This window comes from Phoenix dactylifera, chromosome 4 (assembly GCF_009389715.1).
Source record: "Phoenix dactylifera cultivar Barhee BC4 chromosome 4, palm_55x_up_171113_PBpolish2nd_filt_p, whole genome shotgun sequence".
In the NCBI taxonomy this organism is placed as follows: domain Eukaryota; kingdom Viridiplantae; phylum Streptophyta; class Magnoliopsida; order Arecales; family Arecaceae; genus Phoenix; species Phoenix dactylifera.
The window spans coordinates 20,363,013-20,507,191 of record NC_052395.1 but is presented as its reverse complement, the minus strand read 5'-3'; the positions used below and the strand labels follow the sequence as shown (position 1 = coordinate 20,507,191).

The following is a 144,179-nucleotide window of genomic DNA, read 5'->3' as shown; positions in this document are numbered from 1 at the left end:
TGCAACCCTCCGAGGAACGGCTCGACTTTGGTTCTCCGGTCTAAAGCCGAGCACCATGTTTTCCTTCAAACAGCTCGGCAGGCAGTTTGCTACCAACTTTGCCGCCAGCTGACGCCAGCGGCGAACATCGGATTCTTTCCTCGACATCAAGCTAAAGGAAGGAGAGTCCCTCAAAGACTACATCGACCGTTTCACCACCGCAACCTGGGAGGTCCACAAGCTCGATCAGTCGATCGCCATGTCCGCGCTGAAAACAGGAGCTCGGTCCTACAGGTTCCTCTTCTCCATTGAGAAAAATTTTTTCGCTGACTTCATCGAAATGCTGGCCCGAGCTCGGAAATATGCAAAGGCTGAGGAGGCTATCGCCTCCCGGCAGGATGCAGCTGAGCAAGCCTCAAGGGGGCAGAAAAGGCATCGCGAGGAGCGCGGCCGCCCGAGAAGTTGGTCTCCCCGCCAAGAGAAGAACCTGCCTCGTTTGAGGAGTCCGCCTCGTCCGCGGGCGCAACCCCGACCGAGGTCCCCACCTTGGCCGAGATCCCTGCCTAGACCAAAGATGCTCCTGGGAAGGTATGGAAAATATACTCCCCTCAATGCAACCCGGGCAGAGATTCTCGTGAAAATAGAAGGCCGAGACTATTTCCGACCTCCACCCCCGATGCGGGAGTCGGAAACTCAGCAGCGCTCTAGGAAGTATTGCCGCATCCATCGAGACCACGGCCACGACACAGAGGAGTGCTTCCGACTCCGAGACGAGATTGAAGTACTCATCCTCTCTGGGGTACTCAACCGGTTTGTGCAGAACCGGCAGGATGAAAGAAGGCCAGCGGAGAATGCTGCACCGCCTGAAGGTCAAAACGACAACAGGCCTATCGCTGGTACCATCAACACCATAGGGAGAGGCCCGATCGAAGGGAGCTCAGCTGAAGAACTGACCGAGAGGAAGTCCCTCCGAAGCGTCAACGCACCTCTGAAGCCATCTCGTTCTCGAACAAAGACTTAAAAGAAGTTGAAACTCCTCATGATGACATTGTGGTCATCTCCATGGTCGTGAATAAAATTGATGTAAAACGTATTTTGGTTGATAATGGAAGCTCGGCAAACGTTTTATATTACGATGCTTTCCAAAGAATGGGAATGATAGAGGGCCAGCTCCGAAGAATGAATGCTCCGCTGATCAGATTCACCGGAGATTCAGTCTCGGTTGAAGGCGTGATCAACTTACCTATCACAGCCGGGCTCGCTCCTCGAGAGAGCATTGTGAGGACAGACTTCTTTGTGGTCCATCTGCTTTCGGTCTACAACGCCATTCTTGGCCGATCAGGACTCAATGCCCTCCGAGCCATAGTCTCGACATACCATCTGCTCGCGCAGTTTTCTACCGAACGAGGAGTCGGCGAAGTTCGAGGGGATCAGTTGACAGGCAAGCAATGCTATATGACGACCCTCAAAGCAAAGCAACCAATCAAAACACCAAGCCGAGCAGAACAATCGACCGACGCATCAGCCCAAGTCTCGGACCAGACACTGCCCATCGAAATCCTAGAGGTACGAGACGAGCCCAGGAGGGAACGGGCAGAACCTGGCGAGCTCCTCATTCAAATCCCCTTGAGAAAAGATTGTCTAGGGCAGACCGTACAGATCAGCTCTGGCCTGAGCCCTCACGAGCAGGATCGCTTGATCGAGTTTCTCCAGTCCAACATGGACGTCTTCGCCTGGTCGCCCACTGATATGCCGGAAATAGATCCCGAGATCATGGTCCACCAACTCCAGGTGAAACCAACCTACAAGCTCGTGAGGCAGAAGAAACGGAGCTTCGCACTAGAGTGACAGTGAGCAGCGGCCGAGGAGGTTGACAAGCTCCTCGAGGTCGGCTTCATCCGAGAAGTCTGCTACCCAGATTGGCTCGCCAACTTGGTCCTCGTGAAGAAAGCTAATGGAAAATGGCGCATGTGCGTGGACTACACCGACCTGAATAAAGCCTGTCCAAAGGACAGCTTCTCCTTCTTTAGGATCGACCAGCTCGTCGATTCCACGTCGGGACATCAGTTGCTGACCTTCATGGACGCCTTCTCAGGATACAATTAGATCCGAATGGCGCCCGAGGATGAGGAGAAGGCGGCCTTCATCACCGACAAGGGCCTCTACTGCTACAAAGCAATGCCGTTTGGGTTGAAAAATGCTGGAGCAACATATCAAAGGTTGGTTAGCAAAATCTTTAAAGACCAGATAGGCCGAAACATGGAGATTTACATGGACGATATGCTGGTGAAAAGCCAGACGGCAGAGCTTCACATTGCTGACCTCAATGAAGCATTCTCCATTCTTAGGAAGTACCAGATGAAGCTCAACTCCACCAAATGCGCCTTTGGGGTTACCTCGGGCAAGTTCCTCGATTTTGTGGTAACCCAACGCGGGATCGAAGTGAACCCCGAGAAGATCCGAGCACTGCAGGAAATGGTACCATCAAAGATAGTCAAGGAGGTACAATGGCTCACCGGACGAGTAGCCGCCCTAGGGAGGTTTGTCTCGAAGTCGGCGGAACGATGTCTTCCCTTCTTCAAAGTCCTCAAGCGGCCGAAAGACTTCGTGTAGACCGAAGAATGCCAACAAGCCTTTGAAGAGCTCAGACGCCTTCTCCCCTCCCCTCCGTTGCTCACAAAACCCCAACAGGATGAGCTCCTTTATCTGTACCTGGCTGTCTCTCCAGTAGTGGTCAGCTCGGTCCTGGTTCGAGAAGAAGATAAATATCAAAGGCCGATATACTATACCAGCTGGGTTCTACAGGACGCAGAGACCCCATACTCCAAGCTAAGGAAGACGGTCTATCCGCTACTCATCTCAGCCCGAAGGCTTCGACCCTACTTTCAGGTTCATACAGTGGCCATATGGACTGACCAACCTATAAAGCAAGTTCTACAACGGTCAGATCACGTGGGGAGAATCGTAAAGTGGGCAGTCGAGCTCGGAGAATTCGACCTCGAGTACCGCCCGAGGTCGGTAATGAAGGCGCAAGTGCTCGCTGACTTTATAGTAGAGTGCACCCTACCGGACGACCCCGAGATCGAGCTCACACTAAAAGAGGATACCCCAGAGCAGCCATGGAATCTACATGTAGACGGCTCCTCAACCTCGGGGGTAGCGGCGTAGGCCTCATTCTTACCAGCCCGGATGGGGTGGTCGCGGAACAGGCCCTATGCTTCGAGTTCCCTGCCTCTAACAATGAAGCAGAGTACAAGGTGCTCATCGCTGGGCTCAAGTTGGCAAAAAGAGCTCGAGGTCAAAAGCCTGAGGGTCTTCAGCGACTCCCAACTGATCGTGAGCCAGGTCTTGGGAGATTTTGAGGCAAGGGAGCTATTAATGCAGAAATGCCTCTAAAAGGTATGAGATATCACTTCCACACTAAACGCCTTTGACATCTAGCACATTCCCAGAGCAGAGAATGCAAGGGCGGACCAGCTGTCAAAGCTAGCAACTTTCTGCATGAGCGAGCTCCCGAAGACCACGATGCTTAGGTATCTCCAAGCGCCAAGCACCGAGGAGCCTGAACCAGTTCTCTACGTTGAAACTGAACCAAGCTGGATGGATGCATTCGTCAGCTACCTGCAGAATGAAATCCTCCCCGACGATGAGCTCGAAGCCCGCTGAATCAAGCATCAGGCTTCCCAATACTTCTTGTACGAAGGCAAGCTCTATTGCAGGTTCTTCACCTCTCCCTTCCTTAGATGCCTCCGTCCTTCGGAGGCCGACAATGCCATGCGAGAGGTCCATGAAGGAATCTGTGGAAATCACTTAGGAGGTCGGGCCCTGGCCCACAAGATTCTATGCTAAGGATATTATTGGCCTACACTTAAGAAAGACGCTGAGGACTTCATGCAAAGGTGCGACCGATGCCAGCGAAATGCCAACATTCAGCGCCGACCTTCAGTCTCGCTGACCTCGAACAGTGCCCCTTGGCCATTTACTCAATGGGGGATCGACATCTTGGAGCCATTTCCCCAGGCCACGGGACAAAGAAAGTTTCTTATTGTCTCCATCGACTATTTCACCAAGTGGATCGAGGCTGAGCCAGTGGCACAAATCTCTAAGCCGAAAATGCGAGATTTTGTCTGGAAATTCATAATCTGCAGGTTTGGGCTCCCCCGCGTCCTCATATCCGACAACGGCCGACAGTTCGACAATGCCCGCTTCAGGAAGTTCTGCTCCGAGCTCGGCATCGACCATTGCTTCACCTCGGTCGCTCACCCCCAAACTAATGGAGAAACGGAAGTGACTAATCGGACAATCCTCCAGGGGCTGAAAGCCAGACTCGACAGGTCCAAAGAACATTGGGTCGAAGATCTATACAACGTCCTTTGGGCCTATAGAACCATGTTCCGAATCCCAACCGGAGAGACCCCCTTCAACCTAGCCTATGGGACGGAAGCGGTCATTCCCCTAGAAATTGGGCTCCCATCGCTGAGGTAGAGAGCTATGACGCAGCCTCCAATTCATCAAAGCTCAGGTAACCTAGACCTCCTTGAAGAGACGCGAGAAGCCGGCCGAATTCGCATGGCAAGGTACCAACAGAAAGCGGCACAATACTACAACTCCAGGGTGCAAGTCAAGCTCTTCAAAGTGGGAGATCTCGTCCTGAGGAAAGCTGAAGCTTCTCAACCTACCGAGCAAGGGAAGCTTGCCCCGAACTGGGAAGGACCATATCGAATTGCTCGAGTCCAACGGCCCGGAGCATATAAGTTGGAGTCCCTTGATGGGACCCCCATTCCCCGAAACTGGCACTTTGAGAGCCTCCGAATGTACTACCAGTGAAGCCCTTCTAAGGATCTTCGATGTCTGAAAATGCAACCAATAAGGTATTTCTCAAGATTTTCTCTGAATTATTCAACGCTTCTTCTAATGATAATCTGCTTGTGAACTCCAGGGTGTCCCTGAAGTGATTCGAGTCCTTAGGGGAGATCTAGTGGCGCCCCGGCTAAGTTCGGATGCCTCGACGAAGCTCGGGATGCCCCGACCAAGCTCAGGATGCCCGGACCAAGTTCAGATGCCCGACCAAGTTCGGATGCTCGACCAAGTTCGGATGCCTTGATAAAGTTCGAGATGCCCTGACCAAGCTCGCGATGCCCAACCAAGTTCGAATGCCTCGATCAGGTCCAAGATGACCTGCTGTGGCGACCTCGAGTCCTATCTAATGATGTCCTGACCAAGCTCGGGACACCCCGCTGCGTCGAGTCCCCCTCGACCTCGGGCGTTACTGAACGAACTCAGGGCTATAGTCCGAAATACCTAAGGCAAAGACTACGGGTCAAGAAGCACTCAAGTTTCGATGGTCGAACATCAACCTCGCCTCAACTCACACTACAACTGAGTCCAAGCCTAAAGACCTAGCAAAACTCTTCAAAATTCTGAGCATGATGACTTAATGGAATTCTCCAAAACAAACGTCAGAATCACCTATGAAAATCGATGATGTGCACGGTCCAACCCAAACTGTCGAAGACAAGGGTTTGTTGAAAAAGCAAGCAGAAGCAAGTTCAGAAGCATAACAAAATTGGAAAACGTGTTGCTTTCATTAATGGAAAGCCCTGAGGCTAAGTACAAAAATTGAGGTTGGCCCGTACAATGCTTTCGGCGCCAACCTCACTGGCAAAATGAAAAATGCAAACAGGAGAAGGAGAAAAAGAAGATCAAGTTGCCTCCGAAGAAGAGCTGATTTCGGGAACAACCACGGGAGCAACTTCAGGTGCAATCTCGGGAGCAGCCTCAGAAGCTTCTTCAGGAGCACCTTCGGCAGCTCCTTCGGACAGGGCCTCCTGAGCAGCCTGCTCAGCCGCCTCGGTCTCAGCCTCGACGACCCCCTGCTCGGCCTCAGGGCCCTCGAGCGCACTGTCGAGCGCGCCGTCATCCTCGGGACTTTTGGGTTCACTGTCATCCGCGACGACCCCTAGACGAGGCCGAAGATTATGGAGGTCGAGCTTGGGGCAAATCCTCAGCATTTAACTCCGAAAATCTTCAAAGTCGTGAATAAGCCCATCGACGGCCTCCTCCTCTAGCTCCTCTTGATACTTGGCTGACTCGCGGAAGATCTGCACCACATTTCGAGCTTGCTCTATCGCCTTCTTCTCCCGGGCCTTCAATTGCTCGACTTTCAGTCGGAGGGTCCCCACCTCATATTTTTGTTCAGCAAACTCGGACTGGACATCGGCCAGGTGGGCCTCGGAGGCACGAAGCGTCAACCTGGTGAGGGCGTGGGAGGCCTCCTCCTCCTCTAGGAGCTCAGTCTTAGACTTGAGCTCGGACTCAACAGCTTTTGCCCTCACAGAAAACTCCTTGCACTTGGCCTCGGCCTCAGCAAGCCTCTGCTCAGCAAGCTCCTGGGCCCCTCGGCTCGTCGTGGCCTGGTTCTGGAAGGTGGCCGAGGCGGCGACCAACATGTCAATTTCATGAAGGTGCTGCAAAGAAGGAAAGTAAAAGGTTAGGTGAGATTGAGCAGAGATCAAAGATCGGGAGGGGTATGGAAGCGCAAAGAAACCTACTCGAATGACTGAGCAATAGGTCTGGTCGATAAAGTCATTGACGTTGCCGGCTTCGAGCTCGGCTCGATCAGCAGGAAGCAGCGAGCACCAAACTACCTCCTGTGCGACTTCGCTACTGTGAAGGGCTGAGTCGCCCTCGAAAACCATCCACTCGGGGAGGTACCGCCTCCTTTCTAGACGCTCGGCGATCTCCGAAGAGCTCGGAAGGTCGGGTCTTGATGAGCTTGGCGGAGGAGTAAAAGAAGGACTTGGGACCCCGAGGCCACTGCCAGGCTCGGGGCCCGAACGCCGGAGGTGGACGACTTTGCAAACCCCCTGGGGGCTCGAGGACGAACCAGCCTGAGCTGCCGGATCTTCGACGGCCTCGGCGGCAGCAGCGCGCTTGGAGGAGGAGCCTCCTCCGACCTGGGCTCCCCAGCCCTCTTCTTGCTGATCTTGTGGATGAGGCCGGAGGTCTCAGCTTCGAGATCCCCGATCTCCATGGAAGCCAAAATCAAGATCGGCCTAGGGCCCCTCCTCGGGACTGGACGAGCTCCGCCAGCATTTGCCACTCTCTTGTTGTACCGAGCGAGGAGAGCGCTGTTGCTGGACACCATCCTCGAGACTTCTGGAAAAAAAGAAAAGAGTTAAAGCCAAGCAAAGTCCCAAACCGACTGAGAAAATAAAGAGGAAAAGAAATATTAAGGCGATGGAATAGAGGAGGAACAGTAAGACCACCCTTAACCCATAGTGCGCACTGAACTTACGCCAACGTTCACCAGAGCCTCCTTGCTCAGGAGGTCGCTCAGAAGAATGTCCACCTTGAGGCTGCGAAGAGCATCGAGAATCTTCTTCTCGCTCACCGAAAGCTTGGAGGGCTTGTTGATGGCCTTGAGCTGGGGCAGCCCCCACGATGGGTCAAACTCCCACATGCGCTCGGAGGAGAGGAAGAAAAATTTCTCCTTCCACCTACGAATGGAGGAAGGAGCACCTTGGAAAAACGGCCTACCACCCTGAAGGGCAAGATACAGCCATTCTCCATCCGCGGGGTTGGATTTCAACATGAAACACCAGCAGAAGACGTTTACCGTCTCGTGAGCGAGGCAAAGTGATAAGAAGCCGATGATAGTCCTCCACGAGTTCGGAGCAAGCTGCACTGGGACGAACTGGAACGCCGCCAGGAGCTCGTTCACGAACCCGTGCAGGGGGAATCACAGGCCGGCCCAAAGTATTTCCACGTACACTCCAATCCGACCCGGAGGAGGTCTTGTAACCCTGTCTCCCGACCTTGTAGGCTCAAGGGTTCCCGCTGAGGAAAAAACTGAGCTCGGATCAGGTTCAATTCCTCCTCGGCCAAGTCTGACCCGATTTCATCTGGGCCATGGCCCGTCTCCGATATGACCTTCCTCCCAAGGGAAAGGTCCCTACCAACAGGAGATGAGGCACCACTAGACACCCTCTCCGCTCAGAAATGAAGAAGAAGGAAAAGAAAACCGAGGAAGAAAAAGAAGAAAAGAGAACAAGCCTTCGAGCAAGCGTGGACGAAAAACCTACCGTGGTCCCCGTCGAAAGTGCCAGCGAGTAGAAATGGAAGGGAAAAAACCTCCAGAAAATACTCAGAGGCATCTCCGGAGAATGTGAACAACAATCGAAAAGGAGCAAAACGAAGAAGGTGAAAGAGGAAGAAGGCAAGAGCTACGGCGGCCAAATAAAGGTTTTTAGGGCCAGGTCAGGGTTTACATAGATCCTCCCGACGGTTCAGATCGACAAGGCTAAGCCACACTTCCCATCCATATCAACATCGGATTGTCGCTTTAAAAATAGAATCGAAGCGGCATCTCATCGAATACTGGAGCCTCATCATGAGCCCACGACTCGAAACCGCCTCGAAAAGCAAAGAGCCACCGCCTCGTGTTCTCATTGAAGACGCCTCTAAAGCGCTCAAAACGACGGAGCAATTTAAAGCTGTCTAATATCACCAGCATGATGAAAATAACTACTTCCTTCGCCCGAGCTCGTAAATGGCTTGAACTCGGAAGTCGAGGGGTAGTGTTGGGGGGAAAATGGATCACTCAAAGCACGTGGTCAAATCGCCGGCACTTGATGACAAACGTGGTGACAACAAGCATACTCTCTAAGCGCCCGACCACAGAGCGCCCGACCTCAGAACATCCGGTCTTGGCACCGGCGACCTCAGAGCTCACAACCTCGATCTCGGCTGAGTTAAGCCCGATCGACCTCAAGGCCAAGGAAGACCCAGTCAAAGAGAGAAGTAGAACTCCCCACTCCACCGAAAATCAAGTCCTCCTCCTTCTCATCCGAGATCAAATCCCGCGATCTCCACCTCAACGACTGTCAATATTTAAATGCACACAATCTCAATGGATCACTAGCCAGCCCAAAATTTCAGACCGTTTACGGCAACTCATTAATTCGCACGATCACGTCCAATCACAGGTAACCCCTACACCCCTCTTATAAAAAGGGGGAGAACTCGAGGCAAGGGGATTCTCTCTTTTTCCTTCGCCCTCGGCTATTATTTTTCTCCATTGCTTCTTTCCATTACTTCTCTCCATTAAAAACCCCCTCTGATTTAAGCATCGGAGGACTGGCGCCGGAACCCCCGGCCACTAGCTTCTTGTAGGTCCGCCAGTGACAGCCGTCCGCCGCCGCACCACCAGCCGAAGCTCCTCCTCCTCGGTCCGCGGTCACCTCTGGATCCAATTTCCAGCAACACCCGCTGTGTTGTTATTGTTTCCACATTGGCCACCACTAGTGCTGCACTCTGCGCAATCCTCTGCGGTCCAGTCCAACAAGAAACCATGCTTCAAAAGCCTCGCATAGTTACTGCTGACCATCCCAGAAACCAACACGGGCGCAATAACAGACTCGCACGTACTGTAAAAATTCAGCTGATCTCCGACGAAATACGCCGGCGTGATATCATTATGACAAGGTATTTCTTTCTTAGTTGTGTGGCCTCTCCGAACAATTGAAGAGAAAAAAGAGACTCTTATTAGTTGAGTTAACACGAAACAGGGTTCGGCCGAGCGTGATTGTAGCGTGGAAACGGGCAATCGCTGTCGAGGAAATCTGCTTGAGTGACAAGAAGTGATCTTCTATCGTAGAAGATGCACTTAATACGATAGTCGCGGCCGAGGAGTTTAAGGACAGGGACGGAGCTGTTGCAAGTCACCAGAAAAGACGGAAACCCACAATAAGACGGGTGCTGATCCTGGATCCAGAACGGGTAGCTTATGTTTAAGCCATTCCCGCAGTTCTTTGGCTCACAGGCTTCTGCTGTTGGGTCGGCAGCAAAGACTGGCCCCTCTCTCAACAAAGAGGAGATGAGGAAGAAGAAGATAGAGAAGGAACCTTTGGATTGCAGTAAGATTCCGGGATTCATCTTATTAGATGAAGAGAATAGGAGAGAAGAAGAGGAAAGGGAAGAAGAGTTGGAGAAGTGAAGAAGTTGAAGGTGGAGGGGCTCGTTCTGTGGGGTGATGATGTGACACGTTCCCCCTCCCCATTTCTAATATTGGACCAGTTGTCGTTTGACTAAGCCAACGAAACGGACTGAACAGACATAAAAAAAAAAAAAAAAAAAAATGGAAGGATTAGGATATGGAAGAAGGAAAGGTCGATGCCGACAACGCGGGTTACTTTCTTTATCGGCTATTCTTGACCCTAATCTGAAACCTTCAACTTCTCCTGGGATACAGACAGAGATATCGGAGCACACAGTTGCCCGTCACCCACGATTATATGCATAGGTGTCATCACCATCGTCATTCCCAGCCTGATGATTATTTTATGGTCAAGCTGTGCTTGACCCAGTCTAAGTCTAATCAAGGTTGATATAAAATTAATTTTAAGCTTAAAGATTCAGATTAGACTTGATTTATTTATCATTATTTTAATCTTGATTCAAGTTTAAATTCAAACCAAGTCAAATGGAAGGATCATTGTCAGCTTGAAAATCCTAAATTGAGATAGAAATTAATTCCAGCTTGAATGGAGCAAGTTACATACATACATACATACATACATACATACATATCTATATATATATATATATATATATATATAGAGAGAGAGAGAGAGAGAGAGAGAGAGAGAGAGAGAGACAAAAATGGATGCATTTACAGATTGATTATTGACAGCACAAATATCAACATGGACATGAATAAAATTGTTGAACTTTATGAATCATCGGATCAAAAATATCACAATATGAAAGATGATTCAAGTTCAAAATACTAATTTTGTCACTTACTTTATTTTGAAGTTCATAAGAGCTATATAAGACTAAATAAGATTGCAGATATAATTGGGTATTCTAATAGACTGATACAGATCAGATGATTGTCTATTTATATTAGCATCTATTTTTTTTAAACCCAAATGTATATATAGATTTGTTATTATAATCAAATGTTAAAATTTATACCCATATTTGGTTGGACTCAAACATGAAAATGGTTTTGGACAAATATTATCCTGTCCACTTTTACCCTAGTAATAAAGATGCGACTTAAATCAGAAAGACGATCTATTATACTACTTGGCCATTAATCAATTACCTATACATTAACAGGTAACGAGTGGACATTGAGAATCGTTGAGGGCTATTTGTTAAGTTATTTTTCATCATGTCTTTATATCAATCGCCAGATGATTCCAATAGGCCCTGCGCTCTGCGCTGTCTCAGCATCCTCTAAACCGAAACCAGTTAACTTATTGAGATTCCGTGATCTTTTAGTTATCAGATTTCCAACCTTCAAATCCATTTGAGCCTCTGGCTCTGATTCTTTGAACATAACTTTTTGCCCACCGAATTAATATACTTGGTATTAGGACGAAATAAGATGTAAACCAATGGATTTGAGGAGGGAGGGAGAGAGAGAGAGAGAGAGAGAGAGAGAGAGGAAAGCATCTAAGGGCTCGTTTGGTTCGCAGAAAAAGGAGGGGGAAAAGTATGGTCAACGGGAAAGTAATGAAATGCCTCTTGTTTGGTTGGAGTTTTCAAAGGAGAGAGATGGGAAAGTTGTATTCCCATGGGAATATGATTCCCACAATTCATGGGAAAGTCTTTCCCATGAGAAACATGGGAAAGTTACTTTCCCATGAGGTGGGAATCACTCCTTTTTTATTTTTTCCCAAAAAGACCCTTCAACATTAAAGAAGCATTAAAGAGGCATTAAAGAACTAATTTTTATTAGGGGCATAATAGGAATTATACATAACTTTCCTAGGAAAGTGGATGGTCAACCAAACATAAGCACTTTGGAAATTTGTCATTTTCCAATGGTTAACCAAACATGCCAAAAATACTTTCCTAGGTATTCTCTTTCTAGGAATATGATTCCCAGGAATCATATTCCTAGGAGGGAAAATCCTTCCCGCGAACCAAACGAGCCCTAAAGGCATACCTCTATTTCCTGAAAGCCATGACCCAAGAGCCGAACCATTAGGACAGTGGCACGTATGATCATCGGGAGAGCTAAAATTATAACCACACCACCCACCAGAACGGATGCAATCACTGCACCACCCCCTCCCCGCCGTCCACTTCAAAATGAACCCCTCCTTCAATGCATCTCCAAAAAGTTCCCATTCGGCAGCCGCTCCGCTGCCGTCCGGCTCATCGGCACCAGCACCGTGGACCTGCACTCGCCCAACACGTCCACAAAACTTGTGTTGTCGAGCCTGTAGTAAGACCGGCGCTGCCCAGCGACACCCAACGAGCAACCAATGTCATACAGCGTGGGGATCCAAGACGAGGCCGTGCAGGTGACATACAAAGTGACATTCTGATCACGGTCGCAGTAATCGAAAAGGGAGGGATCGATGGTCGTGTTCTCATATGGTTCAGGGCATGTCTGGCTGATGAGGCTCTGCTCCACGACGGTGACCAAGTGGTTTAAGCTGTCGACGTCCTTCACCAGGTACCAGTTGTTGTTGATGCTGATCATTAGAGTGGTGTTGTTTTCGCTGCAGCGGAGGTAGTAATTGTTGGGGTATGTGGAGACCATTGGTGATGAAGAGAATTGAAGGAGAATTAATTCTGCATAGTTCTGTCTGGCGGACTGTCAGAGTCGACTCGAGCTACAGTCGAGTCGACTCGGGAACAGTCGAGTCGACTCGAGACCCGTCGAGTCGACCCGAGAGGAGAAAAGCCGAAAAAAACATGTTTCTGTCTGAACTGTCAGAGTCGACTCGAGCTACAATCGAGTCGACTCGAAGCATCGTCGAGTAGACTCGAGCCACAGTCGAGTCGACCCGAGATCGTGCCAGTTATACTGGAAGTTGTCCAGACGTGCCAGAGCCGACTCGAACTTCAGTCGAGTCGACTCGAGCTCGCGGGAAATCATACGGATGAGTTTTTCTTTTGGTATTTTTTGGCGTTTCGACGGCTATGATCATCTGAAGGTCTTGAGACTATATATAGGACTCATGAGAGCCCTAGGATATGGAATTTTGCCGTATATTTGAGAGAGACTCTTGTTTGTGAGGCTAGGGTTCTAGAGAAGAATAGGATTGAGATCCTACTTCTTGTGCAAAGGAAATTCTGTGTGAATCTCTTGTAGATCGATCGCTTGTGATCGTTCGGGTGTGTGCTATCTCTGTAATCAGTTCATCCTAATTATGATTTGGAGCGGTGGAGGACGTAGGCTACTTGTAGCCGAACCTCGTTACATCTTTGTGTTTGCTTTGCTATTTTCTTCCTTCTTCTTCCTTTGGTTTGATAATCCGTTGCGGTGCTCAAGTGTTTTACCCTACTGATACCAGGGGTAATCTTTTGCCCTTCACAGCGGAAGCGAAGTGGTGATCCTTGAGTCCGGTGTCGAGGGAGCAAGAGAGTGCTTATCCATTCGTTTCTCTCTTTGCTTGTCCGACGTTGGTGGCGGCGCCGGTGTGAGTGGGTTCCGGCGCGGGCGCTGACAACAAGTGGTATCAGAGCTATTGGTTTTCTGCGATGGCGGATGAAGGAAAGGTGCGAATTGAGAAGTTCAATGGAACGAACTTCGGGTTCTGGAAGATGCAAATAGAGGATTACCTTTACCAGAAGGATCTCTATTTACCTCTTGGAGGTAGAGCAAAGAAACCAGAGAAGATGCCCGATGAAGACTGGGAGGTCCTCGATCGGAAGACGCTCGGCACCATTAGATTGTCACTTGCATCCCAAGTGGCATTCAACATCAAAAACGAGAAGACGACGATGGAGTTGATGGCAACATTGTCGCGGATGTACGAGAAACCCTCAGCATCAAACAAGGTATTTCTCATGAAGAGGTTGTTTAATCTTCGTATGAAAAATGGCGGCAGCATAGCAGAATACCTCAACGAATTCAATGGACTCACGGCCCAGTTGGAGTCAGTGGAGATTAGTTTTGACGATGAGATTCGGGCATTGCTAATCCTCTCCGGATTGCCTGATAGCTGGGAGGGCCTGGTGATGGCAGTGAGCAACTCTTCGGCGACGGGGAAGTTGATCTTTGATGACGTTGTGGGAGTGCTTCTGAGTGAAGAAGCAAGAAGAAAATCTTCTGGAGCTACGGAGTCGTCTGGAAGTGTACTAAACACCTCTGACCGGGGAAGACAAAAGAAGGACGGTCGATTTCGAAGCGACTCGAAGTCGAGATCCAGCAGGTCTCGAGCACCTCCGAACAAGGGAGTGAAGTGCTGGAACTGCGGGAAGACGGGGCACTTTAAGAGGGACTGCAAATCTCCTAAAGGGAAGCAAGGCGACCACACCGAAGGAGTCAGCAAGGATCTGGCAAATCTTGCTGAAGACGGTGATATGGATGCCCTCGTTCTATCTTTATCTACCTGTGACGAGTCTTGGGTGATAGACTCGGGTGCGTCTTTCCATGCTACATCCCAACGGAAGCTTCTTGGAGGATATGAGAAGGGAGACTTCGGCAAAGTCTACCTAGGGGATGGAGAGCCTTGCACCATACAAGGAAGGGGAAGCGCGGAAGTGAAGTTGATTTCTGGATCTTCACTTGAGCTTGAGGACGTACGGCACGTGCCTCAACTGCAGAGGAATCTGATTTCTGTTGGACAGTTGGCGAGCCAGGGGTACAATACTACTTTCACAGCTGATAAGTGGAAGATATCCAGGGGTTCGTTGACGGTGGCTAGTGGCAAGAAGGTTGGGACACTTTATGTCGCCAACGGCACGGAGAACTCTATTGGAGTTGCTGCAGCAGATGTGGACACCAAGTTATGGCATTGTAGACTTGGGCACATAAGTTATCAGGGACTGGAGGTGATGCACCAGTTGGGAAAGCTGCAGGGTCTCAGGAGTGTTGAGATGGACTTCTGTGAGGATTGTGTTCTCGGAAAGCAGAAGCGTGTTTCATTCAACAAAGAAGGTAAACCTCGGAAGCAAGAAAAGCTAGATCTCGTGCACACGGACGTGTGGGGGCCTGCACCAGTTTCTTCCATTGGTGGATCTCAGTACTATGTTACTTTTATTGATGATGCTACCAGGAAGCTTTGGGTGTTCTTCTTGAAGCACAAGTCAGAGGTATTTGGGGTCTTCAGGAGATGGCAGGCGATGGTAGAACTCGAGACAGGAAAGAGGTTCAAATGCCTGAGATCGGACAACGGTGGTGAGTATTGTAGCAGGGAGTTTGAGGACTACTGTGCAGATGCTGGGATCGTCAGGCAGAGGACAGTTCCAGGGACACCACAACAAAATGGAGTTGCTGAAAGGATGAACAGAACTATTAATGATCGTGCCAGGAGCATGAGGATACATGCTAGATTGCCACAGCAGTTTTGGGCGAAAGCAGTTAACACTGCTGCCTACTTGATCAACAGAGGGCCATCAAAGAAACTTGAATTTGGGATTCCTGAGGAAGCATGGACAGCGAAGAAGATTGATTTGGCGCACTTACGAGTATTCGGTTGTACCAGTTATGTCCATGTTGATTCCAGTCAAAGAAGCAAACTAGACGCCAAATCAAAGAAGTGCATTTTCGTTGGATACGGAGGTCAACTGTTTGGGTACCGGCTTTGGGATCCCGAACACAGGAAGATCATTCGTAGTAATGATGTGGTATTCAATGAGAAAATACAGCAGAGCTATGAATCAGAAATAAAACCTGTTGAGCCATGTTTTGTGGATCCTGAAGAGGAGTCTACCAATTCTGGTCAGAAGACTCAGTCAGAGAAAGAACCTGAAGCATTGGCACCCCCTCCACAACTAAGAAGGTCCACTCGTAGTACTCATGGGAAGCCTCCTCAAAGGTATGATGGGACTCTTAGTTATTTGTTGCTCACAGATAATGGCGAACCTGAATGCTTCACGGAGGCATTGGAGGTTGATACCAAGAAGGAGTGGGAGTTGGCCATGGATGATGAGATGAAGTCATTGGAGCAGAATTAAACGTGGAATTTGGTGGATCTGCCTAAGGGGAAGAAAGCACTGTCAAACAAATGGGTTTACAGGCTGAAGGAAGAGCAAGGTGGGAAGAAGCGGTACAAGGCCAGGCTGGTTGTAAAAGGATTTCAGCAGAGAGCAGGTATCGACTTCACAGAGATTTTTTCTCCTGTAGTCAAGATGAGTTCTATTCGAGCGGTGCTAAGCATGGTGGCAGTAGAGGATCTTCACTTAGAGCAGCTTGATGTGAAGACGGCCTTTCTCTATGGAGATCTCGATGAGGAGATATATATGCAGCAGCCGGAGGGATACATTGCAGCTGGCATGGGTGACTTAGTCTGCAAATTAAAGAAAAGCCTCTATGGTTTGAAACAGGCATCCAGACAATGGTATCTCAAGTTCGATAGTTACATGCTTGAGATAGGATACAGGAGATGTCAGGAGGATCACTGTTGCTACTTCCGGGACTTCGGTACATCTTACATTATCTTGCTATTGTATGTTGATAACATGTTAGTTGCAGGAGCTAGCATGCATGAGATTGCAAAATTGAAGCTGAAGCTATCAAGAAAATTTGCAATGAAGGATCTAGGAGCAGCGAAACAGATCCTTGGGATGCGGATCAGCAGAGATAGGTCTAAACATATCCTCAGACTATCTCAGGCGGAGTACATCAGCCGAGTACTCAGGAGATTCTGCATGGAGGGTGCCAAACCTGTTGGCACACCGCTGGGTGCCCATTTTAAGCTTTCAAAAGGGCAAAGTCCGAAGACGCGGGTGGAGGAACTCAATATGTCAAAAATCCCGTATGCATCGGCGGTGGGGAGCTTGATGTACGCTATGGTGTGTACGAGACCAGACATTGCTCAAGCAGTGGGAGTTGTGAGTCGCTTTATGAGCTGCCCAGGTTTGGAGCATTGGCGCGCAGTCAAATGGATACTGAGGTATCTGAGAGGCACTGAGCACATGTCATTGTGCTATGGAGGTTCTGAGATCCGGTTACAGGGCTCTGTGGACTCAGACATGGCAGGGGACTTGGACGGCAGGAGGAGCACGACAGGGTACTTGTTCACCTTGGCAGTGGAGCCGTCAGTTGGATTTCCAGGTTGCAACCAGTTGTTGCATTGTCGACTACGGAGGCAGAGTATGTGGCAGCCACAGAGGCGTGCAAGGAACTAATATGGCTTCAAGGCTTGATGAAGGAGCTTGGGAAGGAACAGAAGGATTGCATGTTATATTCAGATAGTCAAAGTGCAATTCATCTGGCGAAGAATTCAGCTTTCCATTCAAGGACGAAGCATATTGACATACGGTACCACTTCGTGAGGTCATTGCTCGAGTAGGGACTTGTCAAGTTGGAGAAGATTCATACAAGTCAGAATCCTGCAGATATGTTGACGAAGGTCGTCACGGTGGAGAAGCTGAGGAGTTGTTCAGCTTCTGCTGGTCTTCATGCTTGAAGACGTTGAGGAGGCATCGTACCGATTTCACTAGGATGATCCAGTTTCAGTGTGAGCACAGAGGAGAACCAAGTAACAAGAGGATATACCCAAGGTCTCCAAGTGGGAGATTGTTGGGGTATGTGAAGACCATTGGTGATGAAGAGAATTGAAGGAGAATTAATTCTGCATAGTTCTGTCTGGCGGACTGTCAGAGTCGACTCGAGCTACAGTCGAGTCGACTCGGGAACAGTCGAGTCGACTCGAGACCCGTCGAGTCGACCCGAGAGGAGAAAAGCCGAAAAAAACATGTTTCTGTCTGAACTGTCAGAGTCGACTCGAGCTACAATCGAGTCGACTCGAAGCACAGTCGAGTCGACTCGAGCCACAGTCGAGTCGACCCGAGATCGTGCCAGTTATACTGAAAGTTGTCCAGACGTGCCAGAGCCGACTCGAACTTCAGTCGAGTCGACTCGAGCTCGCGGGAAATCATACGGATGAGTTTTTCTTTTGGTGTTTTTTGGCGTTTCGACGGCTATGATCATCTGAAGGTCTTGAGACTATATATAGGACTCATGAGAGCCCTAGGATATGGAATTTTGTCGTATATTTGAGAGAGACTCTTGTTTGTGAGGCTAGGGTTCTAGAGAAGAATAGGATTGAGATCCTACGTCTTGTGCAAAGGAAATTCTGTGTGAATCTCTTGTAGATCGATCGCTTGTGATCGTTCGGGTGTGTGCTATCTCTGTAATCAGTTCATCCTAATTGAGATTTGGAGCGGTGGAGGATGTAGGCTACTTGTAGCCGAACCTCGTTACATCTTTGTGTTTGCTTTGCTATTTTCTTCCTTCTTCTTCCTTTGGTTTGATAATCCGTTGCGGTGCTCAAGTGTTTTACCCTACTGATACCAGGGGTAATCTTTTGCCCTTCACAGCGGAAGCGAAGTGGTGATCCTTGAGTCCGGTGTCGAGGGAGCGAGAGAGTGCTTATCCATTCGTTTCTCTCTTTGCTTGTCCGACGTTGGTGGCGGCGCCGGTGTGAGTGGGTTCCGGCGCGGGCGCTGACAACAGTAATTGGGGTGCCCGCAGTAGTCATGAAGGCCATCAACGTGGAAAGGGTAGCTTAGGTCGAATTTGATCTTGTCGCATGCATACATGACGGGTGCGTAATTCTCGTAGCCGTAGTAGCTTCCGGAGAAGGAAACCGGCAGCGATGACAATTTTAGAAAGAAGAGGATTGTCACTAGGTCATGAAGAGAGACGGGGGATGCATTTGGTTCGGTCGATAGTGTTACCGAACCAGTGGGTAGTATTAGTAAACCAACGGAACAAACTGGAGGAGGAAGAGGGGATGGAGATTGGAAGGTGAATGAGATTGTGTTTGGTCTTCCAATCCTAGGTTCATTGCTAGCGGTCAATGAGTAGATCACTTTCTAAAGTCTTAAACAAGTTGGGTGGAAAAGATAACAGCCACGGCATGCTGTTCAAAGATTTAACCCATAGTTTGGATCCTTCTTCGAAAAAAAAGGAAGAAAAAATAATGAAAGATTCTAACGAGCGCGTTGCCGTCAAAGGAAGAGTTTACTAATAATGGCTTGCTCTTACGTCATGCCGTGCAGGATGGACTGCTTGGTCGTGGCCCTGGAAAGAGTCAACAAAGGGAGGGGGATAGGGCCCAAAGTTGTAATTTCCACCTTGAAATTCCAGAGCAAGCGACAGTTTTGTACCCGGTCCAGATAGGCGGCGGGGAACAGATAGCAAACATGAGTCTTCAAATCATGGCCTCTTTAGATCCGTTATATACATATATTTCCCTTTGCACCTTTTTGTCCTTAACATGCTTATTTTGACCGAATTATGTATATTAATTAAACATGATAATGTTTTAATATCAACAGTAGCTAAGCAAGAACACGATCGACTGATTCTGTTCTGCTTAGTTTATATTTGACTTGCCGTAGATTTCACCCATTCCAAATGAAATAAGTTCATTCTGCTAACCTAATGCTTGCCATAACAAAAACCTCAAGGATGAGCAGCTTTGGGGCATTGTTTAAAATCACTCAGAATCAGCTGCGACTGGCAAACAGCAGTCACAGCTCGGCCAACAGAAGGCCCCACCTAATGCTTGGTCCACATGCCACTATGATTCAATCAACTAGAGTTTAGCTATCATTCTGAGAGAATAGCAAGAGAATTCTGTAACCCGGGATAAAGGAGAGGAATTAACGGAATAATATATTTTTGAGAAAATTTTATGAATAGTTTATGAAGAAATTACATAAAACCAAAAGAGAAGCGTAATTGGCTATGAGTCTCTTTTGCGATTTGGCTTGATTTCTACCAATCTTATTCTCTTTCAGTCTACAAAGAGTTGTGCATCTGGCGACCTACATATGGTAGGTGTTTATGCTACTGCGAGTACATGCTCAGCAAATTCAGTAAGCACCGAGAAGTGATCAGATGGTTGAGCTGCACCTACCAGCAGCCTTCTAAATTTGTCATCTAATGAGCAAATTATATGTGTAGCTCCGTTCAGAACCTCCTATAATTTGCGTCAAGCCTCATGGGGCCACTGGCTTGATGGATGGCGTAGACGGCCAGTTTATCTCCACGTGTACGGCTGGTGGGCTGTCGTAAGATGGAGCCAAGGAAACCCCGAATGCCAACGTCCAATCCACCAGCCCTGACCCCCTCGTCGTCCTCCTCCTCCTCCATCACCGCCGGTGGAGGAGATGGTGGGCTGGCGTTCGGTAGTGGAAGGAGCGGAGGCGGGAGACGCGACCATTTCAGCTCTTTCGACGACGGCTACAGGCGCTTGAAATAGCGAAGCTTCTGAAGAAGCTCAATAAGCCAGCAGAAAAGATAATATTACCTGCTGTACTAATTTTAGCGTTTTCGTTTATATAGTTAAATTTAAAAGTCTGGCGTCCTTTGCTTTGTTGATGATTTCGAAGAATAACTTTAATTGTACGTGCTTTTGCAGAGCGAAGATGGTGAAATTGTTGTCCGCGTTGATATTTATAAACAACCGGCCTCTATTAAAGAATCAGAGTGTCCTGGTTAGGATTTTATTTGTTTATTCGTTTATGCCTTTTGTTTAGGCCAATCTTATTCTTATGCTTCCTCGCGAAAAAATAATCTTATTCTGTTGTTATTAATCATTATTGATAAAAGAATTATAAGTTCTATGATAGGTGAGACCTTCTCTAGTGGCTGCCATTGACCAAGTACGGCAGAGAAGTGGAAGGTCCCCAAATGGAAGAGTTCCTCTTCGAAGCATTCCGAAGGGTAACCTTTTTGGAGCTAGCTTTTTGGAACATGATGGTGTGAACGATGATGAGCCGAGCACTGGTGGAGTAGAGGTCAGCACAATATGTGGCTTGAATTGTTCATCACTAAGATTAAGACATTTGTAATAATGAATGAATACCTAACATGAATCTGTGTATCTTTGCATACATTTAGATTGCTAGAGAAAAGGCAGGTCAACAACAAACATATTACAGAGTTCAAGCACATATTAGTTTATGGGATCCACTCTTCGTAATTAGCGAATGAGCTCCAATTTAGTAGCCGTGGTAAATGGTCAAAACTAGGTAGAATTTGGATGGGGATAAGCCACTTCCTTGCAAATGTTTGTTTTAGTTTAGTTATTCTTAAATAGGATTGGAAAATAGCTTGATAAGTCTTAAAATCCAATTCTCACATTCTGTAGTTAACAAGTTGGCAGTGGCTATCTATGCTTAATTATGACTCCATATTGCAACAACCTAGGACCTCTCTAAAAAAGATTAGTCTTGGACCTTTTTTGTCTCATATAAGTACTTAGGAGCTTCCCATTGTATAGCTGACATGAGAATAAAAACACATATACGCACGGATCCTGACATACTCTACTATTTAAACTCTGACGCCCTTGTCAAGATAAGGATCCAAAATCTATTCAAATGCAATTATAAGTACCATAAATTTATTGACAAAGATCTAAAATTCATTCAAATCTAAATATAAGTATTATAAATTCAATCTAGACATGTGTTGCAATATCTTTTAGTCCACAAGAGTTATCGGCTGGATCCACTCTAATATTATTTATAACAACCTATAATCTTACCTAAAAAGGCTAGCCATAAAGTATTATTTAGATTTTTTGATCATGTATAAGCACCTAGAATCTACTATAGCATGGCCGATTGAGACTAAATGCATGCACGTACAGAAGGGCACATATCGTAGATATAGAACAGACTGAAATCCCGAAGCTTTTAACTACCCTCTCCAATGTTGTCATATTCAGCAAATGCATCTTAGTTGTCGGTACCAATATCTTCCGTTCCCATCTTGTGAGATATAATTAGTTTTGAGTTTATTATATTATAGACTATTTGGGTTTACGTATCAATTTGCAATTGAAATTTTACAAATCATGTCAACCTAGTTTTTGCAAGGTTATTACGTTGGAGAAGATGCAAGACATCTTATGTCGCTAATAAGGCAAGGGATGTAGTTTTCAAGTGTCTTCAAAACAACTGAAGCAGAAGGAGCGGTTCTCAGTTGGGGGCTTTCATTCCTAATAAAAATTTCACCCTAAGTCAATAAACCATAGTTATGCAATCATCATGGCTTATCTAAATCCTACTCTTTAACAATTATTAGAAAATGGTTTCTCTCTTCTTGCTCGCATCCTCCCCTCTTGCATGTAGCGGGACACTCCCTTGGCCAATGAGAGAGATGAAAGTGTGTCGAGAGAGAACTAAAATAGAAAAGTTGGGAGAATTTTATCTTTATGTAAGGTTTGTCTCTGTGAAACTAGTGGATTGGGACCGGTCTACTTGACCGGCCAAGCTATATCTTGGCCCTGGGCTTCACGTGCGATGTGCGTATGGACAAATTAGGAGGAAGACTCTGCTTGGGAGTCTTCTTCCTCCTCGATCATGATGGTGATTGGAGTCCCATCGCCACCCAAAAACTGTCCAGATAAGGCCGGGATTGCCTATTTAAAGACCCCCTTCCTTCTCTTTCGAGTTCACCCAAGATCGAACCACTGATCCCAAGCTCCTCCTCTGATCTTCTTCCTCAATTTGTCGCCAAAAGGAGCCACCTGACCACCTCGCCGGACCGAGGTAGGTCTTCTTCTTCTTTCTCTCTCTCTCTGTCTTGCTATTTGAGATGAGATTTGGGCTGATGAATTGCTGGAAAACTATCCGAAACATGGTGCCCTATTTTGGCCCTCTTTTCTTCGGGTTTCGCCACCGTCAGCTACCGTTGCCGGCGATGACTACGATTGAGAGCCGTTGTGGTCACCATTGTTATACCATCACCATGGTTTATCTAAACCATACTCTTTAACAATTCTTAGAAAATGCCATCACTCTTCTCGCTCTCACCCTCTCCTCTTGCCTGCAGTGGGATGCTCCCTTGGCCAACGAGAGCGACGAAAGTGCGAAGAGAGAGAATTGAAATAGAAAAATTGGGAGAATTTTATTTTTATGTAGGGTTTGTCCTACTCATGCATAATCTTTTTCTACATCTGAATTAACTCCAAACGGTAGACCTCATATTACAAACTTAAAAGTGCATTGGTTGCATTTTAGTATTGCCATGCTTGCCTGTTCCCCACTAACATAATTTTCCTAGGCTAAATTGCAATGAAATGGACAAGAAAATCATTGGAGTCACGTATATTGAAAAGGGGGAAAAAACTCTTATAAATTGAATCTAATGATCAATGTTTGTTACTATTATCTATAATTGCCTCAGCCTTATTTTTGGTCCAAGTGATCTTGCTTTATGAGTAACTAGATTCATTCTAGTTCTAGCAGTGGGAAGAATGGAAATTGCAAGTGGACTTTCATGGTAGATTAGATGCGGGTAGTAATTGATATTGGAAGATTTCCCTAATTTATGGGAGATAGATCAATCAAGCAGGTGATTGGGTTGAACTTTCATTTTCTTTTCCTGATATTTTCTCTGTTCATTCTTTTTCTCTATTTATATTCAAAGAAAAACTGTAGAACATAAGAGTCAATCCAATAACGAGTCCAATCTGAATTGGGCAGCAAAAGAAGGCAAAGAAAGTAAGTTATTGCAGAGCAACTTATGTTTTTCTTGTCTTTTCTTTGTTGGAGTATCCCCTAGAAAATACAAGGTAGATAAAAAAGCATTTCCTTTTTTGATGCTAAGGGAGGCAAAAAGGAGCCATCCAGCAAAGCAAACTTTGAATATCACTTAAAAGGATGAACGCAGCAATAGCTCACTGACCATACCTCTCCGTGTCAAATGGAGGGTCCATGGTCCGAGTCTTGAGTGGTGTTATCCCTCAATATTTCACCACAAAACACGGGTTGGAGTTCCTTGTAGGTAAAAATCCTAGGTTCCAGTCCTAGACTATGATGGGACTCCCTTCTAGCCTCAAAATGAATGAAAGGAAGAATGGATGAACCTTAAGATGAATGAGTGAATGAGTGAATGAATGAATGAATGAAAAGGTCAAAGATAGGTCTATGTGTGAGAACACAATGCAAAAACCCATTATGGCTCTTATTTTCGGCACATGCCGTGACATATAATTCACATTATTCAAGGTGGTGGCAAACCAAATAGGAGAAAAATTGAAGCAGATAATATCTATCTGCGTTTGTTTCCACATCCGAATCTACCAAATATGGATCCAAATTTGAGTATTCTACTATCCATATCCGTATCTAACCTATCTCAAAGAAAAACAGACATGCACATAGTAGGTACCTACCTCAATCACTTCACAAATATTTGGGTCTGTTTGCAGTCATATTGAGTCTTGTACAATATAAACATTCTCTTAACATAATTACCTCTGATATAGTAAAATTTTTAATTTGTTGGTTCATAAATTTTAATTATCTGACTTATATCTGCATTTATATCCATATCAATATCTGATTTATATCTATATCCATTTAAAGCAAATAAGGGTATGAATTTTAGCATTCAATTAATATCCAATTAGAAATGGATATAGATATGAATATAATGATGACTGATCCATATTTGATCAATTTTCAGCCCTAAAACAAATCATTTTTTTCCTAAGCATGTTCTTCTAAACACAAGGCTTCAAAAGACAATATTAAGATCCATTTACTTAATATAATATAATATATACTTATTGCAACAATAGAAGCAGCAAAGTAAATGAGATTAACCATGTTATTTCATGGCAGCTTAAATATGAGCCTAGAGATTATTATTTAATAGAGCCAAAATGTACAAAGAGTTTTGCACCACAAAGAATACAGGCTATTGAAACATTAGAATTATTGATGATTCTAAAACGGAAATGAACTATGGTTTTAGTGGCATTTGCAAGTCACTGATGCTTCCTTCCAACATATTCACTACTCTACTTATTGAAGGTCGATCTGCAGGCAGCATTTGTATGCACCACAACCCAACTATTATCATCTTTTTAGCAATCTCTTCAGTCTCACTAGTCACTCCACAAGCTTCTAGGGTATCATATTGATCGAAATTGTCATGAACCCAGTGTGGAAAAAAAATTTCACTAGTATTCTGTGCATCTATATTTTTACGTCCACCGACCATTTCTAGCACCATCATTCCATAACTATAAACATCAGACTTGTTGGAGACAACTCCAAAATTTCTAGAGAAGACTTCAGGGGCAATGTACCCAACCGTTCCCCTTGCACCGACTACTGAAATTATGCTCTCTTTCGGAGGGCATAATTTTGCCAACCCAAAGTCAGAAATCTTCGGACAAAAATCTTGGTCTAGTAGGATATTGTGAGGCTTGATATCAAAATGTACTATGCGAGTGTTACACCCACGATGCAAGTACTCTAGTCCTCGAGCAATACCAACTGTGATCTCATATAATTTTTCCCAACCAAGTTTAATCTTTGCACTTGGTATCTCCGTGTATATAAATTTCTCGAGTGATCCATTTGGCATGAATTCATAAACAAGCGCTCTCTTCGACCCCTCTAAACAGAAGCCTAGCAGACAAACAATGTTTACATGGGAAGTTCTGCCAATGCTAACTACCTCATTGACAAATTCCTCGTCATTGCCTTTGGACTCACATAAGACTTTCACAGCTACCAGACGGCCATTAGAGAGATTACCCTTGAACACATTACCATAACCACCTTGCCCTAACTTGTGACTAAAGGATTTGGTCATCCTCTTAATTTCTGAATACTTGTACCTTTTTAGCACCACAGATTCATTTATATGTAGCAAGTCTTTAACACTTTGCGCATTCTTTGAGTGAGACTTTCTGTAACGAAGAAGATAGACTATAAGGAATAAGAACCCCAGAGATAATCCTGCTGCGGCAGCAAAGGCACCTGCGAAGGAGGAAATGCATAACTACTATTTGAATGTTCTATGGAAGTATTTCATACATTACTTTAAAACTTTAGCATTAATCTCATAATTTACATATAGATAATTTTGCAATCGGTACTCTAGACAATGCTTCATTTACTTCATTGAGTATCATGAATAAACAAACCAGAAAAAATATTGTTTAATGGGACGGAAGAAGATGAAAGCCTTAAAATGGTGGGCTTAGGAGAGATATGTTGGTTACCTATCATGATTCCCTTCTTCCTCGAATTGTGATTTCCTGCGGCATCAGAAAACAATTACTTCCAACTGTTAGAACTCAATCCTCTTGATTAAGAAAAATATATAATTACATCATCCGTTGTTCTATAAATATTCTGTCAAAACAACCATTTTTCATAAACATAGACGTGCATACAGAATTGTGCTTTTAGAGAAAACTGAAAAGGAGGAGAAACCTGACAATATTGCTAGAATTAGTAGGGACACAAATACAAAGAAGTGGAGTCCCTAGATCTTTCAATGATATCCACTGGAGGCATGATGTTGGTGTCTACTCCTTTTCGATTATCATTGCATTGTCTTTTACATTTAGAAGTGGAATTTCTATTTTAAGTAAAATGATGTATGAGTGGAATTTGTTGCAGCAGCCCTACTCCTATAACTGCCACCAATAGTTCAGCAACTAAAGCATTCAAGGTGAATCGCCCGTTACACGAGAAACCAATGAGGGCTGAAGGTTGAACAGTGAGCAGGAAGATCATGTTTTCGTCAATTCTCTATATAGTATGTAATATCTAAATAAGAGATTTCAATCATTGAAAAGAGTAGAACCATTAATCTCATGAAAGATATTTCTGATAATAATCATTATCTTTCTGGTCACCAGTTGATGGGTCGAGACTCGTAAGTAAAAAAAGTTGGCTACAATTAGCGCGAGGGATAGAGGCTCTCGAATTGTATAGGAGAATAAAATTATCTTAAAGAGCAAAAGAAATTAAAGTTGTGAATGATGAATGGCCTTTTTCAGAGTGTTGAAATCACCACTTATTCCAAAAACTTAAGTTAATAGGATGAGGTAGATTTATTTATATATTTTATATTTTCTTACACTCTCCCTCACATATGGGCCGGACTTTTCTTCAATGAGTGAGCCCAATATGTGAAACTTTTAATAATGGAGTTAAAGTGTGCGGAGACAGGGTTCAAACTCAGGACCTCTGTTCTAATATTATGTTGAAATCATCATTTGTCCCAAAAACTTAAGTTGATAGGATGAGGTAGATTTATTTATATATTTTATATTTTCTTACACAGGGAATGAGATGCTTTTTGGAAGGTACAAGCAACCTAGCCCAATGAAATTTTGATCAGAGGTGTCAAATTGATATACTTGGTGCAAAGAAACTTATGCAGCTGTTTTGTTTTTGAAGAAAGGTCAACTGATGTCACAGATTAGATCTCCACAGGACACCATGTTGTAGGACAAGAGTGAAAGTTGGATAGAGGAAGTAGGGAAGAAGGAAAAAGAAATCTTCTGTAGACACGATATCGTCTAGACACTCATTATCATTATTCTTTTGAAAAGCATGCACACTCCACACAGAAACATATATAGACACAAACACTAAAGAGGAACTATGTATGACCAAGAGGACCAAGCCATGAAGATTAAGTGTTTGACGGTGAATGCTTGCTATGCTTATAAGATTGAAGATGCTAGAAGCAGAGAGGTTTTAGTGTTGATCAAGGGCATGCTTCCTAGGCTTGAAAACTGTCATGCAACATATAAAGGTATCAATGGATCAACCGAAACCAATCAGCATCCTTGGAAATACTCTGAAATCAATTAACTAACTCATATTTCCATCCATCTCTATGAAATTCTTACAGCTGAACCGAACAGAACGGAGTCTAATAAACGGCAACTTCCCAATTGGGATTGATCAGGGAAGATGCACATAAAGTTGGCATCTTGTAATTATATTTGCAGATACCTAAGAGGAACCAGTCATTAATTGACCACATGCATCAACTTTATAAACTAAACCATGCCATGTATCTGCTACATCTTATGCTTCAAAATGTTCAAATTCGCATGTAAAGATTTTATCAGCAGAGAACAAAGGAACTATAAAGTAACATCTATCTTGTCAGAATCCCTACGTGAAATCCTTTAGGTGAGGTGCGGACTCACTGCAACTTCTCAGATGGGATCTGTCACGGCTGATACACATGAAACTCTTCGTGTTGTTATTATGTCCACATTGGCCACCGCTTGTTCTGCACTCTGCGCAATCCTCTGCGGTCCAGTCCAACCAGAAACCAGGCTTCAAATGCTCCACATAGTTCCAGCTGATCATCTCAGAATCCAAAAACATGAGGAAACAGGGGAGTCCAATCAACAGATCTTTTTCCTCTCCTTTTCTATCCAATTGGTTTATGTTCGTTATAAGGGCGCAATTACAGACTCTCATATAGTGTAAGCTGATCTCCGACGAAAAATGCCGGTGTGCTATCATTATGACAAGCTCAGCTCAAGATAACACCCCACTTCCTTCAATGCCTTCGAGACGGGAACATGTTCAATATAAATTCTCAAGCTCAAGTTCCCTTCATCCCTAGAAAGCATTATATTGGAGGTAGATTCTTTGATAGTTATAAAGTGGTTGATGGATTCCACATCTTTAGAATTCTACGGTCATCCTTTTGAAGCAGGATTGTTTAAGAATGGGTACACCTCTTCAATCTTTTAAAGCTAAATATGCTTTTAGAGAAGCTAGTAGTCAGTGGATTGGATGGCAACATTTGTTCCTGTTCATACCGAAACGGTATTATGGATGTTTGTGACTGATTTTTCTTTTTAATTGTTAGATGTTTTATTTTCGGATTGTTACAGATGTATCCACTCTAGAGTGGTTTAATGAATTCAAATTTACCCAATAAAAAAAAAGAGTCGATGATGTGGAATAAACTATTTTGTGTGATGATGCTATGCTAATATGCTCTTAATTTTGGACTAGTGGCTAGTGGTGACCGAAGAACCTCGATCATTCCATGTTGACGCGGTCAGAAAAGTATTTACTGTAACTCTGGACCTTTTATAAGCAACCTTGCGGATGGAATCCTATTCTTCATCTGGCCAGGGGAACAAATCACCCCCTGTTTCCAGCGGTGAACCAGCCACAGGACCGGACACACCGTGAACCCGCCCTATCTCATCTTATTTCGCCCAATCCAGGCTTTTGTGAGACATCAGGCTTGAAGTTTCTCCACCCACTACTATTATATTCGGTTCAACACTCCCTTGTTTTCCGTCGTTCCTTCAAAATAGAAAAAAACTCTCGTTTTCCGCCGAACCGGTCTCTCAGGCTCCAACTTTTGACTTAAAAATTTAACCCATTTAAAGCGAAAACCATAGTATCATCCCGATTCTCTCCTCCAGGCTTAGAGGTCAGCCTTACGTTCCGGCTCTCAGCCGGCCATTGGTCTAAATTTCACCAAATGCACCAAGAAACAAGGCAAAAAAAGAAATGGAAGACAGCAGTAATAACAAGAAAAGGGTGGTAAAAAGATCGACAACATACCGCAATGGCCGTCGGTCACTACGTTGGAGCAAAAGCAGGCGAGGGACAAACTCGTGTTGGTTGTCCGGTACCCGCAGCGCCCGCCAGAGAGCTCGCAGCGATCGCACTTTTCCGAGATCTCGTTAGACCAGCCCAGCTGGAAGCCTTTCTTCAACACCCCTCCAAAGTCACTAGACAAAGCGCTCAAGTTTCCCCCGTTCGCCTCCTGAGAGAGGACCGGCGCCACCACAATATCTTGGCACTGCCGGACCAAATCGTATTCGTTGATGACCGACAAATCATCGTCGGTGAAGATGTAAGACGAGTTACCGCTGCTTCCGGAAAGGCAGGTTATTCGGTGGTCCGGTGGACCGTCGGAGCAGTCGAGAAAGAAGGTGAGGTTGGTGTCCAAGGAGGTGTAGTTCAGGTAGGAGGTGTAGTTCAGGAAGAAGGGGTTCATGAGGGTGGCGCTGGTGTCCAAGGAGGTGTAGTTCAGGAAAAAGGGATCCATGAGGGTGAGGTTGTGCCGGGGCCTCGGGCAGGTTCCGGCGGCGAGGACATCCGTGTCGGCAAGGGAGATGGTTTGGTTGTGGTAATCGATGTCGGTCACGGTATAATTGTTGAAGCCGAGAGAAAGGATTGGGGTGTCATCTTGGCAAATCAGCACAAATCCCGGGTACCCACAGTAGGTGGAAGGGTTGGTGGATAGATTCTGAGCTACCCAGAATGGGTAAGCGATAACCTGTTTGCCGCAGGTCAAGTTCGGACAGAATTGGGTCTGGGTTTTGTTCCCAGGGTAAGCATTGGGGGTGATGTGGAGGGATAGGAGGAAGAGGAGGAAGATGAGGAGGGGAGGAGGTGATGAGGGGATTCTACAAGGCATGGTTGATGCTTGATAAATGGGTTGGGCGAAGGATGCCTTAATGGGGAGGAGAGCTATATCATTCAGATATATAGTTTCTGCGTTTTGAATCGGTCATGCTGGGCAGGCTTTCCCTAAAGCTCCTGAGAAGATGGGCTAGGGAGGAAAACCAGAGCTAGGGAGGGAGGAAAACATGCCGCCGAGGTCGATAGAGAACTTTAGTCGAAGTTTTGACTGCTCCAACGAGTTAGTATCTTCTCTTTTTTTTAACAAAAAAAAAAAAAAAAAATCTTCTCTGTTGGGAAACCAAATGTAACCACGTACAGAGCTTCCACAAGATTTAACATGAGCAATAATGATAGACATATCGAGCAAAAGAAAAAAGATATATGCTCGTCCCAAGGGCTCATATTTTCCATATCATAAGTATGCCGCTGAGTGAGTCATTTGTCTTATTCACTATTAGTCTAGCATCAAAGTCTCCGGAGGCCGCCGAGCTTATTGACCATGCTTTTCATGCCACCTATATTTCTCACGAGACACGGCGGCGGAATGAATTGCATCTATATGGCAGAATATTTTGATAGACTTTTGTGGGCTGACTACGAGACGATTCATTCTTCTTCCCATAATATTTTATTTTTTAATTTTATTGGATGTACTCCTAAGTATGTTGACTTGTCCGTCTTACCAGAAAAATAAAAAAAAGTCTTCCCAACTGCCCATAGATAAAGATTTTACCTTTCTCACGCAAAAAATGATAGATCTCCAAACTCTTTTCATCTACTGCACAGATCTTGAAGGCGCCATTGCATAAACCAATGATGGATACGTGCAAAGAAAAATAAATCATTTCGTGTGAAAGACACAATCTCTGCCTGCCTATGAGATCTACGACGCTAGTAAACGTGGAGCAATTTGTTATTTTTTAAGAGCAATTTGTTATTTTTTAAGATGCTATGCAGCAATATTGTTCCGGTAACAATTTAGCAACCCACAAATCAGTTGTATTGACAACCTTGCCCATTGAAGCAATAATGTTACGGTAGCAATTTAGTAGCTCCCAAGGCAATAGAACTAGGATAGAAAATCTAGACAAAAGTCATGGGCGCGGGGCACAACCAAAAGCATCCTTTGATAGCTTTTCCAACTGTACTAGGTAACACGGTCATATATATATATATATATATATATATATATATATATATATATATAGCGACAACTCACACCATGCGCGCATGAGTACACCCAAAAGAGTCAAAAAGAAGTAGTCGAGAAGGGGTGGGGGAGCACACTCCGGACTCTCCTAGTAAAATTCTCCTGAATGGTGCGCCACATAGGAGGCAATCTAGTCAGTCGCACTGTTCGCCTTCCGATAAATATAGATAGCTCGGAAAGCTGTAAGCCCTCCTACAACCTCTTGTATATCCCATAGGAGCGGATGCCTATCCAAACGCTTGTACGTGCCTGTCAACACTCTCCTGATTCCAGTTGATCACCAGGGTTGCGTCACCTTCAAGATGGATACAGTTCGCCCCTAGAACCAATCTAGAAAAAAAAATGCCCTCCCATGCAGCTCTCAACTCTGCACCCCCCCTCCATCCATCAAGTTGACCCCTCACTGACTAGGGCCTGTAGGTTTCGAGCACCCACCCTCGTCCCTCCAGTCACACTCTACACCCTTCTGTCTATTGTCTCCCCAGTAGGAACTGGTAAGGCCAATATCCTCTTCGCCAGTTGCTCCCCAAAAGTTCTACGAACATGATCTACATCTCATCTTCTCTCCCTAGGTGCGAGCAAATCACATACCCTTCTTCTTGCTAGGCACTCTGGGTCAAACATGGTGGGCCATCGATCGAGAGGCAGCTCCAACACCCAATAATCCTCTAGCATGCCAACAGCTCGACTATCCCCAATGGCGCATCTGATCCATAGAGCATCATCGGAGCACAAGCGCAGATTTCTTGCCAAATGAAAGAACAACGACGTCCAGTGTGAAGGACCGATCCGGCCACCCGCTCTCCATACTTTGCCCTCATTAGTATACACCATAGGCTCTCAGGTTCCAAAAGATACCTAGCCACATGTTTGGTCGCATAATATCTCTCCTGGTTATCAGAGAATGAACACCCAAACCTCCCCACCTAGTCGACTCATAGATCACATAAGCAAGGAGGTGAGTGCAACACCCTCCCCCTCCTCGCCTCCCCCAAATAAAACTTCGGAACATCTACTCCAGAGACCTCAAAGATGCCATCTACACAATGGTGTTGTAAACTAGAATCGAGCTAATAACCGATCTGACAAGGGTGATCCTCCCTATCATTGATAAAGCACTCGCTTATCACCCCTCCAGCCTATGCCTCATGCTCTGCTCGATGGCTAAACAGTCCTAAAACACTAGGGTTTGCAATAGTTTTCGGGGCCCCAAAGCTTCATTCCACCTGAACCTAGAAAACAACTCTCTCTCTCTCTCTCTCTCTAGGCCCTTCCTTGAAACTTGAAAAAAAAAGCTATTGTTCCATCTTGGCCTGATTTGGTAGAAGAATATGACCTTGATCAGATTCAAAACTCTAGGACTTTACTGGCATATAACCCATATGGTGTATAAGTACAATATTTTTAAAAGCCAGGTTATTTTTAAAAATAAAATTTAATATTAATATTATATTATACTAGTGTTATATAAAATTCTAATAATATATAGATATAGTAAAATAGTATATTACTATAAAATAATAAGATCATAATCCAATCTATGTATAAAAGAAATAGAAAAGTATTTGATTAGGAGAATATTGGACATCTTGACTTTGTGCTAGACCGACCTCTTTAACCTCGGCCGTAATCGATGTGAATGATTTCAATGTAGACCGAGGTGCTATTCTGCTCGATGCAATAAAAATTAATAGTTACACCAGAGCTGCAATTAACACATGATCAGCGCAATTGTCACCACGTGCTACTCGCACGGAGTAGTTACTATGTCATTAATGCGCAACCAACTATCATTATGCAGTTATAGCACGTTACGCCAAATCAAGTAATGGACACTTATCTTACCTTATATATAGGAATGACTCGGGGATTCTCAGGTAAGCTATCACAGACATTTCAGCATATTTTCTTTCTTCTAGTGTTGCTCTAGATTTTTGACTTAAACATCGAAGAGTCTCCTGCCGGAAACTTTTCGGCAAGCAGACTTCTTTGCAGGTTGACCTCGGTTACAACCAGTCCCACTTTACTTCAGTCTCATCCGATCTCAGCTCACTTTGGTTCTTATCGATCTCAGCACACAACACGTGGATACCAATCTCAGCTCGGAATCTAGCAGCAATAGGATTAATTTTAGAACATATTTAAATGCAATATAACTAGATTAGTAGGGACTATACTTTCACTTTTAATTTAAGTTCATGATCATAAAAATAAAATAAAAATTAATAAAACATTACTATAATCTAATAACCCACAAAAAATATGGGCATGATATGATAATAGTAAAAATATTTTTCATTTAATTTCAGCATATATTAAGTAAATATGGTTATTAATAATAATTCTAATTTCTGTATTAATCTAGTAGTACTAATAAAATATTTTTATTTAATATCATTTAATAAATTATTAAGCTTCTTATTAATGATATTATATAGTTATATTTTGATAAATAACTATATTAAATAAGAGTCCCTGCACCCAATGAAAAATTCTGTGAAAGCATAATCTTTATTTTAGTGTGCGACGCGCATGTGCACGCGTGCGCAGGCGCTGTGCATTTGCGTGTTTGTGACTCAAACAGATATGGGCCCATTGGAATCCTTGAACCGCCCCCTCTGAACCCATTAAGACGGACACATTTACACAAAGCCCCTTAAGAGACGATGGCACGCCGTTTCCTTCGCGTTCTTCCTTCCTCTTCGTCCTCCTTCAGTTCGATCTCCTTTGTCTTCTTCTAGTCGAATATATGGCGACGAATTGAGGGCCTCTCTCCTCAAAACCGGAGCCGTCTCGACCGCCTCTACTTGCGAGTAGGTAATCCATTTGAACGGCCAAATCGACGGCGATTTCTTGTGAGCAGAGAAGCGGCGGCGGACGAAGAGCTCGGAGCTCAGGCGTTTTTGACCGAGAAGACATGTGGATAGGCAGATATGTTTAATGTTTCAGGTGAAGATATGCGGACATACTCATGAAAATATTTGTGCGGAAAAGAATATCTGCATATATGTATGTATGCGGAAGAACGCGCCTGAGTTCAATGAGAACATAATCTTTTTTTAAAATGCGGAACAATATCCGTATATATAAAAAAAAAACATGCCAATATCTGTCAGCGACCACGAGAAACAATTGTCATAGGGAGCGGAGATTCCGCGCATGGAGCGCATAGAATGTCTATGAGGAAATAATCCGCATTGAAATACTATGCGGACATCTTTGTCTGAGGTCCTACACGGATGCGCGCGCATATGCAAACTCATTAAAAAAAAGAGTACGCATAGCTTATCTATGCGTATGTAAATCTGCATAAAAGTCTCGTGGGACGACTGGCTTTTAGCCCGTGTGGACGGCGGGTTTATCTCCACGTGTAGGATCAAGATCCTATTCATTGATTTCCCTTGGCGGCGTAAGATGGAGCTAAGGAAGCCCGTGGATTGGCTTTGACCTCCTCATCCTCCTCCTCCACCACCACCGCCAGACGCCAGCATTTAGTGGTGGGAACAAAGGTAGGAGACGACTTTTTCAGCTCTTTCGACGACGGCTACATATGCCTGAAATAGAGAAGCTTCTGAAGAAGCTCAATAAGCTAGCAGAAAAGATACTCATATTATGCCTTATATTGCAACAACCTAAGACCCCTTTCAAAAATATTAGCCAAAAAATATTATTTGGATTTTTTGACCTTATATAAGTACTTAGGAGCTACCTATTGTATAGCTAATGTGGGATTAAACACACGTACACGCAGATCTTGACATACTCCACTATTTAAGCTCTGAAGTTTTTATTAAGATAAATATCCAAAATCCATTCAAATCCAATCATAAATACCATAATTTCCATCTAAATCCATGTTGCAGCATTCTTTAGTTCACAGAAGCTACCGGCTGGATCCACTCTAATATCATTTGTAATAACCCAGGATCTTACGTAAAAAGACAAGTCATAAGGTATTATTTAGATTTCTTGGTCCCGTATAAGTATTCAGGATCTACTTATTGCATAGCCGATATGGAAATAAATATATGTACATATAGATCCTCACATATGTGGTGGATATAGAATAGACCGAAATCCCGAAGCTTTTACCTACTCTCTCCAATGTTGTCATATTCAGCAAATGCATCTTAGTTTCCGGTACCAATATCTTCCATTCCCATCTTGTGGGATATATTTAGTTTTGAGTTTATTATATTACAGACTATTTGGGTTTAGGTATCAATTTGCAATTGAAATTTTACCAAATGATGTCAACCTAGTTTTTGCAAGGTTATTACGTTGGTGAAGGTGCAAGACCACTTACGTTGCTGATAAGGCATAGGATGTAGTTCTAAAGTGTATCTTCAAAGCAACTAAAGGAGCGGTTCTCAGTCGGGGGATTTCACTCCTAATAAATATTTCACCCTAAGTCAATGCACCATAGTTATACCATTACCAGGGCTTATCTAAATCGTACTCTTTAACGATTCTTAGAAAATGGAGTCTCTCTTCTTGCTCTCATCCTCTCCTCTGCATGTAGCGGGAAACTCCCTTGGCCAACGAGAGAGACGAAAGCGTGTCGAGAGAGAACTGAAATAGAAAAACTGGAAGAATTTTATCTTTACGTAGGGTATGTCCTGCTCATGCATAATCTTTTCCTGCAGCTGAATTAACTCCAAACTGTAAACTTCATATTACAAACTTAAAAGTGCATTTGTTGCACTTTAGTATTGCTATGCTTGCCTGTTCCCCACTAACATAATTTTCCTAGGTAAATCGCAATGAAATGAACAAGAAAATAATTGGAGTCACGTATATTGAAAAGGGGGAAAAAAACTCTTATAAATTGAATCTAATGCTCGCTGTTTGCTACTATTATCTATAATTGCCTCAGCCTTATTTTTGGTCCAAGTGATTTTGCTTTGTGAGTAACTAGATTCATTATAGTTCTAGCAGTGGGAAGAATGGAAATTGCAAGTGGACTTTCATGGTAGATTAGATGCGGGCAGTAATTCATATTGGAAGATTTCCCTAATTTATGGGAGATAGATCAATCACGCAGTTGATCGGGTTGAACTTTTCATTTCCTGATATTTTCTCTATTCGTTCTTTTTCTCTATTTATATTCAAAGAAAAACTGTAGAACATGAGAGTCAATCCAATAATGAGTCCAATCTGAATTGGACAGCAAAAGAAGGCAAAGAAAGTAAGTTAATGCAGAGCATCTTTTTTCTTTTCTTTTCTTTTCTTTGTAGGAGGATCCCATAGAAAATACAAGGTAGATAAAAAAACATTTCCTTTTTTGATGCTAAGGGAGACAAAAAGGAGCCATCCAGCAAAGCAAACTTTGAATATCACTTAAAGGATGAACGCAGCAATAGCTCACTGACCATATATACCTCTCCGTCTCAAATGGAGGGTCCATGGTCCGAGTCTTGAGTGGTGTTATCCCTCAATATTTCACCACGAAATATGGGTTGGAGTCCCCTCTTGGTAAAAATCCTAGGTTCCGAGTCATAGATCATGATGGGACCCCCTTCTAGCCTCAAAATGAATGAATGGAAGAATGAATTGAATGAATGGATGAACCTTAAAAAGAATGGATGGGCCTCAAAATGAATGAATGAGTGAATGAATGAATGAATGAATGAATGAATGAAAAGATCAAAGATAGGTCTATATGTGAGAACACAATGCAAACACCCATTATAGCTCTTATATGCAGCACATGCCCTGACCTATAATTCACATTATTCAAGGTGGTAGCAAACCAAATAGAAGCAAAATTGTAGCAGATAATATCTGTCTATATTTATTTCTACATACGAATCTAATGAACATTGATGCAATTTGAGTGTTCTACTATCCATATCCATATCCATATCTGTCTCAATGAAAAGCAGATGTGCACATGGTAGGTAGGTACCTCAATCATTTTACAAATATTCAGTTCTGTTTGCAGTCCTATTAAATCTGGTACAATTTCTATAAATGAAAAATAAGCGACGATATAAATATTTTTTTAACTTAATTACCTTTGATATAATGAAATTTTTAATTTGTTGGTTCATAAAGTTTAACTATCTAACTTATATCTACATTTATATCTATATCATTATTTGATTTGCATCTATATTCATTTAAAAGCAAATAAGGTATGAATTTTAGAATCCAATTGATATCCTCATCATTATCTATATCTGTTAAATAAAAAATGGGTATAGATATGAATATAATGATGTCTGATCCATATTTGATCAGTTTTCAGCCCTAAAACCAAATCGATTTTTTCTTGCTATATTCTTCCAAACTCAACGTTTCAAAAAGCATTATTAAGATCCATTTATATAATATAATATAATATAATATATACTTATTGCAACAATAGAAGCAGCAAAATAAATGAAACTAGATATGTTATTTCATGGCAGCTAGAATATGAGCTTAGAGATTATTATTTAACAAAGCTGAAAAATACAATGAGTTTTGCACCATAAGGAATGTAGGCCGATGAATCATTAGAATCATTGATGATTTTAATGAAAATGAACTATGGTCTTGGTGGCATTTGCAAGTCACTGATACTTCCTTCCAACATATTCACTACTCTACTTATTGATGGTCGATCTGCAGGCAGCATTTGTATGCACCACAACCCAACTATTATCATCTTTTTGGCAATCTCTTCGGTCTCATTAGTCACTCCACAAGCTTTTAGGGTATCATAATGATCGAGATGGTCATAAACCCAGTGTGGAAAATAAATTTCACTAGTATTCTTTGCTCTTGCATCTATATTTTTACGTCCACCGACCATTTCTAGCACCATCATTCCATAACTGTAAACATCAGATTTGCTAGAAACAACTCCAAAATTTCTAGAGAAGACTTCAGGGGCAATGTACCCAACCATTCCCCTCGCACCGACTACTGAAATGATGCTCTCTTTCGGAGGGCATAGTTTTGCCAACCCAAAATCAGAAATCTTGGGACAAAAATCTTGGTCTAGTAGGATGTTGTGGGGCTTGATATCAAAATGTACTATGCGTGTGCTGCACCCACGATGCAAGTACTCTAGTCCTCGAGCAATACCGACGGCAATCTCATATAATTTTTCCCAACCAAGTTTAATCTTTGCATCTGGTATCTCCGTGTATATAAATTTCTCGAGTGATCCATTTGGCATGAATTCATAGACAAGAGCTCTCTTCGACCCCTTCAAACAGAAGCCTAGCAGACAAACGATGTTTACATGGGAAGTTCTGCCAATGCTAACTACCTCATTGATAAATTCCTCGCCATTACCTTTGGACTCACCTAAGACTTTCACAGCTACCAGACGGCCATCACAGAGATTACCCTTGAACACATTACCATAACCACCTTGCCCTAACTTGTGACTAAAGGATTTGGTCATCCTCTTAATTTCTGAATACTTGTACCTTTTTGGCATCAAAGATCCATATTTATGTAGCAATTCTTCAACACTTTGCGCATTCTTTGAGTGGGACTTTCTGTAACGAAGAAGATAGACTAAAAGCAATAAGAACCCCAAAGATAATCCTGTTGCGGCAGTAATGGCACCTGCGAAGGAGAAAATGCATAACTGCCATTCGAATGTTCTATGGAAGTATTTCATACATTACTTCAAAACTTTAGCATTAATCTCATAATTTGCATATAAACACAAGCAACATTAAACATATCATTTCACATCTATAAAATTTTATGAGAACTCAAGGCTATAATCTTGAGAAAAAAAGCATCCAATGATTGAGATTTTGATATTAAGATTTTCCATCACGCGCTTGCTTTTAAAGTGATTAACTAATTATCACTACTTTACATTTGATTTTTCACACCTTTGGTCCACTATTTCCCGTTTGGTATACCTCTCATACTTATGTATGCTATAACTCTTAACTATAGCTTTTCACCACTTGGCAAATTGCCAATAATTTCGAGCAGAGTATGGCTATAGTTTTCTAGTTGTGTTTAAGCCAAAATCTTTTTAAACTATACAATTTAATCTGAAGGTCCTTATCATTTCCAATATGACGACCCATAACTCTTTTCTTGGATTTTTTATCACTCATTTCTTGGCCATAAATTATGTAGCACGGCCATAAGGAAAAAGCTCCTAGGGGTTTAACATGATGTCAGGAGGCTTGGGCTCTCTTAAAGTTGAGTTACGCCATTGAAATCTTGATGCAATTATCGTAATGAATAAGGTGGCAAACCCAGGAAATATGGAATAAGGTTCCATGAAGGGATTAAAGGAATTTAAAGTGCCTAGAGCTATTTGTCTTGCAGTCCTATAATTGGGAGTTGAGTTCAGTTTACAAGTGGATTGGCAAGGTTGACTTAAGTGAAATAAATAAAGATGACTTGGTTAGGTTTTTGAAACTCAGAGTAATGCTACAAGGGAGACATAGGGAACTTATAATTTATCGACATAAGGCTATTATAATCAATTGACACAACCATAGAGCACTCATAATATATAGACTCATGGAACCAGGCAAGATGGCAAGCCCTAGTATGAGGGGAGGGTGGATTATTGCTAGGCTATCCAAAGAGTATTAGGTAGATAATTTTCCAATCGGTACTTTGGATAATGCTTCATTTACTTCATTGAGTATCATGAATAAACAAACCAGAAAAAATATTGTTTAATGGAACGGAAGAAGACGAAAGCCTTAAAATGGTAGGTTTAGAGGTATGTTGGTTACCTATCATGATTCCCGTCTTCTTCGAATCGTGAGTTCCTGCAGCATCAGAAAACAATTACCTCCAACTGTTAGAACTCAACCCTCTTGATTAAAAAAAAATATACAATTACATCGTCTGTTATTGTAATACCCCCAAAAAAAAAAAAAAAAAAAAAAGAGGAAAGGGCGGATGGGCCGGCCCGAAAAGACCGGGCCCATCCCCCTTATTACGATCGTGCCCTAGGCACGATCGTGGAAGAAGAGGGGTGAAGGGGGTGGGGCGGCGGCGTGAGGGGAGGTTGGTCGTCGGGGGAGGCGACTAGCCGGAGGGGATCGAGCGCCGGAGAGGGAGATCCGGCCGGCCGCGGAGGGGGGGAAAGCCTTCCTCTTTCCTTCGGTGAAGACCCTCCATTTCTCCGCCGATTCCTCGCCGGAAAGGCTGCCGGAGCACCCATCGGACCGAGGTAAGCGTGGATCCTTTCTTTGCAATTCATTGCTTGGATTTTGGGTGGCTTTGGTGGGGATTTGGCCGGTGAGATCATCGAAGAAAGGTCCGAAACAGGATACCCCTGTTCGGCTCCTCTCTTCTAGATTCCGTCGCCGCCGGCTGCCGGGATTGGCCGGGATTCATGGCGGCGGGGTTGATCGGGTCTGTGTGAGGAGTTGAGTTTTATAATTTATTTGAAGATGGGGGATGGGGGATCCGAGGCCTTCTTCCTCGTGATCCCATTGTCTCCTCTCCCTCTCGCGTCGGCTGGCCACCAGCGGCGACGGTGACGGCGGCTGAGGGCCACTGGGGTTGCCGTCGGGTGGGGGCCGAGCCACTGCCAGTGGATTTCCGGTGGATGTTTGGAGGAGGGGAAGAGTGGTTCTTCCGTGGATGAAAGAGGAAGGGGGAAGGGAGGAGAGAAGTCTTGTCGAGATTGGAGAAGGGGGAGGAAATCATGCATGTTCTTGGGAGGAAGAAGAAGAAGAGATAGAAGAGGAGATCTCTTCTTCTCTCTTCCCCTTGTCCGGCCACCATCGCCGGCGACTGCAACAGTGGCGGCCGGCGATGGTTCGGCCAGTGGTGTTGTTGGGTTGGAGAAGGAGAGGGCACAACCACCATGGTTGTTGCCCTTGGATCAAAAAAGATTTGAGGGAGGGAGATGTATTCCCAACCATGAAGAGAGAGGGATCATCCCTTTCTTTTGGTCTCTTCACCGGGACCGGCCATCATCGCCGGCGTGGCAGCGGCCACGGCTGGCGACGACGTAGGCTGGTGGTACGGAGTGGGAGTCGGGCTATCCCGACTGCCCTAGATTTGGAGGGATTGAGATGTTTGGGGACCTGGTGATGGACCCCATAGTAGATGTGAATTATGGTTTAGAATATTTAAATATTAAATGATTTAGTTTGTGATTTATAATTGATGTTGTAGAGGAAGAGTCGGTGGTGCCAGGAGATTTTGATCAGGGGACTCAGCATCCCAGCGCGTAGGTTGTGATTCGGATCCGTGTTAGAGTCAGTCTACAATTTCAGTAAGAATCCCTACATCTGAGCACTTCTATGCATATATTGATTTATCGTTGGATTTATTTACGGTTTTGATGTTATTGCTTGTGAGTTGATATGATACATATGAGACGAATTTTTATCAACATATTTTCATTATTATGTTGTTATTGTTTATGAGTTGATGCGGCACCTATGAGGCGTGCATGTTGTTTATAATGAAAATATTGAGATAAATTCATTTGGGAAGAAATAACATATTTTTTGAAAATTTATGAAAATATGTGATGTGATGGGAATGTGATTGAACATGTAAAACTAGACATGTAATATGGGTTGGACTAACCTTGTCATGAGATAGCCTCTACGAGCTTATGCGTAGGATAGCGGCCACGAGCTGATGCGTGGGATAGCCTCCACGGGCTTACGCGTGGGATAGCCTCTACAAGCTTATGCGTAGGATAGCCTCCACGGGCTTACACGTGGGATAGCCTCTACGAGCTTATGCGTAGGATAGCCTCCACGGGCTTACGCGTGGGATAGCTGCCACGAGCTTATGCGTGGGATTTGTGCAGTCTTGGACTGGGACATGATCTTGGTTAGTCCAATGCCAGAAATGAAAAGTTTGAAAACTTTGGAATTTGAGTAATACGGGAATGGATCACATAATGTGAAAAAGGATTTGTGTATATGTACTGATTACATATATTTGTTGTTTGTTGAGCTTTTGAAATGATGAAATGATATATATATTTTGATACTTGATTATTTTATGATTTTGTTGTGTGTGGCTGTTGGGATTCTTACTGGGCTGGAAAAGCTCATACTACACTTCCATTTTTTTTCAGAGGCACTGGATTCGTAGAATCTGTCGGATGGGACAAGAAGTGAGCTCGAACTGGAGTCAGACTGCTAGATAGTTAGAAGTCAATTTATCTTTTATTTATGGACATTTGAAATTATGTAATAAATCAGTACATTGTAGCTGGATTTGATTGAATTACATCAATCTTTGATTTTGGCATATATGTGAATATTGTACCTTTTAGGCCTTGCATGATCTTTAGGGCACTGCTCTAGGGCTCATGCGGCCGGTCGCGTGCCGGACCCGGGTGACTGGGTTCGGGGCGTGACATAGTGGTATCAGAGCTTAAGGTTAAGGTATCCTAGGGTTTATGTTCAGGTGAGTATCAGTGGAGAATTATGATAGAAAAACTATCAGAGATTTGGTTTATAATCACTTGAGATTGTAACAAGAATGATATTATAATCTAAGGTTTAAGACCACTAGGAACTGTGGCCTTAGTGGCACTAAAGTTTGAGGTTTAAGATTATTGAAAAATGTGACCAGTTGGAATCTAAGCATATGTTTAAGATCACTAGGGATCGTGACAGAAATATATCATAGCTTAAGGTTATGATCACTTTGGACATGACAATTAAATTCAGTGCTTAAGCTGTAAGATCACTGAGCATTGTGATAAAATGTATGCATCGGTTTGGTTTTCGATGCATATTGAAGGAAAGTATAAATTATCTTTGATCATGATAAGAGAGGTTTAACCTAAGATAAGTGTAGGTCAACAATGGCATATCGAGTATACCATATTCAGATATTATTTAAATGATTTGAAAGTTCAAATTTGATGGGGGTTTTGATGTGATCATACTTTTGGTTTTGCTGCTAATTATTAGAGTGGGATTTGAACGTTGATTTAGTATTGGAGTAAGCTAAGGAGATTTCATAATATTGAAAGGAACGTTCTTCGAAGTTGAAAATGTATGTGGATTATATCTGGTGTTGGCATGTTGGATATTGCAAATAGGTCTATTTCCTATTGATGTATTTGATTATTTTGAGGCCATAGAGTATGCATATTGATGGGGGAATTCTAATTATTTGAATTCTCATGTTTGGATTGGGCTACTGGATTTTACTTATAATTGTAGAAGACTATTTGATGTGTTAATTTAAAACTCAAGCCTAGGTTTAAGATTTGAGCAGGGATCTTTTGTCATTGTTGATGAAGCCACTAATAAATGTCATATTGAGTAGAGACTTCGGTCATGAGATGCTTACATGAATTATCATATATAGCATTACTGATGGATGTTAAGAATCTTGGTGAAGGAAGATCTGGAGATCGATCGAGTTAAATTCTAGTGTATTGGCTCAATGACTTCTAAACCATTGAATTTGAAGTAAATTCTGTTGGAAAGAAAATCAATGTAGATCTTCTAATTAAATTGCTAAAGGAATACAAGAATTACCTCCCTTTAAATTAAACTTAGATATTTTGGATTCTAAGAAGGTTGTGGAGATCACATAGTGACCTTAAACTTGACTAAAGGATCGGGGGTTAGTTATGGTATGTACACTCTATATAAATTGAGGACAAAAAGATCTAAAGGTTTTGCTCTAGTTCTACTTGGAAATTTGAAATTTAGAGTTTCTTAGTCTCAATGCAAAGTGATACTTTAGTCAGAAATCATTTTGTGACTTTAAAGAATTAAATGAATTAAATCAGAGTGTGCAGCGGAAGTGTGGTGGTTTGACTTATTTTGAAACTGGTTAAGATCATTAATATTTGATCTAAAAGGCATCATGATGAAATACTTGAGTTAGTTTCAGGAGAATGTTGTTGATTCTATGGATCTCTTATTTGTTGGAATGATGTGGGAGAAAGAAAAGAAAAATAATTATAGAATATTAAGAGCATTTGATACTAAAGATTTCTCCTATTTTTCTTAAGACAATCATGATCTCTATGTAGAATCAAGGGAAATTAATTTCTTTGGGATATAATTATGGCATTTTAATCCAAGGTTGGGAGTTTGGAATTCTTTTGAAGGAGATCAAAAGAACTTACTATGTGTGGTAAATAAGAAAGGATCAAGTTGTAAGATGCTGTGATTTTTGTATGTCAAAATCTTATGAGTAGGTACTCCGAGAGGGAGATTATTTGAGATCTCAGGGATGATATGATGGATGTATATTTTTTTTTTTAAAGTTTGAGGCTTCAAGTAAGTTAATTTCGAGGACGAAATTTTTTTTAAGGGGGAGAGTATGTAATACCCCCCCCCCCCAAAAAAAAAAAAGAAAAAAAAAAGAGGAAAGGGCGGATGGGCCGGCCCGAAAAGACCGGGCCCATCCCCCTTATTACGATCGTGCCCTAGGCACGATCGTGGAAGAAGAGGGGTGAAGGGGGTGGGGCGGCGGGGTGAGGGGAGGTTGGTCGTCGGGGGAGGCGACTCGCCGGAGGGGATCGAGCGCCGGAGAGGGAGATCCGGCCGGCCGCGGAGGGGGGGAAAGCCTTCCTCTTTCCTTCGGTGAAGACCCTCCATTTCTCCGCCGATTCCTCGCCGGAAAGGCCGCCGGAGCACCCATCGGACCGAGGTAAGCGTGGATCCTTTCTTTGCACTTCATTGCTTGGATTTTGGGTGGCTTTGGTGGGGATTTGGCCGGTGAGATCATCGAAGAAAGGTCCGAAACAGGATACCCCTGTTCGGCTCCTCTCTTCTGGATTCCGTCGCCGCCGGCTGCCGGGATTGGCCGGGATTCATGGCGGCGGGGTTGATCGGGTCTGTGTGAGGAGTTGAGTTTTATGATTTATTTGAAGATGGGGGATGGGGGATCCGAGGCCTTCTTCCTCGTGATCCCATTGTCTCCTCTCCCTCTCGTGTCGGCTGGCCACCAGCGGCGACGGTGACGGCGGCTGAGGGCCACTGGGGTTGCCGTCGGGTGGGGGCCGAGCCACTGCCAGTGGATTTCCGGTGGATGTTTGGAGGAGGGGAAGAGTGGTTCTTCCGTGGATGAAAGAGGAAGGGGGAAGGGAGGAGAGAAGTCTTGTCGAGATTGGAGAAGGGGGAGGAAATCATGCATGTTCTTGGGAGGAAGAAGAAGAAGAGATAGAAGAGGAGATCTCTTCTTCTCTCTTCCCCTTGTCCGGCCACCATCGCCGGCGACTGCAACAGTGGCGGCCGGCGATGGTTCGGCCAGTGGTGTTGTTGGGTTGGAGAAGGAGAGGGCACAACCACCATGGTTGTTGCCCTTGGATCAAAAAGGATTTGAGGGAGGAGATGTATTCCCAACCATGAAGAGAGAGGGATCATCCCTTTCTTTTGGTCTCTTCACCGGGACCGGCCATCATCGCCGGCGTGGCAGCGGCCACGGCTGGCGACGACGTAGGTTGGTGGTACGGAGTGGGAGTCGGGCTATCCCGACTGCCCTAGATTTGGAGGGATTGAGATGTTTGGGTACCTGGTGATGGACCCCATAGTAGATGTGAATTATGGTTTAGAATATTTAAATATTAAATGATTTAGTTTGTGATTTATAATTGATGTTGTAGAGGAAGAGTCGGTGGTGCCAGGAGATTTTGATCAGGGGACTCAGCATCCCAGCGCGTAGGTTGTGATTCGGATCCGTGTTAGAGTCAGTCTACAATTTCAGTAAGAATCCCTACATCTGAGCACTTCTATGCATATATTGATTTATCGTTGGATTTATTTACGGTTTTGATGTTATTGCTTGTGAGTTGATATGATACATATGAGACGAATTTTTATCAACATATTTTCATTATTATGTTGTTATTGTTTATGAGTTGATGCGGCACCTATGAGGCGTGCATGTTGTTTATAATGAAAATATTGAGATAAATTCATTTGGGAAGAAATAACATATTTTTTGAAAATTTATGAAAATATGTGATGTGATGGGAATGTGATTGAACATGTAAAACTAGACATGTAATATGGGTTGGACTAACCTTGTCATGAGATAGCCTCTACGAGCTTATGCGTAGGATAGCGGCCACGAGCTGATGCGTGGGATAGCCTCCACGGGCTTACGCGTGGGATAGCCTCTACGAGCTTATGCGTAGGATAGCCTCCACGGGCTTACGCGTGGGATAGCTGCCACGAGCTTATGCGTGGGATTTGTGCAGTCTTGGACTGGGACATGATCTTGGTTAGTCCAATGCCAGAAATGAAAAGTTTGAAAACTTTGGAATTTGAGTAATACGGGAATGGATCACATAATGTGAAAAAGGATTTGTGTATATGTACTGATTACATATATTTGTTGTTTGTTGAGCTTTTGAAATGATGAAATGATATATATATTTTGATACTTGATTATTTTATGATTTTGTTGTGTGTGGCTGTTGGGATTCTTACTGGGCTGGAAAAGCTCATACTACACTTCCATTTTTTTCAGAGGCACTGGATTCGTAGAATCTGTCGGATGGGACAAGAAGTGAGCTCGAACTGGAGTCAGACTGCTAGATAGTTAGAAGTCAATTTATCTTTTATTTATGGACATTTGAAATTATGTAATAAATCAGTACATTGTAGCTGGATTTGATTGAATTACATCAATCTTTGATTTTGGCATATATGTGAATATTGTACCTTTTAGGCCTTGCATGATCTTTAGGGCACTGCTCTAGGGCTCATGCGGCCGGTCGCGTGCCGGACCCGGGTGACTGGGTTCGGGGCGTGACAGTTATTCTATAAATATTCTGTCAAAACAAGCATTTTTCATGAACAGAGACGTGCATACAGAATTGTGCTTTTAGACAAAACTAAAAAGAAGGAATGAGAAACCATACAATATTGCTAGAATTAGTAGGGACACAAATACAAAGAAGTGAAGTCCCTAGATCTTTCAATGATATCCACTGGAAGTATGATGTTGGTGTCTACTCTTTTTCGATTATCATTGCATTGTCTTTTACATTTAGAAGTGGAATTTCTATTTTAAGTAAAATGATGTCAAAACTTTAGTGGAATTTCTACGGTCATCCTTTTGATGCAGGATTGTTTAAGAATGGGTGCAGGATTGGATAGGAACATACGTTTCTGTTCATACAGGAATTGTATTATGGATGTTTGTGACCGATTGTCTTTCTTAATTGTTAGATATTTTATTTTCAGATTCTTATAGATGTATCTACTCTAGATTTGTTTAATGAATTCGAATTTACCCAATAAAAAAATGAATCTACGGTGTGGAACAAACTATTTTGTGTGATGATGCTATGCTAATATGCTCTTAATTCTGGAGTAGTCGCTAGTGGTGACTTCCAAAATGAATCTTGGCTTAGAGGTCAGCATACGTTCGCGTTCCGGCTTCCAGCCGGCCATTGGTCTAAAATTGACCAAATCCACCAAGGAACAAGACAAAAAGAAAAAAAAAGGGAAGACAGCAGCAATAACAAAAAAAGGGGGGTAAAACGATCGACAACATACCGCAAAGGCGGTCGGTCACTCCGTTGGAGCAGAAGCAGGCGAGGGACAAACTCGTCTGGGTTGTCTGGTACCCGCAGAGCCCGCCGGAGAGCTCGCAGCGATAGCACTCTTCCAATGTCTCGTCTGACCAGCCCAGCTGGAAGCCTTTTTTCAACACCCCTCCAAAGTCACTAGACAAAGCGCTCAAGTTTCCCCTGTTCACCTCCTGAGAGAGGACCGGCACGACCACAATATCTTGGCACTGCAGCACCAAATCGTATTCGTTGATGGCCGACAAATCATCGTCGGTGATGATGTAAGACCGGTTACTGCTGCTTCCGGAAAGGCAGGTTATTCGGCGGTCCGGTGGACCGTCGGGGCAGTCGAGAAAGAAGGTGAGGTCGGTGTCCAGGGAGGTGTAGTTCAGGTTGGGGGTGTAGTTCAGGTTGGGGGTGTAGCTCAGGAAGAAGGTGTCCGAGGTGGTGTAGTTGAACTTGTTGATGAGGGTGAGGTTGTGCCGGGGCCTGGGGCAGGTTCCGGCGGCGAGGACATCCGTGTCGGCAAGGGAGATGGTTTGGTTGTGGTAATCGATGTCGGTCACGGTATAATTGTTGTGGCCGAGAGAAAGGATTGGGGTGTCATCTTGGCATATCAGCATAAATCCTGGGTACCCACAGTAGGTGGAAGGGATGGTGGATAGATTTGGAGCTAGCCAGAATGGGTAAGCGATATCCTGTTTGCCGCAGGTCGAGTTCGGACAGAGTCCGGTCGGGGGGTTGTTCCCAGGGTACGCGTTGGTGGAGATAAGGAGGGATAGGAGGAAGAGGAGGAAGATGAGGAGGGGAGGAGGTGATGAGGGGATTCTACAAGGCATGGTTGATACTTGATAAATTGGTTGGGCGAAGGATGCCTTAAGGGGGAGGAGAGCTATATCATTCAGATGGTTTCTGCATTTTGAATCGGTCATGTTGGGCGGGCCCAGCAGCTGCTGAGAAGATGAGCTAGGGAGGAAAACAAGGGCATTATTGAAGGGGGTAAACATGCCAACGAGGTCGATAGAGAACTTTAGTCGAAGTTTTGACTGCTCCAACGAGTTAGTATCTTCTCTTTTTCTTAACACAAAAAAAAAAAAAAAAATCTTCTCCGTTGGGAAACCAAATGCAACTGCAGAGCTTCCACAAGATTTAACTGTAACATGAGCAATAATGATAGACATATTGAGCAAAAGAAAAAAAGATATATGCACGTCCCAAGGACTCATATTTTCCGTATCTTAAGTCATTTGTCTTATTCACTATTAGTCTAGCGTCAAAGTCTTCAAAGGCAGCCGAGTTTATTCACTATTAGTCTAGGATCAAAGTCTGACTAGAGACTAAGCGGTTCTACCACAACAAAAAAAAAAAAAAAAAAGGTCTTTCCAACCATCCATGGATTCGGATTCTATCTTTGGCACGAAAAAGATGATAGGTCTCGAAACTCTTTTCATCTACCTACACAGGTTTGAAGGCACTATTGCGCAATCCAATGATGATTCATGTAAAGAAAAGTAAACCGTTTTATGTGAAAGACAATCCCTTCCTGCCTACGCGATCTCCGACGCTATTAAACGTGGAGCAATTTGTTATTTTTCAAGACGCTATATAGAATGTACCCAAAAAAAAAAAAAACGTAGCAATTTAGCAACCCACAAATCAGTTGTATTGACAACCTTGCCCAATGAAGCAATATTGTTACGGTAGCAATTGAGTAGCTCCCAGGGCAGTAGAACTAGGATGGAAAATCTAGCCAAAAGTCATGGGTGCGGGGCTCAAAACCATGAACATCCTTTGATGGCTTTTCCAACTGTGCCGGGTAGCACGGTCAAATATTTTCCAAGTATATCTAAAATATTCATATTTTTAATATATTTTATTTTCCATCTCATCATTTATTTTGTTCCTTTTTCAAGTCATATATTTTTGATATAATAATTTACCCTGGTCTCATTTGTTTTTTTTTTTTAATAACGGCAGCTCAAACGCAACAAGTGTGAATACGATCAACAAAATTAGAAAAAAGATATCACACAATGGCTCAAGCATGGGCACGTGGTTTGTCCAAAAAAAAATCTTTGATCCAGTCTGTAGCATCATTTGCCTCTTTAGGTGGTCTGATAGGAACTACACACTCTCAAAAGCCTGCAGATGCAATGAAGCAGCAGCAGTATACAACCATTGTAGCCGGTCTCCTTCATTTTCTTCTCTCACAAATCATAAAGGAATCTTTCAGAAAAGCTTTCTCATTTTTAGAAATCATCATGCCTCCATATCATCTAACGTCGCCCATCAGGATCGGCGGTCATCTACCTCGACGTACCAAATGTGCTCTCCCACCTTGTACCAAAAAATAATAAAAAAAATGGCACTCTTTTTCACCATTCGACCTATAAAATAATACAAGCACAAATCTTATATTAATCAACCTAATTGATAAAAAAAAGTAATCTGAACGCATTTCTTGAACTGAACAAATAATATATAACAGCCTATACTCTTTTGGTCCTTATCTCTCTGAACTGGATTCCAGTTTTTGGGAAACAAGAAATATATAATATTTTAATGAAAGGGAACTACTTAGGGTCGTCATTAAACTATTGAAGTTGAATTTCATGCATTTAGAAAATATAAAATATATAAATAAATCTACTTCATCCTATTAACTTGAGTTTTTAGAATAAATAGTGATTTTAACTTGGTATCAGAGAAGTCCGGCCCACATGTGAGGAAGAATGTAAGAAAATATAAAATAAATAAATAAACCTATCTTATCCTATCTTGATTTCAACAAGTATGAAGGCGATGAAGACACTATTCCAATTGGAGAGTAGAGAATGGTAGAAACCGAACTGCCGAAGCCATGAGCTGGGAGGTTCCCATCCAGCCTTCCGCTCTTAGATCTAAACAATAATTCACTCATCCTATTTCACCCAGGGCCAACCCGAGCTCTAGGCGACCGAGGCGGTCGCCTAAGGCCTTGGACCAATGGAAGGCCTCCGGGAGCAGAAGCTGGCTACAAGTCTTCCCCCTTGATGGAAGGAAGGTGGAGGGTTTCCTAGCCTGCAGAGGGGCAATTGGGGAAGTTGGGGACAATAGTTTTGTTTTGGGTGGATGGAGAGAGAGAGAGAGAGAGAGAGAGAGAGAGAGAGAGAGAGAGAGAGAGGAGGGATTTGGTTGGCTTGATACACGCCTGAAGCCACTCTTATCTTTCATCCCTTCTCTTTTTTGGTTTTGGTCTTGGTTTTCCTTCCCTCACAAGTCATTACTCCTGATCCAGCTGGGCCATCAGGAAGAAAGATAGGGGGATTGGAGATGGACTTCTTGGAGGGTGGAGATTCTTTTAATTTTCTCCTCTCTGTTTCTTCTCCCCTCTTGGGTGGTAGAGAGAGAAAAGGAGGGAGGGGGTTGAATGGCTGCTGTGCCGTGATGTTGCAGTTGCTGCTTAGGTGCTCACTTGAAGGGGGAGATGGTCTTTAGCAAAAGAAAAGGAGGGAGGGGGGGGGGGGGGGGGGGGGGGGGGTTGAATGGCTGCTGTGCCGTGATGTTGCAGTGGCTGCTTGGGTACCCACTTGAAGGGGAGATGGTGGGATGGGACTTTTATTAATTAGATGGAGTGAATTTTCCATAATGACCCTAGTGAATTTTCCATAATGACCCTAGTGAATTTTCCATAATGACCCTACTTTTTCTTATAGAGAGGTCCTTTCGGACAAATTCTTTGATGCTTGACATGATAAACAGTATTGCCTAGAACAGTTTCATGGGCTTTTTTTTAAAGTAATCTTTTTTTTTTACTTTTATTCAAAAATTATATTAAACTGAAGAGGCTTTTTGTCTATCTTTATTAGATTCATGCATCTTTGTTGAAATAGTGTACTTGACAAAAATTTATTTCCATAACATTTTTTTAAGTATTTTATATTTATTAAAAAAAATATTATTTAAAAAAAGAGGCCTCATTTACTGAATTCACCTTAGGCCCTCAGATGTATTGGGCCACCCCTAGTTTCACCTAATCCAACAAGATATAAAATAAAAGCCACGGTCAAAAATGCCTTAAGGACAATAAATTGCAAAGCTGGTCGCACGGGTCCATCTGGGTGGGACGTAGTTGAAACACCCAAGTAGCGTCGCTGGTTTGGTTGTAGTTGCAACGACGACCTGTGCACGCAACGGTCCTAAAACACTAGGATTTGCAATAGTTTTCGGAGCCCTAAAGCTTTATGCCACCAGAACCTAGAAAACAACTCTCTCTCTCTCTCTCTCTCTCTAGGCCCCTCCTCGAAGACTTGGAACAAGAAAAAAAACTATTATTCCACCTTGGCCTGATCTGGCAGAAAAATATAACCTTGATCAGATTCAGAATTTTAGGACTTTACTGGTATATAACCCATATGATGCATAGTTACAATATTTTTAAAAGCCTAGTTAATTTTTTAAATAAAATTTAATAGTATATTATTATAAAATAATAAGATCATAATCTAATTTAAGAAACTTTCCGACAAGCGGACTTTTTTGCAGGTTGACCTCGGTTACAACCAGTCCCACTTTATCTCAGTCTCAACCGACCTTAGCTCACTTCGGTTCTTACTGACCTCAACACACAACTAGCAGATACCAGCCTCAGCTCGGAATCTAGCAGAAACAGTATTGGTTTTAGAAAATATTTAAATGCAATATAGCGAAATTAGTAGTGTTTATACTTTTATTTTTAATTAAGTTAATGATCATAAAAATAAAATAGAAATTAATAAAGCATTACTATAATCTAATAACCTGCAAAAAAACGTGGTCATGGCATAGTAACAGTGAAAAATACTTTTTATTAATTTCATCATACATTAAATAAATATACTTATTAATAATATCACTAATTTCTATATTAATCTAGTAGTACTAATAAAATATTTTTTATTCAATATTGTTTAATAAATTATTAAGCTTCTTATTAATGATATTATATTGTTATATTCTGATAAATAATTATATCAAATAAGAGTCCATGCCCAATGAAAAATTCTGTGAAAGAAAAATTTTTATTTTAGTGTGCGACGCGCATGTGCTGTGCGTTTGCATGTTTGTGACCCAAAACAGACCGGACCCATTGGAATCCGTGAATCGACCCCCCTGAACCCATTAAGATGGAAACGTTTACACAAACGACGTCGTTTTCTTCGCCTTCTTCCTCCCTCTTCGTCCTCCTTCAGTTCTTTCTCCCTCCACTGGTGAGTAGGTAATCCGTCTGAACGGCCAAATCGAGGACTATTTCTTGTGAGCGGAGAAGCGGCGGTGGACAAAGAGCTCGGAGCTCTGGCTTTTTTCCCCTGGGAAGACGTGCGGATAGGCATATATTTTTAATGTTTTAGTGAAGATATGCGGACGTACTCAGAAAACTATTTGTGCGGAAAAGAAAATCTACATATACGTATGTATGCGGACGTGCGCACCTGAGCTCAAGGAGCACATAATTTTTTTTTTAAAATCCGGAACAATATCCGTATATATATAAAAAAAAATGCCAATATCTGTCAGCGACCACGGGAAACAATTGTCCCAGGGAGTGGAGATGCCGCGCAGGGGGGCGCATAGATAGTCTATGAAGACGTAAATAGATAGTCTACGCAGATGCGCGCATATTTGCAAACTCATTACGAAAAGAAGCACGCATAGCTTACTATACGTATGCAAATCCGCATAAGAGTCTCGTGAGACGACTGGCTTTTAGCCCGTGACAGAGGGCGTGGACAGCTAGTTTATCTCCACGTGTAGGGTGAAGATCCTATTCATTGATTTCCCTCGGTGGGGTAAGATGGAGCTAAGGAAAACCCAGATCCCAATGCCCAATCCACGGGCTTTGACCTTCTCATCCTCCTCCTCCACCATCGTTACCGGCGTTTGGCGGTGGAAGAAACAGATGGCGGTGGGAATAGAGGCAGGAGACGGGACTTTTTCAGCTCTTTCGACGACAGCTGCAGAGACCTGAAATAGAGAAACTTCTGAAGAAGCTCAATAAACCACTAGAAAAGATACTCATATTTTGACTTATATTGCAACAAACTAGGACCTCTCCAGAATAATATTAGCCAAAAAATATCATTTGATTTTTTTGGGTCTTATAAATGTATTTAGGAACTATCCATTGCATGGTTGATGTGAGATTAAATATACACACATGTGGATCTTGACATACTCTGCTATTTAAGCTCTGATGTCCTAAGATAAAATCCAAAATCCATTCAAATCCAATTATAAGTATCATAAATTCAATCTAGACCCATACTACAGTATTCTTTAGTTTACAGGTTTATTGGCAGGATCCACTCTAATACTATTTGTAACAACTTAGGATATTATGTAAAAAGGCAAGCCATAAGATATTATTTAAATTTCTTGGTTCTGTATAAATATCCAAAATCTGCTTATTGCATAGCCGATGTGAGAATAAACACATGCACGTACACATCATCACATATAGGGTGGATATAGAATAGACCGAAATCATGGAGCTTTTACCCATCCTCTCTAATGCCGTCATATTCGGTAAATGCATCTTAGTTGTCAGTACCAACATCTCCCGTTCCCATCTTGTGGGATATATTTAGTTTTGAGTTTATTATATTACAGACTATCTGGGTTTAGGTATCAATGTGCAATTGAAATTTTACCAAATCATGTCAACCTAGCTTTTGCAAGGTTGTTGCGTTGGTGAAGGTGCAAGACCACTTACGTTGCTAATAAGGCAAGGGATGTAGTTCTCAAGTGTGTCTTCAAAGCAACTAAAGCAGAAGGCGGCTCTCAGTCGGGGGATTTCATTCCTAATAAATATTTGACCCCAAGTCAATGCACCATAGCTATACCATTACCAAGGCTTATCTAAATCGTAGTCTTCAACAATTCTTAGAGAATAGTATCTCTCTTCTTGCTCTCATCCTCTCCTCTTGCATGTAGCGGGACACTCCCTTGGCCAGCGAGAGAAATGAAAGCGTGTCGAGAGAGAACTGAAATATTAAAGCTGAGAGAGTTTTATTTTTATGTAGGGTTTGTCTTGCTCATGCCTAATTTTTTCCGACAGCTGTATTAACTCCAAATTGTAAACTTCATATTACAAACTTAAAAGTGCATTTGTTGCACTTTAGTATTGCTATGCTTGCCTGTTCCCCATTAACATAATTTTCCAAGGGTAAATCGCAATGAAATGAACAAGAAAAGGGGGAAATACTCTTAAAAATTGAATCTAATGCTCACTGTTTGCTACTGTTATCTATAATTGCCTCAGCCTTATTTTTAGTCCAAGTGATCTTGCTTTATGAGTAACTAGATTCATTCTAGTTCTAGCAGTGGGAAGAATGGAAATTGCAAGTGGACTTTCATGTTAGATTAGATGAGGGTAGTAATTCACATTGGAAGATTTGCCTCATTTATGGGAGATAGAACAATCAAGCAGTTGATTGGATTGAACTTTCCTTTTCTTTTCCTGATATTTTCTCTGTTCATTCTTTTTCTCTACTTATATTCAAATAAAAACTGTAGAACATAAGAGTCAATCCAATAATGAGTCCGATCTGAATTGGACAGCAAAAGAAGGCAAAGAAAGCAAGTTATTGCAGAGCATCTTATGTTTTTCTTTTCTTTTCTTTTTAGGAGTATCCCATAGAAAATGCAAGGTAGATAAAAAACAATTCGTTTTTTGATGCTAAAGGAGGCAAAAGGGAGCCATCCAGCAAAGCAAACTTTGAATATGACTAAAACGGTGAACGCAGCAATAGCTCACGGACCATACCTCTCCGTTTCAAATGGAGGGTCCATGGTCCGAGTCTTGAGTGGTGTTATCCCTCAAGATTTCACCACGAAATATGGGTTGGAGTTCCTTCTTGGTAAAAAATCCTAGGTTCCGAGTCCTAGATTATGATGGGACTCCCTTCTAGCCTCAAAATGAATGAATGGAAGAATGAATTGAATGAATGGATGAACCTCAAAATGAATGAATGAGTGATTGAATGAATGAATGAATGAATGGAAAGATCAAAGAGAGGTCTATATGTGAGAACATAATGCAAACACCCAATATAGCTCTGATTTGCAGCACATTCCCTGACCCATAATTCGCATTATTCAAGGTGGTAGCAAACCAAATAGGAGAAAAATTGAAGCAGATAATATCTGTTTGTGTTTATTTCTACATACGAATCTACCGAACATCGATACAATTCGGTTGTTCTACTATCCTTATTCATATCTATATCTGTCTCAATGGAACGCAGATGTGCATATGGTAGGTAGCTACCTCAATCATTTTACAAATATTCAGTTCTGTTTGTAGTCCTATTGAGTCTTGTACAATTTCTATAAATAGAAAACAAGAGACAATATAAATATTTTCTTAACTTAATTATCATTGATATAATAAAATTTTTAATTTGTTGGTTCATAAAATTTAACTATATGACTTATATATGCATTTATATCCATATCATATTCAATTTGCATCTATATTCATTTAAAGCAAATAAGATATGAATTTTAGAATCCAATTGATATTCTTATCATTATCTATATATGTTAAATAAAAAATGGATATAGATATAAATATAATGATGTTTGATCCATATTTGATCGTTTTCAGCCATAAAACCAAATTGATTTTTTTTCTTGCCATATTCTTCCAAACTCAAAGTTTCAAAAAGCACTATTAAGATCCATTTATATAATATAATATAATATATACTTATTGCAACAATAGAAGCAGTAAAATAAATGATATTAAACATGTTATTTCATAGCAGCTAAAATATGAGCTTAGAGATTATTATTTAACAGAGCTGAAAAATACAACGAGTTTTGCACCATAAGGAATATAGGTTGATGAATCATTAGAATCGTTGATGATTCTAAAATGGAAATTAACTATGGTCTTGGTGGCATTTGCAAGTCACTGATGCTTCCTTCCAACATATTCACTACTCTACTTATTGATGGACGATTTGCAGGTAGCATTTGTATGCACCACAACCCAACTATTATCATCTTTTTGGCAATCTCTTCAGTCTCACTAGTCACTCCGCAAGCTTCTAGGGTATCATAATGATTGAGATGGTCATAAATCCAGTGTGGAAAATAAATTTCACTAGTATTCTCTGCTCTTGCATCTATATTTTTACGTCCACCGACCATTTCCAGCACCATCATTCCATAACTGTAAACATCGGATTTGCTGGAGACAACTCCAAAATTTCTAGAGAAGACTTCAGGGGCAATGTATCCAACCGTTCCCCTTGCACCAACTACTGAAATGATGCTCTCTTTCGGAGGGCATAGTTTTGCCAACCCAAAATCAGAAATCTTGGGACAAAAATCTTGGTCCAGTAGGATGTTGTGAGGCTTAATGTCAAAATGTACTATGCGAGTGCTACACCCACGATGCAAGTACTCTAGTCCTCGAGCAATACCGACTGCAATCTCATATAATTTTTCCCAACCAAGTTTAATCATTGCATCTGGTATCTCCGTGTATATAAATTTCTCAAGCGATCCATTTGGCATGAATTCATAGACAAGAGCTCTCTTCGACCCCTCTGAACAAAAGCCTAGCAAACAAACGATGTTTACATGGGAAGTTCTGCCAATGCTAACTACCTCATTGATAAATTCCTCACCATTATCTTTGGACTCACCTAAGACTTTCACAGCTACCAGACGGCCATCACAAAGATTACCCTTGAACACATTACCATAACCACCTTGCCCTAACTTATGACTAAAGGATTTGGTCATCCTTTTAATTTCTGAATACTTGTACCTTTTTGGCACCGAGGATCCATATTTATGTAGCAAGTCTTCAACACTTTGTGCATTCTTTGAGTGAGACTTTCTGTAACGAAGAAGATAGACTAAGAGCAATAAAGACCCCAGAGATAATCCTACGGCGGCAGCAATGGCACCTGCGAAGGAGGAAAGGCATAACTACCATTTGAATGTTCTATGGAAGTATTTCATACATTACTTCAAAAATTTAGCATTAACCTCATAATTTGCATATAAACACAAGCAACAATAAACATATCATTTCACATCTATAAAATTTTATGAGCATTCAAGCCTATAATCTTGAGAAAAAAGTTATCCAATGATTGAAATTTTGATATTAAGATTTTCCATCATGCGCTCGCTTTTAAAGTGATTAACTAATTATCATTACTTAACATTTGATTTTTCACCCCCTTGGTCCACTATTTCCCCTTTGGTATACCTCTCATACTTATGAATGCTATAACTCTTAACTATAGCTTTTGACCACTTGGCAAATTGCCAATAATTTCGAGCAGACTATGGCTATAGTTTTCTAGATGTGTTTAAGCCATGACTCTTTTTAAACTATACAATTTAATCTGAAGAAGTCCTTATCATTTCCAATATGATGACCCATAACTCTTTTCTTGGATTTGTTATCACTTATTTCTTGGCCATAAATTATGTAGCAATTGGCCATAAGGAAAAAAGCTTCTAGGGGTTTAACATAATGTCAGGAGGCTTGGGTTCTCTTAAAGTTGAGTTACGCCATTGAAATCTTGATGCAATTATCGTAATGAATAAGGTGGCAAACCCAGGAAATATGGAATAAGGTTCAATGAAGGGATTAAAGGAATTTAAAGTGCCTAGAGTTATTGTCTTGCAGTCCTATAATTGGGAGTTGAGTTCAGTTTACTAGCGAACTGGCAAGGTTGACTTAACTGAAAGAAATAAAGATGACTAAGTTAGGTTTCTGAAACTCAGAGTAAGACTGCAAGGGAGACATAGGGAACTTATAATTTATCGACATAAGGCTATTATAATCCATTGACACAGCCATAGAGCACTCATAATTTATAGACACACGGAACTAGGCAAGATGGCAGGCCCTAGTATAAGGGGAGGGTGGATTATTGCTAGGCTATCCAAAAAGTATTAGGTAGATAATTTTCCAATCGGTAATTTGGATAATGCTTCATTTACTTCATTGAGTATCATGAATAAACAAACCAGAAAAAATATTGTTTAATGGAACGGAAGAAGACAAAAGCCTTAAAATGGTAGGTTTAGGAGAGGTATGTTGGTTACCTATCATGATTCCCGTCTTCCTCGGATCGTGACTTCCTGCAGCATTAGAAAATAATTACCTCCACTGTTAGAACTCAACCTTCTTGGTTAAGAAAAATATATAATTACATTATCTGTTATTCTATAAATATTCGGTCAAAACAACCATTTTTCATGACATAAGATGTGCATTCATAATTGTGCTTTTAGAGAAAACTGAAAAGAAGGAATGAGAAACCTGACAATATTGCTAGAATTAGAAGGGACACAAATACAAAGAAGTGAAGTCCCTTGATCTTTCAACGATATCTACTAGAGGTATGATGTTGGTGTCTACTCTTTTGTTATTGTCATCGCATTGCCTATTGCATCTATAAGTTTGAGAAGAAGGGAGGTTAGGCCACCCAATTTATTAAGATAAAAATATGTATAAGATAAGAACAGAGAGTATGCAGTAAAGGAAAGAAAAGGGAGAAAGGAGATAACAATGTAACAGAGAATCAAACACTACCCATATGAAAGGAAAGGAAACGAAGAGGGGATTAGGAGATAAGAATCCCGGAAGGTTACTACAGAAGATTCGTGTCCGTGTTGGCTTCAACCATTGGAGACCAAAAGTTTGTTGCAGCCTTTGAACAGAGTCGTCGAGCAGAAGAGTAAATTTAAGACAGACCCCTCAATGCAGCAACGGAGTGACAGTTGAAGAGTGCAGAGTTTTGATTTAAGACACAACCACCCAAGTACCTTCCTAGTTTTTTTGGTTGTGGAATGTCCCTAGTGCTTAGTTTGTTCATTAGAGAAAGCCAGAGAAAATATTTGACCTTTTATGGTGCTTTAATTTCCTACAATGATTTGACAAGAGGAATTAAGGATATGAATTATGAATGGCTTTTTTCAGGCAATGAGATGCTTTTTAGATGTGTCAAATTGATACACTTGATGCAATGAAACTTTTGGCATTCTGCGGCAGTATTGTTTGTGGAGAAGGGTTTGTTGGAAGTTAATGCACTTAGAACCTATTTTAATTACTGTTGTCTTTCCTATGCAGTCCAAGTTGTATGGTCAATGTGTCTCTTCATTTCTCTATGATCATGTCTGCTCTCTTTAATATTCCATATCTGTTCAATGTGTTTTAAGAAAATTTGTAAGCCCTATTGTCTTGTAAGGAAGTCTAAAAGACATAAGCAAAATCCCTTCAGAATATTGCCTCTGTTACTCTCTGCACATCTGATTTATGAGCTCTGCTGTAGCAACTCAAGTTTGATTAAATTAGAAACTTTATTCAGGTTCTTTAGACAACCAACAACTGGTATCAGAGCTGTGTTTCAATAGATATATCTGGGCGTATTTCTCCCACAAAAGAAGACAGCAACTACAGGACCAGATGGCTTCCTCTGCTGCAGAAAATCCTGCTCCTTCTTTCTCTGTTATTCCAGTTTTTGGAGGTGAAAATTATGAATTTTGGAAGGTGAAAATGAGGACTTTGCTCTTGTCTGAAGATCTTTGGAACATTATTGAAAAAGGTTTCGAAGATCCAGATGATGAGAGTGGACTTTCTGATGCCCAGAGGAAGAGATTTGATGCAAACAGAATGACAGATGCTAGAGCCCTCTCCAAGATTCAAAATGGAGTTTCTCCAACCATTTTTTCCAAGAATCATCAGAGCCAAACCAGCCTGGAAGACCTTGCAACGGGAGTTTCAAGGTGACAGTAAGGCCATAACAGTAAAACTCCAATTCTTACGAAGGGAGTTTGAAAATTTAAAAATGAAGCAATCTGAATCTGTAAAAGATTATTTCTCCAGAGTCATTAATGTGGTCAATCAGATGAAGACGTATGGTGAAGATATTTCTGATCAGAAGATAGTTGAGAAAATCTTAATCAGCTTGCCTGAAAAATATGATTACATTGTTGCAGCAATTGAAGAGTCAAAAGATCTCAGCACCTTATCCGTTGAGCAATTGATGGGTTCCTTGGAGTCTCATGAGCAGAGGAGACAATGGCGTTCAGACCAATCGATTGAAAGTGCTTTTCAATCAAAGTTCAACTTGAAGCCTCAAAGGTCCTTCAAGAAAGGTGATTCAAGCAATCAACAAAGAAGATGGAAGAAGAATGACTCAAAGAAGGAAGAAAGAAAATATGAGAAAGGTATGTTCTCCAATGACTCTAAAATGTCATGTAAGATTTGCAAAAAGACAAACCATAATACCTCAAATTGCTGGCATCGTGGAAAGCCTCAATGCAATCACTGTAAGAAGTTTGGGCATATTGAAAAAAATTACAGATTTAAGACAAACAATCAAGCTAACTTCACTGAGCAAAAGGATGATGATGAAGGAAATTTATTTTATGCTTGCCAAGTAGCTTGTGAAGAAAAGAATAGTGTATGGTACCTAGATAGCGGGTGTAGTAATCATATGTCACCAAATGAAAAAATATTTGTTGGTATTGATACTACAGTCACACCTAAGGTACGGTTGGGAAATGGAGTTATTGTTCAAGCCAAAGGAAAAGGAAGCATTGCTGTTGAAACTAGAAAAGGAATGAAGCATGTTCATGATGTTTTGCTTGTTCCTAACCTTGAACAGAACTTGCTAAGTGTTGGGCAACTAGTGGAGAATGGCTATCGTCTCTGCTTTGAAGATGATGGCTGCATAATTTATGATTGAAAAAATAAGACTATGGCAATTGCATCTGTCAAGATGACCAAGAACAGAAATTTTTTTATTGAATTCAAGTATGAATCAGTTTCAGCTTTTAAAGGAGAAGTTGTTGAAGATTCTTGGCTATGGCATAAAAGATTTTGTCATCTAAACTTCCTTGGGCTAAAGCTATTAAAGCAGAAAAATATGGTGAATGGGCTGTCTGACATTGAAATCAGTTTGGATCCATGTGAAGGGTGTATAATGGGCAAGCAACACCGTGGATAATTTCCAAAACAAAGCTCATGGAGAGCAAAGGCAACATTGGAGCTTATACACACGGATATATGTGGACAAATGAGAACTCCCTCTTTGAATCATAATAGGTACTTTCTTATTTTTGTTGATGATTTCTCTCTGATGACCTGGGTTTATTTTTTGAAAAAAAAATCAGAGGCCTTTCTTGTGTTCAAGAAATTCAAGGCATTTGTTGAGAAACAAAGTGGCAATACTATTAAGACTATTCGAAGTGACAGGGGAGGCAAGTACACTTCAGAAAATTTTGAAGAATATTGCAAAGATGAAGGCATTTGGAAGCAATTGACGGCAGGATACAACCCACAGCAAAATGGAGTGGCTGAGCGCAAAAATCGGACTCTTGTGGAAATGGCTACCTCAATGTTAAATGAGAAAGGCTTACCAAAAACCTTCTGAGCTGAAGCTATTCATACAGCAGCTTATATTCTCAACAGAAGTCCAACAAAGGCAGTGAAGAACAAGACTCAAATTGAAGCTTGGTGCGGAATCAAGCCATCGGTAAGGCATTTCAAAGTTTTCGGTTGCATTTGCTACTCACACATTCCTAGTGTGAAGAGAGCAAAGTTTGATATGAAAAGTGAAAAATGTATCTTTGTTGGATATAGCTCGGAGACAAAAGTGTATCGGCTTTATAATATTAAAACTAAAAAAATTAATCATCAGTAGAGATGTTATTTTTGATGAAAAAGCTTCATGAGAGTGGACTAACAATAGAGTGCAGGAGATTCCATCTGAAACATGCGAAGTGGAGCACAATACTCCAGAAATTTCAGATGATGGAGCCTCCTCTCAGCCATTTACAACCCCATCAAATCCAAGCTCAAGCTCGGGATTGTCTTCTCCCATCAGCTCTTCACCTGAAAGTCCTCCAAGAAGGATGCGAAGTCTGAGTGAAGTGTATGACGCATGCAATTTTTCTGTCCTAGAACCTGGAAGCTTTGAAGAAGCAAAACAGCAAGAAGTTTGGGTCAAGGCAGTGGAAGCAGAGATGGGTATGATAGAAAAAAAACCATACATGGGAGCTTGTTGATCGGCCTAAAGGAAGAGATGTAATTGAAGTGAAGTGGATATAGAAGACTAAGTTTAATCAAGATGGCAGCATTCAAAAGCACAAAGCAAGGCTTGTTGCCAAAGGATTTGCGCAAAAGCCAGGTATTGACTTCTATGAAACTTTTGCACCAGTTGCAAGCCTTGAAACTATAAGAACTATCATTGCTCTTGCTGCTCAAAGGTGCTGGAAAATATGCCAACTTGATGTTAAATCTGCTTTTTTAAATGGGACACTTGAAGAAGAGATATATGTTGAGCAACCACCAGGATTCTTGGTGAATGGGGGAGAACATAAAGTATACAAACTGAAAAAGGCCCTTTATCGGCTGAAGCAAGCTCCGCGAGCTTGGTATAGTGAGATTGACAAGTACTTCACCAAGAAGGGCTTTGAGAAAAGCCAAAGTGAACCCACTCTCTATGTCATGAAGAAAAAAGCTTCCATGTTGATAGTCTCAATTTATGTTGATGACTTAATCTTTACTGGTGATGATGAAAGCTTGATTCAAGAGTTCAAAAGAGATATGATGCAAGCTTATGCAATGAGTGACATGGGGCTAATGCATTATTTTTTGGGAATTGAAGTATCCCAAACACAAAATGAGATTTTCATTTATCAAAAGAAGTATGCAGAAGGCATTATTAAAAAATTCAATATGGACAGATGCAAGTCAGTTTCTACTCCCTTGGTTGCAAATGAAAAGTTGAAGAAGGATGATGGTGCTAAGAAGGCAGATGCTAAAATGTATAGAAGTTTAGTTGGTGGCCTCTTGTATCTTACAACCATTAGACCAGACATAATGTTTGCTGCAAATTTACTTTCCCGCTACATGCAAGAACCAAGTCAGAACCATTATGGAGCTGGGAAAAGAGTTCTTAGATACTTGAGAGGCACTCTTGATGATGGGATTCTTTACAAGGCTGGAGAATGTGCAAGTTTAATTGGTTACAGTGACAGTGATTGGGCTGGTTGTTTGGATGATATGAAGAGCACAAGTGGCTATATTTTTTCTCTTGGTTCAGGCATATGTTCATGGGCATCTAAGAAGCAGAACATTGTGGCACAATCTTCAGTAGAAGCAGAATATGTGGCTGCAGCAAAAGCAACTTCACAAGCTGTGTGGCTGCGAAGAATTCTTGAAGACATTGGAGAAAGACAGGAAGAAGAAACCATATTGTTTTGTGACAACAAATCAGCCATTGCTATTGGGAAAAATCCAATCAGTCATGATCGTACCAAGCATATTGCAATCAAATACCATTTCATAAGGGAAGGTATAGAGAATGGTGAAATTCAGCTTAAGTATTGCAAGAGTGAAGAGCAGCTAGTAGATATACTGACAAAGGCACTCCCAAAGCATAAGTTTTGTTATCTCAGAAATCTCATTGGAGTTGTGAAGAAAGTGCATTAAGGGGGAGTGTTGGAAGTTAATGCACTTAGAACCTGTTTTAATTACTGTTGTCTTTCCTATGCAGTCCAAGTTGTATGGTCAATGTGTCTCTTCATTTCTCTATGATCATGTCTTCTCTCTTTAATGTTTCAGATATGTTCAATGTGTTTTAAGAAAATTTGTAAGCCCTGCTGTCTTGTAAGGAAGTCTAAAAGACATAAGAAAAATCCCTTCAGAATATTGCCTTTGTTACCCTCTGCACATCTGATTTATGAGCTCTGCTGTAGCAACTCAAGTTTGATTAAATCAGAAACTTTATTCAGGTTCTTTAGACAATCAACAGGGTTTTCTGATGTCACAGCTAAGCTAACAGCTTCTATCATCGGAGGACACAAGGTTGTAGGACAAGAATGAAAGTTGGATAAAGGAAGTAGCGAAGGAGAAAGAAAAGGAAGTAAACATAGGAAGCAACAAAAACATGTTATGCAAACATATTCCTCTATGAAGAGGGAAGGAAGAAACACTAGATATTTTCCAAGGCAAACCTAATGTTGATGGACTTATTTTTGCATTTTAAGGACAACTTTAGACTTGATTGCCAGAGGATTAGAAGTATATTGGAAAACAGGAGTAGGCCAACTACTTATATTACTGAGCTTTTCCCTCTTTTTTTTTTTGATCAAATTGTATTGCTGAGTTGATCAAAAGAAAAGTCAACAAGATCCTGATTTGTCTCATCTGTCTTGACTTCTTAACTAGAAGTTGGATGAATTGTTAAAAAAGACGATGATAAAATTGCGATAAAAAACTCCTTTTCTGCTGGGTGCATCAAGGTAAGATTAGTGGTGGTCTTCATGCAAGCTTGTCCTTATAATATATAACAGATTTGTTGAGATGGAAGTAAGATGTATCGAGGTGAATTAGACAGGTAGTGAAGAATAGAAAAAGATCGATTATGGAAGAGAATAACTGAATGTGGTATCTTTGAATTTATGAAGCAAACATGTTAGAGTGAAAAATTTACTAGAGCTACAGATAGTACATGTTTTCTTCGTAGTTGGGCTTGTCCAGTTATTTAAGATAAGCATGATGTAGATGTAGTAATTTAACCTATCGGGTGATATTTTTTGAGCCAAAATCTTCCCAATTTCATACATACAATGTATCTTTATTTCAGTGTGATATGATAGGAAGGTCTTGGAATGCATGCTGCTCTTCCAGCTGACTTCGTTGGATGGTATAAATGATTGAAGAAATTCATGAAAACTAGAAGAATTTGTTCTGCATAACAAAGGAGCACATGGAAACAGTTAACCTATTAAAACCGCTTATTGTATGAAACCCAGAAATCCTTCAAATATTCAATTGCCCTATGGTGCACACTCTTCACCAAATATGCAAATATTTCTACAGGAAATAAGTATAATACGCTTAAATATCTCTATGGCGTATCATCCATCTTTACAATCTGCTCTGCAAACCGCAGTAACTTAGTTACTATGCCTTCTTTTACTGTGCAATTCGGATTTTGGCCCAAGTATTCGTTGTAAGTCCTAAAACTCTTTCCTCTCACGAAGATAAGGTAAAGAAAAGAGGAAGAAAAAAGATCCAATCCAATCGACTGCTTGATTATGTACTTCAATCAAGCAAAATCTTCCATTATTGGAAAATATTAGGCCAGAATTAAGGAGGAGAAGAACAAGAATGGCAGAGTCTCTCTCAGGCCATAACGTCGAAAGTTAGCAACACTATATTTCCCGTTGAGAGAATCAGTCACTCACATACACCGCAAAAGAAATTCAGCTGACTGTGATACCCGGCCCTTTAAGCAAACTGGGCCTGGGCGGAGAGTCTCTCAGGCCATAACGTCAGAAGTCAGCCCCACTATATTTCCCCTTGAGGGCATCAATCACTTACATATACTGCAAAAGAAATTTAGCTGATTTGATTGTGATACCCAGCCTTTTAAGCGAGCTAGGCCTGGTCCACTTGACCGGCCTGGCTAAATTGGCCCAAAAGAAAATAACGGCACGTGCCGCGCACGTGTTTGGAGAAAAAGAGGATTGCCGACGGAAGTCTTCTCCCTCTCGATCTCACCAGATCGAAACTGACTCCGAGTCGGATTCCTGTCGTAGCCAAGCCTTTTTAGAGGCTCCTCCCCATCCTCTCTTCCCCCACCGGAGTTCCGGCTGTGATCAGAGCTCACCACTAACATTTTTTTGTAGTTTTCTTCCCCGAAGTCGATCGTCGTCCACACCTCCGCCGCAGCCAGTCCTCGCCAGAAAACTAGGTAAAGGCCTAACTTTCCCTCTCAAGCTACTCTCTCTCCCTTTTTTGGATTCTTTGAAGCCTTGATGACCCGCTGGTGATCGCCAAATTTTGGCCAAGAAGGGGAAAGCTCTATTTTTACTCTTTTGACTAGTCAAACCCATGTTTTGGTCGTTTTCACTGATGGTACTCGCCGCCGGGGTCTTCCTCTGATCCCTCGCAGTGGCCGGAGACCATGACTAGAACTCCGACCATGGGGATGCTTGATTTCCTTAATCTAAGGGGTCGGAACCTCTGTTTCTTTGATGAAATAGGTGTTGTCGGCCGCCAGTCACCATCGACGGCCCATGGGCCCCTTAACCCCAGCAACCACCACAGCTGTCGTTTTAGCTTTGAATCTGGTCGGCGAGTCGCTGAATTGCTGGTAACAGAGTCTCCCATGTTTTGATACTCCTTTCTTTTGTTTCACCGGTCGTCGCCGGGCGTGGCAAGCCACCGGCACCGCCGTGGGTTGTCGACCATTAGGGGTCGCCGATTACGAATGCCATCGAGGGCGATCCTCGACTTCAGGAAGGAGAGAGGGCATCACAACTCTCTCCTTCTTTTTCTTTTATTTTCTCTCTCCTCTCTCTATATTTTCTCTCACTTGGTGTCTCTCTCTAGTTGACCTAGATAGGTGGTAGAAGGGACTCAGGGGACTTGGTGATGGATCGCTGGTTCATATCGATAGGCGGTCTAAGTTACTAGTCTAGTATTTGATTTTCTTTTGATAATCGAGTTTGATTTTGTAAATGAAGAGTCATATGCACAAGAAGGTTCTAATCAGATACTCTGCATCCCAGCTCGTAGACCGTGAAGTAGGCCAATGATTATTGTGTTTAATCAATCTTCGATAGAAATAAGAATTTATGTACTCGGTCATTATACACACACACAAACACATATGCCTTATGATAAAATGTTAATGTGCCTATTATTTGTATGAGCTTTGATACAATTTTCATTATATCTAGTATTGCTAATTGATTATTTTCTTATTACTTATGGTGTAGTGTTTTGGAATTTTTACTGGGCTGTAAAGCTCACAACCCCTTCCTCCTTTTTTTTTCCAGAGTTACAAGTTGCATGCTACTTGGCTATGGTTGAAATCATAGATAGAGGAGATGATTGGATAGAGCATTATTGATACTGGTTAGATGATCAAATTTTGTAATTGGATCAACTTTGTTATCCGATATGAATTGAGATCATTATTGTTTACGGATATTGGGGTTGTGATAAATTTTTCAAGCCTAGCATATTCTCTAGGCCTCTGTTTTAAGAAGTGTGCGGTCGTATCGTATTTCAGACTCGGGTGCTGGGTTCGAGATGTGACACTGACATTGACTATTGTCCGATGAAATATATATGCCGACGTGCAATCATTAGGACGAGATATTTCTTGGTAGTTGAATAGTTTCTCTGAGCAATGGAAGAGAGAGAAAAGTTTTTATTAGTTGAGTCGACGCGAGAAAGGTTCCACTGAGTCGCTGAATCACTGTGGATGAAATCGGTGACAAGAGCTGCTTGAAAATGTATCTGATACGACAGTCATGGCCGAGGAGTTTAAGAACAGGGATGAAGCTTTTTGCCGGTCATCGTAAAAGATGGATACCCACAATAAGATGGCTGTTGAACCGGAACCAAGAATGGGCGGCTTATGTTTATTACTGGACTTGTACCAAAGGTTAGCCCGCTTCCTATCTAAAAGGAGATGAGGAAAAACAAGATGGAAAAAGATCCCTTTTGACTCTAGTAAGATTTTGGAATTCATTTGAGACGAAGGATATATTAGAGTAGAAGCGAAGGGAAAGGATAGGTGAGAAGGGAAGAACTGAAGAACGTGCGGTGCGGAATGGACTATTTTGTGTGATTATAGTTACGCTGATATGATCTTAATTTTGGACCACAGGCTAGTGGTTGGTTGACTGACCTCAATGCACCATCGACCCCATCTCACTCATCTTATTTCACCCAATCCACTAGAGACACATGGAAGCAACACCGAAAAACAGATGTAGAGGACAACGTACCGCAACTGTGCTCGCCCATCCCGTCGGAGCAGAAGCAGCCGAAGACCCAACTAGTGCTGTTTGCTTGGGTATACCCGCAGCGCCCACCGGAGCTCTCGCAGAGGTCGCATGCTCCCGAGATCTTGTCGGGCCAGTGCAGCTGGAAGCCGCTCTTCAACAGCCCTCCGAAGTCACCGAGCAAATGGCTCCAGTTAGCACTGAGCCACTGATCATAGAGGACGGGCACCACCACCATACCTTGGCACACCTGCGCCAAATTGTATTCTATGGCGGTCGAAAGATATTCGTCGGTGAACATGTAGGACGACTTACCACTGCTGCCTGGAAGGCTGCAGGTTATTTTGTTGTGGATTAGAACTTCTCCGGAGGAGGGGCAATTGAGGAAGAAGGTGAGGTTGATGTCCAAGGAGGTGTAGTTGAGGACGGAGTTACCCTCGAAGGTGAGGTTGTGGCTGGGCCTGGGACAGATGCCAGCGTCGAGGACAATATCGGTGTCGGCAAGAGAGATGGTTCGGTTAGAGTAATCGATGTTGGTCACGGTGTAGTCGTGGGAGCCGAGGGAAAGGATTAGGCGGTCATCATCTTCGCATATCAGCATAAATCCTTCATTACCGCAGTAGGAGGGGGGATTCTGGGTTACCCAAAATGGATAAGTAATATGTTGTTTGCCACAGGTCGTCGAGTTGGAACAGGATGAGGTTGTGGGACTGTTCGTGACAGGGGAACCGTTGATGGAGATTAGGAGGAAGAGGAAGACGATGGAGATGAGGAGGGGAGAAGGTGATGAGAGGATTCCACAAGCCATGGTTCCGTGGCTGTGGTGCAGGAGTATGAGCGCTGAAAGAAAGGCTTGGCCCTCGGATACTTTTAGGAGTCAATGGAAGGCGGGCGTCTTGACTTGGTGCTTGACTGCTTGCTGGAAAGATATGCCCATTCCCCTTGGCCCATCTTTGGCCTTATGTTGGCTTCGAGGAAAGAGGGTAAGAATTGTCCGCAAGAAACTAGTTCTAAGGTTGTCAAACGGGTGAACTGTTGATGAGCTAGCTCTTGTTCAGTTCAAATTGCAGCTTAAGTTTGCTTTGAGTGATAAGTAAATGATTAGATTCAGAACTAAGCCTTCTCTCATAATTGAATAGACTAATTCGAAGAATCTTAAACTTTTCTCATATGTCATTTTCAATAATATATAAAATAATGAATAGCTAGTAAAAATTAAAATTTCTTTTTCTATAAAGAATTGATAATTTAAATACCATAAAATTTCTAGGACATGGTAAGAAGACTTATAAATATTAGATAAATATTAGTTGGGTTGGGCTAGAATGTATTTATAGCATTTGGCACCAAATGTTTTTCAATAAGAATCAATATCTCTCAAAATAAAATCTACATTGTTGTCCGTTATCTAAAATATATAAAATGCTTTGATACAAAAATAAAGTTTACACTTTTGAGATAATTTATTCATGTATTAAATGGATGCGAAATAAAAAAAATAGTGGCATGTTAATACATTTTGATTTCATATGTAGTCTAAAAATCTACACGTTGGATGATGTCACGCCCTCGCCTGCGCGGGGCACGTGAGACACCCAGTGCCCACGCAGGGACCACATGAGGGGGGAAACACGAGGCTCCCCTGCCAGATATTATCCGGTTCCGGGGCTTCACGCAAGCGTCCTTCACCCCTCCCCAGTTTTGTTTTCCTCCCAAAACGCGTTTGCAGGATTTGGAGACACCAGCCTCATATGCCCAGGCTCTGGAACGAGTCTTTCCGATGTGGGACTATTGGGCCTCACACCCTTTCCACCATCGGATAAGAGTCGTCCTCAGCTCTGATACCAAATGTCACACCCCCGCCTGCGCGGGGCACGTGAGGCACCCAGTGCCCACGTGGGGGCCACATGAGGAGGAACACGGGGGTTCCCTGCCAGATATTGTCCAGTTTCGGAGCTTCACGCAAGCGTCCTTCACCCCTCTTCGGTTTTGTTTTTCACCCAAAACGCGTCTGCAGGATTTGGAGACACCCGCCTCATATACCCAGGCTCTGGAACGAGTCTTTCCGATGGTGAGCCCCGTGTTTCCCCCCTCATGTGGCCCCCACGTGGGCACTGGGTGCCTCACGTGCCCCACGGAGGCGGGGGCGTGACATTTGGTATCAGAGCGAGGACGGCTCTTGTCCGATAGTGGGAAGGGTGTGAGGCCCAATAGTCCCACATCGGAAAGACTCGTTCCAGAGCCTGGGCATATGAGGCGGGTGTCTCCTAATCTTGCAGACGCATTTTGGGTAGAAAACAAAACCGGAGAGGGGTGAAGGACGCTTGCGTGAAGCCCCGGAATCGGACAATATCTGGCAGGGGAGCCCCGCGGTCTCTCCTCATGTGGCCCCTACGTGGGCACTGGGTGCCTCACGTACTCCGCGCAGGCGGGGGCGTGACATTTGGTATCAGAGCCGAGGACAGCTCTTGTCCGATGGTGGGAAGGGTGTGAGGCCGAATAGTCCCACATCGGAAAGACTCGGTCCGGAGCCTGGACATATGAGGCGGGTGTCTCCTGATCCTGCAGATGCGTTTTGGAAGGAAAACAAAACCGAAGAGGGGTAAAAGACGCTTGCGTGAAGCCTCAGAACCGGACAATATCTGGCAGGGGAGCCCCGTGTTCCCCCCTCATGTGGCCCCCACGTGGGCACTAGGTGCCTCACGTGTCTCGCAAAGGCGGAGGCGTGACATTTGGTATCAGAGCCGAGGACGACTCTTATCCGATGGTGGGAAGGGTGTGAGGCCCAATAGTCCCACATCGGAAAGACTTGTTCCAGAGCCTGGGCATATGAGGCGGGTGTCTCCTAATCCTGTAGACGCGTTTTGGGTGGAAAACAAAATCGGGGAGGGGTGAAGGACGCTTGCGTGAAGCTCCGGAACCGGACAATATCTGGTAGGGGAGCTCCGTATTTCCTCCCTCATATGGCCCCCACGTGGGCACTGGGTGCCTCACGTGCCCCGCGGAGGCGAGGGCGTGACATTTGGTATCAGAGCCGAGGACAGCTCTTGTCCGATGGTGGGAAGGGTGTGAGGCCCAATAGTCCCATATCGGAAAGACTCGTTCCATAGCCTGGGCATATGAGGCGGGTATCTCCTAATCCTGCAGACGCGTTTTGGGAGGAAAACAAAACCGCAGAGGGATGAAGGACGCTTGCGTGAAGCCCCAGAAGCGAACAATATCTGGCAGGGAAGCCCCGTGTTCCCCCCTCATGTGGCCCCCATGTAAGCACTGGGTGCCTCACGTGCCTCGCGCAGGCGGGGGCGTGACAGATGAAATGTATTTTTTATATATCCTAAAGCATATAGATCGAGCTAGGAGATTTTGCAGATAAAAAAGGCTCTTTCATTGTTTAAAAAGATGTGAATTATAAATCATAATGATATCTTTAAAAATACATGATGAACCATACAAAATCCTAGTTTTCTAGACCAATTTAGATGTAGGGTTTGTTTAAAATGTAAATGTTGGTCAAGTTGACTCATAACCGGTTATTGATGAGCATGATTGTGCACTTATATTGCTCAAAGGTGTATTTGAGGTAAATTCAGGAGTTTTTCAGTACATCTAGTACCTTGGGATTGTGTTTGCTAACCAATGTTAATTGCGAGGAGCAAAGCATTGTTAGCCACACATGCTGCAAGATTTATATTGACGAGTGAAGATTAGTAGATCTTTTTTATGAGAGCAAAATATGGAACTTGGTCTCTCTTATTTTACCTGGTGCAGACTCAGAATAGTTCCCCTATTTGGATGATGATGTGTTCTTTGGCGCCGTTGGTATACTCTAATCTTAATTTTTTTTTTGGCAATGGGGCCTTTATTCCTGTTGTTCAGAACCTATAGATATCCTCCATTCCTATTGCACGATGGCTTGTCCCAGTAGATGTCAGGGCGTTGCAGAATCTTAAAAGTGAAAGACCTTATGGTGGATGGTGAGCAGGAATGAAAGGCAGCATTTTTTTTTTTTTTTTTTTTAAATGTGGCAAACTGAATTCTTTCCATACCGATACTGTGTGGAAATAGTGTTGATAGGTTGGTGTGGGGTCCATCTTCAGGGTTGTCCGTTATAAGCTTGTAATGCTCGGAACCTCCATCTCCTCGTTGTTTTGGCTGGATATGGAAGATTAATGCTCATCTTAGAATTGCTTCATTTATGTAGAAATTGCTTGAAATTTGCTTCAATTTCATAGTTTGTTACACTAGCATGATTTACATATTTCTAATTATTATGATATTTGCCCGAGTATGAAAGAATCAATTTCGCATGCCATTCCGAATTGTAAATTAGCTATTTAGATATGGAGATAGGCTCCTATTACTAATGCAGCTATTATTCTATCACTATCTATTGAGGATTTTTTTTTTTGGGTACATCGGCTGCTTATACTGCTCTCGCATGAGCACGGCCAGCTACATTGCTAGTAAGAAAACTATACAAAGCAAAAGAAACAGAGGACTGCTGGATTCGAAAATTTTTTTCAAAATGATGAGCAACAAATGAAGCAATCCAATTCGCAACTTGGTTCGCCTCATGAAAGACGTGTCTAATCTGAGCAATACAGTACTCCCACAGCATGCGTCGTATGTCACCTAAAAGCGAGTGCTCAGTCTCAGATTTGGTTGGTTAGAAATAAAGATGTGTTCCAAAGTGTTTAGAGGAGTCCAAGATTGATTTTGATGCAGAGTATTTACTTTAGCCCAAGAATTCACCCAAGCGGCTGCTTTGATTGATAGCACAAAAACTATAGCTTCTTTTATGCAGTTTCTGCGTCTCCTCGGATGGTTTATTTCTTTGACTTGTGATGATTTGTTTTTATATAATTTTCAGTATAAATATATTTATATGATTATTATACATACCAGATATTGAGAACATGATTATGTGAACAAAGATACCTTAAATTCGAGAGAAAGTCATTGTATAAGTGGTAACTAATTTGACAACAGTAATATATAAATCAAACAGATAAGAAATAGTGTAGACTAACTAGGTCATAGCGCCCAAGGGCTGACACACGAGGATAGCCTCTATGCGCTTATGCATAAGACAGTCTCCACAAGCTTAAGCATGGTATAATGACCATGGGCAGATGCATGGGGCCTCCATGAGCTTATGCGTGTGATAGCCTTCACGGGCTTAAGCATGGTATAGTGACTATGGGCTGACGCATGGGGTCTCTATGAGTTTATACTTGGGACAGCGACCACGAGCTGACGCATGGGATTGTTTCGGTCTTAGACTGAGTCATAATCTTGGTTAGTCCACGGCCGAAAGATAATTAAAGAGAAAAATAAAAATCAAGTTTAATGAAAAATAGATGAAATGACATAAAAAATTATTGTTGAATAATTAGATACATCGAGATATATATATATATATATATATACATATATATATGCATATATACATATATATATACACACATATATATATACATATATATATACATATACATATATATATACATATACATATATATACATATATACATACATATATATATACATATATATATATATATATATATATATATATATATATATATGTATACATATGTTTTATGATAAAATAATAATGTGCTTATTATTTGTATGGGCTTTCCGAGTATTGATACAATTTTCTTCATAATTGGTATTGTTAATTGATTATATTTTTATTATTTATGGTACAGCAGTTTGGAACTCTTATTGGGCTGTAAAGCTCACAACCCCTTTCTCTTTCTTTTTTTCAGAGTTGCAGATTGCATAGTATTTGGCATAGTTGAGATCATAGGTGGAGGAGATGATTAGATAAAGCATCACTGATACTGGTTGAATGATCAAATTTTATAATTGGACCAATTTTGTTATTCAGTATGAATTAAGATCATTATTATTCACTAATATTAAGGTTGTGATAAGTTTTTCAGATCTAGCATAATCTCTAGGACTCTTTTATAGGAAGTATGTGGCCATGTTGTGTTCCAGACTTAGATGTTGGGCTCGGAGCGTGACACTGACATCGACTACTATCCGACGAAATATATATGCCAATGTGTTAGGAAAAATTTAAATGCACACGTGGCCCGAGATTTGGCCGTGTGCGCGTTTGAGAAAAAGGCAACGGCCGGCCAGTGGGCGTTACGCGTTTGAAAACGGACGCGTTTGAAAACGCATCCATAAAAGACCATTTTGCCCCTATAATAACCCCTATAAATACCCCTCTATTTCAGCCTATTAGACACGAAAAATTACAGAAAAATAGTAGAAAAACTATGGAGAAATTCTTCCTCCTCTTAGCCACTTTTGATTTTTGTTTTTATATATTTATACAGTTTATTTTATTCTTTTCATTCCCCTCTTTGCTGGATCTGCAAGTCCGATCGGGTTCGCTTTGACTTCTTCCGAGACGTGCCGAAGAAGAAGTTGTAGGGTCGTCGTATCTCAGAGGAGGATTGCTGGGAGATCCGTACGTGAGGGCAAATACTTCTTTAGGACAGCGTCTACGCACTTCGACCTGCCTTCAATCAGGCTAATTTTCTCTATCTTTATTTTTAATTTAATATTAGTAGATCTGAAAGATTTGAAATTCTATAATATAAATTTATTAAATGCATAGATTTATTTTATGCTAGATTAGATTTCTTTTGCATTAAAATAGAATTATTTGGATGCCGAATAATATACATATATATTATTCCTTTTAAGATTTTTCATTAATTGAATTTATAGATTTATTTGTTTATTTAGATGATATATTGCCAACAATCCAAAGAAGTATTTGATTATTTTTTTTAGTAATATATAATTCATTAAATCCTTTATTGCAATTGTGGCATATTAGATTTTAATTGCAATAATCATGTTTGCGAGTACATAATTAATAATAAATTATTCTAAAAAGGTAATAATTTGTTTAACCTTCAAGAGATTTATTATACCTCCATTTGGACTCCTTAAGGAGTAATTTTCAGATCCTATTCAAACGAAAAATTCGAAAATTGGTTAATACATAATAATTAATTTATTGAATTGACTTATTAGATCTCAATCAATTATTCTAATAAAAGAATAAATCTTATAATTCATTGAATTGACTTATTAGATCTCAATCAATTATTCTAATAAGAAAATAAATCAATTCTAATATATAATTCATTGAATTGATATTTTAGATCTCAATTACAATAATTGATTTGCTACCGCGAAATTAGTAATCAATTATTCTAATAAGATAATAAATCAATTCTAATATATAATTCATTGAATTGACATTTTAGATCTCAATTAAAAATAATTGATTTGCTACCGCTAAATTAATAATCAATTATTACTAATTTGAAAAATTCAAACGAAAAATTCTGAAATTAGTTAATCCACAATAACTAATTTAAAGTTTGCACTTAGGTTTTTCTAAAAATTGAATTTGTGTGATTTCTAGTGACTATATCCACTAACTAATAGTGTCAAAGAAAAGCTTGTCAAAAAGGCATACGTGCCTAAGAAAGGCTGGTACTTAAGTGAGCCTAGTGTTCCACCACCGATCTGGAGCTGATCTGGTTATTAGTTTTTTTTGGATATATCAACTAAACATCCAAAGTTCAATATAAATATTAGTGCAATCTTTTGACATAGATTTTTTGCCTTCACTCAGGTTTCTGTCTCTATTCTATAACCCTGATCCTATGGCCTCAAACACTAGTGATCACTTTAGTGCCAAATCTGAGAAATTTGATGGCCATAACTTTGGGAGGTGGCAGAACCAAATGCAGTTCTGGCTTACCATATTAGGGTTAATCTCAGCCATAGATGAAAGCATTACTGAAGTTGATAACAGGTCCAACCAAACTACTTCACGATATGCTACTCACCAAAACTCAACCTCCTCCAACACTGAACCTTCTGCCTCTACTAGCACACCCTCTAGAACACCTGATGAAATAGACTATCATTGTATTCATAGAATCATAGGTGCCCTTTATGAGAGGCTGTATGATATCTATTACATAGCCAAGAGTGCCAAAGAACTCTGGAACACCCTAGAAAGCAAATATGGTCTAAATGATGCTAGGGTGAAGATGTTCAAGGCCTCTAACTTTAACAACTTTAGGATGGTGGACTCAAAGCCCATGAATGACCAAATCCATGATTTTAAAATTCTGATCCACCAGCTTAGGGCTAATGGAACCAATTTGGTTGAACCATTCCAAGTAGCCTGTCTGATAGATAAACTACCTAACTCCTGGTCTGATTTTACTAAGACTCTGAGCCATACCCAAAGAGGCCTGACCTTCATCCAAGTTTTGAACTTCATGCTTGTAAGCTCAGGAGTATCAAAAAATTTGTGGGGGGGAAGCTCTAGTTTCAACCTGTTATATCCTCAATAGGATTCCCTCTAACAATAATGATCTAACCCCATATGAAGATTGGAAACATAAAAAATCTAATCTTAGCTATTTGAAAGTGTGAGGGTGCCTGGTAAAAGTAAAAATACCTAATTTTAAGAGAAAAAAAATAGGGCCTAAAACAGTGGATGCTATATTCATAGGATATACAGCCAATAGAAATGCCAATGTAAAAATGAACAGGCACTTAAAAGTGCATCATAAATCATTAAGATATAAATTGAAAAATAATGTTATTGCCTTGAATTTTATAAAATCAGAAAACAACTTGGCTGATCAGCTTACAAAAGACTTGTCTAGAACAGTAGTTCTAGAGTTGTCGAGGGGATGAGGCTTAGCCCATAAAAATAGATCACCACGGTAGGAACCCAACCTGAAAAGGTTCAATGGGTAGAAACAAACTGAAGTGTGACTAAGAGGAGCACTAATTTATGTTTTCCTCATCCCTATGGCGCTAGTGCTCATAAAAGCAAGCGGTATGATGAGTTTGTTTGCATAACTCTTAATGAGTCCAAGACCCAAAAGGCAGGAGCTTCCTTGCTAGCTTCCTTATTAGGACTCACCTATATGTGCAGTCGTAAAGCCACGATTATGGAAAATGGGCGATTCTCTAAAAAGCACATGATAAATACCTGCGCATGGCCATATTAGCGCAACCCGCTTAGAACCTAGATCGGACTATATTATGTGTGCTGTTGATTTAATCTGAGCAATGGACTGAGGTTCAAGGTTAAGACCACCCTAGCTCCACAGATGTAATCAACTGTCACTAAGTGAAGGTTCAAACCGAAAGATACCTATACCTATTACATAATATAAGATATCCAGCATTTTATTTTGATTTTAAAATTATTTAAATTTTTGTGGGGGATTGTTAGGAAAAATTTAAATACGCACATGGCCCGAGATTTGGCCGCTTGCGCGTTTGAGAAAAAGGCAACGGCCAGTGGGCGTTACGCATTTGAAAATGGACGCATTTGAAAATGCATCCGCAAAAGACCATTTTGCCCCTATAATAACCCCTATAAATACCCCTCTATTTCAGCCTATTAGGTACGAAAAATTACAGAAAAATAGTAAAAAAACTATGGAGAAATTCTTCCTCCTCTTAGCCACTTTTGATTTTTGTTTTTATATATTTATTCAGTTTATTTTATTCTTTTCATTCCGCTCTTTGCTGGATTTGTAAGTCCGATCAGGTTCGCTTTGACTTCTTTCGAGACGTGCCGAAGAAAAAGTTGTAAAGTCGTCATATCTCAGAGGAGGATTGCCAGAAAATCCATACGTGGGGGTAAATACTTCTTTGGGACAACGTCTACGCGCTTCGACCTGCCTTCAATCAGGATAATTTCTTCTACCTTTATTTTTAATTTAATATTAGTAGATTTGTAGGATTTGATATGATATAAATTTATTAAATGCATAGATTTATTTTATGCTAGATTAGATTTATTTTGCATTAAAATAGAATTATTTGGATGCCGAATAATATACATATATATTATTCCCTTTAAAATTTTTCATTAATTGAATTTATAGATTTATTTGTTTATTTAGATGATATATTGCTAACACTATCATTAGAACGAGATATTTCTTGCTAGTTGAATAGGTTCTCCAAGCAATGGAAGAGAAAGAAAAGTTCTCATTAGTTGAGTTAACACAAGAAAGGTTTTACTGAGTCGCTGAATCGCTGTGGATGAAATCGGTGGCAAGAACTGCTTGGCTATGGTGGAAATTGCATCTGATACGACAGTCATGGCCGAGGAGTCTAAGAACAGGGATGAAGCTTTTTGCAAGTCACCATAAAAGATGGATGCCAACAATAAGATGGCTGTTGAACCGGAACCTAGAATGGGCGGCTAATGTTTATTATTGAACTTGTACCAAAGATTAGCCCGCTTCCTATCTAAAAGGAGATGAGGAAAAACAAGATGGAAAAAGATCCCTTTTGACTATAGTAAAATTTTGGAATTCATTTGAGACGAAGGATATAGCAGAGTAGAAGCGGAAGGGAAAGGATAGGTGAGAAGGGAAGAAGTGAAGAACGTGCGGTGCGGAATGAACTTTTTTGTGTGATGATGGTTACGCTGGTTGACTGACCTCACATCGTTGACCGTATGTCATCTTATTCACCCAATCCACTAGAGACAAATGGAAGCAGTACTGAAAAACAGATGTAGAGGACAACGTACCGCAACGCGTCCCGTCGGAGCAGAAGCAGACGAAGACCCAACTAGTGCTGTTTGTTTGGTTATTCCCGCAGCGCCCACCGGAGCTCTCGCAGCGGTCGCATGCTCCCGAGATCTCGTCGGGCCAGTGAAGCTGGAAGCCACTCTTCAACAGCCCTCCGAAGTCACCGAGCAAATGGCTCCAGTTAGCAATGAGCCACTGATCATAGAGGACGGGCACCACCACTATACCTTGGCACAGCTGCGCCAAATTGTATTTTCTGGCGATCAAAAGATCATCTTCGGGGAAGATGTAGGACGACTTACCACTGCTGCCGCCTGGAAGGCTGCAGGTTATTTGGTTTTGGATTAGAACTTCTTCGTTGGGGCAATTGAGGAAGAAAGTGAGGTTGATGTCCAAGGAGGTGTTGCTGAGGATGGAGTGATGCAGGACGGGTTCCTTCCACGGAACAGGGCCATGGAACAGGGGAACAGGGAGTAGAAATTGCAGCCGTGAAGATTTGAAGCCTCTTCTCTGTGGGGTGTTTGGATCAATCCCATTCAAGGAGAGATCAATCACACGCTCAAGGAAAGTCGAATCAGATTAGTTTGCTTCTGGATTTTCATTTGATCAAGCCGGTTTAGAGTCTTTGTTTATTGCTAAAATTAGTTCATATTTGGTTCCGAGTTAAGTTGGGATTAGGGAGTCCATGTTGATTTAGGATTTGATTTCTGTTTGGGGTCTCATTAATTGTTTTGCTTCCGTTAGGGTGTTCATGCGATCCTATATAATCATTTGAAGAGTGTTTGCTTCTTCTTATCGTTTTGTTTTTCCAGCCGCCAGGAAATGAAAAAAGAAAAACCCAGAGAAAACTTTGTTCTGTTTTTCTGAACATCATCAACTCTGTTTCTTGCTCTGTTTCAAGTCAAAAAACAACAATTGCTTGGGATTCATAGCTTGCCCCACGATCTGAATTTCCTATTCTTCAGATTCAGGGCTTGTGAACCCCAAACACACGCTTCCAGCTGCATCATTTGGCATCAGAGCGAGGTTTCTCCTGGTTCGATGGCGGATGACAGTGTTATAAGCGTTCACCCCATCGACGGCGATCGCGGGGTGCCGGCCCTTTGGGTAGTGGTTCGCGGCCTTGAGGGAGCCGTGCGTGACATCCAGCAATCCATCCAAGAGCTGCGGATCGAGGTTGTTGGGGCTCCTAGCCGGGAACGAGTGGAGGCCAACGAGGATTTTCCTCGTGGTCCACCAGTGCCGGCGTGAGATCTCCACCGGCATAGACAGCGAGCTCTTCCGGAGTCATCCGATGGGGAAGAAGATGAGGCGGTCTTTGGAGCGTTCGATGAACCACGTCCGAACCTAGGCGCACGCGGGCTCCATGGGGGTGAATAGAATCAAAGGGCCTTCGACCGCAGACTTTCTGTGGGAGGCATGGCTTACTGACGATTTCCTGATAAAGACGGAAGATTCAACGAGTTCCATGCATTTCGACCGAGAGGAAACGCCGAACTCGTGGGATACAGAGCCAATTGGGGTGCTCGGAATATGGGCTCCCCTGATTTCAAATTGGAATGGACCTCCATGCCTTCAACGATAATCTTCATATTGAGGAATTTTTGGATTGGTTGGCCGAAGTAAAAACATTCTTCGATTACATGAAGATCCCGGATCAGAAGAAGATGAAGTTGGTCGCGTACAAATTGAGAGGTGGAGCATCTGCATGATGGGATCAATTGCAACATAACCGTCTGTGGAATGGTATCTCTCTTCCTGCGCTCATCCTCTCCTCTTGCATGTAGCGGGACACTCCCTTGGCCAACGAGAGAGATGAAAGTGTGTCGAGAGAGAACTAAAATCGAAAAGTTGGGAGAATTTTATTTTTATGTAGGGTTTGTCCTACTCATGCATAATCTTTTCCTACAGCTGAATTAACTCCAAACTGTAAACTTCATATTACAAACTTAAGTGCAAATGCCGAGAAATTTATTGCATTTTAGGATTGCTATACTTGCCTTTTCACCACTAACGTAATTTTCCTAGGGTAAATCGCAATGAAATGGACAAGAAAATGATTGGAGTCACGTATATTGAAAAGGGGGGAAAACTCTTATAAGTTGAATCTAATGCTCATTTTTTGCTACTATTATCTACAATTGCCTCAGCCTTATTTTTGGTCCAAGTGATCTTGCTTTATGAGTAACTAGATTCATTCTTGTTCTAGCAGTGGGAAGAAAGGAAATTGCAAGTGGACTTTCATGGTTGATTGCGTTGAACTTTCCTTTTCTTTTCCTGATATTTTCTCTGTTCATTCTTTTTCTCTATTTATATTCAAAGAAAAACTGTAGAACATGAGAGTCAATCCAATCCAGTCTGAATTGGACAGCAAAAGAAGGCAAAGAAAGTTAGTTATTGCAGAGCAACTTATGTTTTTCTTGTCTTTTCTTTGTTGGAGTATCCCATAGAAAATACAAGGTAGATAAAAAAACATTTCCTTTTTTGATGCTAAGGGAGGCAAAAAGGAGCCATCCAGCAAAGCAAACTTTGAATATCACTTAAAAGGATGAACGCAGCAATAGCTCACTGACCGTACCTATCCGTGTCAAATGGAGGGTCCGTGGTCCGAGTCTTGAGTGGTGTTATTGTAAGATAATTTCGCGCAGCGGAATGATAAATAAAAATTAATTTATACTAACCTCCGTCCATGCTGTTCAAGCAAGTAGATGTCACACCAAAAGGAGGGAGAAAAAAACCCCATTAGAAGAAGGAAGACTAAGCACCCGAGGAGGAAGAGACCTGTGGGAGAGGAAGAGGAGAGGGGAGATCCGGAGCTAGGACCTGAGTGCCTTAGGTGATAGATCCACAGGCTATTTATGATGCTAGGTTAGGAACCCGGATCTTTATCTTTAAGGTTTATCTCTAATTAGTTTCCATCCATCACAGAAACTACCTGATAAGATAAACTCTGAATAACCTCTAATCAGATTGGATTAAGTCACCATTTAAATAAGGTTGTATTTATCCTGCTGTAGGTAAACTTGATCAAGTGAGCCACATCAAGTCTTCTGAAATCAGGAGACATGCTAACAGTTATCCCTCAAGATTAAACATGGTTGGAGTTCCTTGTAGGTAAAAATCCTAGGTTCCTGTACTAGAATATGATGGGACTCCCTTGTAGCCTCAAAATGAATGAATGAAGAATGGACTCAATGAATGGATGAACCTTAAGATGAATGAATGAATGAGTGAATGAATGGTCTATGTGCGAGAACACAATGGAAACACCCATTATGGCTCTTATTTTCAGCACATGCCCTGACCTATAATTCACATTATTCAAGGTGGTAGCAAACCAAATAGAAGCAAAATTGAAGCAGATAATATCTGTCTGTGTTTATTTCCACATTTGAATCTACCAAATATCGATCCAAATTTGAGTATTCTACTATCCATATCCGTATCCATACCTGTCTCAAAGAAAAACAGCTATGCACCTGGTAGGTAGCTACCTCAATCTCTTCACAAATATCCGGTTCTGCTAGCAATCCTATTGAGTCTTGTACAATATAAACATTTTCTTAACATAATTACCTTTGATATAGTTAAATTTTTAATTTGTTGGTTCATAAAGTTTAATTATCTGACTTATCTCTGTATTTATATCCAGGTCAATATCTGATTTGCATAAATATCCATTTAAAGCAAATAAGGGTATGAATTTTAGCATCCAATTAAAAACATATACATATAAGAATATAATGATGTCTGATCTATATTTGACCAATTTTCAGCCCTAAAACCGAATCATTTTTTCTCCTAACCATGTTCTTCTAAATACAAAGCTTTGAAAAACAATATTAAGATCCATTTATATAATATAATATAATATATACTTATTGCAACAATAGAGGCAGCAAAATAAATGAGATTAAACATGTTATTTCATGGCAGCTAAAATATGAGCTTAGAAATTATTATTTAACAAAGCTGAAAAATACAATGAGTTTTGCACTGTAAGGAATATAGGCCGATGAATCATTAGAATCATTGATGATTCTAAAATGAAAATTAACTATGGTCTTGGTGGTATTTGCAAGTCACTAATGCTTCCTTCCAACATGTTCACTACTCTACTTATTGAAGGTCGATCTGCAGGCAGCATCTGTATACACCACATATTATCATCTTTTTGGCAATCTCTTCAGTCTCACTGGTCGCTCCACAAGCTTCTAGGTTATCATAATGATCGAGATGGTCATAAACCCAGTGTGGAAAATAAATTTCACTAGTATTCTCTACTCTTGCATTTATATTTTTACATCCGCCGACCATTTCTAGCACCATCATTCCATAACTGTAAACATCAGACTTGCTGGAGACAACTCCAAAATTTCTAGAGAAGACTTCAGGGGCAATGTACCCAATCGTTCCCCTCGCACCGGCTACTGAAATGATGCTCTCCTTCGGAGAGCATAGTTTTGCCAACCCAAAATCAGAAATCTTGGGACAAAAATCTTGGTCTAGTAGGATGTTGTGAGGCTTGATATCAAAATATACTATGCGAGTGCTACACCCACGATGTAAGTACTCTAGTCCTCGAGCAATATCGACTGCAATCTCATATAATTTTTCCCAACCAAGTTTAATCTTTGCATCTGGTATCTCTGTGTATATAAATTTCTCAAGTGATCCATTTGGCATGAATTCATAGACAAGAGCTCTCTTCGACCCCTCTAAACAGAAGCCTAGCAGACAAACGATGTTTACATGGGAAGTTCTGCCAATGCTAACTACCTCATTGATAAATTCCTCGCCATTTTCTTTGGACTCACCTAAGACTTTCATAGCTACCAGACGGCCATCACAGAGATTACCCTTGAACACATTACCATAACCACCTTGCCCTAACTTGTGACTAAAGAATTTGGTCATCCTCTTAATTTCTGAATACTTGTACCTTTTTGGCACCAAAGATCCATATTTATGTAGCAATTCTTCAACACTTTGCGCATTCTTTGAGTGAGACTTTCTGTAACGAAGAAGATAGACTAAAAGCAATAAGAACCCCAAAGATAATCCCGTTGTGGTAGTAATGGCACCTGTGAAGGAGAAAATGCATAACTGCCATTTGAATATTCTATGGAAGTATTTCATACATTATTTCAAAACTTTAGCATTAATCTCATAATTTGCATATAAACACAAGCAACATTAAATATATCATTTCACATCTATAAAATTTTATGAGCACTCAAGGCTATAATCTTGAAAAAAAAAGCATCTAATGATTGAGATTTTGATATTAAGATTTTCTATCACGCGCTTGCTTTTAAAGTGATTAACTAATTATCACTACTTAACATTTGATTTTTCACACCCTTGGTCCACTATTTCCCGTTTGGCATACCTCTCATACTTATGTATGCTATAACTCTTTAACTATAGCTTTTCACCACTTGGCAAATTGCCAATAATTTCGAGCAGAGTATGGCTATAGTTTTCTAGATGTGTTTAAGCCAAAATCTTTTTAAACTATACAATTTAATCTGAAGAAGTCCTTATCATTTCCAATATGACGACCCATAACTCTTTTCTTGGATTTTTTATCACTTATTTCCTGGCCATAAATTATGTAGCACGGCCATAAGGAAAAAGCTCCTAGGGGTTTAACATGATGTCAGGAGGCTTGGGCTCTCTTAAAGTTGAGTTACGCCATTGAAATCTTGATGCAATTATCGTAATGAATAAGGTGGCAAACCCAGGAAATATGGAATAAGGTTCAATGAAGGGATTAAAGGAATTTAAAGTGCCCAGAGTTATTGTCTTGCAGTCCTGTAATTGCGAGTTGAGTTCAGTTTACTAGTGAACCAGCAAGGTTGACTTAAGTGAAATAAATAAAGATGATTTGGTTAGGTTTTTGAAACTCAGAGTTAGGCTACAAGGGAGACATAGGGAACTTATAATTTATCGACATAAGGCTATTATAATCAATTGACACAACCACAGAGCACTCATAATTTATAGACTCATGGAACTAGGCAAGATGGCAAGCCCTAGTATGAGGGGAGGGTGGATTATTGCTAGGCATCCAAAGAGTATTAGGTAGATAATTTTTCAATCGGCACTTTGGATAATGCTTCATTTACTTCATTGAGTATCATGAATAAACAAACCAGAAAAAATATTGTTTAATGGAATGGAAGAAGATGAAAGCCTTAAAATGGTAGGTTTAGGAGAGGTATGTTGGTTACCTATCACGATTCCCATCTTCCTCGAATTGTGACTTCCTGCGACATCAGAAAATAATTAATTCCAACTGTTAGAACTCAATCCTCTTAATTAAGAAAAATATATAATCACATCGTCTATTATTCTATAAATATTCTGTCAAAACAACCATTTTTCATGAACAGAGACGTGCATACAGAATTGTGCTTTTAGAGAAAACTAAAAAGAAGGAATGAGAAACCAGACAATATTGCTAGAATTAGTAGGGACACAAATACAAAGAAGTGAAGTCCCTAGATCTTTCAATGATATCCACTAGAAGTATGATGTTGGTGTCTACTCTTTTTCCATTATCATTGCATTGTCTTTTACATTTAGAAGTGAAATTTCTGTTTTAAGTAAAATGATGTCCAAACTTTAGTGGAATTTCTACGGTCATTCTTTTGATGCAGGATTGTTTAAGAATGGTTGCAGGATTGGATGGCACATACGTTTCTATTCATACAGGAATTGTATTATGGATGTTTGTGACCAGTTTTCCTTCTTAATTGTTAGATATTTTATTTTCAGATTCTTATGGATGTATCTGCTCTAGAGTTGTTTAATGAATTCAAATTTACCCAATAAAAAAAATGAATCTACGGAATGGAATAAACTATTTTGTGTGATGATGCTATGCTAATATGCTCTCTACTTTGGACTAGTCGCTAGTAGGGACTTCCAAAATGAATCTAGGCCTAGAGGTCAGCATACGTTCACGTTCCGGCTTCCAGCCGGCCATTGGTCTAAAATTGACCAATCCACCAAGAAGCAAGACAAAAAGAAAAAAAAAATGGAAGGCAGCAGCAATAACAAAAAGAGGGGGGTAAAACGATCGACAACATACCGCAATCGCGGTCGCTGACTCCGTTGGAGCAAAAGCAGGCGAGGGACAAACTCGTGTTGGTAGTCTGGTACCCGCAGAGCCCGCCGGAGAGCTCGCAGCGATAGCACTCTTCCAATGTCCTGTTAGACCAGCCCAGCTGGAAGCCTTTTTTCAACACCTCTCCAAAGTCACTAGACGAACCGGTCAAGTTTCCCCTGTTCGCCTCCTGATGGAGTACCGGCACCACCACAACATCTTGGCACTGCCGCACCAAATCGTATCCGTTGATGGCCGAAAAATCGTCGGCGAAGATGTAAGACCGATTACTGCTGCTTCCGGAAAGGCAGGATATTCGGTGGTCCGGTGGACCGTCGGGGCAGTCGAGAAAGAAGGTGAGGTTGGTGTCCAAGGAGGTGTAGCTCAGGTAGGAGGTGTAGTTCAGGTTGGAGGTTTCCGAGGTGGTGTAGTTCAGGAAGAAGTTGTCGACGAGGGTGAGGTTGTGCCGGGGCCTGGGGCAGGTTCCGGCGGCGAGGACATCCGTGTCGGCAAGGGAGATGGTTTGGCTGTGGTAATCGATGTCGGTCACGGTATAATTGTTGTGGCCGAGAGAAAGGATTGGGGTGTCATCTTGGCATATCAGCACAAATCCTGGGTACCCACAGTAGGTGGAGGGGATGGTGGATAGATTTGGAGCTAGCCAGAATGGGTAAGCGATATCCTGTTTGCCGCAGGTCGAGTTCGGACAGAATCGGGGCGGGGGGTTGTTTCCAGGGTAAGCGTTGGTGGAGATGAGGAGGGATAAGAGGAAGAGGAGGAAGAGGAGGAGGGGAGGAGGTGATGAGGGGATTCTACAAGGCATGGTTGATACTTGATAAATTCGTTGGGCGAAGGATGCCTTAGTGGGGAGGAGAGCTATATCATTCAGATAGTTTCTGCATTTTGAATCGGTCATGTTGGGCGGGCCCTGCAGCTGCTGAGAAGATGAGCTAGGGAGGGAAACAAGGGCATCATTGAAGGGGGTAAACATTGCCGACAAGGTCGATAGAGACCTTTAGTCGAAGTTTTGACTGCTCCAACGAGTTAGGCTCTGTTTGGGAGAGCTGTTGGAAGTAGAGTTGTTGGACGTAGAGCTTTTATAAAAAAGCTGTTTGCTGTTTAGTAATTAAATTTCTAAAGTTATGTGGCACTTTAATATTTGTTTGGTAAACAAACTGAGAAAGTACTTTTGTATGACAAAATGATTATAAAGGACATTACATAGTATTATACAATATAGCATAATAAAATATAATATATATTAATACATAAATATATGATATAATATAATATTATAGTAATGTAATATAATAATATTATAATATAGTACTATAACATTGTATACTATAGGATAATAATTTAATATAATATTAAATTATTTAACATAACATATCAATGTATTATGATATAATGTAATATAATATTATATTTATAGTATAACACAATAATAAATATATAAAATATTATAATTATGAGCATAAATTAATTTTCTATAATATAACATAATATTAAATTATTTAACATAATATATTAATATATTATGATATAATGTAATATAATATTATATTTATAGTATAATACAATAATAAAGGTATAAAATATTATAATTATTAGCATAAATTAATTTCTCATAATATAATATAATATTAAATTATTTAACATAACATATTAATGTATTATGATATTATATAATATAATATTATATTTATAGTATAATACAATAATAAAGATATAAAATATTTTAATTATTAGCGTAAATTAATTTTTACTCTTCTGATGACCATTTATCTCTCTAACAAATTTTCTAGGTAGATGATAAAATTGGTTAAACAATTACTAATATTTATTTTTATTTATTTATTTATTTTATCTCCTCTATTTTTTTCATTTCCTTTTCTTCTTTTCTTTTTCTTTTCTTTTATTTTTCTTTTCTTCTTTTTCTTTTCTTTTCCTTCTCTTCTTTCTTCTTCCTCCTTTCCGAAGCTTCTCTCCTCTCCCTTCTTCCTCCCTTGCCTCACTTCTCCCGCACGGTCATGAAAGGGGCGATCAAGCTCCCGGCGGCGCGACGACGGGAGGATGGGAAGCGAAGCCGGAGGGAGAAGCTTCGAGGGAGAGGGAGAGGCGGTCGGGGGAGAGGGAGAGGTGGTCTGGGGAGGGAGAAGAGGCGGAGGGCGTCAGGGGCGACGGCGGGGGAGAGGGAGCAACAGAGGAGGATGGAGGAGGAGGAGGGCGTCGTGGGCGGCGGCGGGGGAGAGGGAGAGGAGGGGGATGGGTGAGAGAGGAAGTGAAGGGGCATGGGCGGAAGAGGAAGAGGCGGCGGGATGGGGTACTTTGGGAGGAAAATATTTTTTAAATAAGGGTACTTTTGGTAAAAAAATTGCTTTCCGACAAAGCTGAAAACAACGTTTTCGAAAAGCTCCAAAATGAAGCTTCTCCCAAAAATCTGTTTTCAGCTTTCTGAAATTTTTATCAAACATCCTTTTTCATCTAAAAGTACTTTTGGAGGGCCAGAAAGTGCTTTTTGGCCCTCCAAAAGCTCTCCCAAACAGGGCCTTAGTATTTTCTTCTTTTCTTAACACAAAAAAAAAAAAATTTCTCCGTTGGGAAACCAAATGCAGCTGCAGAGCTTCCACAAGATTTAACTGTAACATGAGCAATAATGATAGACATATTGAGCAAAAGAAAAAAAGATATATGCGCGTCCCAAGGACTCATATTTTCCGTATCTTAAGTATGTCGCTGAGTGAGGCCCTGTTTGGGGGAGCTATTAGCAGTAGAGCTTTTGCAAGTAGAGCTGTTGGAAGTAGAGCTGTTTGAAGCAGAGCGTTTACAAAAAGCTGTTTGCTGTTTAGTAACTACATTTCTAAAGTACTGTGGCACTTTAACATATGTTTGGTAAATACTGAGAAAGTACTTTTGTGTGACAAAATGACTATAAAGGACATTGCCGGTATTATATAATAGAGCATAATAAAATATAATATGTATTAATATATAAATATATGATATAGTATAATATCAATGTAACGTAATATAATATTATATTTATAGTAAAATATAATATTAAATATATAAAATATTATAATTATTAGTGTAAATTAATTTTTCATCATTCTAATGACCATTTATCTCTATAACAAATAGGGAGAAAGGAAGAAGAAGATTGAGAGGGAAAGGGAGAAAGGAAGATGCGGGACAAGGATTTTGGGGGAAAAAAGTGTGATTTAAATGGGGATATTTTGGTCCAAAAAATAGCTTCCCGACAAAGCTGAAAACAACATTTTCGGAAAGCTCCAAATTGGAGCTTCTCCCCAAAAGTTGTTTTCAGCTTCCCGCAAAAGCTGAAACAGCTTTCTGAAAATTTTACCAAACATAATTTTTTTATCTAAAAGTACTTTTGGAGGGTCAGAAAGTGCTTTTTGGCCCTCCAAAAGCTCCCCCAAACAGGGCCTGAGTCATTTGTCTTATTCATTATTAGTCTAGCGTCAAAGTCTTCGAAGGCAGCCGAGTTTATTCACTATTAATCTAGGATCAAAGTCTGGGAGAAAGGAAGAAGAAGATTGAGAGGGAAAGGGAGAAAGGAAGATGCGGGACAAGGATTTTGGGGGAAAAAAGTGTGATTTAAATGGGGGTATTTTGGTCCAAAAAATAGCTTCCCGACAAAGCTGAAAACAACATTTTCGGAAAACTCCAAATTGGAGCTTCTCCCCAAAAGTTGTTTTCAGCTTCCCGCAAAAGCTGAAACAGCTTTCTGAAAATTTTACCAAACATAATTTTTTTATCTAAAAGTACTTTTGGAGGGTCAGAAAGTGCTTTTTGGCCCTCCAAAAGCTCCCCCAAACAGGGCCTGAGTCATTTGTCTTATTCATTATTAGTCTAGCGTCAAAGTCTTCGAAGGCAGCCGAGTTTATTCACTATTAATCTAGGATCAAAGTCTGACTAGAGACTACGCGATTCTACCACAAAAAAAATGGTCTTTCCAACCATCCATGGATTCGAATTCTTTGGCATGCAAAAGATGATAGGTCTCAAACTCTTTTCATCTATCTACACAGGTCTTGAAAGCACTATTGCGCAATCCAATGATGATTCATGTTGTTAGAGCGAAAAAGTGACTGCGTCTCGACCAGAAGTATTGTCCGCTTTGGGGAAGTGCGTACGTATCGCGCGACACGTATCATGTGCAGCTTTTAATGGGCAATATTCCCTTTACGGCTTTGTCCTTCTTAAAAGGGCCCTCTGGAAGGAAAGGGGTGGCCCCTCCTTATAAGACACAATTCTTGCCACTGCCGAGATCATGCAGGCCGAGACCATGCCTGTTGAGGTTGCACTCGCTGAGATCATACTTATCGAGATTACGCCCGCCGTCGGATTCGGATGCTTTAATCGTATGTGTGGGGTGGTCCATTTTTCCCCCCATCACATGTAAAGAAAAGTAAACCGTTTTATGTGAAAGACAATCCCTGCCTGCCTACAAGACGCTATTAAACGTGAAGAAATTTGTTATTTTTTAAGACGCTATATAGAATGTACCCAAAAAAAAAAAAAAAAACGTAGCAATTTAGCAACCCACAGATCAGTTGTATTGACAACCTTGCCCAATGAGGCAATATTGTTACGGTAGCAATTTAGTAGCTCCCAGGGCAATAGAACTAGGATGGAAAATCTAGCCAAAAGTGATGGGTGCGGGGCTCAAAACCAAGAACATCCTTTGATAGCTTTTCCAACTGTGATGGGCATATTTTTAAATCTTATATTTTCTAATGGCTCAAGCATGGACATGTAGTTTGTCCAAATAAAACCTTCAGATTGGTGAGCCGTAAAAAAAAATCACCTAGTCTGCAGCACCGTTTGCCTCTATGTAAATATGCATGGCCTGATAGGAGCTACATTCTTTCAAAAATCTACGGATATTGTGAAGCAGTAGTATTTCTTTAGCAGTGCATTTTCGACTCCAAACCCATACGATCATTGTAGCCGGTCCCCTTCCATTTCTTCTCTCGCAAATCGTAAAGGAATCTTCCAGAAAAGCCTTCTCATTTTCAGAAATCCTCATTCCTCGGCATCATCTAACGTCACCCATCAGGAACCGCGGTCATCTTCCTCGACGTACCAAATGCGCTCTCCCATCTTGCACCAAAAAATAAAAAAAAAAGGGCACTCTTTCTCGCCATTCGACCTATAAAATAATACCCATGAAAAATAAAATCTTAGCACAAATCTTATATTAAACAAACAATAAGAGAAACGCACCCTAGCATCTCTTATGCAAAGGAATGACCTAATCGATAAAAAGAAAATAATCCGAGTGCATTTCTTGAACTGAACAAATAATATATAACAACCTATACTCTTTTGGTCCTCATCTCTCTGAACCTTTAGATGGATTCAAGTTTTTGGAAAACAAGAAATATATAATCTTTTAATGAAAGGGAATTACTTGGGGTCGTCATTAAACTATGGAAGTTGAATTTCATGCATTTAGTATTGTAAGAAAATATAAAATATATAAATAAATCTACTTCATCCTATTAACTTAAGTTTTTATAATTAAGTGGTGATTTTAACTTAGTATCAGAGAAGTCCGACCCACGAGGAGTGTAAGAAAATATAAAATATATAAATAAATCTACCTCATCCTATCTTGATTTCAACAAGTATAAAGGCAACGAAGACACTATTCCAATTGGAGAGTAGATAATGGTAGAAACCCAACTGCATCCATCCTTGGGCTCTTAGATCTAAACAATAATTCACCCATCCCGTTTCACCTAATCCATCAAGATATAAAACAGAAGACAGGGTGAAAAATGCCTTAGAGGACAGTAAACTGCAAAGTTGGTCGCGCAGTTCATCTGGGTGGGAAGTAGTCGGAACACTCAAGTAGCATCGCTAGTTTGGCTGCAGTCGCAACGACGACCTGTGCATGCAACAGTCCTGAAACACTAAGGTTTGCAATAGTTTTCGGGGCCCCAAATCTTCATTTCACCTGAACCTAGAAAACAACTCTCTCTCTCTCCCCCTCTCTAGGCCCCTCCTTGAAGACTTGAAAAAAGAAAAAGAACTATTTTTCCATCTTGGTTTGATCTAGCAGAAGAATATGACGTTGATCAGATTGAGAATTCTAGGACTTTACTGGCATATAACCCATATGATGCATAGGTACAATATTTTAAAGAGCCTAGTTAATTTTTTAAATAAATTTAATATTAATATTATATTATACTATTATTATATAAAATTTTAATAATATATATAAATATAATAAAATAATATATTATTATAAATAATAAGATCATAATCTAATCTATGTATAGAAAGAAACTTTCCGACAAGCGAACTTTTTTGTAGGTCGACCTTGGCTACAACTAGTCCCAGTTTATCTGATCAGTCTCAACCGACCTCAGCTCACTTTGGTTCTTACTGACCTCAGCACGCAACTGGTGAATACCAGCCTTAGCTCGAAATCTAGTAGCAATAATATTGATTTTAGAAAATATTTAAATGCAATATAGCGGGATTAGTAGTGTTTATACTTTTACTTTTAATTAAGTTAATGATCATAAAAATAAAATAGAAATTAATAAAGCATTATTGTAATCTAATAACCCGCAAAAAAACGTTGTCATGGCATGATAACAGTAAAAAATATTTTTCACTAATTTCATCATACATTAAATAAATATGCTTATTAATAATATCACTAATTTCTATATTAATCTAGTAGTACTAATAAAATATTTTTTATTTAATACTGTTTAATAAATTATTAAGCTTCTTATTAATGATATTATATGGTTATATTTTGATATATAACTATATTAAATAAGAGCCCATGCGCCCAATGAAAAATTCTGTGAAAGCAAAATCTTTATTTTAGTGTGTGACGCGCATGTGCGTGCGCGCGCGCGCGCTGTGCGTTTGCATGTTTGTGACTCAAACTGATCGGGCCCATTGGAATCCGTGAACCGACCTCCGTGAACCCATTAAAACGGAAACATTTACACAAACAATGGCACGTCGTTTTCTTCGCCTTCTTCCTCCCTCTTCGTCCTCCTTCAGTTCTTTCTCCCTCCACTTGTGAGTAGGTACTAGGTAATCCATCTAAACGGCCAAATCGACGACTATTTCTTGTGAGCGGAGAAGCGGCGGCGGACAAAGAGCTCGGAGCTTCGGCTTTTTTCCCCAGGAAGACGTGCGGATAGGCATATATTTTTAATGTTTCAGTTAAGGTATGCGGACATACTCATAAAACTATTTGTGCGGAAAGGAAAATCTGCATATATGTATGTATGCGGACGAGCGCGCCTGAGCTCAATGAGCACATCATTTTTTAAAAAAAATTCGGAACAATATCCGTATATAAAAAACAACATGCCAATATCTGTCAGCGACCACCGGAAACATTGTCCCAGGGGAGCGGAGATTCCGCGAAGGGGGGCTCATAGAATGTCTATGAAGACGTAAAACTGCATTGAAATAGTATGCGGACATCTGTCTATGTCTATCGTTCTACGCAGATACGCGCACATTAGCAAACTCATTACGAAAAGGAGCACGCATAGCTTATCTATGCGTATGCAAATCCGCATAAGAGTCTCGTGGGACGACTGGCTTTTAACCCCTGATAGAGGGCGTGGACCGCCAGTTTATCTCCACGTGTAGGGTCAAGATCCTATTCATTGATTTCACTTGGTGGGATAGATGGAGCGAAGGAAACCCAGATCCAACGCCCAATCCACGAGCTCTGACCTCCTCGTCCTCCTCCTTCACCACTGCAGCCGGCGTTGGTTAGTGGAAGAAATGGATGGCGGTGGGAACAGGGGCAGGAGATGAGACTTTTTCACCATCACCATTGAGAGCCGTTGTGGCCACTATTGTTATACCATTACTATGGCTTATCTAAACCATACTCTTTAACAATTCTTAGAAAATGGCATCACTCTTCTTGCTCTCACCCTCTCCTCTTGCCTGCAGTGGGATGCTCCCTTGGCCAACAAGAGAGACGAAAGTGCGAAGAGAGAGAATTGAAATAGAAAAATTGGAAGAATTTTATTTTTATGTAGGATTTGTCCTACTCATGCATAATCTTTTTCTACATCTGAATTAACTCCAAACTGTAGACCTCATATTACAAACTTAAAAGTGCATTGGTTGCATTTTAGTATTGCTATGCTTGCCTGTTCCCCACTAACATAATTTTCCTAGGCTAAATTGCAATGAAATGGACAAGAAAATAATTGGAGTCACGTATATTGAAAAGGGGGGAAAAACTCTTATAAATTGAATCTAATGCTCACTGTTTGCTACTGTTATCTATAATTGCCTCAGCCTTATTTTTGGTCCAAGTGATCTAGCTTTATGAGTAACTAGATTCATTCTAGTTCTAGCAGTGGGAAGAATGCAAATTGCAAGTGGACTTTCATGGTAGATTAGATGCGGGTAGTAATTCATATTGGAAGAATTCCCTAATTTATGGGAGATAGAACAATCAGGCAGTTGATTGGGTTGAACTTTCCTTATCTTTTCCTGATATTTTCTCTGTTCATTCTTTTTCTCTATTTATATTCAAAGAAAAATTGTAGAACATAAGAGTCAATCCAATGGCGAGTCCAATCTGGATTGGGCAGCAAACGAAGCCAAAGAAAGTAAGTTATTGCAGAGCAACTTATGTTTTTCTTGTCTTTTCTTTGTAGGAGTATCCCATAGAAAATACAAGGTAGATAAAAAACATTTCCTTTTTTGATGCTAAGGGAGGCAAAAAGGAGCCATCCAGCAAAGCAAACTTTGAATATCACTTGAAACGATGAGCGCAGCAATAGCTCACTGACCGTACCTCTCCGTGTCAAATGGAGGGTTCATGGTCCGAGTCTTGAGTGTTTTTATCCCTCAAGATTTCACCACAAAACACGGGTTGGAGTTCCTTGCAGGTAAAAATCCTAGGTTCCAGTCCTAGACTATGATGGGACTCCCTTCTAGCCTCAAAATGAATGAAAGGAAGAATGGATGAACCTTAAGATGAATGAATGAATGAATGAAAAGATCAAAGATATGCAAACACCCATTATGGCTCTTATTTTCAGCACATGCCCTGATATATAATTCACATTATTCAAGGTGGTAGCAAACCAAATAGGAGCAAAATTGAAGCAGATAATATGTCTGTGTTTGTTTCCATATCCGAATCTACCGAATATCGATCCAAATTTAAGTATTCTACTATCCATATCCGTATCCATACATGTCTCAAAGAAAAATAGATATGCATTTATTAACATAATTATATCCATGTCAATATCTAATTGGTTTATAAAGTTTAATTATCTAACTTATTGTGAGAACCCAAAAAAAAAAAAATGTGTGGATTGATGGGCCGGCCTGAAGAAGCCGAGCCCATCTATCAAATACGATCGTGCCCTAGGCACGATCGTGGAAGGGGAAACGCAAAGAGGGGGGGGGGGTGTGAGGTCGATCGCCGGAGGAGACCGAGCGTCGGAGCCGAGAACCGGCCGGCCGTGGAGGAAGCCAGAAAGCCTCTCATCTTTTCAAGAAGATCCCCACAAATCAGGTGAAGGGATCTTGGATTCGTGCGTGCATATCCGAGTGTTTCTTCCCTCCGATTTCTCGCCGGAAAGGTCGCTGGAGCGCCCCGTCGGGCTGAGGTAAGCATGGCTCCTTCCCTTGCATTTCATTTGCTAGATTTTTGGGTTGAGTTGGTGGGGTTTTGGCTGGTGAAGTCGTCGAAGAGGGATCCGAAACAGGGTACCCCTGTTTCGACCTCTCTCTTCCGGATTCCGCCGCCGCCGGCAGCCGGGTTGGTCGGGATCCATGGCGGTGGGGTTGGTCGGGTTTGTGTGAGGGTCGGAGATGGATTTCTAGGGTTTTAGAGGGGATGGGAATTGGTGGACCGAGGGCTTCCCTCGTGGTTCCACCTTCTTCTTCCCTCCCTCTCGCGTCGGTTGGCCGCCGGCGGCGACGACGGTGGGGGGGGAGAGGCCACTGGGGTTGCCGTCGGGTGGGGGCCGAGCCACTGTCAGTGGGTCTTCGGTTGATGATGGAGGAAAGGAGGGGACCTAGTGTCGGTTTTTGGGGGAAGAATAAGAAGAAGAAGGAGAAGAAACTTCTTCTTCTCTCCCACTCTTGGTCGGCCACCATCGCCGGCGACTGCAACATAGACGGTCGGCGATGGTTCAGCCAGTGGTGTTGTCGGGTTGGGAAGGAGAGGGCACAGCCACCACGGCTGTTGCCCTTGGATCAAAAAGGATTTGAGGGAGGGTGATGTACTTCCAACCATGAAGAGAGAGAAATCATCCCTTTATGTTGGTCTCTTTATCGAGACCGGCCATCATCGCCGGCGTGGCAGCGGCCATGGCTGGCGACGACGTAGGCCGGTGGTACAAGGTGGGAGTCGGGCCACCCCGACTGCTCTAGATCTGAAGGGATTGAGATGTTTGGGGACCTGGTGATGGACCCCATAGTAGATGTGGATCATGGTTTAGAATATTTAAATATTAAATAATTTAGTTTGTGATTTATAATTGATGTTGTAAGGAAAGAGTCAGCGGTGCCAGGAGATTTAGATCAGGAAACTCAGCACCCCAGCGCGTAGGTTTTGATTCGGACCCGTATTTGAGTCAGTCTACAATTTCTGTAAGAATCCCTACATTTGAGCACTTTTATTTATGCATATATTGGATTTATCGTTGGATATATTTTTATCAACATGTTGCTATTTGTTTTTGAGCTTGTATGACACTATGAGGTGTGCATTTTGTTTATTATGAAAGTATTGGAATAATTAAATTGGGAAGGAATAACATATTTTGAGAAATTATGAAAATATGTGACGTGATTGAAATGTGATTAAACATGTAAAACTAGACATGTAAAATGGGTTGGACTAACCTTGTCATGAGATAGCCTCTACGAGCTTATGCGTAGGATAGCTGCCACGAGCTTATGCGTGGGATAGCCTCTACGAGCTTATGCGTAAGATAGCCTCCACGGGCTTACACGTGGGATAGCCTCTACGAGCTTATGCGTAGGATAGCCTCCACGGGCTTACGCGTGGGATAGCTACCACGAGCTTATGCGTAGAATTTGTGCAGTCTTGGACTGGGTCATGATCTTGGTTAGTCCAAAACCAGAAGTGAAAAGTCTGAAAACTTGGAAATCAGAGTAATACGAAAATGGATCACATAATGTGAAAAAGGATTTGTCTATATGTGCTAATTATATACACTTGTTGTTTGTTGAGCTTTTGAAAAGATGAAATGACATTTATTTGATGTTTTGATGATTTTATTATTATTATTGTGTGTGGCTGTTGGGATTCTTACTGGGCTGGAAAAGCTCATACTACACTTATATTTTTTTTCAGAGGCACAAGATTCGTAGGATCTGTCGGATGGGACAAGAAGTAAGATCGATCTGGAGTCAAACTGCTAGATAATTAGAAGTTAATTTATCTTTTGCTTATGGACATTTGAAATTATGTAATCATTCAGTACATTTTAGTTGGTTTGGTTTAAATACATTAATTATGGATTTATTGAAATTGTTGTTTATCTTAGGCCATGCATGATCTTTAGGGCACTGCTCTAGGGCTCATGCGGCCGGTTGCGTACCGGACCCGGGTGATGGGTTCGGGGCATGACAGATTTGGTATCAGAGCTTAAGGTTAAGATATCCTAAGGTTTAGGTTCAGGTAAGTGTGAGTGGGGAATTATGATAGGAAAACTATCAGAGACTTGGTTTATAATCATTTGAGATTGTAACAGGAATGATATTGTAATCTAAGTTTTAAGATCACTAGAGACTGTGGGCTTAGTGGCATTAAAGTTTGAGGTTTAAGATCACTGGGGATAGTGACAAAATCGGAATATGAGCATATGTTTAAGATCACTAGGTATTGTGACAGAAATATATCATAGCTTAAGGTTATGATTACTTGAAACATGATAATTAAATTCAGTGCTTACGGTGTAAGATCATTGTGCATTATGATAAAATGTATCTATCGGGTTTGGTTTTCGATGAGTGTGGAAGAAAAGTATAAATTGTCTTTGATCATGATAAGAGAGGTTTGACCTAAGATAACTGTAGGAAGGTCAACAATGGCATATCGGTTATACCATGTTCAGATATTATTTAAATGACTTGGAAGTTCAAACTTGGTATGGGTTGTGATATGATCATACTTTTGGTTTTGCTACTAATTATTAGAGTGTGATTTATATATTGATCTTCCGTATTATTGAAGTGGGCTAAGAAAGATTTTTCGTAGTATTATTGCAGAATGTTTTCGAGGTTAAATCTGTATGGGGATTATATTTGGAATTGACATGTTTGAATATTGTAAATTGGCATATTTGTATTAGTGGATTAAATTCTTAAGGCCATATAGTATGCAAATTGGTGGAGTATTCTAATTATTTGAATTTGTATATTTGGATTGGGCTCCTGAATTTTTCTTATAATTGTTGGAGATTATTGGATATGTTAACTTGAACTCAAGTCTAGGTTTATGATCTAACCAGAAATCTTTGTCATTGTAAAATAAATATTGAGTAAAGATTTCGATTTTGAGATGCTTATGTGAGTTATTATGTGTAGCATTGATCATAGACATTAAGGATTTTGGTGAAGAAGGATTTGGAGGTTGATAGAGTTAATTCCTACTCATAGTGATATTGGCTCAATAGTTCTAACCTATTGAATTTGAAGTAAATTCTGTTGGAAGGAAAATCAATGTAGATTTTCTGATTAAATTGCTAAGGAAATACAAGAATTACCCTTTTAAATTAAACCTAGATATTTTTGGATTCTAAGAAGGTTGTGGAGATCACGTAGTGACCTTAAACTTGACTAAAAGATTGGGGGTTAGTTATGGTAAGTACACTCTATATAAATTGAGGACAAAAAAATCTAGAGGTTTTGCTCTAGTTCTACTTGAAAATTTAAAATTTGTATTTTATTAGTCTCAATGCAAAGTGATACTTTGGTCAGAAATCATTTTGTGACTTTAGAGAATTTGATGAGTTAGATCAGAGTGCGCAGCGGAAGTATAGTGGTTTGAGTTATTTTGAAACCGATTAAAAAAAATAAAATAAAATAATACCTTGATCTGAAAGGTATTATTATGGAGGACTTGAGTTAGTTTTCTAGTAGAGGGGAATGTCGTTAATTCTTTGCCTACTGGAAGTAGTTATGGCTCTCCTATTTTTGATAATTCTAAGAAGAATTTTGGGGCATCTCAAATTTAGCGTTAATGGATTGATAGCTCTGTGATTAAGCTTGGGCCTGGAATGATTTAACATAGTTCTTCGACTCCTAGCTCTGACATTGTTAATATACCTATTTGAACAGGTTTACAGTTTTCTTAGGATGAAGGTTGATCATTTAATCACAGGCAAAGTTAAGAAAAAAAAAATTGATTATAAAATATTAAGAGCATTTGATACTAAAGATTTCTCCTATTTCTATTAAGCCAATTATGATCTCTATGTAGAATCAAGAGAAATTAATTTCTTTGGGATATAATTATGGCATTTTAATCCAAGGTTGGGAGTTTGGAATTCTTTTGGAGGAGATCAAAAGAACTTACTACGTGTGGTAAATAGAAAGGATCAAGTTTTGAGATGCTGTGATTTTTGTATGTCAAAATCTTGTGAGTAGGTACTCCGAGAGGGAGACTATTTGAGATCTCAGGGATGATGTGGGAGAAAGAAAAGTACTGGGACCAAAGATAGTATAGCAAACTGTGGATAAGATAAAGATGATCAGAGAACGGCTCCTTATAGCTCAGAGTAGACAAAAGAGTTATTCTGACAATAGGAGAAGAGAACTGGAGTTTCAGGTTGGTGATTATGTTTTCTTGAAAGCATCTCCTACTAAAGGTGTGATGAGGTTCGGGGTTCGTGGCAAATTGAGCCCTAGGTATGTTGGTCCATTCGAGATCCTGGACAGAGTTGGAGAAGTGGCATATCGTTTGGCTCTACCACTAGCTTTATCAGGTGTACATAATGTATTCCATGTTTTAATGCTGAGAAAATATATTCCGGACCCGAACCGTATGGTAGATTTTGAGCCTATAAGTCTGCATGAGGACCTAACTTATGAAGAGTACCCGGTACGGATTGTGGATAGAAAGGATCAAGTATTACGACGACGGACCATTCCTTATGTAAAGGTACAATGGAGCAATCACTCAGAAAGAGAGGCCACTTGGGAGCTCGAGGAAAAAATAGAAGCCAAACATCCTCAACTCTTTGGTATTTCAGGTACGTTAATTTCGCGGATGAAATTTTTTTTAGGAGGGGAGAATGTGAGAACCCAAAAAAAAAATGTGTGGATTGATGGGCTGGCCCGAAGAAGCCGGGCCCATCTATCAAATACGATCGTGCCCTAGGCACGATCGTGGAAGGGGAAACGCAAAGAGGGGGGGGGTGGCGGCGTGAGGTCGATCGCCGGAGCCGAGAACCAACCGGCCGTGGAGGAAGCCGGAAAGCCTCTCATCCCTTCAAGAAGATCCCCACAATTCAGGTGAAGGGATCTTGGATCCGTGCGTGCATATCCGAGTGTTTCTTCCCTCCGATTTCTTGCCGGAAAGGTCGCCGGAGCGCCCCATCGGGCTGAGGTAAGCATGGCTCCTTCCCTTGCATTTCATTTGCTAGATTTTTGGGTCGAGTTGGTGGGGTTTTGGCCGGTGAAGCCGTCGGAGAGGGATCCGAAACAGGGTACCCCTGTTTCGGCCTCTCTCTTCCGGATTCCGCCGCCGCCGGCCACCGGATTGGTCGAGATCCATGGCGGTGGGGTTGGTCGGGTTTGTGTGAGGGTCGGAGATGGATTTCTAGGGTTTTAGAGGGGATGGGGATTGGTGGACCGAGGTCTTCCCTCGTGGTTCCACCTTCTTCTTCCCTCCCTCTCGCGTCGGTTGGCCGCCGGCGGCGACGACGGCGGGGGGGGGGGGAGAGGCCACTGGGGTTGCCGTCGGGTGGGGGCCGAGCCACTGTCAGTGGGTCTTCGGTTGATGATGGAGGAAAGGAGGGGACCCAGTGTCGGTTTTTGGGGGAAGAAGAAGAAGAAGAAGGAGAAGAAACTTCTTCTTCTCTCCCACTCTTGGTCGGCCACCATCGCCGGCGACTGCAACATAGACGGCCGGCGATGGTTCGGCCGGTGGTGTTGTCAGGTTGGGAAGGAGAGGGCACAGCCACCATGGCTGTTGCCCTTGGATCAAAAAGAATTTGAGGGAGGGTGATGTACTCCCAACCATGAAGAGAGAGGAATCATCCCTTTATGTTGGTCTCTTTACCGGGACCGGCCATCATCGCCGGTGTGGCAGCGGCCATGGCTGGCGACGACGTAGGCCGGTGGTACAAGGTGGGAGTCGGACTACCCTGACTGCCCTAGATCTGGAGAAATTGAGATGTTTGGGGACCTGGTGATGGACACCATAGTAGATGTGGATCATGGTTTAGAATATTTAAATATTAAATAATTTAGTTTGTGATTTATAATTGATGTTGTAGGGGAAGAGTCAGCAGTGCCAAGAGATTTAGATCAAGGGACTCAGCACCCCAGCGCGTAGGTTGTGATTCGGATCCGTATTTGAGTCAGTCTACAATTTCTGTAAGAATCCCTACATCTGAGCACTTTTATTTATGCATATATAGGATTTATCGTTGGATATATTTTTATCAGTATGTTGCTATTTGTTTTTGAGCTTGTATGACACTATGAGGTGTGCATTTTGTTTATTATGAAAGTATTGGAATAATTAAATTGGGAAGGAATAACATATTTTGAGAAATTATGAAAATATGTGACGTGATTGAAATGTGATTAAACATGTAAAACTAGACATGTAAAATGGATTGGACTAACCTTGTCATGAGATAGCCTCTACGAGCTTATGCGTAGGATAGCTGCCACGAGCTTATGCGCGGGATAGCCTCTACGAGCTTATGCGTAGGATAGCCTCCACGGGCTTACGCGTGGGATAGCTGCCACGAGCTTATGTGTGGGATTTGTGCAGTCTTGGACTGGGTCATGATCTTGATTAGTCCAAAGCCAGAAGTGAAAAATCTGAAAACTTGGAAATCAGAGTAATACGGGAATGAATCACATAATGTGAAAAAGGATTTGTGTATATGTGCTAATTATATACACTTGTTGTTTGTTGAGCTTTTGAAAAGATGAAATGACATTTATTTGATGTTTTGATGATTTTATTATTATTATTGTGTGTGGCTGTTGGGATTCTTACTGGGCTGGAAAAAAAGCTCATACTACACTTACATTTTTTTTTCAAAGGCACTGGATTCGTAGGATTTGTCGGGTGGGACAAGAAGTGAGATCGATCTGGAGTCAAACTGCTAGATAGTTAGAAGTTAATTTATCTTTTGCTTATGGACATTTAAAATTATGTAATCATTCAGTACATTTTAGTTGGTTTGGTTTAAATACATTAATTATGGATTTATTGGAATTGTTGTTTATCTTAGGCCTTGCATGATCTTTAGTGCACTGCTCTAGGGCTCATGCGGCCGGTCGCGTACCGGACCCGGGTGATGGGTTCGGGGCGTGACACTTATATCTGCATTTATATCCATGTCAATATCTGATTTGCATATATATCCATTTAAAGCAAATAAGCGTATGAATTTTAGCATCCAATTAATATCCAATTAAAAACATATATAGATATGAATATAATGATGTCTCATCCATATTTGATCAAATTTCAGCCCTAAAACCAAATCATTTTTTCTCCTAACCATGTTCTTTTAAACACAAAGCTTCGAAAAACAATATTAAGATCCATTTATATAATATAATATAATATATACTTATTGCAACAATAGAAGAAGCAAAATAAATGAGATTAAACATGTTATTTCATGGCAGCTAAAATATGAGCTTAGAGATTATTGTTTAACAGAGCTGAAAAATACAATGAGTTTTGCACCATAAGGAATATAGGCCGATGAATCATTAGAATCATTGATGATTCTAAAATGGAAATTAACTATGGTTTTGGTGGCATTTGCAAGTCATTGATGCTTCCTTCCAACATATTCACTACTCTACTTATTGAAGGTCGATCTGCAGGCAGCGTCTGTATGCACCACAACCCAACTATTATCATCTTTTTGGCAATCTCTTCAGTCTCACTAGTCACTCCACAAGCTTCTAGGGTATCATAATGATCGAGATGGTCATAAACCTAGTGTGGAAAATAAATTTTACTAGTATTCTCTACTCTTGCATCTATATTTTTACGTCCACCGACCATTTCTAGCACCATCATTCCATAACTGTAAACATCAGACTTGTTGGAGACAACTCCAAATTTTCTAGAGAAGACTTCAGGGGCAATGTACCCAACTGTTCCCCTCGCACCAACTACTGAAATGATGCTCTCCTTCGGAGAGCATAGTTTTGCCAACCCAAAATCAGAAATCTTAGGACAAAAATCTTGGTCTAGTAGGATGTTGTGAGGTTTGATATCAAAATATACTATGCGAGTGCTACACCCACGATGCAAGTAGTCTAGTCCTCGAGCAATACCGACTGCAATCTCATATAATTTTTCCCAACCAAGTTTAATCTTTGCATCTGGTGTCTCCGTGTATATAAATTTCTCGAGTGATCCATTTGGCATGAATGCATAGACAAGAGCTCTCTTCGACCCCTCTAAACAAACGATGTTTACATGGGAAGTTCTGCCAATGCTAGCTACCTCATTGATAAATTCTCGCCATTACCTTTGGACTCACCTAAAACTTTCACTGCTACCAAACGACCATCACAAAGATTACCCTTGAACACATTACCATAACCACTGTGCCCTAACTTGTGACTAAAGGATTTGGTCATCCTCTTAATTTTTGAATACTGGTACCTTTTTGGCACTAAGGATTCATATTTATGTAGCAAGTCTTCCATACTTTGTGCATTCTTTGAGTGAGACTTCAAGTTTTCAACACTTTGCGCATTCTTTGAGTGAGACTTTCCATAACGAACAAGATAGAGACCAAGGAATAAGAACCCCAGAAAAAATACTGTTGCGGCAGCAATGGCACCTGTGAAGGAGGAAAGGCATAACTACTATTAATCTCATAATTTCTATGGAAGAATTTCATACATTACTTCAAAACTTTAGCATTAATCTCATAATTTGCATATAAACACAAGCAACATTAAACATATCGTTTCACATCTATAAAATTTTATGAGCACCCAAGGCTATAATTCTTGTGAAAAAAGGCATCCAATGATTGGGATTTTGATATTAAGATTTTTCATCACGCACTTGCTTTTAAAGTGATTAACTAATTATCTCTCCTTAACATTTGATTTTTCACCCCCTTGGTCCACTATTTCCCGTTTGATATACCTCTCATACTTATGAATGCTATAACTCTTAACTATAGCTTTTGACCACTTGGCAAATTGCCAATAATTTTGAGCAGACTATGGCTATAGTTTTCTAGATGTGTTTAAGCCATGACTCTTTTTAAACTATACAATTTAATCTGAAGAAGTCCTTATCATTTCCAATATGATGACCCATAACTCTTTTCTTGGATTTGTTATCACTTATTTCTTGGCCATAAATTATGTAGCAATTGGCCATAAGGAAAAAAGCTTCTAGGGGTTTAACATGATGTCAGGAGGCTTGGGTTCTCTTAAAGTTGAGTTACGCCATTGAAATCTTGATGCAATTATCGTAATGAATAAGGTGGCAAACCCAGGAAATATGGAATAAGGTTCAATGAAGGGATTAAAGGAATTTAAAGTGCCCAGAGTTATTGTCTTGCAGTCCTATAATTGGGAGTTGAGTTCAGTTTACTCGTGAACTAGCAAGGTTGACTTAACTGAAAGAAATAAAAATGACTAAGTTAGGTTTTTGAAACTCAGAATAAGGCTGCAAGGGAGACATAAGGAACTTATAATTTATAGACTCGCGGAACTAGGCAAGATGGTAGGCCCTAGTATGAGGGGAGGGTGGATTATTGCTAGGCTATCCAAAAAGTATTAGGTAGATAATTTTCCAATCGGTAATTTGGATAATGCTTCATTTACTTCATTGAGTATCATGAATAAACAAACCAGAAAAAATATTTTGTAATGGAATAGAAGAAGACGAAAGCCTTAAAATGGTAGGTTTAGGAGAGGTATGTTGGTTACCTATCATGATTCCCATCTTTCTTGGATCGTGACTTCCTGCAGCATCAGAAAATAATTACCTCCACTGTTAGAGCTCAACCCTCTTAATTAAGAAAAATATATAATTACATCGTCTGTTATTCTATAAATATTCTGTCAAAACAACCATTTTTCATGAACATAAGACGTGCATACATAATTGTGCTTTTAGAGAAAACTGAAAAGAAGGAATGAGAAACCTGACAATATTGCTAGAATTAGCAGGGACACAAATACAAAGAAGTGAAGTCCCTTGATCTTTCAATGATATCTACTAGAGGTATGATGTTGGTGTCTACTCTTTTTTTATTATCATTGCATTGCCTATTGCATCTATAAGTTTGAGATGAAGGGAGGTTAGGCCACCCAATTTATTAAGATAAAATTATGTATAAGATAAGAACAGAGAGTATGCAGTAAAAGAAAGAAAAGGGAGAAAGGAGATAACAATGTAACAGAGTCAAACACTACCTGTTGCTGAAAATTGGACCCGGGGGCGGCCGTCGGCTGATGAGGAGGAGCTCCGGTGCTTGAATGGAGGGTGGCGGTCAGTCGGCGGGCGACGTCCTCCGGGAGACCTGCAAGGAGCCGGTAGCCGGGGTTTCCGGCGCCGGCCCTCCGATGCTTAAGTTAGAGGGGGCTAATATGTAAGAGGAGATAGAAGATGTTTTTTCGGGTTTCAGAGTCCAACCCCCTCTAAGATGGAGGGGTTCCCCTTTTATAGAGGGGGATTGTATTACCTGTGAGGTGACAGGGCAGATGGTTCTTTTTGTCATAATTGAACATGATCGTGTGCATTAATAGTGTCGTGGAAAATCAGACCAAAGTTAGTGAGCCGTCGTGGCTGATCGGACGTGGCGTAGTTCAACTGTCTGCCGTGGAGGGCCTGAGATCCGTAGATAACACGAGCATTGATTGTTGAATGAACCGGAGATCAGCGGAGACCGCGCGCAATAATGGTTGAGTAAGCTGGAGATCAGCTCAGGCCATGCGCATTAATTGTAGGCGGCAAAGCAGGGTATGGTCCCTGACCGAGTTACGGAGTGATGTGATGATAGTAAGCGAGTGGTGAGATTGGGCTTTAAAAGTTGGACTCCCGAAGGAGATTTGATTGAGATCGACTGCCCTAGTGGGGCGTCTCGGAATCCAGCGTCTGATATGAGGCCGAGCTGAGTTGGGCGCCTTCTGGTCGGGCGCCTCTAGATTGGTCGTGCTTCTGGTCGGGCGCCTTCTGGTCGGGTGCCTCCAGGTTGAGCGTTCTCCTGGTCGGGCGCCTCCAGGTCGGACGCCTCCAGGTCGGGCGCCTCCAAATCTGGCGCCTTCCGGTTGTTCTGAGATAACTTAGTTTTTCCCCTAACATTACCCTCCGACTTTCTAGTTCGAGCCGCTTGCGAGCTCGGACGCAGGAAGTAGTTGTTTTAATAGTTTTCCATATTATTTAATGCTGCATCGGTGGGGGCCAGAAGATTTCGAGCTTTTACGGCGCTCCGCATGTTTCAAGGTGTCATTTAATAGGAGAAGGTGGGACGACTTCTTTTCACCGTAGGCCTCGCATCATGGGCTCATGATGGGATTCCACGATCCGATGGGACGCCACCTTGATTCGGTATTCAAAGCGTCGATCTGAATAGGACACGCCGTTTTGACCTCCTGGGGCCGACGCATGGCATAATCCGGACGGGAGGCGGGATTCTTTCTCGCCGATCCGGGCCGTTGAAGAGGTTTATATAAACCCTTGATCCGGTTTTAGGGCTTCTATCTGGTTGCCATAGTTTAGTGTTTTCCAGTACTCCCTTGCTTCTTCCGGCGGCCTCCCGAAGCGGTTACTCCGGCTTCCCTACCGCTCGTTGTCATCTCCGGCAAGGTTTTAGTAGGTGCTTCCCCCCTTCTTCTGTCTGCTCGGAGAGTTTTTGTTTTTTCGATTCTTCCTCCTTTTTGATTATTTCTTTGGGATGGGTCGTGGTCCGGATGAATTCGGGTCCACCATGAGTGAGGAGGAAATGAAGATGGTTGAGGAGTGGTTTTTCCCTTGGCATAGGTTCCGTTTGGAACCTGCGGAGCCAGGGGATAGGATAACGAGGCCTCCGCCTGGTCGGATCAGGGTGTATTTGGAAACACTCTGGGCCGGCCTGCGGTTCCCCTTCCACGGGATTGTGAATGAGCTGCTTGTGACTTATCAACTTGTCCCAGCGCAGCTCGCTCCAAACGCATGGAGGACGATAATCGGTTTCTTATCCCTGTGCCTTGCACATGGGATACCGACCTCAGTTAATGTCTTCCGATGGTGCTTCTTATTGAAGTCCAACCCGGGAGATGGAGATTGGCTGTACCTAGCCCTTCGGGGTGGTCGGTCATTTTTTCGGGATGCTCCGACCTCCATTCACGGGTGGAAGGAGAAGTTCTTCTTTTTGTCTTCCGAGCGGACGTGGGGGTTCGACCCTAGATGGGGGCAGGCTCGACTCAAGATTGCCAACAGACTCCCAAAGTTGTCCGGGTCCGAGCAGAAGATCCTCGACGCTCTCTATAGCCTTGAGGAGAACATTCTTCTGAACGGCCTCGTAAGCGAGGACGCTTTGGTCAACGTAGGCTTGAGCTCGGCGCGCCCTCAGGGTAAGGGTGGTGGTGCTCTCTTTTTCCTCTCTTCTTTCTTACGTTGCTCTTGCTCGTCTATTCCCTGTCGTTCTGACTTAATCCCTTTCCTGTCTACAGACGTTGCGAAGATGGTGATGACAAACGTAGCCCTCTATGCTCGCTTCCGGAAGAGGGCGGCCGAGATCAGTGGGATCTCGCCCGAGCCGAGGAAGAAGGCCAGGCTTTCTGGCCCCGAGACGAGCACGGCCCAGGTCGGGCCTTCTAGGCCTGCTCGAGAGGTTTCGAGCACCGATCATAGGGGCTCGGGATCTACGGGAGCTTCGGCGATGTTGGCCTGCCCGGCTCCTATCTCTCAGCGCCCTGATCGACATCCTGTCGAGCAGCGACGCTCAAATCCTGATCCGGGGAGCAGCCAGGGGGCCCTGAGGCCGCCCCCGCCCCCACCTAGTCCAGTGAGGCCGAGTCTCCCTGGTCCCTCGAAGGCCGATCCCCAACCGGAGAAGAGGCCTTACCTCCCCTCGTGGGAGGTTTTCGAGGGTGACTCGGCCCTCGACGATCCTGCAGTGGCGCGGCAAATTTTCCAAGTCGCGCTGCTTCCGGCCGACCAGGCCAAGATCCGGTCCCAGAGCTATAACAGCTTCTTGGACGGGATCTACTGCTCCGCGGTCCGGGTAAGTTCACCTTTGGATTCTCGCTTTCATCTGTTAATTTTTAGCCTTGACTCATTTTTCCCTTTGTTAACAGCGTCTCCACGAGGTCGAGACTCTGATGCACATAGCATCGGACTATCGGGATTGGGGCCGATGATACCAACGCGGGCAGGAGGGGGCCGAAAGGAAACTTCGTCAGGCCGAGGTGAGGCTCGGCGTGGTCGAACTCTTGCGGAAGGAGCTGCTCGCAAGAGTAGAGGCTGTTGAAGGCGAGCTCCGGTCGCGGACCGAGGAGCTCGAGGAGGAGAAAAGCGTGCATGCCTTGGCCAGGTCGGAGCTGCGCGCCGCCGAGGCACATCTGAGCAAGGCCCAATCGGCGCTCGCTGCACGCGAGCGGGAGGCGGAGGGTGCTCAGCTCAGGGTTAAGGAGCTCGAGGTCTGCGTGGAAAGAGCCCAGGAGGAGGCTCGATACGCGGCTCCGCGCGGGGTCCAACTCTTCCGGGAATTGGAAGAGTTCCGTGATCTACTGGAGGAGGAAGCCGTGAATGGGCTCGGCCGCAGCTTCGAGGACTTTGGTAATCAGCTGAGGCAGCTCTGCCTCGAGTTCGACCTTAATCTGCTCCAGCCTGGGGCAGGAGTCGAAGAGCTCGAGGCGCCTGAAGACCCGGCTGGGCCCGAAGTTCAGGCGGCCGAGGAGGGTGAGGTTCCCACTGAGGGGGATCCAGAAGGAGCTTCTGATGCTGCCCTCCAAGCTGTCGATGAAGCCCAGGCCGAGACCTCCACTGCGGGCGGACTCGAGGGAGCTCCGATAGAGTATGCGGGGCCGACTGCTGTGGATGACCTCGGAGCTGCGCCCGTCTCCTAGGGTTTTGTTTACCCTCCTCTTGTTTCTTTGTTTTTTTTTCCCTTGTAAGCAAGGTCGGCCCTTTGAAAGTGTATGGCCGAACCTTGGTCTTGTACTTAGCCTTCGGGCTTTTATTAATGAAAATTTCTTTTTTCTAAATTTGCGATTGTTCCGTCTTTTCCTTCTACATGAATTAAGTTTTCGATCATTTAGACTAAAGTTCCCTTCGACAAGTTTTTCGGGCTTGGCTGAGCCCCATTCGCGCTTGCTAAGCATAGACCCACTAGGGAACGTTCCGAACTTAAATTTGATAGGAATCCGTTCCGAGCTTTATTGTTTTCGAGCTCGGGTTCACATTTTGGAGTCTTTGAGCTCGGATTCGAATATCGCCGAGCCCTTGAGCTTGGAATCGAATCCCGCCGAGCTCTTGAACTTGGATCCAAATTTTTGGAGCGCCGAGCTCGATTTTTGGCCCCCGGAGGGGTTTCGTCAGGCCTTAGGTTAATCTTCCGGAAGGTCTTGGCCGAGTTTTTAGGCTCGGCTTTCCTGATGTAGGCTTGCAAAAATTTTAGAGTCGGTCCCCGACGGGATCGTGAACCAGAGTTAAGCTATCGTTAAGGCCTTCGTGGTAATTAACCTTGAATTCGGCTAGCATACCAACTAGTAGAATCGAAACGTAAAGACTCGGCACTGCTAGGCTCGGCTAGAGTGTTTAGGCTTGAGGTCGTCACTGCAAGTAGGCACCAGCCTAGACCGACATCTAAATTCGGCCGAGTCTTCATTCAGGGATCTGCATAGATCAACCTGTAGACTAGTGGTGAAAGCATGCCTGAGGTCAAATAGACCTCGGCTTACAGTTGGTTCAGGCGGGCATCAGATGGACCTCTCGACCTTAATCGTGGGAGCTTCCGAGCTTAGTCAGGATTTTGTCGAACATTATGGTATATATGCAAATAAATGCAATAACATAGGTGCTAGGTGAGGAGTACCTTTCGCACCATTGGGAGTCTTGAGTATTTTGTGTAGAGGTAGCCGATTCCGCTCTGCGGTCAGCTCTTTGGAGGCATTCTTTGGCTGTAGTCCGCTTCCTCGGGCAATGTTGTCCGTTTGCAGAGTGAGACGGCACTTTGGTCAGGGCCTCGCACAACAGCGTAGCCCATTCCAGCCGATCAGGGGAGAATGTAGTCATCTTGTCTTAGGCGCGCCTGCGCGTTGGAGGGTTCGTGAAGGTTCCATCCCGTTGTTGTCTTCCCGAGGTCGAGGGGTCGAGCGCAAATTTGGCAGAGCTCGGGCTTGTTATCGATCTGGTGATGCTTCCCGAGGTCGAGTGAGTTTGGGGCTTGTTGTTGACTCACAGGGCATCTCAACCTTGGTCGAGGAATCGAGCATGAGGTTGAGGGAGCTCGGGCTCGCTGTCGACCTGGTGACGCTTCCTGAGGTCGAGGGAGTTTGGAACTCTACTGTCGACTCACGGGGCATCCCGACCTTGGTCGAGGGATCGTGCGCAAGGTCGAAGGGTCTGGAAACACACTATCAACCTACGACGCTTTCCGAGGTCGAGGAAGTTTGGAACTCTACTATCGACTCACGGGGCATCCCAACCTTAGTCGAGGGATCGTGCGCAAGGTCGAGGGGTCTGGGATCGCACTGTCGACCTGCGACGCTTTCCGAGGTCGAGAAAGTTTGGGACTCTACTGTCGACTCACGTGGCATCCCGACCTTAGTCGAGGGATCGAGCGCAAGGTCGAGGGGTCTGGGAACACACTGTCGACCTGCGATGCTTCCCGAGGTCGAGAGAGTTTGAAACTCTACTGTCAACTCACGGGGCATCCCGACCTTAGTCGAGGGATCATGCGCAAGGTCGAGGGGTTTGGGAACGCACTGTCGACCTGTAACGCTTCCTGAGGTCGAGGAAGTTTGGGACTACTCACGGGGCATCCCGAACTTTATCGAGGTATTTGAGGGAGATCAAGACCGAGCTTGATAGCAGTGCAACGAGGTGCTTCAGGCTTGACTGGAGCATCTGAGCTTGGTCGAGCATTCGAGCTTTGTCGAGCATCCGAGCTTAGTCGGGCATCCAAGCTTAGTCGGTCATCCGAGCTTAGTCGGGCATCCGAGCTTAGTCGGTCATCCGAGCTTAGTCGAGATTTTCTAAGATTTATGAGTGTCCCAATATCAGGAGTATGAAATAATTAATGGAGAATCATAAGCAAATCATCATAAGTGGAGGGAGAGTTGTATTCCTGTTTGTCGACGACCCCCGAAGGGTTTATTGGTAGTACATCCGAAGGTTCTCGGAGTTCTAGCTTCGAGGGATAAAAGTTTCCTCAAGAGTCTCCAATTTGTAAGCTCCGGGCTGCTGGACTTGGGCGACTCGGTAAGGTCCTTCCCAGTTCGGGGCTAGTTTTTCCTATTCGGTGGGCTGAGAAGCCTCAGCCTTCCTGAGGACGAGATCTCCTACTTTGAAGAGCTTGGCTTTTACTCTGGAGTTGTAGTACTGTGCCATTTTTCGTTGATACCTCGCCATACGAACCCGGGCCGCCTTCCTAATTTTCTCGATGAGGTCCAGGTTTCCTCTGAGTTGGGAGGAGTTGGAGGCTGCATTGTAGTGTTCAACTCTTGGTGAGGGGAGCCCAATTTTCAGAGGAATAATAGCTTCCGTTCCGTATGTCAGGTTAAAGGGGGTCTCGCCGGTGGGGAGCCGAAATGTTGTTCTGTAGGCCCAAAGGATATTGTAGAGGTCTTCAACCCATTGCCCCTTGGACCGGTCCAGCCTGGCTTTGAGTTCCTGAAGGATGGTGCGATTCGTCACCTCGGTTTCTCCATTTGTCTGAGGATGAGCGACCGAGGTGAAGCGGTGATCGAGGCCGAGCTCGGAGCAGAATTCTCTGAAACGGATGTTGTCAAACTGACGACCGTTATCAGATATAAGGATGCGGGGGAGTCCAAATCTACAGATGATCGACTTTCAGACAAAGTCTCGCATTTTTTGCTCGGTGATCCGGGCCACCGGTTTAGTTTCGACCCACTTGGTGAAGTAGTCGATGGAGACGATCAGAAATTTTCTCTGCCCAGTCGCCAGGAGAAATGGCCCCAGGATGTCGATGCCCCACTGGGCGAATGGCCAAGGTGCACTGATCGAGTTCAGCGGGGCCGAAGGTTGGCGCTGAATATTGGCGTTTCGCTGACATCGGTCGCACCTTCAGACAAAATCTGTTGCATCCTTCTGGAGTGTGGGCCAAAAGTATCCTTGGCACAAGATTTTATGAGCCAGTGCTCGGCCTTCCAGATGGTTCCCGCATATCCCTTCGTGAACCTCTCACATAGCATAGTCCGCTTCTGACGGACGGAGGCACCTGAGGAGAGGAGAGGTGAAAGACTTTCGGTAGAGCTTGCCTTCATATAGTATGAACCGGGAAGCTAGACGCCTGATCCGGCGAGCTTCAAGCTCATCGTTGGGGAGAACTTCACTTTGTAGATAGTTGACGAGCTCATCTTACAGCTCAGCTCGGTGTCTATGCACATGACCGGCTCAGGCTCTTCTGTGCTGGGTGTTTGGAGATATTCAAGTACCGTCGCCTTGGAGAGCTCGCTCATACGGGAGGTTGCCAATTTCGATAGCTGATCGGCCCTGAGGTTCTCCGCTCTGGGGATATGGTGAATGTTGAAGGAGCTCATGGTAGAGGTGAGGTCTCGCACCTTTTGGAGATACTTCTGCATTGACGGCTCCTTTGCTTCAAAATTCCCCAGAATCTGGCTCACGATCAGTTGTGAGTCACTGAAGGCCTTTAGGTCTTCGGCCTTCAACTCCTTTGCCAACTTGAGCCCGGCGATAAGCGCCTCGTATTCTGCCTTATTGTTCGAGGCTAAAAATTCGAGGCGTAGGGCCTGCTCGGCCACAACCCCATTCGGGCTAGTGAGGATGAGACCTGCTCCGCTACCCCCCAAAGTCGAGGAGCCATCCACATATAGGACCCATGGCTGCCCCGGGGTTTCTTCTGTTGGCATGAGTGGGTGTTCGGGGTCGTCTGGCAAAGTGCACTCCACGATAAAATCGGCGAGCGCCTGGGCTTTGATTGCCGGCCTTGGACGGTATTCGAGGTCGAACTCTCCAAGCTCGACTGCCCACTTGGCAATCCTCCCGGCACGATTTGACTGCTGCAGAATCTGCTTCATTGGTTGGTCGGTTAGTATGGCCAATGTGTGGGCTTGGAAGTAGGGTCGGAGCCTCCGAGCTGAGATAATCAGGGCGAAACTTATTTTCTCCAGTTTAGAATATTGGGTCTCAGCATCTCTGAGGACCCGGCTGGTATAGTAGACAGGCTTTTGAAGCTTGTCCTCCTTCCGGACTAGGACTGAGCTCACCGCAACCGGAGAGACAGCTAAGTACAAGTAAAGAAGCTCGCCCTGCTGGGGTTTGGTGAGCAGCGGCGGAGAGGCGAGAAGGCGCCTAATCTCTTCAAAAGCTTGCTGGCATTCCTCCGACCACAAGAAGTCCTTCGGTCGCTTGAGAATTTTGAAGAATGGGAGACACCGCTCGGCCGACCTAGAGACGAATCTCCGCAGAGCCGCGATCCACCCGGTGAGCCGCTGTACCTCCTTGACTGTCTTTGGTGGCACCATCTCCTGCAGCGCCCGGATCTTCTCGGGGTTAGCTTCGACTTCGCGCTGGGTCACTATGAAGCCCAGGAATTTGCCCGAGGTGACTCCGAACGCACACTTTGCCGGATTGAGCTTCATTTGGTACTTCCTGAGCTTGGAGAATATTTCATTGAGGTCAGCCACATGGTGCTCGGCTGTCTGGCTTTTCACCAGCATGTCATCCACATAGACCTCCATGTTTCGGCCTATCTGGTCTTTGAAGATTTGGCTGACCAGCCTTTGGTATGTGGCTCCTGCATTCTTCAACCCGAACGGCATCACCTTGTAGCAATAAGTGCCCTTGTCGGTGATGAAAGCCATCTTCTCCTCATCTTCTGGCGCCATTTGGATTTAATTGTATCCCAATAAGGCATCCATGAAGGTTAGCAGTTGATGTCCTGAAATGGAATCCACGACCTGGTCGATGCTGGGGAGGGGGAAGCTATCCTTCGGGCAGGCCTTGTTCAGGTCGATGTAGTCCACGCACATACGCCATTTCCCATTGGCTTTCTTCTCAAGGACCATGTTGGCGAGCCAGTCTGGATAGGAGACCTTCCGGATAAAGCTGGCCTCGAGAAGTCTGTCTACTTTCTCGGCCGCTGCTCGCTGTCGTTCCAGGGCAGAGCCCCACTTTTTTTGCCTCACGGGTCTGCAGGTTGGTTTCACCTGGAGCCGGCGAACCATGACCTCGGGGTCGATTTCCGGCATATCGGCAGGCGACCAGGCGAAGATGTCCTTGTTGGCTCGGAGGAATCCGATCAGCTGCTCCTTCTCGAGGAAACTCGGGTCGGAGCCGACCTGCACAGTTAGCTTTGAGCAATTTTCTTGTATAGAAACCTGAGTAAGAAGCTCACCAGGTTTCACCCGCTTCTTCCAAAGGTCGTCCCGCACCTTTAAGATTTCAATGGGCAGCGTGCGGTCCATTGCTTGAGTTGGCACCTCGGCCGGTAGCTCCTGTTGGCCTGATGCTTCGGTCGGCCGCTTCGCTTTGTAGGCCGCCATGTAGCATTGCTTAGCTATCAGCTGGTTCCCATGAACTTCGCCTACTCCTTGGTCGGTGGAGAATCGTACGAGCAAGTGGTAGGTCGAGACCATGGCTCGGAGGGCATTTAGCCCTGGTCGTCCAAGAATGGCGTTGTAGGCTGAAGGCAGGCGGACCACAAGAAAGCCCGTCCTCACAGTACTTTCTCGGGGGGCGAGCCCGACCGTGACCAGGAGGCCAACCTCGCCCTCCATCGGGACCGAATCCTTGGTAAATCCGACCAGCGGAGCATTCATTCTCCGAAGCTGGTTCTCTGTTATCCCCATCTTTTGATAGGCGTCATAATACAAAATGTTTGCCGAGCTTTCATTATCAACTAAGATGCATTTTACATCAAACTTATTTACAATCATAGAGATGACCACCGCGTCGTCGTGGAGGGTTTCAACCCCTTTCAAGTCCTCGTCCGAGAACGAGATGGCTTCAGAAGTGCGCAGGTGCTTCGAGGGGTCCCTCTCCTCGGCTGGCCCTCCGATCGAGATTCCTCCGATGGTGTTGATGGTGCCTGCGATGGGTCTATTGGCATTTGGATCTTCGGGCTGCTCGGCGTTTTCTGCTGGCCTCCTTTCCTCGCGTCGGTTCCGTACAAACCGGTTCAGTACTACACGACGGATGAGTGCCTCGATCTTGTCCCGGAGCTAGAAGCAATCCTTCGTATTATGGCCGTGGTCTCGGTGGAAGCGGCAATACTTTCTAGGATTATGGTAAGCTCTGGAATCCCTTATCGGCGGTGGAGGCTGGAAATAATCTCGGCCCTTGATCTCCATTGGGATCTCCATCCGGGGAGCGTTGAGGGGAGTGTAATTCTCATACCTCCCCGGTGGAACCCATGGCCATGTTGGAGATCTTGGTCGGGGCGGGGACCTTGGTCTGCGCTGTCCTTGCTGCCGAGGTGGACTCCTTAGCCATGGCAAAATTTTGTTTCGATGGGGAGACGGGCTTCGCTGACGGCCGTGCTCCTCGCGGCGTTTCTTTTGCTTCTTTGAAGCCTGCTCGGTCGCACCCCGTCTGGAGGCGATGGCCTCCTCAGCCTTTGCGTACTTTCGAGCTCGGGCCAGTATTTCGGTGAAGTCAGCGGGGAAGCTCTTCTCGATGGAGAAGAGGAATTTGTAGGAGCCAGCCCCAGTCTTCAGCACCGACATGGCTATCGACTGGTCGAGCTCGCAAACCTCCCAGGTCGCAGCAGTGAAGCGGTCGAGGTACTTCCTGAGAGATTCACCCTCCCGCAGATTGACATCTAGGAGGGAGTCCGACGTTCGCCGCTGGCGCCGGCTGGCAGCAAAGTTAGTGGCAAACTGCCAGTCGAGCTGTTCAAAAGAGGAGACCGTGCTCGGCTTTAGCCCAGAAACTAAAACCGAGCCATTCCTCTAAGAGTTGCTGGGAAGGCCTTGCAGAGCACAGCCTCTGAAGACCCTTGCAATGCCATAAGGGCTCGGTAGCTCTCCAAATGATCGAGGGGGTCGGTAGTCCCATTGTAGAGCTCCACTTGGGGCATTTTGAATTTGGGTGGAACCGGCTCATCCTCGATCTGGTGGGAAAAGGAGGACTTCGTGGTAAATTCAAAGTCACCCTCGCGCCTCGCCTTCTTGCTATGGAGCGCCTCAATCCGGCGCTCAAGGTTCTCGACCTTTCTGTCAAGTTCCCCAACCTGGGGGGTTGCCACAGTAGTCTGCTCCGGCTCACGGCGGTCCGGGGCCGACTCAGCCTCTGAAAACTGTAGCCTCCTGTCTGTGCTCCTCTCCGGTAATTCTCTCCGGGGAGATACTCGTTTTTCATTGTTAGCCCTGGAGGAGCCATGAAGATTTTGGCCCTAGGGGATCGGGCCATTCGGAGGAAGCACCGACTGGACCTGGGCCTGCGGAGGTAGCGTTGGTGGGGCTTCCTCACACCGTAGGCCTTGGACGGCGGCGGCAAAAGCCTGGACTTGCTGCACCAGGATGTTGAACTGTTCCGGTTGGACTTGGAAAGTTGGATCAGCCGGAGATGGCAAGTTCCGGACAGAGTGTCCGGGACTTTATGGGAGACGCCGGGAAGCATTGGAGGCTCCTTTACTTCTCAACTTCATGGCCACGACTCGGGCCCTTCCTCTAGCACCAACTGTTGCTGGAAATTGGATCCGAAGGCGGCCATCGGCTGAGGAGGAGGAGCTCCGGTGCTTGAATGGGGGGTGGCGGTCAGTCGGCGGGCGACGTCCTCCGGGAGACCTGCAAGGAGCCGGTGGCCGAGGTTTCCGGCGCCGGCCCTCCGATGCTTAAGTCAGAGGGGGCTAATATGTAAGAGGAGATAGAAGATGTTTTTTCAGGTTTCAGAGTCCAACCCCCTCTAAGATGGAGGGGTTCTCCTTTTATAGAGGGGGATTGTATTACCTGTGAGGTGACAGGGCAGATGGTTCTTTTTGTCATAATTAAACACGATCGTGTGCATTAATAGTGTCGTGGAAAATCAGACCGGAGTCAGTGAGCCGTCGTGGCTGATCGGACATGGCGTAGTTCAACTGTCTGTCGTGGAGGGCCTGAGGTCTGTAGATAACACGAGCATTGATTGTTGAATGAACCCGAGATCAGCGGAGACCGCACGCAATAATGGTTGAGTAAGTTGGAGATCAGCTCAGGCCATGCGCATTAATTGTAGGCGGCGAAGCAGGGTATGGTCCCTGACCGAGTTACGGAGGGATGTGACTATAGCAGGCGAGTGGTGAAATTGGGCTTTAAAAGTTGGACTCCCGAAGGAGATTTGATTGAGATCGACTGCCCTGGTGGGGCATCTCGGAATCCAGCGTCTGATATGATGCCGAGCTGAGCTGGGCGCCTTCTGGTCGGGCGCCTCCAGATTGGTCGTTCTCCTGGTCGGGCGCTTTCTGGTCGAGTGCCTCCAGGTCGAGCGTTCTCCAGGTCGAGCGCCTCCAGGTCGGGCGCCTCTAGATCGGGCGCCTTCCGGTTGTTCTGGGATAACTTAGTTTTTCCCCTAACACTACCCATATGAAAGGAAAGGAAACGAAGAGGGGATTAGGAGATATGAATCCCGGAAGGTTACTGCAAAAGATTCGTGTCCTTGTTGGCTTCAACCATTGGAGACCAAAAGTTTGTTGCAGCCTTTGAACAGAGTCGTCGAGCAGAAGAGTATATTTAAGACAGACCCCTCAATGCAGCAATGGAATGATAGTTGAAGAGTGCAGAGTTTTGATTTAAGACACAACCGCGCAAGTACGTGCGCTGATTTTTTTGTTTGTAGAATGTCCCTGGTGCTTAGTGTTAGCCTAGATGCACAAATATAATTGATAAATTAAATATTTCTTATATTCAAAAAATAATAAATAAGAGGAATAAACTAGCAAATAATTAACTTGACAATATAATAATAAAATGAAGAAAGAGAGAAGATGGCCTGTGGATCGAAGCACGCTGATGCGCTGTCCCAGAAAAGTTTATGCCCCCCACGCACGGGTCTGCTGGCACAGATCTCCTAGAGATACGACGACCCAATGCAGAACCACGTCTTCCCCGTCAGTGAGCCTCCAGGGAAGAAAGTAGAGCACGTTTATACTTGCAGATACCTCAAAAGAAACTTAGAAAAATTATGAGGAGAAGAAAAAAAAAATTATTTCTTTTCTCCCCAATGATCCCTAGAGCCCTTTTTATCTAGACTCTTGAAATAGAGAGAAGAGAAAATTTTGATTGTCCTTTGAAATGATCCCTAGAGCCCTTTATATAGGCTCAGGCACGTCAAAAGAAGAAGATTCCCCTCCCGCGGATTGATGACGTATCTTCTTGTGCTCCTTTGATTCTTCGGCTTATTGCATCTTGGCCGTCCACGTTTCCTTCCTTCTTCGAGGGGCCTTTCCATGCTTGCTCTTGCGCTGGATGCATGACACTTGTCATGGTTTGCTTTCTTTGGAAATTTTTCCATGTTTGCTCTCTTGCTTGTGCACGGATGCTTGCCACTTGGCCGTTGACTAATTTAGTTTTTAAATTTTTAAATTATTTGATTTAATTCAACAATCCCCCACATAAATTAAATATTTAAAAAATTTAAAGTCAAAATAAAATTAAAAAAAATTGAAATAAAATGCTGAGTATCTTATATTATGTAATAGGTATAGGTACCTTTCTGTTTGAACCTTCACTAAGTGACAATTGATTACCTCTGTGGAGCCAAGGTGGACTAGGCCTTGAACCTTGGTCCATGGCTCAGATTTCATCAACAGCACACATAATATAGCGTGAACATGCTCGAAGCGGGTTTGCACTTTACGGCCATGTGCAGGTACTTTTCATGTGTGTTATTAGGGAACAGCCCACTTCCCACAGTCGCGACCTCACGACTACACGCATATAGGTGAATCCTAAAAAAGGATACGAGCAAGTAGGTACCCTGCCTCATGGGTCTCGGATCCATTAAGAGTAAAAACTCAACCTAACCCTTGCTTTTTATGAGCACTGTTACCATAGGGATGGAAAAAATAAATAGTGCTCCTCATTAGTCACCTATCTAGCTTGTTTCTACCCATTGAACCTTTTCAGGTTGGGTTACCACCGTGGTGACTTTACTTATGGGCTTAGCCCCATCCCCCTCGACAACTCTAGAACCACTGTTCTAGACAATCCTTTGGTAAGCTGATCAGCTAGATTCCTTTCGGATCTTACAAAATTTAGTGCAATCAAGTTATTCTTTAATTTGTATCTCAATGATTTATGGTGCACTTTCAAGTGCCTATTTATTTTCACATTTGCATTTTTTTGATTGCATTTATCTATAGCAGATCTGCAGTCACAATGAATAGATATAGAAGGTAATGGTGAAGTCTCAAGAGGCAAATCTATCAGTAGATCTCTAAGCCACTCGGCCTCAATGCTAGTGGTATCTAGGGCAATCATTTCAGATTCCATGGTGCTCCTAGCCACTACAGTTTGTTTGGTAGACTTTCATGATACAGCTGCACCTCCTAAAAGGAAGACAAAATCAGTGGTAGATTTGGTGTCAACTGTATCACTGATCTAGTTGGCATCACTATAGCCTTCCAGAACAGCAGGATAACCACAATAGTGTAATCCTAGAGATATGGTACCCTTAAGGTATCTGAGAATTCTTTCTAGAGCAGTCCAATGATCATTATTAGGATTGTGAGTATATCTACTCAGTCGGTTCACAGAGTATGCAATATCAGGTCTGGTATAATTTGCATGAAATCCTAAAGAACCAATGATCTGGGCATACAAGCTTTGATTGACTGGATCACCTAAGTTCTTCTTTAGATGAAGAGATGGATTATAGGGAGTAGATACAGGATGACAATCAGAGTAGTAAAACTTTTTAAGAATTTTCTCCATATAGTGGCTTTGGGACAAAGTTATTCCATTTTTATTCCTCATGATTTTAGTATTAAGGATTAGGTCTGCTTCTCCTAAATCTTTCATGTCAAATTTTAGAGATAAAAATTGTTTTACTTCATTAATAATTTCTAAGTCTGTTCCAAAAATTAGGATATCATCTGCATATAAACATAAGATTATAATTTTGTTATTCTTCTTTTTATAATATACACATTCATCTGTGTTATTAATTTTAAATTCATTAGTTAGGATTATTTCATCAAATTTAAGGTGCCATTGTTTAGGGGCTTGTTTTAGACCATAAAGAGATCTAATCAACCTACATACCTTTTTCTCTTGACCTGGGACAATGAAACCTTCGGGTTGGTTCATGTAGATCTCTACATCTAGGTCCCTATTCAAGAAAGCGGTTTTAACATCCATTTGATGTATAACCAGCTTATGAATGGAAGCCAATGCAATAAGAATCCTAATGGTAGTAATTCTAGCTACAGGGGCATAAACATCAAAGAAGTCAATCCCAGATTTTTGAGTAAAATCTTTGGCTACTAACCTAGCCTTATATTTGTCTACAGTTCCATCTGGCCTAAGTTTCTTCTTAAAGATCCATTTACACCCTATAGGTTTACTTCCTGGGGGTAGGTTCGCCAATTTCCAAGTGTGGTTTTGGATTATGGATTGCATTTCATTATCTATTGCTTCTTTCTAGAAGGGGGCATCTAGAGATTTCAAGGCATCCTCTAAAGAAGTAGGAGAGTCTTCTATTAGGAATGTGTAGTAGTATTCTCCAAAGTTCTTTTACTTCTTCTAGGTTCAGTTTCTTCTTCTTCTTCTCTAAATCTGGTTCTGCTAGAACTAGTCCCTAAATTATTATTGGTATTTATTTGATCATTTATCCTTGTTTTAAAAGGAAATATACTTTCAAAGTAGATTGCATCTCTTGCTTCCATTATGGTGTTGTTATTAATTTCATTTATTTGAGAGTTAAACACTAAAAATCTATTAGCATTACTCTCAATTGCATATCCTATAAATATTGCATCTACTATTTTGGGTCCAATTTTCTTTCTTTTATTTTCTGAAATTTTTACTTTAGCTAAGCACCCCCACACTTTTAAGTATTTTAAGTTAGGTTTTCTATGTTTCCAGATTTCATATGGAGTTTTATCATTATGTTTGAATGGAATTCTATTCAAGATATAAGATGCAGTTACTAGTGCTTCCCCCCAAAGATTTTCTGGTGCTCCTGAACTAATTAACATAGAGTTAACCATATCCATTAAGGTTCTATTCTTTTTCTCAGCTACTCCATTAGATTGGGGTGAATAAGAAGCTGTCACTTCATGAATTATCCCATGTTCTTCACAGAACTGGGTCAGCTCAAATGAGGTATATTCACCTCCTCTATCAGACCTTAAGATTTTAATCTTTTTATCTAGTTGGTTTTCAGCCTCTGCTTTATAGACTTTGAATTTATTTAAGACCTCATTTTTAGCTTTGATAAGATAGAGGTGGCAGTATCTAGAAAGGTCATCTATGAAAGTTACAAAATATTTGTTTCCACCCCTTGAGGTTCTTCCTGAGTCACATACATCACTATATATGAGTTCAAGGAGATCAGAATCTCTACTTACAGCGTGAAAGGGTCTTTTAGGTAATTTGGCCTCTACACATATCTCACATTTATCATTATTCTTAAGTTCTGATCTTGGGATTAAATTCAAGTGCATTAATCTTTTAATTGAACTATAGTTTACATGTCCCAGCCTACTATGCCAGACAATAGGAGAGTCAATATGAAGAACAATAGAATTTTCATTCATAGATGGAATAATTACATTGAGTTTAAACAATCCATCACAAAGAAAATCTTTTTCGATAAAAGAGACACCATGGGTTACTACAACTTTATTTGATTCAAAAATAATTTGGTATCCTTGTTGGACAAGCAAGGATCCACTAACTAGATTTCTATGGATGTCTGGAACGTGGCGCACGCCTTGCAGAGTAAGGATCTTCCCAGAGGTAAGTGTCAGATCCACTCGTCCCACTCCAACCATGCGCGCCAAAGCATTATTACCCATGGTCATAGTTCCTCTACATGAGATCTAATAAGATGAAAACCAGGAGCGATCAGAACAAACATGTATACTAGCTCCGGTATCAATCCACCAGTCAAGTGCTAATTGTGTCATGTTAACTTCAGGTATGAAGAAAACAGACCTTCTAGCAGTCTCAAAGGAGTCAGCCCCACAGGTCACCATGTTGGCCTGGGAGCCAGAAGTGGCAGGACCCTTACTTCTAGGTTGACGAGGAGTAGTGATCTTGTAGAAGCATTGGTGGGCCATATGATTGGTCCGACCACAGACAAAACAGCAACGAACAGATTCTCCTTCTTTCTCTTTCTTCTGGTTCTGAGAGAAGTTGGGTTTTCTATTGTTGGGCTGAAAGGAGTTCCTATGGTTGAATGATTTCTTCTTGAAGGACTTGTTGTGGTTGGGTCGGAAAGAACGATTCTGATTTTTGGATTTGGGCTTGGATTCAACATTGTTGACTTTGGGCAAAGGATTGGAGGAGTGGGATTTTTCTCTAAGACGATGTTGTTCTTCAATCCTAATAGAATTTAGGACTTGGGTTAGAGACAGATCACCTTGGGTGTGGCTCAAAATTTTGGCAAAGTTTGACCAGGTAGAGGGAAGTTTGTCTATAATACAGGCAACTTGGACAGACTCATCTAAGTGGGTTCCATTTGCCTGGAGTTGAAGAATCAATGTTTCATATTCATGGATTTGATCATTCATAGGTTTGGAATCAACAAATTTAAATTTGCTAAAGTCAGAAGCTTTGAATCTCTTTACCCCGGCATCATCAAGTCCATATTTATTTTCTAGGGTATCCCAGAGATCCTTGGCACTCTTAGCTATATAATAAATATCATAAAGTCTATCAGAAAGGGCTCCTAGGATTCTATGAAGACAGTGGTAGTTGGTTTCTTCTGGAGTCCTAGTGGAGGAGGCAACATCAGAAGGAGCAGGGTTTGGGTTCTTGCGAGTGGAAGGTCGTGAAGCAGATGGGCTAGACCCACCAATGGCAGAGATTAAGCCTAAGGTGGTGAGCCAGAACCGCATTTGATTCTGCCACCTTCTAAAGTTTTGACCATCAAACTTTTCAGGTTTAGCGCTAAGATTTTCAGATGTGTGGGAAGCCATTAATTTGTAGCTTAACACAGTTTTGACACCTGTGGAAATGAAAAGGTTTATGTCAAATTATTGCACTGATATCTAATTTGAACTTTAGATGTCTAATTGAAAAATCCAAAGAATAACAGCCAGATCAGCTCCAGATCGGTGGTGGAGCACTTGGCTCACTTAAGTACCAGCCTTTCTTAGGCACGTATGCCTTTTTGACAAGCTTTTCTTAGACACCGTTATTCAATAGATAATTTCACTAGATATCGTTCAATTTTATCCTAAGTGCAATATTAAACTAGCTCCTATGAATTAACCAATTTTCGAATTTTCGTTTGAATGAAATCTGAAAATTACTCCGTAAGGAGTCCAAATGGAGGTATTAATAAACCTCTTGGAGGTTAAGCAATCTAATATTTTGCTTGAAAAATTAAGTACTAAAGTAAAGCTAGCATAAATGTATAACAGTTAAAATATAACAATTTATAATTATGTAGTAAAATATATAATACATGTTGTAATTTAAAATCTAATGCTAACAGTAAATAAACTTTTCTGGATTCTTAGCCTAGATGCACAAATATAATTGATAAATTAAATATTTCTTATATTCAAAAAATAATAAATAAGAGGAATAAACTAGCAAATAATTAACTTGACAATATAATAATAAAATGAAGAAAGAGAGAGAAGATGGCCTGTGGATCAAAGCACGCTGATGCGCTGTCCCAGAAAAGTTTATGCCCCCCACGCACGGGTCTGCTGGCACAGATCTCCTAGAGATACGACGACCCAATACAGAACCACGTCTTCCCCGTCAGTGCGCCTCCAGGGAAGAAAGTAGAGCACGTTCACACTTGCAGATACCTCAAAAGAAACTTAGAAAAATTATGAGGAGAAGAAAAATTTTCTTTATTTCTTTTCTCCCCAATGATCCCTAGAGTCCTTTTTATCTAGACTCTTGGAATAGGGAGAAGAGAAAATTTTGATTGTCCTTTGAAATGATCCCAAGAGCCCTTTATATAGGCTCAGGCACGTCAAAAGAAGAAGATTCCCCTCCCGCGGATTGATGACGTGTCTTCTTGTGCTCCTTTGATTCTTCGGCTTATTGCATCTTGACCGTCCACGTTTCCTTCCTTCTTCGAGGGGACTTTCCATGCTTGCTCTTGCGCTGGATGCATGACACTTGTCATGGTTTGCTTTCTTTGGAAATTTTTTCATGTTTGCTCCCTTGCTTGTGCGCGGATGCTTGCCACTTGGCCGTTGACTAATTTAGTTTTTAAATTTTTAAATTATTTGATTTAATTCAACACTTAGTTCGTTCATTAGAGAAAACCAGAAAAAATATTTGACCTTTTATGGTGCTTTAATTTCCTGCAATGGTTTGACAAGAGGAATTAAGGATATGAATTATGAATGGCTTTTTTCAGGGAACGAGATGCTTTTTAGAGGTGTCAAATTGATACACTTGATGCAATGAAACTTTTGGCATTCTGCAGCAGTATTGTTTGTGGAGAAGGGTTTTCTGATGTCACAGCTTCTATCATCGGAGGACACAAGGTTGTAGGACAAGAATGAAAGTTGGATAAAGGAAGTAGCGAAGGAGAAAGAAAAGGAAGTAAACATACGAAGCAACAAAAACATGTTATGCAAACATATTCCTCTTTGAAGGGGGAAGGAAGATGCACTAGATATTTTCCAAGGCAAACCTAATGTTGATGGACTTATTTTTGCATTTCAAGGACAACTTTAGACTTGATTGCCAGAGGATTAGAAGTATATTGGAAAACAGGAGTAGGCCAACTACTTATATTACTAAGCTTTTCCCTCGTTTTTTTTTATCAAATTGTATTGCTGAGTTGATCAAAAGAAAAGTCAACAAGATCCTGATTTGTGTCATCTGTCTTGACTTCTTAACTAGAAGTTGGATGAATTGTTAAAAGAGACAACGATAAAATTGCGATAAAAAGCTCCTTTTCTGCTGGGTGTATCAAGGTAAGATTAGTGGTGGTCTTCATGCAAGCTTGTCCTCATAATATATAACGGATTTGTTGAGATGGAAGTAAGATGTATCGAGGTGAACTAGACAGGTAGAGAAGAATAGAAAAATATCGATTATGGAAAAGAATAACTGAATGTGGTATCTTTGAATTTATGACGCAAACATGTTAAGAGTGAAAAATATACTAGAGTTACAGATAGTACATGTTTTCTTCGTAGATGGGCTTGTCCAATTATTTAAGATAAGCATGATGTAGATGTAGATGTAGTAATTTAGCCTATTGGGTGATATTTTTTGAGCCAAAATCTTCCCAATTTCATACATACAATGTATCTTTATTTCAATGTGATATGATAGGAAGGTCTTGGAATGCATGCTGCTCTTCCAGCTGACTTCGTTGGATGGTATAAATGATTGAAGAAATTCATGAAAACTAGAAGAATTTGTTCTGCATAACAAAGGAGCACATGGAAACAGTTAATCTATTAAAACCGCTTATTGTATGAAACCCAGATATCCTTCAAATATTCAATCACCCTACGGTGCACACTCTTCACCAAATATGCAAATATTTGTATAGGAAATAAGTATAGTACGCTTAAATATCTCTATGGCATATCATCTATCTTTACAATATGCTCTGCAAACTGCAATAACTTAGTTACTATGCCTTTTTTTACTATCCAATTCATATTTTGGCCCAAGTATTCATTCTATGTTCTAAAACTCTTTCCTCTCACGAAGATAAGGTAAAGAAAAGAGGAAGAAAAAAAGATCCAATCCAATCGTCTGCTTGATTATGTACTTCAATCAAGCAAAATCTTCCATTGGAAAAAACGGCCAAAATTAAGAAGAAGAAGAAGAATGGCGGAGTGTCTCTCAGGCCATAACGTCAGAAGTCAGCCCCACTATATTTCCCCTTGAGAGAATCAGTCACTTACATATACTGCAAAAGAAATTCAGCTGATTTGGTTGTGATACCCAGCCTTTTAAGCGAGTTGGGCCTGGTCCACTTGACCGGACTGGCTAATTTGGCCCAGAAGAAAATATCGGCATGTGCTGCGCACGTGCTTGGAGAGAAAGAGGACTGCCGATGGGAGTCTCCTCCCTCCCGATCTCACCGGATGGAATCTGACTCAGGGTCAGATTTCGGTCGCGGCCGAGCCTATTTAGAGGCTCCTCCCCATCCTCTTTTCTCCCCACCTGAGTTCTGGCCGTGATCGGAGCTCACTGCCGATGTTTTTTTCAATTTTCTTCCCCAAAGTTGATCGCCGTCCGCACCACTGCCATGGCTAGTCCTTGCCAGAAAACTAGGTAAAGACCTAACTTTCCCTCGCAAGCTACTCTCTCTCCCTTCTTTGGATTCTTTAAAGCCTCGACGACCCACCGGTGATTGCCAGATTTTGGCCGAGAAGGGGAAAGCTCTGTTTTCCCTGTTTTGACTGGTCGAACCCATGTTTTGGCTGTTTTTGTTGCGGGTGCTCGCCGCCGAGGTCTTCCTCCAATCCCTCGCAATGGCCGAAGACCATGACTAAAGCTCCGGCCATGGGGATGCTTGATTTTCTCAGTTTAAGGGGTCGGAACCTCTGTTTCTTCAATGAAATTGGTGTCGTCGGCTGCCAGTCACCGTCAGCCGCCCAAGGGCCTCTTGACCCTAACAACCACCACAGCCATCGTTTTAGCTTTAAATCCAGTCGGCGAGTCGCTGAATTGCTGGTAATAGAGTCTCCCATGTTTTGATACTCTTTTTCTTTTGTTTTGTCGGTCATCGCCGGGCGTGGCAATCCGCCGGCACCGCCGTGGGTCGTCGACCGTTGGGGGTCGCCGATTACAAACTCCATCGGGGGCCATCCTCTATTTCAGGAAGGAGAGAGAGAGGGAAGGAGAGGGCACGTCACAACTCTCTTTTTCTTTTTCTCTTATTTTCTCTCTCCTTTCTCTAAATTTTCTCTCTCTTGGTGTCTCTCTCTAGTTGACCCAGGTAGGTGGTAGAAGGAACTCAGGGGACTTGGTGATGGATCCCTGGTTGACGCCGGTAGACGATCTAGGTTATTAGTACAGTATTTGATTTTCTTTTGATAATCGAGTTTGATTCTGTAAAGAAAGGATCATATGCACAAGAAGGTTTTAATCGAATACTCTGCACCCCAGCTTGTAGACCGTGAAGCAGGTCAGTGATTATTGTGTTTAATCAGTCTTCGATAGAAATAAGAATCGATGTACTCGGTCACCATATAATACATATATATATATATATATATATATATATATATATATATATATATATATATATATATATATATGTTTGTTTGTATCGCTAGATTTGCATCATGAGATTTGTATCGATTTGGCATGTGATGATATGCCTTCATATGATTTTTAGTATAAATATGTTCATATTGTTGTTATACGTATCAGATATTCAGAACATAATTATATGAACAAAGATACCTTGTGGTTGAGAGAAAGTCGTTGTATAAGTGGTAACTGATTTGGCAACAGCAACATGTAAATCAGACAAATAAGATATGGTGTGGATTAACTACATCATAGCGCCAATAAGCTAACGCATAGGGATAGCCTCCACGAGCTTATACGTGAGACAGCCTACACAAGCTTAAGCGTGGTATAGCGATCATGGGCTGACGCATGGGACCTCCACAAGCTTGTGTAGTATAGCGACCATGGGCTGACGCATGGGATTGTATCAATCCTGGACTGAGTCATGATCTTAGTCTTGGACTGAGTTATGATTTTGGTTAGTCCATGGCCGAAAGATAATTAAAGAAAAAAATAAAAATAAAATTTAATGAGAAATAGATGAAATGACACTTAAGAAATTGTTGTTGAACAATTGGATATATAGACACACACACATATGCCTTATGATAAAATGTTAATATGCCTATTATTTGTATAAGTTTTCCGAGTGTTGATACAATTTTAATTATATCTAGTATTGCTAATTGATTATTTTCTTATTACTTATGGTGTAGTGGTTTGAGATTCTTACTGGGTTGTAAAGCTCACAGCTCCTTTCTCTTCTTTTTTTTCCAGAGTTACAAGTTGCATAGTACTTGGCTATAGTTGAAATCATTGATAGAGGAGATGATTAGATAGAGCATCACTGATATTGGTTGGATGATCAAATTTTATAATTAGATCAACTTTATTTCAGATATGAATTAAAATCATTATTGTTCATGGATATTGGGTTTGTGATAAATTTTTCTGGTGCATATTCTTTAGGGCTCTGCTTTAAGAAGTTTGCGGTCGTATCGTATTTCACACTCGAGTGCTGGGTTCGAGATGTGACACTGACATTGGCTACTGTCCGATGAAATATGTATGCCGACGTGCAATCATTAGGATGAGATAATTCTTGGTAGTCGAATAGTTTGTCTGAGCAATGGAAGAGAAAGAAAAGTTCTTATTAGTTGAGTCGACGCGAGAAAGGTTTCAATGAGCCGCTGAATCACCATGGATGAAATCGGTGACAAGAACTGCTTGAAAAATGTATCTGATACGACGGTCATGGCCGAGGAGTTTAAGAAGAGGGATGAAGCTTTTTGCAGGTCACCGTAAAAGATGGATACCCACGATAAAATGGATACCAAGAATGGGCGGCTTATGTTTATTACTGGACTTGTACCAAAGGGTAGCCCGCCTCCTATCTAAAAGGAGATGAGGAAAAACAAGATGGAAAAAGATCCCTTTTGACTCTAGTAAGATTTTGGAATTCATTTGAGACGAAGGATATAGCAGGGTAGAAGCGGAAGGGAAAGGATAGGTGAGAAAGGGAAACTCTTCAAGCACTGCTGTGTAAGTGGCAGTGGAAACTCTTCAATAATGATGCTGGACTTTGGAAGCAACTATTCTATTTTGTGTCCCCTATCAACCATATAGTTTCTGAAATTCCATGTCCCTAGTCTTACAGAAGAGTTCACAGTTTTGGAAGGCACAAGCAGAGATATGGAGATTTTTTCCTACCAGGCAGCTGTTTCAAGGCGGGAATTCCGAATGCAACCTGATGTTGGCTCAAAATGTGGGCAGGGCGGTGCTTGTTTGCTTCTCTATTCCCAGGTCTGTTCAATATTATTTCTTTTACTGAAGCCAGGGTCCCTAATCGCTGGAACTGAAATAGGTGGCAACTCTGCTTCAACCAAGGGAACTGAGCTTGTGAAGGAGGATGCATGTAAATTATACAATATTCAGTGGAGAGAACGTAAGAGACTCTTCATGATCCAGTCACTTGGAGATGGCTCAGGGATGGTAGTTTCTCAACCAAGTCTAGTTCTGCATTCGTTAATTGGATTGACAAAGATTTAGCAGCCCTTAGGATACAGTAAATCCTAAAGAAATCCTGAAAACAAGATGGGATGTTGCAATTCTTTTTCTAGGTAATAGACTCAATAAAATCTGTTACCTTAATGGATCATAGAATTTGATTGGGCTCTGCCCAATTTTTCTTACTAAACGGAGAAACAGAAATCATGGACCTGCATGATTGAATTCTCACCAGACAATGGTCAGAAAGTAATTTTTCTGAGGGAAGAAGAAAAAATATCACTGGTAACCCATCATCTTTGTGAGACACCAGGCATGAAGTTTCTCCACCTACTACTATTCTATTCGGTTCAACTCTCGTTTTCCCTTGTTCCTTCAGAAGAAAAAAAAACCTATCGTTTTCCACTGAACCGGTCAGAAGAGGATTTGTTGAGTCCCCTCTCTCTCAGGCTCCTATTTTTGACTTGAACTCTTTTAAAGCGGAATCCCTGATCCGTCCTCTAGGCTTAGAGGTCAGCATACGTTCACGTTCCGGCTCCCAGCAGTAGGTGGAAGGGATGGTGGATAGATTTGGAGCTAGCCAGAATGGGTAAGCAATATCCTGTTTGCCGCAGGTCGAGTTCCGACAGAATCCGGTCAGGGGGTTGTTCCCAGGGTAAGCGTTGGTGGAGATGAGGAGGGATAAGAGGAAGAGGAGGAAGATGAGGAGGGGAGGAGGTGATGAGGGGATTCTACAAGGCATGGTTGATACTTGATAAATTGGTTGGGCGAAGGATGCCTTAATGGGGAGGAGAGCTATATCATTCAGATAGTTTCTGCATTTTGAATCGGTCATGTTGGGCGGGCCCAGCAGCTGCTGAGAAGATGAGCTAGGGAGGAAAACAAGGGCATTATTGAAGGAGGTAAACATGCCAACGAGGTCGATAGAGAACTTTAGTCGAAGTTTTGACTGCTCCAACGAGTTAGCATCTTTTCTTTTTCTTAACACAAAAAAAAAAAAAAAAAAACTTCTCTATTGGGAAACCAAATGCAACTGCAGAGCTTCCACAAGATTTAACTGTAACATGAGCAATAATAATAGACATATTGAGCAAAAGAAAAAAAGATATATGCGCGTCCCAAGGACTCATATTTTCCGTATCTTAAGTCATTTGTCTTATTCACTATTAGTCTAGCGTCGAAAGTATTCGAAGGCAGCCGAGTTTATTCACTATTAGTCTAGGATCAAAGTCTGACTAGAGACTACGCGGTTCTAACACAAAAAAATAAAAAAATAAAAAAAGGTCTTTCCAACCATCAATGGATTCGGATTCTAATCTTTGGCACGAAAAAAGATGATAGGTCTCGAAACTCTTTTCATCTACCTACACAGGTCTTGAAGGCACTATTGCGCAATCCAATGATGATTCATGTAAAGAAAAGTAAACCGTTTTATGTGAAAGACAATCCCTGCCTGCCTACGAGATCTCCGACACTATTAAACGTGGAGCAATTTGTTATTTTTTAAGATGCTATATAGAATGTACCCGAAAAAAAAAAAACGTAGCAATTTAGAACCCACAGATCAGTTGTATTGACAACCTTGCCCAATGAGGCAATATTCTTACGGTAGCAATTTAGTAGCTCCCAGGGCAATAGAACTAGGATGGAAAATCTAGCCAAAAGTCATGGGTGCGGGGCTCAAAACCATGAACATCCTTTGATGGCTTTTCCACCTGTGCTGGGTAGCACGGTCAAATATTTTCCAAGTATATCTAAAATATTCATATTTTTAATATATTTTATTTTCCATCTCATCATTTATTTTGTTCCTTTTTCAAGTCATATATTTTTGTTACAATAATTTACCCTGATCTCATCTGTTTTTTTTTTTTTTATAACGGTAGCTCAAACGCAACAAGTGTGAATACGACCAACAAAATTAAAAAAAAGATATCGCACGATGGCTCAAGCATGGACACGTGGTTTGTCCAAAAAAAACCTTTAATCGAGTCTGTAGCATCATTTGCCTCTCTAGATGGTCTGATAGGAACTACACACTCTCAGAAGCCTACAGATGTAATGAAGCAGCAGCAGTATACAATCATTGTAGCTGGTCTCCTTCATTTTCTTCTCTCACAAATCATAAAGGAATCTTTTGGAAAAGCTTTCTCATTTTTAGAAATCATCATGCCTTCATATCATCTAACCTTGCCCATCAGGATCGGCGGTCATCTACCTCGACGTACAAAATGTGCTCTCCCACCTTGTACCAAAAAATAATAAAAAAAATGACACTCTTTTTCACCATTCGACCTATAAAATAATACAAGCACAAATCTTATATTAAACAACCTAATCGATAAAAAAAAAAGTAATCCGAACGCATTTCTTGAACTGAACAAATAATATATAACAGCCTATACTCTTTTGGTCCTTATCTCTCTGAACCTTTAGATGGATTCTAGTTTTTGGGAAACAAGAAATATATAATATTTTAATGAAAGGGAACTACTTAGGGTCGTCATTAAACTATTGAAGTTGAATTTCATGCATTTAGTCTTGTAAAAAAATATAAAATATATAAATAAATCTATTTCATCCTATTAACTTAAGTTTTTAGGATAAATGGTGATTTTAACTTGGTATCAGAGAAGTCCGGCCCACATGTGAGGAAGAGTGTAAGAAAATATAAAATATATAAATAAATCTATCTTATCCTATCTTGATTTCAACAAGTATGAAGGTGATGAAAACACTATTCCAATTGGAGAATAGAGAATGGTAGAAACCGAACTGTCGAAGCCATGAACTGGGAGGTTCCCATCCAGCCTTCCGCTCTTAGATCTAAACAATAATTCACTCATCCCGTTTCACCTAATCCATCAAGATATAAAATAGAAGCCACGGTCAAAAATGCCTTAAGGACAATAAATTGCAAAGCTGGTCGCACGGTCCATCTGGGTGGGACGTAGTTGAAACACCCAAGGAGCGTCGCTGGTTTGGTTGTAGTTGCAACAACGACATGTGCACGTAACGGTCCTAAAACACTAGGGTTTGCAATAGTTTTCGGGGCCCTAAAGCTTTATTCCACCTGAACCTAGAAAACAACTCTCTCTCTCCCTCTCTCTCTCTCTCTCTAGGCCCCTCCTCGGAGACTTGAAAAAAGAAAAAGAACTATTATTCCATCTTGGCCTGATCTGGCAGAAAAATATAACCTTGATTAGATTCAGAATTCTAGGACTTTACTAGTATATAACCCATATGATGCATAGGTACAATATTTTTAAAAGCCTAGTTAATTTTTTAAATAAAATTTAATATTAATATTACATTATATTATTATTATATAAAATTCTAATAATATATATAGATATAGTAAAATAGTATATTATTATAAAATAATAAGATCATAATCTAATCTATGTATAAAAAAAAACTTTCCGACAAGCGGACTTTTTTGCAGGTTGACCTCGGTTACAACCAGTCCCCCTTTATCTCAATCTCAACCGACCTTAGCTCACTTCGGTTCTTACTGACCTCAACACACAACTGGTAGATACCAGCCTCAGCTCGGAATCTAGCAGCAACAGTATTGGTTTTAGAAAATATTTAAATGCAATATAGCGAAATTAGTAGTGTTTATACTTTTATTTTTAATTAAGTTAATGATCATAAAAATAAAATAGAAATTAATAAAGCATTACTATAATCTAATAACCTGCAAAAAAACGTGATCATGGCATAATAACAGTGAAAAATACTCTTTATTAATTTCATCATACATTAAATAAATATACTTATTAATAATATCACTAATTTCTATATTAATCTAGTAGTACTAATAAAATATTTTTTATTCAATATTGTTTAATAAATTATTAAGCTTCTTATTAATGATATTATATATGTTGTTATATTCTGATAAATAATTATATCAAATAAGAGTCCATGCCCAATGAAAAATTCTGTGAAAGAAAAATTTTTATTTTAGTGTGCGACGCGCATGTGCTGTGCGTGCGTTTGCATGCTTGTGACCCAAAACAGACCGGACCCATTGGAATCCGTGAATCGACCCCCCTGAACCCATTAAGATGGAAACGTTTACACAAACGACGTCGTTTTCTTCGCCTTCTTCCTCCCTCTTCGTCCTCCTTCAGTTCTTTCTCCCTCCACTGGTGAGTAGGTAATCCGTCTGAACGGCCAAATCGAGGACTATTTCTTGTGAGCGGAGAAGCGGCGGTGGACAAAGAGCTCGGAGCTCTGGCTTTTTTTCCCCTGGGAAGACGTGCGGATAGGCATATATTTTTAATGTTTTAGTGAAGATATGCGGACGTACTCAGAAAACTATTTGTGCGGAAAAGAAAATCTACAATGAGCTCAAGGAGCACATAATTTTTTTTTTAAAATCCGGAACAATATCCGTATATATATAAAAAAAACATGCCAATATCTGTAAGCGACCACGGGAAACAACTGTCCCAGGGAGTGGAGATTCCGCGCAGGGGGGCGCATAGATAGTCTATGAAGACGTAAATTCGCATTGAAATACTATGCAGACATCTGTCTGTGTCTATTGTTCTACGCAGATGCGCGCATATTTGCAAACTCATTACGAAAAGAAGTACGCATAGCTTACCATACGTATGCAAATCCGCATAAGAGTCTCGTGAGACGACTGGCTTTTGGCCCGTGACAGAGGGCGTGGACAGCTGGTTTATCTCCACGTGTAGGGTGAAGATCCTATTCATTGATTTCCCTCGGTGGGGTAAGATGGAGCTAAGGAAAACCCAGATCCCAATGCCCAATCCACGGGCTTTGACCTTCTCATCCTCCTCCTCCACCATCGTTACCGGCGTTTGGCGGTGGAAGAAACGGATGGCGGTGGGAATAGAGGCAGGAGACGGGACTTTTTCAGCTCTTTCGACGACAGCTGCAGAGACCTGAAATAGAGAAACTTCTGAAGAAGCTCAATAAACCAGTAGAAAAGATACTCATATTATGACTTATATTGCAACAAACTAGGGCCTCTCCAAAATAATATTAGCCGAAAAATATCATTTGATTTTTTTGGGTCTTATATATGTATTTAGGAACTATCCATTAGCTGATGTGAGATTAAATACACACACATGTGGATCTTGACATACTCTGCTATTTAAGCTCTGATGTCCTTGTTAAGATAAAATCCAAAATCCATTCAAATCCAATTATAAATATCATAAATTCAATCTAGACTCATACTACAGTATCCTTTAGTTTACAGGGTTTATTGGCAAGATCCACTCTGGTACTATTTGTAACAACTTAGGATATTACGTAAAAAGGCAAGCCATAACATATTATTTAGATTTCTTGATTCTGTTTAAGTATTCAAGATCTGCTTATTGCATAGCCGATGTGAGAGTAAACACATGCACGCGTTCATCATCACATATATGGTGGATATAGAATAGACCGAAATCATGGAGCTTTTACCCATCCTCTCTAATGCCGTCATATTCGGCAAATGCATCTTAGTTGTCAGTACCAACATCTTCCATTCCCATCTTGTGGGATATATTTAGTTTTGAGTTTATTATATTACAGACTATCTGGGTTTAGGTATCAATGTGCAATTGAAATTTTACCAAATCATGTCAACCTAGTTTTTGCAAGGTTGTTACGTTGGTGAAGGTGCAAGACCACTTACGTTGCTAACAAGGCAAGGGATGTAGTTCTCAGGTGTGTCTTCAAAGCAACTAAAGCAGAAGGCGGTTCTCGGTCGGGGGATTTCATTCCTAATAAATATTTCACCCCAAGTCAATGCACCATAGCTATACCATTACCAAGGCTTATCTAAATCGTAGTCTTCAACAATTCTTAGAGAATAGTATCTCTCTTCTTGCTCTCATCCTCTCCTCTTGCATGTAGCGGGACACTCCCTTGGCCAGCGAGAGAAATGAAAGCGTGTCGAGAGAGAGCTGAAATATTAAAGCTGAGAGAATTTTATTTTTATGTAGGGTTTGTCTTGCTCATGCCTAATTTTTTCCGACAGCTGTATTAACTCCAAATTGTAAACTTCATACTACAAACTTAAAAGTGCATTTGTTGCACTTTAGTATTGCTATGCTTGCCTGTTCCCCATTAACATAATTTTCCAAGGGTAAATCGCAATGAAATGAACAAGAAAAGGGGGAAATACTCTTAAAAATTGAATCTAATGCTCACTGTTTGCTACTGTTATCTATAATTGCCTCAGCCTTATTTTTAGTCCAAGTGATCTTGCTTTATGAGTAACTAGATTCATTCTAGTTCTAGCAGTGGGAAGAATGGAAATTGCAAGTGGACTTTCATGTTAGATTAGATGAGGGTAGTAATTCACATGGGAAGATTTGCCTCATTTATGGGAGATAGAACAATCAAGCAGTTGATTGGATTGAACTTTCCTTTTCTTTTCCTGATATTTTCTCTGTTCATTCTTTTTCTCTACTTATATTCAAATAAAAACTGTAGAACATAAGAGTCAATCCAATAATGAGTCCGATCTGAATTGGACAGCAAAAGAAGGCAAAGAAAGCAAGTTATTGCAGAGCATCTTATGTTTTTCTTTTCTTTTCTTTGGAGGAGTATCCCTAGAAAATGCAAGGTAGATAAAAAACATTTCGTTTTTTGATGCTAAGGGAGGCAAAAGGGAGCCATCCAGCAAAGCAAACTTTGAATATCACTTAAAAGATGAACGCAGCAATAGCTCACTGTCCATACCTCTCCGTTTCAAATGGCGGGTCCATGGTCCGAGTCTTGGGTGGTGTTATTCCTCAAGATTTCACCACGAAATATGGGTTGGAGTTCCTTCTTGGTAAAAAATCCTAGGTTCCGAGTCCTAGATTATGATGGGACTCCCTTCTAGCCTCAAAATGAATGAATGGAAGAATGAATTGAATGAATGGATGAACCTCAAAATGAATGAATGAGTGAGTGAATGAATGAATGAAAAGATAAAAGATAGGTCTATATGTGAGAACATAATGCAAACACCCATTATATCTCTGATTTGCAGCACATGCCCTGACCTATAATTCACATTATTCAAGGTAGTAGCAAACCAAATTGGAGAAAAATTAAAGCAGATAATATCTGTTTGTGTTTATTTCTGCATACGAAACTACCGAACATCGATACAATTCGGGTGTTCTACTATCATTATTCATATCCATATCTCTCTCAATGGAACGCAGATATGCATATGGTAGGTAGCTACCTCAATCACTTTACAAATATTCAGTTCTGTTTGTAGTCCTATTGAGTCTTGTACAATTTCTATAAATGGAAAATAAGCGACAATATAAACATTTTCTTAACTTAATTACCATTGATATAATAAAATTTTTAATTTGTTGGTTCATAAAGTTTAACTATCTGACTAATATCTGCATTTATATCCATATCAATATTCAATTTGCATCTATATCCATTTGAAGCAAATAAGATATGAATTTTAGAATCCAATTGATATTTTTATCATTATCTATATATGTTAAATAAAAAATGGATATAGATATGAATATAATGATGTCTGATCCATATTTGATCGTTTTCAGCCCTAAAACCAAATCAATTTTTTTCTTGCCATATTCTCCAAACTCAAAGATTCAAAAAGCATTATTAAGATCCATTTATATAATATAATATAATATATACTTATTGCAACAATAGAAGCAGCAAAATAAATGATATTAAACATGTTATTTCATGGCAGCTAAAATATGAGCTTAGAGATTATTATTTAACAGAGCTGAAAAATACAATGAGTTTTGCACCATAAGGAATATAGGTCAATGAATCATTAGAATCATTGATGATTCTAAAATAGAAATTAACTATGGTCTTGGTGGCATTTGCAAGTCACTGATGCTTCCTTCCAACATATTCACTACTCTACTTATTAATGGACGATCTGCAGGTAGCATTTGTATGCACCACAACCCAACTATTATCATCTTTTTGGCAATCTCTTCAGTATCACTAGTCACTCCACAAGCTTCTAGGGTATCATAATGATTGAGATGGTCATAAACCCAGTGTGGAAAATAAATTTCACTAGTATTCTCTGCACTTGCATCTATATTTTTACGTCCACCGACCATTTCCAGCACCATCATTCCATAACTGTAAACATCCGATTTGCTGGAGACAACTCCAAAATTTCTAGAGAAGACTTCAGGGGCAATGTATCCAACCGTTCCCCTCGCACCGACTATTGAAATGATGCTCTCTTTCGGAGGGCATAGTTTTGCCAACCCAAAATCAGAAATCTTGGGACAAAAATCTTGGTCCAGTAGGATGTTGTGAGGCTTGATGTCAAAATGTACTATGCGAGTGCTACACCCACGATGCAAGTACTCTAGTCCTCGAGCAATACCGACTGCAATCTCATATAATTTTTCCCAACCAAGTTTAATCTTTGCATCTGGTACCTCCGTGTATATAAATTTCTCAAGTGAGCCATTTGGCATGAATTCATAGACAAGAGCTCTCTTTGACCCCTTTAAACAGAAGCCTAGCAGACAAACGATGTTCACATGGGAAGTTCTGCCAATGCTAACTACCTCATTGATAAATTCCTCACCATTACCTTTGGACTCACCTAAGACTTTCACAGCTACCAGACGGCCATCACAAAGATTACCCTTGAACACAGTACCATAACCGCCTTGCCCTAACTTATGACTAAAGGATTTGGTCATCCTTTTAATTTCTGAATATTTGTACCTTTTTGGCATCGAGGATCCATATTTTTGTAGCAAGTCTTCAACACTTTGTGCATTATTTGAGTGAGACTTTCTGTAACGAAGAAGATAGACTAAGAGCAATAAGAACCCCAGAGATAATCCTGTGGCGGCACCAATAGCACCTGCGAAGGAGGAAAGGCATAACTACCATTTGAATGTTCTATGGAAGTATTTCATACATTACTTCAAAAATTTAGCATTAACCTCATAATTTGCATATAAACACAAGCAACAATAAACATATCATTTCACATCTATAAAATTTTATGAGCATTCATGCCTATAATCTTGAGAAAAAAGTTATCCAATGATTGAAATTTTGATTTTAAGATTTTCCATCACGCGCTTGCTTTTAAAGTGATAACTAATTATCATTACTCAACATTTGATTTTTCACCCCCTTGGTCCACTATTTCCCCTTTGGTATACCTCTCATACGTATGAATGCTATAACTCTTAACTTTAGCTTTTGACCACTTGGCAAATTGCCAATAATTTTGAGCAGACTATGCAATAGTTTTCTAGATGTGTTTAAGCCATGACTCTTTTTAAACTATACAATTTAATCTGAAGAAGTCCTTATCATTTCCAATATGATGACCCATAACTCTTTTCTTGGATTTGTTATCACTTATTTCTTGGCCATAAATTATGTAGCAATTGGCCATAAGGAAAAAAGCTTCTAGGGGTTTAACATGATGTCAGGAGGCTTGGGTTCTCTTAAAGTTGAGTTACGCCATTGAAATCTTGATGCAATTATCGTAATGAATAAGGTGGCAAACCCAGGAAATATGGAATAAGGTTCAATGAAGGGATTAAAGGAATTTAAAGTGCCCAGAGTTATCGTCTTGCAGTCCTATAATTGGGAGTTGAGTTCAGTTTACTAGGGAACTGGCTAGGTTGACTTAACTGAAAGAAATAAAGATGACTAAGTTAGGTTTTTGAAACTCAGAGTAAGGCTGCAAGGGAGACATAGGGAACTTATAATTTATCGACATAAGGCTTGTATAATCAATCGACACAGCCATAGAGCACTCATAATTTATAGACTCAGGGAACTAGGCAAGATGGCAGGCCCTAGTATGAGGGGAGGGTGGATTATTGCTAGGCTATCCAAAAAAGTATTAAGTAGATAATTTTCCAATCGGTAATTTGGATAACGTTTCATTTACTTCATTGAGTATCGTGAATAAACAAACCAGAAAAAATATTGTTTAATGGAACGGAAGAAGACGAAAACCTTAAAATGGTAGGTTTAGGAGAGGTATGTTGGTTACCTATCATGATTCCCGTCTTCCTTGGATCGTGACTTCCTGCAGCATCAAAAAACAATTACCTCCACTGTTAGAACTCAACCCTCTTGATTAAGAAAAATATATAATTACATCGTCTGTTATTCTATAAATATTCTGTCAAAACAACCATTTTTCATGAACATAAGACGTGCATACAGAATTGTGCTTTTAGAGAAAACTGAAAAGAAGGAATGAGAAACCTGACAATATTGCTAGAATTAGCAGGGACACAAATACAAAGAAGTGAAGTCCCTTGATCTTTCAATGATATCTACTAGAGGTATGATGTTGGTGTCTACTCTTTTTTTATTATCATTGCACTGCCTATTGCATCTATAAGTTTGAGATGAAGGGAGGTTAGGCCACCCAATTTATTAAGATAAAAATATGTATAAGATAAGAACAGAGATTATGCAGTAAAAGAAAGAAAAGGGAGAAAGGAGATAACAATGTAACAGAGTCAAACACTACCCATATGAAAGGAAAGGAAACGAAGAGGGGATTAGGAGATATGAATCCCGGAAGGTTACTGCAGAAGATTCGTGTCCTTGTTGGCTTCAACCATTGGAGACCAAAAGTTTGTTGCAGCCTTTGAACAGAGTCGTCGAGCAGAAGAGTATATTTAAGACTGACCCCTCAATGCAGCAACGGAGTGACAGTTGAAGAGTGCAGAGTTTTGATTTAAGACACAACCACCCAAGTACCTTCTCTGGTTTTTTGGTTGTGGAATGTCCCTAGTGCTTAGTTTGTTCATCAGAGAAAGCCAGAGAAAGTATTTGACCTTTTATGGTGCTTTAATTTCCTACATTGATTTGACAAGAGGAATTAAGGATATGAATTATGAATGGCTTTTTTCAGGGAACGAGATGCTTTTTAGAGGGGTCAAATTGATACACTTGATGCAATGAAACTTTTGGCATTCTGCAGCAGTATTGTTTGTGGAGAAGGGTTTTCTGATGTCACAGGTTCTATCATCGGAGGACACAAGGTTGTAGGACAGGAATGAAAGTTGGATAAAGGAAGTAGCGGAGGAGAAAGAAAAGGAAGTAAACATATGAAGCAACAAAAAAATGTTATGCAAACATATTCCTCTATGAAGAGGGAAGGAAGAAACACTAGATATTTTCCAAGGCAAACCTAATGTTGATGGACTTATTTTTGCATTTCAAGGACAACTTTAGACTTGATTGCCAGAGGATTAGAAGTATATTGGAAAACAGGAGTAGGCCAACTACTTATATTACTGAGCTTTTCCCCCCTTTTTTTTTTGATGAAATTGTATTGCTGATTGATCAAAAGAAAAGTCAACAAGATCCTGGTTTGTGTCATCTGTCTTGACTTCTTAACTAGAAGTTGGATGAATTGTTAAAAGAGACAATGATAAAATTGCGATAAAAAGCTCCTTTTCTGCTGGGTGTATCAAGGTAAGATTAGTGGTGGTCTTCATGCAAGCTTGTCCTTATAATATATAACAGATTTGTTGAGATGGAAGTAAGATGTATCGAGTTGAATTAGACAGGTAGTGAAGAATAGAAAAAGATCGATTATGGAAAAGAATAACTGAATGTGGTGTCTTTGAATTTATGAAGCAAACATGTTAGAGTGAAAAATATACTAGAGCTACAGATAGTACATGTTTTCTTCGTAGATGGGCTTGTCCAATTATTTAAGATAAGCATGATGTAGATGTAGTAATTTAGCCTATTTGGTGATATTTTTTGAGCCAAAATCTTCACAATTTCATACATACAATGTATCTTTATTTCATTGTAATATGATATGAAGGTCTTGGAATGTATGCTGCTCTTTTAGCCGACTTCGTTGGATGGTATACATGATTGAAGAAATTCATGAAAAGTAGAAGAATTGGTTCTGAATAACAAAGGAGCACATGGAAACAGTTAATCTATTAAAACCGCTTATTGTATGAAACCCAGAAATCCTTCAAATATTCAATCGCCCTACGGTGCACACTCTTCACCAAATACGCAAATATTGGTATAATATGCTTAAATATCTGTATGGCGTATCATCTATCTTTACAATATGCTCCTAATAAAGAAAGGAGGAAGAAAAAAAGATCCAATCCAATCGACTGCTTGATTATGTGCTTCAATCAAGCACAATCTTCCATTATTGGAAAATATTAGGCCAGAATTAAGAAGAAGAAGAAGAAGAATGGTGGAGTGTCTCTCAGGCCATAATGTCAAAAGTCAGCACCACTATATGTCTCGTTGAGAGCATCAGTCACTCACATATACTGCAAAAGAAATTCAGCTGATTTGATTGTGATACCCGGCCCTTTAAGTGAACTGGGCTTGGTCCACTTGACCTACCCAGCTAATTTGGTCTAAAAACAAAAATATCAGCGCGTGCCGCGCACGTGCCTGAAGAGGAAGAGGACTCCCGATGGGAGTCTTCTCCCTCCCGATCTCGCCGGATGGAATCCGACTTTGGGTCAGATTCCGATCATGGCCGAGCCTATTTAGAGGCTCCTCCCCACCCTCTCTTCCCCCCCACCGGAGTTCCGGCTGTGATCGGAGCTCACCGCCAACATTTTTTTTGGTTTTCTCCCCCAAAGTTGATCGCCGTCCGCACCACCGCCACAGCTAGTCCTCGTCTGAAAACCAAGTAAAGACATGGCTTTCCCTCTCGAGCTACTCTCCCTCCCTTCTCCAGATTCTTTGGAGCCTCGACGACCGGCTGATGATCGCCGGATTTTGGTTGAGAAGCGTAAAGCTCTGTTTTCTATGTTTTGACAGGTCGAACCCATGTTCTGGTTGTTTTCGCCGCCGGGGTCTTCCTTTGAATCCTCGTAGTGGCCGAAGACCATGACTAGAGCTCCAACCATGACGATGCTTGATTTCTTCGGTTTAAGGGGTCGGAACCTCTGTTTCTTCGATGAAATAGGAGCCACCGGCTGCCGGCCACCTATGGGCCCCTTGACCTCAACAACCACCGCAGCCATCGTTTTAGCTTTGAATTCGGTCGACGAGTCGCTGAATTGCTGGTAATAGAGTCTCCCATGTTTTGATACTCTTTTTCTTTTGTTTCATCGGTCGTCGCGAGGCGGGCAAGCCACCGGCACCGCTGTGGGTCGTCGACCGTTGGGTGTCGCCGATTACGAACGCCATCGAGGGTCATCCTCTGTTTCAGGAAGGAGAGAGAGAAGGCATCACAGCTCTCTTCTTTTTCTCTTATTTTCTCTCTCCTCTATCTAGATTTTCTGTCTCTTAGTGTCTCTCTCTAGTTGACCTGAGTGGGTGGTAGAAGTGACTCAGGGGACCTGGTGATGGATCCCTGGTTGATGTCGATAGGCAGTCTAGGTTATTAGTCCAGTATTTGATTTTTTTTTGATAATCAAGTTTGATTCTGTAAAGGAAGAATCCTGCGCACAAGAAGGTTTTGATTGGGTACTCTGCACCCCTCCTCGTAGACTGTGAAGCAGGTCAGTGATTATTGTGTTTAATCAGTCTTCAATAAAAATAAGAATCCATATACTCGGTCACCATATATATATATACGACGAGGCCACAGGCCGAAGGGGGGTAACGACCAATTCCCAGGTGACAGGTCCATTTATGGACCGGATATCTCCCCGAGGGGGCAGGGGGGTAACGTCCATCTAATCTGGAAGTAGGTGTTTGAGCGAGGTGTCCGAGTGAGTCGGAGAAGGAAATTACTTTTTGTGGGTGCGCCAAAGCAACCCGGGACCCCCGGAGGGGTCACTACTAAAGCGCTGGCGCCTTCTTTTGAAGGTGAAAAATGGAGGGGCGCAGCTTCAAAACTAACGCGCTATATATATATATATATATATATATATATATATTTGTTTGTATCGCTGGATTTGCATCATGAGATTTGTATCAATTTGGCATGTGACGATATGCTTTCATATGATTTTCAGCATAAATATATTCATATTGTTGTTATACGTATCGGATATTAAGAATATGATTATGTGAACAAAGATATCTTGAAGTTGAAAGAAAGTCGTTGTA

At 41.9% G+C, this 144,179-nt stretch overlaps 3 protein-coding genes, 1 long non-coding RNA gene and 2 pseudogenes across 4 annotated transcripts in view; 1 reads left to right on the top strand and 5 right to left on the bottom strand.

Annotated features, from left to right (window-relative positions):
- The first annotated feature begins 19,909 nt into the window (after positions 1 to 19,909).
- Positions 19,910 to 20,894, top strand: LOC113461946. Its single transcript, XR_003384203.2, has 2 exons — positions 19,910 to 20,403; positions 20,539 to 20,894. It is a non-coding gene; the product is annotated as an uncharacterized LOC113461946 (long non-coding RNA).
- Positions 20,895 to 24,422: 3,528 nt separating this feature from the next.
- LOC103712814 (LEAF RUST 10 DISEASE-RESISTANCE LOCUS RECEPTOR-LIKE PROTEIN KINASE-like 2.1) lies at positions 24,423 to 30,391 on the bottom strand. The gene is made up of 3 exons (XM_039125809.1): positions 29,284 to 30,391; positions 25,941 to 25,976; positions 24,423 to 25,695 (listed from the first exon to the last, which is right to left on the bottom strand). The coding sequence occupies exons 1-3, from the start codon at positions 30,143 to 30,145 to the stop codon at positions 24,668 to 24,670; spliced, it is 1,926 nt and encodes a 641-aa protein (XP_038981737.1). The 5' UTR covers positions 30,146 to 30,391; the 3' UTR covers positions 24,423 to 24,667.
- Positions 30,392 to 37,767: 7,376 nt separating this feature from the next.
- Positions 37,768 to 69,768, bottom strand: LOC103712815 (annotated as a pseudogene).
- A 13,414-nt stretch (positions 69,769 to 83,182) lies between these two features.
- Positions 83,183 to 104,294, bottom strand: LOC103712812 (annotated as a pseudogene).
- LOC120110545 (LEAF RUST 10 DISEASE-RESISTANCE LOCUS RECEPTOR-LIKE PROTEIN KINASE-like 2.7) lies at positions 85,106 to 87,174 on the bottom strand. Its single transcript, XM_039125808.1, has 2 exons — positions 86,331 to 87,174; positions 85,106 to 85,503 (listed from the first exon to the last, which is right to left on the bottom strand). Exons 1-2 carry the CDS (start codon positions 87,166 to 87,168, stop codon positions 85,364 to 85,366), a joined length of 978 nt encoding a protein of 325 aa, XP_038981736.1. The 5' UTR covers positions 87,169 to 87,174; the 3' UTR covers positions 85,106 to 85,363.
- A 33,396-nt stretch (positions 104,295 to 137,690) lies between the features above and the next one.
- LOC103712816 (LEAF RUST 10 DISEASE-RESISTANCE LOCUS RECEPTOR-LIKE PROTEIN KINASE-like 2.1) overlaps positions 137,691 to 144,179 on the bottom strand; it is a 9,413-nt gene continuing 2,924 nt past the window's right edge. Inside the window, exons 2-3 of the mRNA XM_039125807.1 lie at positions 140,161 to 140,196; positions 137,691 to 139,005 (exon numbers count right to left, since the gene is read on the bottom strand). Of these exons, the coding sequence (XP_038981735.1) occupies positions 137,972 to 139,005; positions 140,161 to 140,196 (1,070 nt within the window). The 3' untranslated portion in view covers positions 137,691 to 137,971. The remainder of the gene's footprint in view (positions 139,006 to 140,160; positions 140,197 to 144,179) is intronic.

Coding starts and splice junctions, on each gene's coding strand:
- LOC103712814 (XM_039125809.1), bottom strand. CDS start 30,145: ATGCCTTGTAGAATCCCCTCATCACCTCCTCCCCTCCTCATCTTCCTC. Junction 25,977..29,283: donor AGTGACCGACGGCCATTGCG/GTATGTTGTCGA, acceptor CTGATGCCGCAG/GAAATCACAATTCGAGGAAG. Junction 25,696..25,940: donor GAAGAAGGGAATCATGATAG/GTAACCAACATA, acceptor CCTCCTTCGCAG/GTGCCTTTGCTGCCGCAGCA.
- LOC120110545 (XM_039125808.1), bottom strand. CDS start 87,168: ATGCCTTGTAGAATCCCCTCATCACCTCCTCCCCTCCTCCTCTTCCTC. Junction 85,504..86,330: donor AGTCAGCGACCGCGATTGCG/GTATGTTGTCGA, acceptor CTGATGTCGCAG/GAAGTCACAATTCGAGGAAG.